The sequence below is a fragment of the Aquarana catesbeiana genome, linkage group LG03 (genome assembly GCF_042186555.1).
Source record: "Aquarana catesbeiana isolate 2022-GZ linkage group LG03, ASM4218655v1, whole genome shotgun sequence".
Taxonomy (NCBI): domain Eukaryota; kingdom Metazoa; phylum Chordata; class Amphibia; order Anura; family Ranidae; genus Aquarana; species Aquarana catesbeiana.
The window spans coordinates 185,352,538-185,474,433 of record NC_133326.1 but is presented as its reverse complement, the minus strand read 5'-3'; the positions used below and the strand labels follow the sequence as shown (position 1 = coordinate 185,474,433).

Genomic DNA, 121,896 nt, shown 5'->3' with positions numbered 1-121,896 from the left:
CACAGTACACTAACTGGAAATACTTCAAGAGCCTGCCTGTGCTATTAATAGTATCAGAAGAAGCACACAAGCACCTGGCTTCAGGTAGCTATACTGTAGGTGCAACTTTGCAGGGTTACACAGTATACTAACTGGAAATACTTCAAGAGCCTGCCTGTGCTATTAATAGTATTAGAAGAAGCACACAAGCACCTGGCTTCAGGTAGCTATACTGTAGGTGCAACTGTGCAGGGTACACAGTACACTAACCGGAAATACCCTAAAAACTCCTGCCTGCCTGTCAGTATATTAGGAAGAGAATAACAGGAACGGATCTAGCTAAACTGAATACAGTGTATATATATATATATATATATATATATATATATATATATATATATATATATATATATAAAACACCTGGGATGCATATATATATATATATATATATATATATATATATATATATATATATATATATATATATATACACAATACACTGCAAGTGCAGCTAACTGACTCGACCTCCCTACTCTATCTAACTTAAATCAAATGACACTGTCTTTCTGTCTATCTATCTCTCTCCACCGCAACACACTGCACAGGGCCGACGTGCAGGCGGCCTTATATAGTGTGGGGCGTGCACTAAACCCCCTGAGCCATAATTGGCCAAAGCCTCCCTGGCTTTGGCCAATTACGGCTCTCTGTACATACGGCGCTGTGATTGGCCAAGCATGCGGGTCATAGTGCATGCTTGGCCAATCATCAGCCAGCAATGCACTGCGATGCCGCAGTGAATTATGGGCCGTGACGCGCCACTCGAATTTGGCGCGAACGGCCCATAACTTTCGTAATTTGGCGAACGACCGAACACACGATGTTCGAGTCGAACATGCGTTCGACTCGAACACAAAGCTCATCCCTACTGAAAACCAAAGATCCATACTAAAGTACATGATGAGGAAAAAACCCACAACAGACATCGTTTTTTCAGCAAATGAAACTGAATGAAAAAAAGCTGAAGAGCTCGGGGGGAGCTGCTGTACTAACAATCCGATGTTAATACAGCGATCTCCCTCGCTGAGATATTGTATTCTGACAGGGGGACACCCCCCACCAGAACACACTGGTTAGCGCTCTCAGCCATTGGCTGAGAGTGGTGATTGGATTCCGATCGGCAGACCTTCTTTGATCATGCCCCTTCAACAGAAGCTGGCTGAATGACCAGCTTCTGTTGGACCAGCTGTCTTACACACAGGCCGAATGTCTGATATTCAGCCCGTGTGTATGGCCCTAGCAGTGAATCTAAACCCACAAGCATACATTGAAAGTACTGCAGCTTACTGGCCCTTAGATGTGGTGGCTGCACTAGTTTTCCTTTAATTAAAGTGTAATTCCAGTAACATTTTAACTGAGGCTAAATCTACTCCCATTCTAAGACTATTTTATCTACCCTGTAAAAGGAATGATGACTATACTTACCTATTCTGAAGCCACACCGGTCACATGATCGGTCCCAGCGGCTGCTATAGTGTGGTGGAGAGTCAAGGACAATGGCTGCAGAGCTTGGCGGTGATGTCACCCATAGACTTACAATGGGGAAGCTGTCGTTGGCTGTCCCTCCTCTACACTGAAGCCAGTGTTGGTAACCGATCATGAGACCGGACCAGAGCACCCCTAGCATAGGTAAGTATAGACTTCTTTTCTTTTACAGGCTAAATAGAATAAACTTAAATAGGGACTGGAGTAGATTTAGCCTTAGTCATACCTTCCAACTTTTGAGATGGGAATGAGGGACACCTGTTAGCAAAAGTATGTAGGTATAGGACACGCCCCCTGCCACGTCCCCTTAAAGGAGAACTATACCAAAAAATGATTAGTTAAAGCAGTTGTAAACCCTTACACACCACTTTTCCATACAGGTAAGCCTATAATAAGGTATACCTGTAGGTACTGGAAATATCTCCTAAACCCGCACGGTTTAGGAGATATTTACCATATACGCTTGCACCAATGTCATCGGCGCATGTGCACTGAAGGAAAGGCGTGATCGTGCCGTTTCTAAAGGGCCCATGTCGTGACCGTCAGCTCCCGCGCGCATGCGTGGGGGTGATGTCACACGACTCCAGCTAGTCAGAGAGCCGGAGTCCATGGCCCTGGAAGGAATAGGGGTGAAGATGGACGCGGCTACAAGCGGGGACCTTGTGGGCTTCGTTTGTAGGTAAGTGCAACATAATGGGCTAGTATGTGATGCACACTAGCCCATTATGCTTTTACTTTGCAGGGGGAAAAAGAGGACGTAAAACCCATCAGGGTTTACTTCCTCTTTAAACTGACAAGTGCTTTTTTTACCACTACTATTCCTTTATACTGGATTTTAAAATTTACAAATGCTGGATTTAGAAATTGGATAAAAGGTTTAGCACTGGGAAACACTTTTTGAAAGATAAAAAGTGCCTTTTATATACAACTATATAGATCAGACCAAAATGAGGGACAAATGAGGAGGAAAGAGGGACAGAGGAATTTTGTTCCAAAACAGGGACAGTCCCTCCAAGTCAGGGACAGTTGGGAGCTGTGCTTAGTTCAAATTTGACTGGAATTACACTTTAACCTTAAAACCCTGCCATCAACTCACTCACCGCACTGAGCAGCGTTGTCATGCTAGGACACAGAGTGTGTTAGGACTACGAAACACCTCCCTCTCTTCTCTATAACATGGGGAGGTTTTTCAGACATTCCAAGTCTCCCGCAAGGTGCAGGAGTCTCCCGCATTTCTGCGGCGGCTCCTGCAAGCGCCTTGCGATCTCCCAGGAATGATCGGTGTGGCAGGGAACAGCTGTGAACACCGATCTCCTTTGTATAGATTTTTAGCTGACAGCCGCTTCTCCTTCTCTCCCTCCTGTGACTGTCAGCTAAAAAGCAATACAGGGAGATCGGTGTTCACAGCTGTCCCTCCCGCCTCACAGATCATTCCCGGCTGTTCTGTGTGCTCCTCCCCCAGCCCTGTGTCCTTCTCCGCCCAACCTGTCCTCCTCCTCTGCCCCCCCCCCCCCTTGTCCCCCGCAGCCGGCTCCCCTCCTCTCCTCTCCCACCGGCTGCAGGGGGAACTGTCAGGAATTGGACACAGTGAGAGAGATCGCTCATGTGTCTTGTGATAACTGAGCAGAGTAAACTGTGTTTACTCTGCTCAGTTTATGAATGAACAGGAGCCTCTGTCTCCTGTTCATTCATCTTTAGTGCTGAGAAAGGGACTGGGGAATCTGTGTCCTCAGTCCCTTTGTCTGTCTCAAAAGGGAGATGTCAGGGGTCTGTTTAGACCCCTGATATCTCACCAAAGCCTCTCCAAAAATATAAAAAAAATTCTAAAAAATGAAAAAGTGTAAAAAAATAAAATAAAAAACTACTGATACCACTCTCCCCTGCCCTACCAACACTGTCCACTGCCCCAACCCCCTCCCCCCAAAAAATCATTGTGAAAAAAAATTAAAAACAAATTAAAGTGTAAAAAATCAATTATTAAAAATAAAAAAAAAACTACTGACATCATCCACTGCCACATACCACCCACCCCCTTTCCCAGAAGCACTGCGAAAAGATATTAAAAAAGTAATTTAAAAAAATATTTTGCCGCAGGGGGGAGGGGGTTGTGGGCGCGAAGTGCCACCTCCCTGAAATGAGTTTTTGCAGGTTGGGATGTCTGGTGTTTTGTAGTCCATAGAGAGAGCAGGGAATAATGCTAACTGATAACAGTCCAGAGGCAGAGCACAGGAATTCATTGGCTCACAAGATTTCAGCCATCTTTGGTGCATCTGCAACAGATAAAATAAAAGACTTTATTAGGCTTTTATGAGTAAATAAGAGCCATGTATTGTCAGGATTTCCACACATTGTAAACTGGGCTTTGCCAGCACACTGCAGCGTGGATAATCTGGTGTACTGAGCAGACTGGGACGGTGATGACTGGCGGATAGGATTAGCCGGCTCGGTGGTATCCGGCGGACAGGATTAGGTGTGACACACTGGTGACCTGGAAGTGCTCGCTCTTCCTCCATGCGGCTTTGTGGGTGAGTGCCGGGAGAAGAAGCTCAGTCTTCCGCTGTGTGGTGTCCTGAGGCCGGAGTCATGCTACTGGAAGCGCGGCCCGAGCTCAGCACCGGAGTGACCCGGTCCCTGTATGCAGGTGAGTGGGCCCGGGGAGGAGTGTACATGGGCACAGTGGGGGCTCTATGTATGTATTCTCATACAGCAATGGCAACTCTGCAGAGGAAACTGAAAGATGACTGTGTGTGCCTGCAGGGGGCTCCTCTCTCCTGGATTGTATACACATTGTACTGGAATGTGGGCTTGTGCAGCCATTTATTTCGTCTGTAATTGGACCCTTTTCTTGGGGCTCTCAGATTGGACTCCATTCACACCTGTGCAGGTGAGGTGTTGTGTTTATGGCGGCCCATTCATTTCAATAGGCTGCTCTACTCATCACAATTGTACGAAAGATCCGCGGGCATTATTAAAAAATAAAATCACAACCCATCTCAATAAGTGGCCATGCGTTTCGATGTGATTAAGGATTGTTGTAAACCCTCACATATACTCCGTGAAGTGACTAGCCTCAGGTGATACAGAGATGATACGGATTAGGGGTGCACCGATACCAAGCATTTGCACGAGTATCGCTATTCGCTCCGAATACCGAAACCGATACTTTGTGGTGCCATTTGCGTCAATACAAAATGAATGGGCTCAAATTGCGCTGCAAAGAATCACATGCAATTTGAACAGGAATGCGGTGCAATTCCTGCCCCAATCGCATGCGATTTCCTCCACCACTTCTGTGTAGAGAAGGGGATTAAAGCGACATCTAGTGGGCAGTTTTAAAAAAAACTGTTAGAATTCGCCGTAAGGCCCCTTTCACACTGGGGCGCCGCTTTACCGTCGTTTTAGCGGTGCTATTCAGCCGCTAGCAGGGCGGTTTTAACCCCCGCTAGCGACTGAAAAAGGGTTAAAAGTGCCTGCAAAGCGCCGCTTTTCCGGCGATCTAGCCGCGCTGTCCCATTGATTTCAATGGGCAGGAGCAGTGAAGGAGCGGTGTATACACCGCTCCAAAGATGCTACTTGCAGGAGTTTTTTTAACGTCCTGCAAGAGCACCGCTCCAGTGTGAAAGTCCTCGGGGCTTTCACACTGGAGACACAGCAGCGGCTTTTGCAGGCGCTATTTTTAGAGCTGTAGCGCCTGCAAAGCTCCCCAGTGTGAAACGAGTCTAAATATTTGGCCACATGCAAAATAATCTACATAGGTGTCCCAGTCCCCCTATGATAGCAAATCAGTGCCCCTGGAGGAGATGTAGAGGCAATCTACCCACAAGCTGACATCACTTGCGACCTATACTCACGGGGCCTCTGAACTTCTTTTCCAGCCCTGTGAGCACTTTCAGTGGCCCTGAATTACTATCATCGGTGGACCGGGACACCTAACTAGATTATTTTGATTGTGGCCAGATATGTACTATGAGTTCTAACATTTTTTTAAACTAACCACTAGATGGTCCTTTTCTCATATGTATAATAACCCTTTCATGACTAAGCCTATTTTTGAAATTTGGTGTTTACAAGTTAAAATCTGTATTTTTTGCTAGAAAATTACCCAGAACCCCCAAACATTATATATATATTTTTTAGCAGAAAATCTAGAGAATGAAATGGAGATTGTTGCAATATTTTAGGTCACACGGTATTTGTGCAGCGGTGTTTTAAACGCAAATTTTTGGGAAAAGGGACACTCATGAATTTTAAAAAATCCAAACAGTAAAGTTACCCCAATTTTTTTGTATATGTGAAAGATGATGTTACGCCGAGTAAATAGATAACAAACATGTCATGCTTTATAATTGCACGCACTCGTGGAATGGCGACAAACTACGGTACCTATGAATTTCCATAGGCGACACTTTAAATTTTTTTTTTTTTTTTTTTTTTTTTTTTTACGGTTACCAAGTTATAGTTGCAGAGGAGGTCTAGTGCTAGAATTATTGCTCTCGCTCTGATGATCGTGGCGATACCTCACATGTGCGATTTGAACACCGTTTACATATGCGGGCGCGACTTCCGTATGCATTTTCTTTGCTGCGTGAGTTCGCGGGGACGGGGGCGCTTTAAAAAAAAAAAAAATTATTTTTCTTATTTATTTTATTTTTATAAATTGTTTAAAAAAAAAAAAAAAATTTTTGATGACTTTTATTGCTGTCACAAGGAATGTAAACATCCCTTGTGACAGTAATAGGTGGTGACAGGTAGAGGTCGACCGATATGGGTTTTTCTCTGGCCAATGCCAATATTTAGAAATTGCGGTGGCCGATATATGATGCCGATTTTTTTTTTTCCCCTTCATCTCATAAAATCTAACAGTTAGACTCCTTTCACACTGGGTCGTTTTTCAGGTGCTTTTGGGCTAAAAATAGCACCTGTAAAGTGCCTGCAAAACGGCTCCCCTGCAGTCTCGGTGTGAAAGCCCGAGTGCTTTCACACTGAGGCGATGCGCTGGCAGGATGTTAAAAAAAAGTCCTGCAAGCAGCATCTTTGGAGCGGTGTATACCGCTGCTCCACCACTCCTGCCCATTGAAATGAATGCGCACCGCTGCCGAAGCACCTGCAAAGCGTTTCGGCAGCGGCGCATTTAACCCCTTCCTCGGCCGCTAGCTGAGTTATAAGCGCCCCGCTAGCAGCCTAATGGCGCCGCTAAAATGATGATAAAGCGCCGCTAAAACTAGCAGTGTTTTACCGTCAACGCATGCCCACTCCACTGTGCAAGCAACCTTAAAGAGGAGGGCCAGTCAAAAAAAAAAAAAATTAAAAGTCAGCAGCTACAAATACTGCAGCTGCTGACTTTTAATTGGACACTTACCTGTCCCAGGGTCCAGCGATGTGGGGGATCGAAGCCCCGCTCGTCTCCCCCTCCGTTCAGCGGCGCCGGCATTGCAACTGTGGGCGCCGGGCTGTGGCTTCACAGCCTGGCACCCACTGCACATGCGTGAGCGGCGCCGCGCGCCGTGATTGGCCGCTCAGTCACCTGGGACCTGTAATGGGTCCCAGATGATTGACAGGAGGGAGGGAGCAGAGCTGAGCCCTTCCTGTGCCGAGACGGAAGTGATGTCACCAGCCCAGGCACTGAAAGAGGCAGACTACGAGGGACCCCCTAGCAACAGGCATTTAGAGGTGAGTAAAAAAAAAAAAAGAAAAAATCAAAATATTTTTTGTGTGTTTTTTTTTTTTTTTAGGATTTTTCATGTAGTCTTTTTTTTTTTTTTTTTTTTGGGTGGAACCCCACTTTAAGTGATACAGAAATTTTTTTACATTTTAAACATTTATGTTTGGGGGTTTGAAGTGATTTTCTAGCAGAAAACAAGTGTCAGAAAAGATTTAGTCTTTAAATCAGAAGTCCTCAAACTATGGCCCTCCAAGGACTTTTACCCGGCCCTCCAGGCCTTTCGGGCACTGGAGCCCCCACAACGGTCCGCCCGGAAAGATGCTTTCCCTGCAGACCCCGCTTCATAGGGGGAAACAGTACCAATTTCGGGCACTGTCCAGAGTGGGGGCGGAGACACAGAGAGCCTGCTCCAGCGCGGAAAAGCTTCACAAGGATTCTCCTCGCAGCTGCCTGTTCATAGCGGTAAGTCCCGCTGTGCTCCTCTCATTAATCCCCGTGCACTGGACAGGCTGGCTGCATTACTGGGCACAGATCAGGCTGCATAACTGGGCACAGGTCAGGCTGCATAACTGGGCGCAGGTCAGGCTGCATTGCTGGGCGCAGGTCAGGCTGCATTGCTGGGCGCAGGTCAGGCTGCATTGCTGGGCGCAGGTCAGGCTGCATTGCTGGGCGCAGGTCAGGCTGCATTGCTGGGCGCAGGTCAGGCTGCATTGATTCGGCCCCCCAACAATCTGAGGGACAGTGGACTGGAACCCTGTTTAAAAAGTTTGAGGACCCCTGCTTTAAATGGTTAAACTGAGAGCTTCTACACAGGGAGTTCAGCTCATTGATAAGTGTAAACATTGTATATCTTCAGGTTCTTTTTATCAGATTTGGCAGGCTGTCCAGAGGAGGAGAGAAGTCTCTTCACAGAAGACTTCAGGCAACTTGTATTGACTGCTATTACAGAAGTTATTTGCAAGTCACGCTGAAGTTATAATTGGCCTTTTTTATCAGCACAATCTGCGAATGCCGATTAAATAAAAAACACCAAATATCGGCCGATATATCGGTCGACCTCTAGTGACAGGTACTCTTTATGGAGGGATCGGGGGTCTATAAGACCCCCGATCCCTCTTTGCACTTCAAAGTATTGAGATCACCGAAAACAACGATTCTGAATACTGTGTATTTTTTTTAAAACCAGCGCCATTGGCAGCCGAGTAAATGGGAAGTGACATCATGACGTCGCTTCTGCGTTTACAATTAGGAGGCTGGAACGAAGCCGCTCACAGCTTCGTTCCAGCCCACCCCCACAGTGTCTGGTGTGAGCGACCTCACCATATTGCGTCTGATAGAGCCGCACGATTCTGGCCAAAATGAGAATCATAAATTTTTTGCTTAGAATAAAAAGATCACGATTCTCGCGACGTAAAATCTTTCACATTATACAAAAATTAAAAAATGGGCTAACTTTACTGGATATATATATATAATTTTTTAAAATTCATTAAAGTAATTTTTTCCAAAAAAATTGCATTTGAAAGACCGCTGTGCAAATACAGTGTGACATAAAATATTGCAACAACAACAATTTTATATTCTAGGGTGTCTACTAAAAAAATATATATGTTTGGGGGTTCTACGTAATTTTCTAGCAAAAAAAAATGATTTTAACTTGAAAACAACAAATGTCAGAAAAAGGTTTAGTGTTTAAGTGGTTAAACTTTTTTCACTTACACAGGAAGTCTATTCCATTGACAAATTGTTCCAGTGTTTATACTTAAGTTCAACCAAGTTTTTCTCTTTCCTTCTTTTGAGGGCTGTGGCTTCAGAAGAGCAGAGAGAATTCTTTGCATAGAAAGAATTGTGAAACACTTTAGTCAAGATCGCAATAACGATTCTTGACGATTAATTGTGCAGCTCTAGCGTCTGATTATGCCTTCTCTTTGCTGCCCAAGACCCACTCCATGGAAGCCCTTTCCATGCACTGCACTGATGGTGGCTAACAAGCCTAAACTGGCTGTATAACATTTACTAGATACTAGATGAAGAATATTGGCTACACTGTACTAGAGTTGCAGAGTTTGCTGATTCTTTCATATAAACAAGTGGAGAGACTCACTCAGCTGTCAAAAGAAAGCATCCAGTCAGTCTGCCAAGTCTTTAACTTGAAACATTGTTTACTTCTGTGTAAATAAATAATCTGGGCAGTCTGCCAAGTTTTCAACAAGGTGTAAATGCAGGAAGTTTAACCACTTAAAGTCTAAATCTTTTTCTGACACTTCTTTCACAAGTTAAAATCAATATTTTTTGCTAGAAAATTAGTTGGAACCCCCAAACATTATATATATTTTAGCAGAGACCCTGGGGAATAAAATGGCAATTGCTGCAATATTTTATGTCACACTGTATTTGCGCAGCGGTCTTTCAAATGCAATTTCTTGGGGGAAAAAATACACTTCAATGAATAAAAAAGAAATCGAAAAAGTAAAGTTAGCCCAATTTTTTTTGTTTTAATGTGAAAGATGATGTTACGCCGTGAGAATCGTGATCTATCTTCTAAGCAAAAAAACATGATTCTCATTTTAGCCAGAATCGTGCAGCTCTACACTGTACTAGAATATTCTTGTGAGAAAGTTTGTTTATGGCTTACAAAGCCATTGTTAAATGGATGAGGCCATCTTCCCTTGAATTAAATTGAACCTAAAGGGGAAAAAAACACTGACACCCTTTTGGTCTCTTCTGTCATAACTGATTCTCCCTGCCTGTCAGCGTTAATGTACACCGCGCAGCTCAACATACATTTACGGCACCACATGGAGACCGGGGCGGTCTGTAATGTTCCACTTGCCAACTGCCTAACTGGGAAAATACGTCATTACTTTGACATTTTAATACCGGGGTTGTGGCTGCAGCTAGATGCCATAACCCCAGTATTGTTTTTTCTTCTTTCTTTTTTCCTTCAGGCGCCGGTCTTACTTGTAAAAGTGGCCTGAGTGGCGGATTTGTCGCTAGGTCACTTTTAGAGGTGGCAAAAGAGGTAGTCTCTCAAATCCCCCCCCCCCTCCAGCTGGTGACGGCTGGCCATAGAGGTTAGAGAAGGAAAGATGACCTCCGCTTATCTCTATGCCCTAGGAGGACTGGCGCAACGTCATGATGCCTCTTCTTGCTGTTTTGTTATCGCAAGGGATGCTTACATTACTTGCGATAGCACTAAAAGTGATCAAAAATTATTTTTTAAAGGGACAGTGTAAAAATTAAAAAAAAAAATGTTATAAATAAAAAAGCGCCACGCACACAGTGGTGAACGAATACGTAGGTCACGCCCACATATGTAAACTGTGTTCGCACCACACATGTGAGGTATTGCCGAGAAAGTTTGAGCAAGAGCAATAATTCTAGTACTAGACCACCTCTGTAATTCTAAACTGGTAACCTGTAGATATTTTTAAATCATCGCCTGTAGAGATTTTTAAGTAGTAACCGTTTCAATGAGCGTGCAATTTTAAAAAGGTGTTCGGTATCTATATATTTGGCAAAACATCATATTTCATATTTTACAAAAAATTGGGGTATATATTATGGGTTTTTTAAAATTCATTAAAGTGTATTTTTTTTTTTTCCCAAAAAATTGCATTTTAAAAACCACTACACAAAAACTCTGTGACCAAAAAAATTGCAACGAGCACCATTTTATTCTCTAGGGTCTCTGCTTTCAGTTACAACTACCTAACTCAGTAAGGCTTCTTTTAGACTCGAGTTACTGCTTGCCACCCTCTGAAAAAAAGCAATCCACAGTGGAACACTTTTTAGGGGGGCAGTATAGCAATGTCTGATAGGCTTTCAAGAGGTGCTACTACTGCCTTCTGAATGCATGTTTTGGTTTTTTTCCTTTTAATTGGTTGGAGGAATATAGCCCACTATATTTTGCTTCCAGCAACCATGTCATTAGAGTAATATGAACGCTGTCATTGCTTGACTATTATGGTGGCTTACTGGATTTCAGTCTTTTTCTAATTAGATTTCGTTGTAAAAATGAGTGAAAGCTTTGTAAATCTAGGGTGAAAATATTTCTAAATATATCATTTTAAGTCACTTACCTGGAACAAATATGTAAACCAGGGAAGTCGCAGGGCCTTATCTGTAGACTTCCTTTTAGTCCGTGACTAAAATAGTTAAAACTAGTGGGTCAACATGGCATAACTAGTATTTCATAAGGAGAGGTCAGAAATTTTAGCCACTATATTTTTCCTGTGCTTTCTTTCAGATATCTTTCACTGCAGCAGGGGAGATCAGTTGTGCAAGTAGTGATTAAAGCTCCAAAAGTCACAGTGTGGCCTCCTGATGCACACATTTTGGGATGATGTACAATAATCCTAAACCAGTATGTAGGAATTTGTAGGTGCCACCTGCTAAAGAAATCCTGTGTGCAGAGATTGCTGGGCTGCCATGCTTAGCCTTTTGAGTGTAACACTTTAATAGTAAGCTTAGTGGGGAATCTCCATCTATATATGATGATATGGTTACGGAGTGCCTTTGTAATGGTCAGAAATGTCTTTCTATTAGGGCTGAAAGGATTAATCGATAATGAAAATCGGTGTCGACGATTTTCATCATTGCTTAGTTGGTCCGCACCTTCCTCCCTGCCAGTCCGTTAGAATCCTCCTGTGTAAAAGACTGCAGTGCCGCCGTATTCTCATGAGAATACGGCTGCGTTCTTGTGACAATGCACGTCCGCGCCTCTCCTCCTTGTTGATGTCGGCTCCCCCCTGATATTCTCAGCCCCCGCCCGCTGCTGCCTCGAGAAAATAGACAGAGAGAGGCGGGAAGCAGCTGTGAGAGCCGAGCTGCACGTGTGTGAAGTGATAAGGTAGCGGCTAATGGCTATACAATACTCAGTCAGTACAGTACATTAATTTCTGTGATAAGTGCCCTAAGTGTTTCGGGGGGGGAATAGCACCCCATCATTGGTGTTCTGGGGGGGAATAGCACCCATCATTGGTGTTCTGGGGGGGGGGATAGCGCCCCATCATTGGTGTTCTGGGGGGGGGGATAGCGCCCCATCATTGGTGTTCTGGGGGGGGGGATAGTGCCCCATCATTGGTGTTCTGGGGGGGGGGGGGATAGTGCCCCATCATTGGTGTTCTGGGGGGAGGGAATAGTGCCCCATCATTGGTGTTCTGGGGGCGATAGTGCCCCATCATTGGTGTTCTGGGGGAGGGATAGTACCCCATCATTGGTGTTGGGGGGGGGGGGATAGTGCCCCATCATTGGTGTTCTGGGGGGGTATAGTGCCCCGTCATTGGTGTTCGGGGGGGGATAGTGCCCCGTCATTGGTGTTCGGGGGGGATAGTGCCCCGTCATTGGTGGTCTGGGGGAGGGATGGTGCCCCGTCATTGGTGGTCTGGGGGGGAGGGATGGTGCCCCGTCATTGGTGGTCTGGGGGGGAGGGATGGTGCCCCGTCATTGGTGGTCTGGGGGGGAGGGATGGTGCCCCGTCATTGGTGGTCTGGGGGAGGGATGGTGCCCCGTCATTGGTGGTCTGGGGGAGGGATGGTGCCCCGTCATTGGTGTTCCTGGGAGGGGGGGGGGTTGTACTATAAACCCCATCATGACAGGATACCTGTATATGACCTGTGTATACCTGTGTAACACTCGGGTTTTTTTTTTTTTTCATTTTTTATTTTAAATAAACGAAAAAATGGCATATTACGTTTTATTCATGATTTTTTCCGATTAATCGAAAAAATAATCGGCCAACTAATCGATTATGATAATAATCGTTAGTTGCAGCCCTAATTTCTATTTTGAATGGTGGTTTGAGATAAATCAGCATAGAGAGCAGTCCCAGCAAATTGGTCCAGGAGATGAAGGTTTTTCCTAGATGCTTGCATGGCCTTTTCCTTAACATTGAAGTAGTGGATCCTGGCCAGCACATCCATGGGCGCTGTATCTGCCAGGTAATCCAGTTTGGCCAACCTGTGGGTTCGATCAGTGATGAGCTCATATTCTTTTAAATCAGGAACCAGACACTGTAGCAGTTTCCGTAGGTAGCTATGCAGCCCAGAGGCAGAAATGATTCCTTTGAGACCTACAGTGGGTATAGAAAAGAATCACCCCCCTTTAAAATAATCAAATTTTGTTGCTTTGCAGCCTGAAATGAAGACACGCATAGTTTTTGTTTTATCCAGCTTTATTTACTCAGTGCATCTTATAACATCCAAGTGAAAGATATAACACCAACATGTCAGAAAAAAATAGTTGGAAAAAGGATCACCCCCTAATGTCAGTATTTTGTTGGACCACCTCTTGATTTAATTACAGCCTTTAGTCTGTTGGGATATGCCTCTACTAACTTTGCACATCTACACATTGCAATATTTGCCCACTCTTCTTAACAGAACTGCTGAAGTTCAGTTAGAGACTGACACAGGCTGGTTAGAAGCTGGAAAGTTCTCCAGGGGGTTCTGCAGGGAGGGAGAAGGTGGCTGTTCTGTCCCTCATCATGATCCCCTTGTTTAGCTTTTTTATTTTAGCTGGGCTTCTGGCAGTGGGACTATCAGGTAGGTTGAATTCACCAAGGGGCTACGATGGAAGGCAGATCACTGTGCATGTGGAGGAAGCCGAGCTGCTGGAATCAGAAGCCGAGTCTTCCTGCAGCATGGGGCACATGGCGGGTTTGGTGTCATCTTGGGTGTCCAGCACAGGGGAGAAAAATTCTGTTACCTTCTGTGGCATCCACTGCTGGGAGCCCCGCTTTGTCAGGCTGTCGGGTAAGAATAGCGCTACCCAGAGAGGTGTAACGCTGGTACCTCTGTTTCTCGTATTAGTCCCTCTGCAGATCTGAGACCCAGTTCCTCAGACCTTGTCTTTCTCGGAAGCCGTCACCCCCCCCCCCCCCCCTTGGGTTTATCACTTTGGGTCACTGATCCAGAATAAGAATTTATCACGTGAGCTCAGAGCTACCAATATAAATTGAAAGTTTTGAAGTTAGTTTATCATAATAACAGCCAGGCAATTAGCACTGTCAGAAATAGAAATATGCTTCACAGAATGAGATGGCAGTCAAGAGAAAATTTATCCCAGAATAGTAAATGGTAAAAGAACAAAATGGCATACATGTGCACATTGTTTTCATCTGAAGATTATGCTCTAAACAATTGAATCTTTAGAGAAGAGTAGCAGTTGGTTGGTAAATCCTGTTTCGGTCACTGATTATTCTCCACATCTGTTGGCATCACTGATGTTGGCAAAATAATGGCTTAAAAACTGCCAGTAAATAGAGCGCGTGTGTTTGTTTATGTGAAGTGAATGACTTTCACTATCAAAATAAAACTGCTTTGCATTCAGAATGCAGTTATATTCTTGATTTTAATATTGGTCTTTTGTCATGGCAGCCTCACTGCTCTGTCAAGTTGAACCTGTGGGCCGATGGTTTGAAGCCTTCATCAAACGTAGGAATAGAAATGTGTCCGCATCATTCCAGGAGCTGGAGGATGAAAAGGAATCCTCTGAAGAGTCGGAGGATGAAGAGTTTCAGCTGGAGGAGTTTGCACTACTGAAATCGCTTGATCCTAAGGACTGGAAGGTTTGTACCCTTTTACATAAGTGCTTCCCAATAAATAGAAATAAACCGTACAGGAGAGGTCACATCTGTAACACCACCCAAATCCTTTGTGGCAGTTTTGTGTTTCCTTTAAATATGTATTACTCCTCTACAGGGCTGGCAAGATATCTCAAAAAGACCATTTGGTGTTGGCCATCTGCTATTTTCATTCTCCATTAGATTCTCCATATTATTTTCCTTAAAAAATGTTAACAAATTTTAGAATCCAGGTGCCAGAGTGAGTCACAACATTGTTACATATTTGCGGTGGTGGGTTGGAGTTACAAACTGTTGTATGGAAATTTCTTCATTGTATTCTCCCAAAGATAAAGGTAACTAGAGGGAGAGTCACCCTACCAGTTAGAACAAACAATGAAAAAAGCAAATTGGTGTTGAATTAAATTTTTCATTCAGATTATCTGGGATAACTAAGGACCCATAGTAATGGTCCTGAACATCTGAGTGTGACGTAATAGTAAAGCTGTTCACTTTTATTTATGTCTAAATAGAACCAGGATCATTATGCTGTACTTGGATTGGCAAAACTGAGGTACAAGGCCACACAGAAACAGATCAAAGCTGCACGTAAGTACCTTAAAATATATGTCAGTTATATGGCTTAAAGCAATCCTTTCCAAATAATAACAGTATCTGTAAATCTGCAATAGCAATGTAGAGCAAGAACCCTCGTCTTCCAGCACATGGTGATTTTGTGTCCCCCAAAACTGGAATTCTCTCATATGTATTGTTGCAGGTTTACAAATTTTGATTTGTGTAGAAAGTGAATTGTTTTTGCATAAATACACTTCAGTTTTGTGATCTACATGATTAATATATTTGCTTTTCCTTACAGCATTGTCATGCAGATACACTGTGTATTCCTGTTATTAGATTAATTCAGTGCTCTTTAACCACTTCAATACAGGGCATTTTCAACCCCTTCCTTCCCAGACCAATTTTTAGTTTTCAGCGCTGTCGCATTTTAAACGACAATTGCGCAGTCGTGCGACGCTGTATCCAAACAAAATTGACGTCCTTTCTTCCCCACAAATAGAGCTTTCTTTTGGTGGTATTTGATCACCTCTGTGGTTTTTATTTTTTGCGCTATAAACAAAAGAAGAGCAACAATTTTGAAGAAAACACAATATTTTATACTTTTTGCTATAATAAATATCCCAATTTTTAAAAAAAAAAAATCAAATTTTTTCCTGTTTAGGCCGATACGTATTCTTCTACATATGTTTGGTAACAAAAATCGCAATAAGCATATATTGATTGGTTTGCGCAAAAGTTATAGCGTCTACAAAATACGGGGTAGATTTATGGCATTTTTAAAAAAAATTTATGTATTTATTTTTTTTTTATCAGTAATGGCGGCGATCTGCGATTTTTATTTTTTTATTTTTTATTTTTTCCGTGACTGCGACATTATGGCGGACACATCGGACACTTTTGACACATTTTTGGGACCATTCACATTTATACAGCGATCAATGCTATAAAATTGCATTGATTACTGTATAAATGTGACAGGCAGGGAAGGGGTTAACCACTAGGGGGACACGAGGGGTTAAATGTGTTTCCTAGGGGACTTATTTTAACTGTAGGGGTTGGGGACTCACAAGGGGAGGAGACCGATCAGTTTTCCTCTGTACTGGGAACACAGATTGGTCTCCTCTCACCTGACAGGACGTGGATCTGTGTGTTTACACACACAGATCCACGGTCCTGCTCGGTTAACGGGCAATCGCGGGTGCCCAGCGGACATCGCGGCCGCCGGGCACACGCACCGGATCCTGAGCAACGTGGCGGGCGCGCGCCCCCTAGACGGCCGGGAAGCCCAGGACGTCATATGATGGCCACCCAGGATGGGAGATCCCATCTGTGGCCGTCATTTGACTATGGGCCGGTATTGAAGTGGTTAATATATATTAATAGTTTTAATTCAGCCACTGCACTTTTCATAAACTTTTGTAATTGTTTTTTAATTACCAGATAAAGCGATGGTTCTGAAACACCATCCTGACAAGAGAAAAGCTACTGGAGAACAGATAGTTGAAGGCGACAATGACTATTTTACCTGTATAACTAAAGGTAAGAATAATGGTAAAACTTTACTGAAACTTAAGGGACACGGCCATCCAAAACCGATGCACTGGCTTGGCTACTCCAGGATTTTAATGTGCTTCTTCTTTGTTGCCTTGGCTGTGTGTTTTGGGTCATTGTCATGCTGGAATATCCATCCACGACCCATTTTTAATGCCCTGGCTGAGGGAAGGAGGTTCTCACCCAGGATTTGATGGTACATGGCCCTGTCCATCGTCCCTTTGATGCGGTAAAGTTGTCCTGTCCGCTTAGCAGAAAAACACCCCCAAAGCATAATGTTTCCATCTCCATGTTTGACAGTGGGGATGGTGTTTCTTTCTCGAACATCACGGGACACAGAGCCACAGTAATTACTGATGGGTTATATAGGTATCACTGGTGATTGGACACTGGCACACCCTATCAGGAAGTTCAACCCCCTATATAATCCCTCCCCCTTGCAGGGATACCTCAGTTTTTACGCCAGTGTCTTAGGTGATGGACGTGTAAAGATGTCCTGTGCTGAGCTCCAAAGGGAATATCCTAAGATCCTATACTGGGGCAAGCCAGGCGAACCGGATCCATTCAAAGTGTCTTTTCATGGCCGAATTGAATGGTACCCGGGCCTCGTGTCCGAAGAAACGAGGTTTTACCCGTAATGCTTCTCTTTTTAGAGAGCTGGACCCCGCAGATCAGAAAATGGCTTTAAACTTCCTAATTTCTGGCAAGGTGCTTTACGGTCCCAGAACTGTTGGATCCCCCTATTCGTAGGGGGCCCCAGTCTCTGACGGTTTTTTTCAAACGGAGCCCACCGTGAGAGGTGAAGATTGGGTCTGTGTAAACAGCACCCTGCGGCTGGATAAGGTAAGAGGAGATTCCACAGAATTTTTGAGTTCTAGTGGCTTTTCTCCTTTAAGGTAAATGCATGCTATGCCTATTGTGACCACCGGGGGCTGCCAAGAGCACAAACCTGCACATGCTGACTGTCTGTCTCAGGTGTTTTCATCGCTGATTATGTCCCAGCGTCTCAAGCAGGTTGCAAACAGGTAAGATGGAAAGGGGGATTTCTCATGTTTGAATGTTCCCCCCCAGGCTAGAGAGGGGCCACAGGGGTCTAGAAAGTGGTTATACCACCCGGGCTCTGCGGCCTAATGGCCACCATCTCTGAAGATAGCCGTTCAGGCAGATCTTGTTACCAGCCCCCCCCCCCCATCCCCAGCCTTTCTCCAGAAGCATGACAGGAGAGTCGGCAGCGCGGGAAGCGCTCGTTTTTTTCAAAACTCGAGGGGGGGGGGGGCGGTAGAGGAGGGGGCGGGACGTCAGCACAGGTGCTTAGACTCCCACTCAGGCCAGCTGCAGGCTATTAAAGGCACTCTGTACAGATGCACTCAGCCTTCTGAGAGACACAGAGCTGACGGCCGCATGTAAGGTGGGACACAGGCATTCTCCTAGGCAGCATTTACTGAAGTAACACCAGACTGAGCATTGGGTAGCAAGGCTTTTAGCCAGACTACATCGCTCAGCGGGCAGTGTTCATTTGTATACCTCACACCTTGTTGCTTTGCACTATGGGTAGAAGAGGTTCAAGCACCCCAGGAACCAGAGACACTAGGGGATCTCGTTCAGGTTCTGAGGGCCCCCTGTCGGCAGCATCCCCCCCCCCCTAAAGATGGGCCAGGGACGGCTAGCCAGGGAGAGCCATCGGGGTCAGGGGCTACACCTGCTTCTGGCACTTCAGCCCCTGTATATATTACACAAGAGGTTTTTTCCTCAACCATTAATGGTCTAGAGGAAAGATTAATGGCCGTGATTACGTCTTCACTCAGTGGAAGAAAACGCACTAGGCTTTCCTCTGTTCCCCAAGACCCTCAGACAGAGGAGCTCTGGGATAAAGGAGATGAATCCCTTTCAGAGGTTCAGGATGGGACGGATGATTCCTCTTCGGAGGAATCAGGTGGAGAGGGACCCTCTGCGACTTCCCAAGAGGAGAAAGTCTTAGTGCAGATCCTCACTGGATTGGTCCGCTCCACATTTACTGTAAGTTGCCCATACCTGAAACTGCTAAAGAATCCTCTTCTGCTTTGGGGTCACTGAAACCTTTCCAAGCAGCACATGCTTTTCCTGTTCATACTTTACTTGAAAAGCTCATTTATTCTGAGTGGGATCACCCAGACAAACGTTTTTTTCCGCCGAGAAAGTTTTCAACACTTTATCCGATGGAAGAAAAGTTTATTAAAATGTGGGGAATACCGGCTATTGATGCCGCCATTTCCTCCGTAAATAATAGCCTGACTTGTCCTGTAGACAATGCTCAGATGCTCAGAGATCCTGTAGATAAAAGGATGGAATCCCTATTGAAGGATGTTTTCTCCTTAGCAGGATCAGTGGCCCAACCTGCAGTAGCAGCGATTGGAGTCTGTCAATACTTAAGAGACCATGTTAAGCAGGTCATCAAAGTATTACCTGAACAGCAGGCCCAGGGGTTTGCTAACCTTCCAGCGACCTTATGCTTTGTGGTTGACGCCATTAGAGATTCTATCGTGCAAACCTCCCGTCTTTCACTGGGGTTGGTGCATATACGTAGAATCCTATGGTTGAAAAATTGGTCAGCCGAAGCACCATGTAAGAAGCTACTGGCTGGGTTTCCATTTCGTGGTGCAAGGTTGTTTGGAGAGGACTTGGATAACTATATCAAGAGAATCTCTTGTGGGAAAAGCACTCTCTTACCTGTCAAGAAGAAGAGTAAGCGTCCCTCTTTCAAACGGACTCTTTCCCCAGCGCCGGGGGCTTCAGCCTCCAGGCAGTCTCGACGGCCGCCTCCATCGGGGTCCAGAGACAAGAGTCAACCCCAGGGACAAAAGAAGTCCTGGGGAAAGAAGCCTACTAGGCAAAACACTAAGACCTCTGCATGAGGGGGCGCCCCCGCTCACTCGAGTGGGGGGAAGACTGCGACAGTTCTCAGAGCTCTGGCAGGAGGACTTCCAGGACAGATGGGTAATCTCCACGGTAACCTTAGGGTACAAGCTGGAGTTTCAGGAATTTCCCTCTCCTCAGTTCCTCAGATCAAATGTCCCCAGAGACCCAGAGAAGAAGCAGTCGCTCCTTCTAGCGTTAGAGCGACTTTTGTCGCAGGAGGTCATTATGATAGTTCCCGCAAAGGACCAGGCATTGGGCTTCTATTCCAACCTTTTTACGGTCCAAAAGCCAAATGGGGATGTCAGGCCCATTCTGGACTTAAGGGATCTGAACCGATTCCTAATGGGGCGTACACACGGTCGGACTTTTCGTCTACAAAAGTCCAACGGACGCCGACGGACTAAAGCTGGCTGGTAATCCGATCGTGTGTGGGCTTCTCCGGACTTTCAGCAGACTTTTTCAGCCTCAAATCCGACGGACTTTAGATTTGAAACATGCTTCAAATCTTTACGTCGTAACTACGACGGACCCCGAAATCCGCTCGTCTGTGTGCTAGTCCGACGGACGAAAACCCACGCTAGGGCAGCTATTGGCTACTGGCTATGAACTTCCTTATTTTAGTCCGGTGTACGTCATCACGTACGAATCCGTCGGACTTTTGTGTGGTCGTGTGTAGGCAAGTCCGTTCGTTAGAAAGTCTGCTGCAAGTCCGCCGAAAGTCCGCCGGACAGGCTGTCGGACTTTTGTAGACGAAAAGTCCGACCGTGTGTACGCCCCATAAGGATTCAATCCTTCCGCATGGAATCAATTCGAACAGTAGTTCCCACCCTGCAGGGAGGAGAATTTCTGGCATCAATAGACATCAGAGATGCATATCTGCATGTGCCCATTTTTCCTTCTCATCAGAAGTTTCTGCGCTTCGAGGTAGGAGGGCGCCATTTCCAGTTTGTGGCTCTGCCTTTCGGGATAGCCACTGCACCTCGAGTGTTCACAAAGATCTTGGCTCCTTCTCTGGCCAGATTAAGGGCTCAGGGTATAGCTGTCATAGCATACCTAGACGACCTGCTCTTGATAGACCGGTCGGTAGCCTCTTTGAATGGAAACTTGAGGACCACGGTCAGGTATCTAGAACACCTGGGTTGGATCCTCAACTTAGAAAAGTCTTTCCTAAAACCAGTAAGAAGACTGGAGTATTTAGGTCTGATTATAGATACAAGCCAGGAGAAAATATTTCTACCCCAGGCAAAGATCACTGCTTTGAGAGAGCTGATTCTGACAGTAAGGACCAAGAAGGGTCCCTCAGTCCGCCTTTGTATGAGGCTACTAGGGAAGATGGTGTCTTCATTCGAAGCCGTTCCCTATGCTCAGTTTCACTCAAGAACGCTGCAACACAGTATTCTGTCGACCTGGAACAAGAAGGTTCAGGCATTAGACTTTCCGATGCACCTGTCGCATTCGGTGTGTCAGAGCCTCAATTGGTGGCTCATACCCGAAAACCTGCAGAAGGGGAAATCCTTTCTACCGGTTACCTGGACGGTGGTAACAACAGATGCCAGTCTGTCAGGTTGGGGAGCAGTTCTGGAACAGGCTGCGGTCCAAGGGGTATGGTCCAAGACAAAGAGGACCTTACCCATCAACATTCTGGAGATCCGGGCGATACATCTAGCTCTAAAGGCCTGGACTATCAGGCTACAGGGTTGTCCGGTCAGGATCCAGTCCGACAATGCCACAGCAGTGGCTTATGTCAATCATCAGGGAGGCACCCGGAGCCGAGCTGCTCAAAAAGAGGTGAACCAGTTCTTAGTCTGGGCAGAGATGCATGTGCCATGCATATCGGCAGTTTTCATCCCGGGAATAGAGAATTGGCAGGCGGACTATCTAAGTCGCCAGCAGTTACTTCCAGGGGAATGGTCTCTGCATCCCGACGTCTTTTGGGCCATATGCCAAAGATGGGGGTTCCAGATGTAGATCTCTTTGCATCTCGATTCAACAAAAAGATAGACAGATTTGTGGCAAGGACAAAAGATCCTCTTGCATGCGGGACGGATGCGTTGGTGATTCCGTGGCATCGGTTCTCACTGATTTACGCATTCCCGCCTATTCTGCTACTACCACGACTCCTTCGCAGGATCAGGCAGGAAAGGAAGTCGGTACTTCTGGTGGCCCCCGCTTGGCCCAGAAGGACTTGGTATGCAGAAATAGTAAGGATGATGGTAGGTTCCCCGTGGACACTACCGGAACGCCCAGACCTGTTATCTCAAGGTCCAGTGTCCCATCCTGCCTTACAAATGCTAAATTTGACGGTTTGGCTATTGAGACCCACGTTCTGAAGAGTCGTGGGCTCTCAGGTCCTGTCATATCTACCTTGATTAATGCAAGGAAGCCAGCTTCCAGGATGATTTATCATAGAGTCTGGAAGGCTTATATAACCTGGTGTGAATCCAGAGGTTGGCATCCCAGGAAATATGTCATAGGTAGAATCCTTGATTTTCTACAGATGGGATTAGAGATGAAGCTGGCCTTGAGTACCATCAAGGGCCAGGTCTCTGCTTTATCAGTATTATTTCAGCGGCCACTTGCTTCGCATTCTTTGGTCCGAAACTTTATGCAGGGGGTGATGCGTCTTAATCCTCCGGTTAAAGCGCCCCTAAACCCCTGGGACTTGAATTTGGTCCTGGCTGTGTTACAGAAACAGCCTTTTGAACCAATAAGTCAGATTCCTTTGGTCTTGTTGACAAGGAAATTAATTTTTCTGGTGGCCATCTCTTCTGCTAGAAGAGTATCAGAATTAGCAGCTCTTTCCTGTAAGGAGCCTTATTTGATTATACACAAGGATAGAGTGGTACTACGCCCTCATCCTAGTTTTTTACCGAAGGTGGTTTCTGATTTTCATTTAAACTAAGACATTGTTCTACCTTCCTTTTTTCCAGATCCCTGTTCTCTGGAAGAGAGATCTCTACATTCGTTGGATGTAGTAAGAGCAGTTAAGGCCTATCTAGGGGCAACTGCTCAAATCCGCAAGACGGATGTTTTGTTTGTGCTGCCAGAGGGTCCCAATAGAGGACAGGCAGCGTCAAAAGCTACCATTTCTAAATGGATTCGACAGTTGATCATTCAAGCTTACGGTTTGAAACAGAAGATTCCTCCGTTTCAGATCAAGGCACATTCCACAAGGGCTATTGGTGCTTCTTGGGCAGTGCATCATCAGGCCTCTATGGCTCAAATCTGCAAGGCCGCAACCTGGTCTTCAGTTCATACATTCACCAGATTCTATCAGGTGGATGCGAGAAGGCATGAGGATATCGCCTTTGGGCGTAGTGTGCTGCAGGCAGCGGTACAGGGTCTTCAGGTCTGATTGCACCCTACTTGGTCGTGGTTCCCCCCCCCTCAGGTAGCATTGCTCTGGGACATCCCATCAGTAATTACTGTGGCTCTGTGTCCCGTGATGTTCGAGAAAGAAAATAGGATTTTTTAAAACAGCTTACCTGTAAAATCCTTTTCTTTCGAAGGACATCACGGGACACAGAGGTCCCGCCCCTCTTCTAATCCACTATATTGCTTGGCTACAAAACTGAGGTATCCCTGCAAGGGGGAGGGATTATATAGGGGGTTGAACTTCCTGATAGGGTGTGCCAGTGTCCAATCACCAGTGATACCTATATAACCCATCAGTAATTACTGTGGCTCTGTGTCCCGTGATGTCCTTCGAAAGAAAAGGATTTTACAGGTAAGCTGTTTTAAAAAATCCTATTTTTTGGGGTCATAGGCAGCATTCCTCCTCCTCCAAACATGGCGAGTTGAGGTGATGCCAAAGAGCTTGATTTTGGTCTCATCTGACCACAACACTTTCACCCAGTTCTCCTCTAAAATCATTCAGATGTTCATTAGCAAACTTCAGACGGGCCTGTACATGTGTTTTCTTGAGCAGGGGGACCTTGCATGTGCTGCAGGATTTTAGACCGTTACGGCGTAGTGTGTTACCAATTGTTTTCTTGGTCACTCTGGTCCCAGCTGCCTTGAGATCATTGACAAGATTCTCCCGTGTAGTTCTGGGCTGATTCCTCGCCGTTCTCTTGATCATTGAAACTCCCACGAGGTGAAATCTTGACTGGAGCCCCAGACCGAGGGAGATTGACAGTTATTTTGTGTTTTTTCCATTTGCAAATAATCCCACCAACTGTTGTCACCTTCTCACCAAGCTGCTTGGTGATGGTCTTGTAGCCCATTCCAGCGTTGTGTAGGTCTACATTCTTGTCCCTGACATCCTTGGACAGCTCTTTGGTCTTGGCTATGGTGGAAAGATTGGAATTTCTGTGGACAGGTGTCTCTTATACAAGTAAGGAACTGAGATTAGGAACACTTCCTTTGAGAGTGCGCCTAATCTCAGCTCGTTACCTGTATAGAAGACACCTGGGAGCCAGAAATCTTGCTGATTTGATGGGGGATCAAATACTTTTTTCACTCGTTAAAATACAAATCAATTTAATTTTTTTTTAAATGCGTTTTTCTGGATATTTTTGTTGTTCTGTCTCTCGCTGTTAAAATAAACCTACCATTAAAATTATAGGCTGATCATTGTTTTGTCAGTGGGCAAACGTACAAAATCAACAGGGAATCAAATACTTTTTTCCCCTCACTGTAGAAGCATTTCACTATTGAGTGCATTAGTGAACCATTCAAGACTATAATCTTATCCTTTCTTATGGTTATTCTTTGGTAAGTTATTGACCAGGATTTTCTATGTGTATTTTGGGTATCTGGACAGCTTCCCTATCCTAACAGTTCATCAAACCATACTGCACAGACATCCATAGGTAACCCATGTGAAAGGTGGGTGAATGGCTTTACAATGGTACTGTACAAAATCCAGCAATGGAAAAAAACAAAGCACATAATGATTCTGAAGCAGAATTTACTGAAGCTCCATATTGGCAAATAACCTGTGCACACATGTGTTTTAGGACCACAGTGGCCATCTCTTTGAAGATGACACAAAAAGCTTCTCTATTCTGACAGATACCCTGTAAGTCAAGGTTCACATCTATGCTGCTGCGCTTGATGCGTTTTTCAGGCACATTTTGCGTTTTTAAACCCTCGTTTGTTTAATGCGTTTTTGCATGCATTTTGTGTTTTTACAGTTTTTTTTTCTCTTTAAACACACTGTGTATATATACATCATACCCCTACCCATTCACCCCAAAAAGCAGTGAAATGTAAAAAAAAAAAAAAAAAAAAAAAAAAAAAGAGCCGTCTTCTCCCGCTGCTGTCTTTTTCCTTGTCGCCGGTTACCCGCAAAGATAAAAAAAAGAAAAGACGCTCCTCTTCTTTGGCTGTCTTCCTCCGTTTGTGTTGTCGCCCACTGTGTGATTTCACAAAGGGCGGGCTCTCCAGGTGACGTTGTCGGGTGGCCATGCCCCATGGCTATATAAGAGATACCACACAGCGGGCAACAACACAACGGAGGAAGACGGCCACAGACACGTTTTTTTCGCACTATTTTTTTTTTTTTTTGTTTTCACATTCAGCTGTCAGCGAGTAACCCTGCTGACAGCTGATGACTCATCTGTTGTTAAGGACGCGGCGGTCAGCTTCTAGGCACCCTCCTTAGCAACTAGCTATATACAGTGTTTTAAACCGAAAAATAAAAAGCGCAAAACACATCAAAAATCGCATCACAAACACAACACCTGCATTTCTGGTGCGATTCCATTGAAGTCTATTACATGCAAAACAAGTCCCAGACTTTTTTCAAAAATGCACTGGTCGCAATATGCATAGATGTGAACGTGTACCATAGGAAACCATGTTGAATGGACTTTAGTGCGTTTCTGCAAACCAACAAAAAACGCATAGGTGTGAACCTAGGGTAAAGGAAGAATTTTGGGAATAGGAAAGATAAATGGAAGGGGAGACGAGATTACAAAAAAGTATTGTTTAAGCTGTGTCAGTGAGTAGAAGAAAACTCTTATATTGAGTAACAGGAAGTTGAAACAATTGTGCTTTATTTGCTGATGGCTTCATACAGTTAAATGACAGTCAAACTTCTAATTTTGGTGAAGGTTCAGATGAGCAGCACAACAGTTATCACAATTTATAATTACAGAACTGTTTTTGTTATGTTTTTAGCATATGAAATTTTATCTGACCCTGTGAAGAGAAGAGCATTTAACAGTGTTGATCCTACCTTTGATAATTCAGTACCTTCAAAGGGTGAGGGGAAAGACAACTTCTTTGAAGTATTTGCTCCTGTGTTTGAGAGAAATAGCAGGTAAGATATTCCTTTGTAATATACTTCATTTATTCCCATGTCTTTTCCCTGTAAATTATAAATGTGTAAACATAAAATTTTGATGCCAGAAAATGTTTGTTTATTTTATTCTTTTTACCTCCAATTACAAAAACTTGACATTATGTTTATAAAATCCTGTGCCAATTTCAGTCTCACTACAATGTGTTGTTTCATTGTGTGTGTGTGTAAATATTATTTATTAATAAATTTAATAAATCATGAAGCTCTCAGGATTCTCTTCCAAGTACTGTGACCTTGTACATTTGAAGCCCTGTGTATTCATATGGTGAATTCTTACATGTTTATAATTTACAGTAAGAAGTATATATATTTTAATTGTGTACTTTTGAATACTGGTAATACAGATAATGTTTTGTCATTTATTTCAATGGATGTTTTACTGAGCCATTTCTCCATTTTAGGTGGTCAAATAAGAAAAATGTTGCCAAACTTGGTCACATGAACACATCAATTGAAGATGTAGATTCATTTTATTCCTTCTGGTAGGTTTAATTTTCATTATGTTAGTGTTTTGTTTTGGTTTTTTTGGTTGCTACTGTTGTATTTGGGATATCAAAAAAACAATAAAAAAAATTGCATTAGATTATACTTTTTTTGTCTTGAAGGTACAACTTTGATTCATGGAGAGAATTTTCTTATTTGGATGAAGAAGAAAAAGAAAAAGCTGAATGGTAATGTTGTGATTTATGATCTGAGCTGGCCTATATAGTACCCATTGTAAAGAGAGTGCCGAAATACAAGACCTTCCCAAAAGCATTTAAGGCCAGATCACAACCCTATACCAGTAACTAGTTTTGTTTAACTGGAAAGTAAAATCGCTACCCTGAAATTTTATTTTGTTATGAAAAAAATTACTGATATGACATTACACATTGTGCTTTAATAGAATGTTTAGCTTAAGGACCAAAATAGTGTCTAATGCTTAATTTAAAGGCTGAGTTCACCCTAATGCCGCGTACACACGACCGGTTTTGCCGTTGGAATAAACTCCGAAGGTTTCTCCGACGGAATTCCATTCAAGCGGTCTTGCCTACACACGGTCAAATCAAAGTCCGACCAACCAGAGCGCGGTGACGTACGACGGGAATAGAAAAAGGTCGTTCAATAGCCAGTAGCCAATAGCTTCCGTCTCTTATTTCAGAGCATGCGTTTTTGGTTCGTCGGAACAGCATACAGACGATCGGTTTTCCCAATAGGAATTGATTCCGTCGTAAATATTTAGAACATGTTCCATTTCTAGGTCCGTCAGAATTTTCAAAACAAAAAGTCCGTTGAGGCATACACACGATCGGAATAGATGATGAAAAGCTTCCGTTGACTTTTTCCGTCGGACATTCCGCTTGTGTGTACGCGGCTTAAGGAATATGTTACACCTGTATTTAGGGTGTAACGCATAACTTGTTTCTAAGCACCCACCCCCAGAAACATTCTCCTTCCCCTGACATTGTGCAGGGGGTTCTTCTCCCACACAGGCACTGTGACAATTATAATTTGGCGCCACATCATTCATTAACTGAGGTGGACAGCTGGTGGACTTGTAGTTCTCAATGGACTGCGAGTATGGTAATCAGGGAAACTGAAACTTCTTCCAGCTTTCTACTGAAAGTCTGTGCAGAAGTACAGGCAGTGAGCTGACGTAAGTGTCTGCAGGAGCATGACCTTACACCCACCATCCACTGGTTGCAAGTGCAATGCACTGCAGGCTCCTGTGAGAAAAAAAAATGCACATTTCTTTCCTGTAGAACTATGTGCATTTAATGTGTTTTTCTTTTCTTAAAGGTGAACTTGGCCTTTAAGTAACGCAGTTATGACATGCACACTGCAGATACTGAAATGTTTAGTTCAAGGAGCCAATGATCTGGCATACACACTATGCTTACTGGAATGCTTATCCTAACACCTTCCCACCCGGCCTATGACAGAATGACGGCCAGGGGTGGCTTTGCCATCCTGACTGGATGCCATATGATATTTGCATTGTGCCGCTTGTGCATACTCCCGGGGGGCACGCAACACCGCGATCAGTGGTGAGCTGTGTCCCTCGGACATAGTGCATCACTGATCAAGGTAAAGCGCATAGGCTCTTTACCATGTGATCAGCTGTGCCCAATCACAGCTGATCACATGTAAACAAATGGCGGTTATCGGCTTTTCCTTTCCTCAGCGCTGTCAGTGTCCGAGGAAAGGAAAGTCGATACCTGGCTTTTCAGTTACAGGAGACATTTGCACTGATAATCGGGGCACTGATAATCTGTGCTGCCTCATCAGTGCAACCAATCAATGCAGCCTTATTAGTGCACATCTGTGAAGAACTTATTTGCAAAATAAATGAAATTTAGTTTAGAAAAAATAAAAAACCCAGTGGTGATTAAATACCAACAAAAGAAAGCTCTATTTGTGTGAAAAAAATGATAAAAATGTCATATGGGTACAGTGTTGCATGACCGTGCAATTGTCATTTAAAGTGCGACATCACTGAAAGCTGAAAATTAGTCTGGGCAGGAAGGGGGTGAAAGTGCCGGTATTGAGGTGGTTAAAGAGTATCTTCAGTCTCCCCCCAAAAAAAATTCAAAGTCAGCAGCTACAAATTCTGTAGCTGCTCACTTTTAAATAAAAGACACTTACCTGTCCAGGGATCTAGTGTTGTCTTCTCCCGTTCCAGTTCCGTCCCGGTCTTTAGGTCCCCAACTCCCTGTCATGTTGTGACCCCTTATGGCTTCCCACTGCACATTTCGTGAGCTGTGCTTTGCTTTGTGAATGGTGAAGTTCCGCTTTAAAGCTATTGTAAAGGTAAAAACCAAAAAAAAATACTTACCTGCTCTATGCCATGGAATGGCACAGAGCGGCTGCAAACCTCCCTTTACCCGATCCCCTGCAGGCGCTCCTGGCCCCTCCTCTGTCTGTGATGATTTTGTCTAGTCATTGTGTTACATGAAATACTTTTTGTTAAACTGTACTGTTTGTTAAACTCTGCTTTGCATTGTTTGTGGGTACTAGTAATTTCTCATAAGCACTAACGTCTTTTTTTTTTTTTCTTCTTTTATTAAATTGTTCTCAGCCGTGATGAGAGGAGGTGGATTGAAAAACAGAATCGAGCTGCCCGAGCACAGAGGAAAAAAGAAGAGATGATTAGGATAAGAACATTAGTTGGTAGCTACCTTTTTTTTTTTTTTTTTTTTTTTTTTTTTTTTTTTTTTTCTTTTTTTCCAATATGTTTACATTTTTACAAGGAAATAGTGTAGTTTGCAATGCTGGCATTTTTAGTGTAAAGGTTTTTTGTTTTTTCATATATTTCTTGTCAACCACAAAGAAAAAAAAAATAACACCTGAGGTATGTGCTCAACAGGCCACTTTAGTAAATGGCATACATGAAAAAAAGTGCTCTTATAGATTTTATTATAGATTTGCTGTCACTTGAATGTGCAGGAGTTGCTATAACTGCTGGTCTTTAATGTCTATAGATAATGCATATAGTGGTGACCCTAGAATAAAGAAGTTCAAAGAGGAAGAAAAGGCAAGGAAAGAAGCAGAGAAGAAAGCTAAAGTAGATGCCAGGAGAAGAGAACAGGAAGAAAAGGAAAAGGTATATGTGGATTATACAAACTCAAGCTGAAAAGTATTTTTTATGCCATGAGGGTACAGGTTTTAGCATTTACGCACATGTCAGTTTACCTACTGTATGCTAACATAACTGGTAAAAGTGCTCTTCACCTGTGAGATTTTTCTTGTCAGTTTGAACCAATCTCCCTAAACTCAATCCTTGATGTTTACTGCTGGCTGGAAACTTGTATTTCAGTGAAACCCCAATTCAACTTGGACTCCAGAATTAATCATATGGCTCCTGGATCCATGCTTCTTTTACTAGCATGGCATTTAGGTCTGGCAGCAGCTGCTGCCTCACTTCTTTTTCTGTCTGTTGGCAAAGGACTGGATGTGTGTGGGGTAGAAACTGATTTAGACTGATTTAGAAACTGATTTAGAAATTATCCATGGTAACCATGTATAATTCTTCCTTTTTTTTTTTTTTTTTTTTTTTTTTTTTTTTTATCTTTCTCCAATAATCTTCCCCAATAATGTTCTCTGGGGGACACTGCAGGACTCTGAAGTATGTTTGTTATTTAAAGATGCTTTGTTAAACCTTTTTTCGTTAAAGACATGAACAAAGGGAAACTGTGGCATACAGTAGTATACGTAGGTTTCTTTTTTTTTTTTTTTCTTTTTTTTATTTATTGATGAACTTTATAAACATATCTAAGCACTGAAAATCTTAAATCCATAACTAAAGGTATCAACGCTCACTCTTCCAGCAGTCCTGTGCTAGTCATTCCGGTGCACAGGGGTTGGGCTGAGCTGCGCATGGGAACCAGTTCACAAAAAGAATATTATGGAACTGGAGAAAAGCCAGAGAAGGGCAACCAAACTGATAAGAGGCATGGAGGAGCTCAGCTATGAACTGGAGGAACTGAATTTATTCTCGCTTGAGAAGGAGATTAAGTGGGGATATGATCAACCTGTAAAAAAACATAAATGGTCCATATAGTGAACTTGGTGTAGAGTAGTGTTATTCACTTTAAGATCATCACATAGGACAAGGGGACAGTCCCTAGGACATCTGGAGAAAAAAGAGATTTAACCTTCAAATACGGTAAGGCTTCTACACAGTAAGAGCTGTGAAAATGTGGAATAGATTCCCTCAAGAAATGGTTCTGGACAGCTCAGATTGTTTTAAAAGAGGCCTGGATTATTTTCTAATTGCACAAAATATAACTGGATACTAATATTTATAGGTAAGGTTGATCCAGGGAATATCCAGTTGCCTCTTGGGGGGGGGGGATCAGGAAAGAATTTTTCCTCCTTTTTTGGAGCACATTGGATCATGCTATATAACATTACAGTGATCACTGTGAGCAAGCAGGTAAGTGTATTTTATTGCAGAAGAGACCCTGCAGGTCTCTTCTACAGTAAAAAGCCTGCCTGCTCACAGCATGTAACAACGGAACTTTAGTTCCACTTTAACTAACAAAAGCCATGTATATCTTTTTCAGCTAAGACAAGCTGAGCTGGAAGTTGTTCGATTAGCAAAAGAGAAGGAAGAAGAGGAAGCTCGTCAGCAGGCTCTTGTAGCCAAAAAGGAAAAGGAAATACAGAAAAAAGCAGTTAAAAAGGAACGACAAAGACTGCGCACATCATGCAAGGTTTATTTATTAAAGCAGATTTATTGGGGAACAATTTGTAGTGAAAAAGGCAGTAAGTTAAAGTGATAATAAACCCTTATAAAAGGCCACTGAAGTGACTAGCCTCAGGTGATAGACAGTGATGAATTAAAATTAAATCCTCCTACATAAGTTGCACTTGTATATCTGCAGCCCTCTCTCCCCCACAGCTTTCTCTAAAGTACAGTGTTTATATGGTATTTCTCAGGTTGCAGGGCACAGGGGTCCGATGTCATACGCTGCACAGAGCTGAGTGTAATCTGAGACCGGAGTGGGGGATTGATGCACTTTCCCCTTTACACAGTCTCATTGGGAAACATGCACAAGTGAGGCTATCAGTCAGATGGTGTGTGCTAGATTAACTAGAAGATAATGGGAAGGGGGGCAGTTGTCTCCAAGGATTGCCTGATGTCTGCAAACCTTGTCAGAAATGATTCATGCACATAGGATCCTCACTAAGTGTTATAAGGATATGCCTTTTTCATTTTAAATGTTTTACAAGCATTTTAGCAAAGATCATATATTTCAGCATGCTGCAGAATTTCTTCAGGCTCAGGTTAGGTGAAGCAACACACTTTATAACATGTACTTGAATTTGCTGTATTCCTTCAAAATATCACAGAATGAATGAGCAAGTATAATCATCCAGAATCTCACTCTTGGCTGCTTCACATAAATAACATGGTTAAGTTTAGATAGAGCTCTGCTTTTACTGTAATTTTGTAGAAAGGCTCCTGGAGAACATTAACCTGCCAGGGTAAAAAAAAGCTGCTTTAGGGAGACTTTTCTCCAGCTCTCCGAGTGGTAAATACCTCTTTTACTTTACCCCTCAGAATTGGAATTATTTTTCTGATAATGAATCGGACAGTGTGAAAATGATGGAAGAAATAGAAAAACTGTGTGATCGTCTGGAGCTAGCAAGGTAATGAATTTCATCTAGTTCTGCTCTGAAAATAGTTTTCTCTTATATGATGACCATCTTCTAAAATGTGAAAAAAAGAAATGACAGATGGCAGCACTCACTGTTAGTTGTTATTGTGGAAAAACAGTTCTATGAGAAAAGGGGCAATTATATTGATCATATACAGTCAGGTGCATGAATATTGGGACATCGACACAATTCTAATCTTTTTAGCTCTATACACCACCACAATGGACTTGAAATGAAACGAAGATGTGCTTCAACTGAAGACTTTCAGCTTTAATTTGAGGGTATTTACATCCAAATCAGGTGAATGGTGTAGGAATTACAACAGTTAGTATATGTGCCTCCCACTTTTTAAGGGACCAAAAGTAATGGGACAGATTAACAATCATCCATCAAACTTTCACTTTTTAATACTTGGTTGCAAATCCTTTGCGGTCAATTACAGCCTGAAGTCTGGAATGCATACACATCAACAGATGCTGGGTTTCATCCCTGGTGATGCTCTGCCAGGCCTCTACTGCAACTGTCTTCAGTTCCTGCTTGTTCTTGGGGCATTTTCCCTTCAGTTTTGTCTTCAGCAAGTGAAATGCATGCTCAATCGGATTCAGGTCAGGTGATTGACTTGGTCATTGCATAACATTCCACTTCTTTCCCTTAAACTCTTTGGTTGCTTTCGCAGTATGCTTCGGGTCATTGTCCACCTGCGCTGTAAAGTGCCGTCCAATGAGTTCTGAAGCATTTTGCTGAATATGAGCAGATAATATTGCCCAAAACACTTCAGAATTCATCCTGCTGCTTTTGTCAGCAGTCACATCATCAATAAATACAAGAGAACCAGTTCCATTGGCAGCCATACATGCCCATGCCATGACACTACCACCACCATGCTTCACTGATGAGGTGGTATGCTTTGGATCATGAGCAGTTCCTTTCCTTCTCCATACTCTTCTCATCACTCTGGTACAAGTTGATCTTGGTTATCTGTCCATAGGATGTTGTTCCAGAGCTGTGAAGGCTTTTTTAGATGTTGTTTGGCAAACTCTCTAATCTGGTCTTCCTTGAAGCTCACCAATGGTTTACATCTTGTGGTGAACCCTCTTTATTCACTCTGGTGAAGTCTTCTCTTGATTGTTGACTTTGACACACATACACCTACCTCCTGGAGAGTGTTCTTGATCTGGCCAACTGTTGTGAAGGGTGTTGTCTTCACCAGGGAAAGAATTCTTCCGCCATCCACCACAGTTGTTTTCCGTGGTCTTCTGGGTCTTTTGGTGTTGCTGAGCTCACCGGTGCTTTCTTTTTAAGGATGTTCCAAACAGTTGATTTGGCCACACCTAATGTTTTTGCTATCTCTCTGATGGGTTTGTTTTGTTTTTTTCAGCCTAATGATGGCTTGCTTGCTTAATAGTGACAGCTCTTTGGATCTCATATTGAGCGTTGACAGCAACAGATTCAGATTGCAAATAGCACACTTGAAATTAATTCTGGACCTTTTATCTGCTCCTTGTAAATGGGATAATGAGGGAATAAACACACACCTGGCCATGGAACAGCTGAGCAGCCAATTGTCCCATTACTTTTGGTCCCTTAAAAAGTGGGAGGCACATATACAAACTGTTGTAATTCCTACACTGTTAACCTGATTTGGATATAAATACCCTCAAATTAAAGCTGAAAGTCTGCAGTTAAAGCACATCTTATTCGTTTCATTTCAAGGCCATTGTGGTGGTGTATAGAGCCAAAAAGATTAGAATTGTGTTGATGTCCCATTATTTATGGACCTGACTGTTTATTAGGAAAAAGTTTTATATGTCTTAGTCAATTTTAGTCTGTATGTTCCTAATTATTGGTCTTGCTATTCTTTCAGTTTACAGTCTCTAAATGAATCCCTTTCAGGGAGTTCTAAAGAAGATGGGAAAACTTCTGTTGAGAAACATGTAAGTGAATAAGGAGACATGTTATTAGTGTGTGTGTGTGTGTGTAATCCATTATTGCAATGGTTCTGCCAATTATGTTTGTATTTACTTACAAAAATATGGCAAGAAGCATGCATGTCCTCTTCATTTCCCCTTTGTCATTGTCAAAAGGAAATCTTTAAGAGCATGTAATAATCCTCACGGATTTTCACATTTTTATCACGTGTCATTCTTTTATGTTCCAACAACCATCTCCCAAACTGTCAAGTTTTACTACAGCCACCCTTCTCATTTTTATGTACTAGATACATTTTAGGGAAGGCAACCTTTGCTAGTTAATGGCGTTCTTGCCCAGTGCATATTGTCTGTCAGTTGTTGGGAAATGTGGTTTCTCTGATTGTGGGACATTAACACTTACCGTAACTGAGTAATGAAGGAAGCTGACTTTTGAGGGACGACATTTAAAAACTATAGTTTGTATTTGCTGATATATCTGAATGGATGAGTCCTGTGACAATGTGTGTGCTCCTTAGATTGCAGAGGTTAATGCACAGATTAAAAGAGAAAAGGAGCAGGAGGAGGCTCGGATGAAGCAGTCCACAAAGAGTGCAGATCAGTCTGGTTCAGGAGGTGGGGGCAGCAGCAAGTCCTGGTCAGAGGATGACTTGCAGCTACTTATTAAAGCTGTGAACTTATTTCCTGCTGGAACAAATGCAAGGTGAGAACAAGAAGTTCCTTCATAATTGTTTTACACTGTAGTTATATAAAATCTGGATCTATTTCACTTAATTTCCTTGCACACCAGGTTGTCACTAATGTTTGATTTGAAAATGTTCTATTGCTACTCTTCCCACACACATCTTGGTAATCTGATGCTGCTGCTCAGGGGATGAGGAAGTATTGTTTCCAAGCAGGTACTTTTTTTTTTTTTTTTTTTTTCAGTATTTTTTTTTTTTTTTTAATTGGAAATAGTTGAAACATTAACTGGCTCCAGACCAGCCACCGCAGTTATACTGCGGCAGGTTGGCTCCCCTGGGCGAGCCGTCATAGCTCTACGTTGGCCGCTTTAAGAGCACTAGGGGGTGCGTGCCCACAGTGCGACGGAGCTGATGCGCATGCCCGACAGTCGCGATGTCCGACGGGCACCAGCGTTGGCTCCTCCCGAGAGAGACAGAATGGAGGTCTGTCAATGTAAATTGACAGACCTCCATTATGTCAGGGGCGAGGAGACTAATCAGTTGTTCCTAATTCTTAGGAACAACGATCGGTCTCCTCCAGGCAGTCACCCCCCCCCCCCCCCCCCACAGTTAGAAACACTCCCTTGGTAACACATTTAACTCCTTGATCACCCCCTAGTGTTAACCCCTTCCTTGCCAATAACCTTTATACAGTAATCCAGTATTGTTTTGTTTTGTTTTTTTTACCAAAAATATGTAGAAGAATACACGTCGGTCTAAACTGGGGAAGAAATGCGCTTTTTTTTTTTTTTTTTTTTTTTTTTTATTTTGGATATTCGTTATAGCAAAAAGTAAAAAATATTGTTTTTTTTCAAAATTGTCCCTTTTTTTTTTTTTTGTTTATACCACAAAAATAAAAACCGCAGAGGTGATCAAATACCACCAAAAGAAAGCTCTATTTGTGGGGAAAAAAGGACGCGCAATTGTCAGTTAAAGCGACACAGTGCTGTATCGCAAAAAATGGCCTGGTCATTAAGGGGGCAAAAATCTTCCGGGGCATAAGTGGTTAAAAGTAGAAATCAATGTAAATGGTACCTTTTACTATATCATGCGAGATTATCATTATTAAGGGGACCAGTCTTTTGATGGTTGGAGGGGTTGGTTAATATTCATCTTCAGCACTCTTGAATAGCTGCCAACTAACAAACCCACTTGGGATATCTGAATCACTTGAAGGCAGTCCGCTTGTTTAGGTTAAAAAAAAAAAAAATTGCATCTCCTGTGAGCGTGCACTGTTAAAGCACTAAACAGGCAGGAGATCCTCAATAAGGGGTATACAGTGCCTTGCAAAAGTATTCACCCCCCTTGGCTTTTTAGATATTTTGTTACATTACAGGCTTTTAGTTGAATGTTTTTTTTAATCTGAATTATATGTGATGGATCAGAACACAATAGTCCAAGTTGGTGAAGTAAAATCAGAAAAATATATACATAAAACTTTTTTTCAGAAATTAAAAACTGATAATTGGCATGTGCATATGTATTCACCCCCTTTTGTTTTGAAGCCCATAAAAAGCTCAGGTGCAACCAATTACCTTCAGAAGTCACATAATTAGTGAAATGATGGTCCACCTGTGTGCAATCTAAGTGTTGCATGATCTGTCATTACATATACACAACTTTTTGAAAGGCCCCAGAGGCTGCAACACCTAAGCAAGAGGCACCACTAACCAAATACTGCCATGAAGACCAAGGAACTCTCCAAACAAGTAACGGACAATGTTGTTGAGAAGTACAAGTCAGGGTTAGGTTATAAAAAAGTTTCCGAATCTTTGATGATCCCTAGGAGCACCATCAAATCTATCATGACCAAATGGAAAGAACATGGCACAACGGCAAACCTGCACAGCCGCACACCAAAACTCACGGACCAGGCAAGGAGAGCATTAATCAGAGAAGCAGCACAGAGACCTAAGGTAACCCTGGAGGAGCTGCAGAGTTCCACAGCAGAGACTGGAGTATCTGTACATAGGACGACAATAAGCTGCACGCTCCATAGAGTTGGGTATGATGGCAGAGTGGCCAGAAGAAAGCCATTACTTTCAGCAAAAGACAAAATGGCACGTTTTGAGTTTGCGAAAAGGCATGTGGGAGACTCCCAAAATGTATGGAGGAAGGTGCTCTGGTCTGATGAGACTAAAATTGAACTTTTTGGCCATCAAAGAAAGCGCTATGTCTGGCGCAAACCCAACACATCACCCAAAGAACACCATCCCCACAGTGAAACATGGTGGTGGCAGCATCATGCTGTGTGGATGTTTTTCAGCAGTAAGGACTGGGAAACTGGTCAGTATTGAGGGAAAGGTGGATGGTGCTAAATACAGGGATATTCTTGAGCAAAACCTTTACCACTTTGTGTGTGATTTGAGGCTAGGATGGAGGTTCACCTTCCAGCAGGACAACGACCCCAAACACACTGCTAAAGCAACACTTGAGTGGTTTATGGGGAAACATGTAAATGTGTTGGAATGGCCTAGTCAAAGCCCAGACCTCAATCCAATAGAAAATCTGTGGTCAGACTTAAAGATTGCTGTTCCCAAGCGCAAACCCTCCAACTTGAAGGAGCTGGATCAGTTTTGCAAGGAGGAATGGGCAAAAATCCCAGTGGTAAGATGTGGCAAGCTCATAGAGACTTATTGGAGCTGTGATAACCACAAAAGGTGGCTCTACAAAGTATTGACTTTAGGGGAGGTGAATAGTTATGCACATTGAATTCCAGGTTGTGATGCAACCTGGAAGGGGGTGAATACTTTTGCTAGGCACTGTATATGATATAGAGGTGTTTGCTTGCCTGCATTCACATCCAGGAGTCTAAATGCTGGATTGCTGTAGTAATATGAATATCTTGACCCGTTTTTGTGGCTAGATGATTGCACTTGCCTCTTTCTGCATCTCACTGTTGGCCCATAAATAAAACAATGTCCTTGCTGACCAGTAGTGGGGCACAGGAGAGGGTGTGCATGACTTCTCATTCAGATATTAGTCGAACTTTGCTTCATAAAGCGTCTCGGGCTCATGGTGTGCACTAATAGGTAAAGGTAGTATGTATATGTCTGCTTTAAGTATCTCCTGCTTAATCTATTGCTGTTCTAGTGAACAATGGGTCACTTTAAGCCTCATTATTACTGTAGCCTAAAAATTTGTAGGTAACATCAATTCATGGTTTTCATTTTATCCTGTCCTAATAGTGCAAAGGCATTTTTCTGAGGATGTCTTGCATTGCTCCTCATTGGCATTCATAGCTGATGAGTGTAAGAGTAGCTTTGATGCTGATGTGGGCAGCAACTGGAGAGAATGCTTGTCATATCTAAAAGAGGATTTGTAACTTCTAGACACATACAAATTACCCAAGAGAGGTAGCAGCCTCAAGTTTTTGTGTTTCCTCTGTTGGTAGTCCAGAGAAAATGGTGTGCATATTCCTAACCTATTGCTTCAGAATGAAAGGTGAGCCTTTTTCACTCCAACCACCTGTCATGCCAAAGATCAGTGCTTTTAACTCTTGTGTCGAAAATAAAAAAGGAATGGGTGGGAATATGTAGGAGTTTTCAAGAGCTAAAATGTTAGTGGAACATTTGAAGGTTTGGATCAAATGTCACTTCAGTTCTCCTGTGATGAGGGCTTCCCCACTTCCTCCTCCCATTTTAGAAGATAATTTGCTAGTGCCTGCCACAGTGGTCAGAAACTGGTATAGCTGCAGAATAAGGCTATGCATGGGGGACATCAAAGAGTAGGGGTATATTTCAATTATTTGGTGTATAGCAGGCCCAGGCTTTTGCTGTAGCCATACTTTTGAGGTAGACCTTCCTAGATTTATTTATATACCCATTCCCACCCTTCTGTGCCTGTCATCTAATTGCATTGATCAGGTATTTTGCTGGCATTTGACCCAGACAGTAACGTGTCATCAGCCACAGATGAGTTCTTGCTTTTTACTGAGTGATTTGCTTTAATTAGCTTTTCTATATTTTTAGTCATTTGGATATCGCTTCATATATAATTTTTAAATGGTCAAAACCATAATGCTGTGTAAAATATTTGAGTTCTAAAGGTGCAGTTTTTTTTTTTTTTTTTTTTTTTTAGACAAAAGTTACAAAAACGGAAAATTGTATACTCACCTTTCCGTAATTTTCCTTTCCTGTCGCATCTCATGGCAGCATACACCTATGGGGTTGTGGCTCCGCCCCCGCAACCTGATAGGACCGCGTAGCTATTAAAGTCTGAGAGAGCCCCTGCCCCAGCATTCTCCGTGTATATATACCTCACCTCAGATGGGTGGGCATTTGTATGCTGCCATGAGATGCGACAGGAAAGGAAAATTACGGAAAGGTGAGTATACAATTTTCCGTTTTCCTGTCGCATCATGGCAGCATACACCTATGGGGAATAACTCGCAAACTGGGTGGGTATGAGCAAAAGATAAGTTTTTTATTTAGAAGGTATTGAGGAGTTAGCCTGAATAATTGCTCTCCCAAATTCTACCGTGGACAATCTAGCGGAGTCCACTTTATAATGAGAGATAAAAGTGGTTTTCGAAGACCAAGTGGCTGCTTTGCAGATGGTTTCGGCTGATACCCTGCAGTAGGCCGCCCAGGAGGTCGCCATTGCCCTTGTGGAGTGTGCCCTTAAGCCCTCAGGTACTCGTGCATTGTTAGATGCGTAAGCTCTCTTAATGATCTTCACCAACCATGCTGCGATGGTGCGAGAGGTTGCTGCTTGTCCTCTTCTAAACCCATGAGGAATGACCAGTAGGTCCTCTGTCTTCCTTAAATTGCTGGTTGCCAGGAGGTAGGCCTGGATATTCGACTTTATGTCAAGCGGATGTGGATCACCCTGTTCTGTGGATAGGGTGGGGAGACATAGTTCTTGGTTAAAGTGGAAAGATGATGACACTTTCGGGATGAAGCGATCCGATGGTTTTAAGACTACTTTGTCTGGATAGAACATCAAGTATGGTTCCTTAGCCTGTAAGGCCTGAATTTCCGATACCCTTTTAGCTGATGTAATTGCTATTAGGAAAGTGACTTTGAGAGTTAGGTCCCACAGGGAAACATTCTCTAACGGAAAAAATGGCTCATGGGATAAGGCTTCCAACACTACTGAAAGATCCCATGTCGGGAAGGAAGGTTTCCTAGGTGGTGTCAGCTTTAGGCAAGCCTTCTGAAATTGGATGATGAGAGGTTCTTGAGCCCATTTCACTCCTGTCATAGCGGATAGGGCTGATACATGTACCTTCAGGGTACTAGACCTAAGACCTTTATCTAGACCTAACTGGAGAAATTCGAGGATCTGAGGAACTGATGGAGATGCCGGGTTCCAGGATTGCTGTTGTGCGACTAAGAGAAAACTCTCCCAGACCCTTTTATAGGTTTTATTGGTCGTGGATTTTCTGGCCTGGAGGAGAGTGTCTATCACTTTCTGGGAGCAACCTTGGACTAAGAACCTAGTCCTTTCAATCTCCATGCTGTTAGATGCAGCCTCTCCGGAAATGGGTGAAGGAGTTGCCCCTGCGACAGTATATCCGCTGTCATTGGGAGTGTCAGTGGTTCTGCTGTGCTCAATTGGAGGAGCGTCGTAAACCATGGTCGTCTCGGCCAAAATGGGAGGACTGCTAGCACTGTGGCTTTCGACCTCTTGAGTCTGAGTAAGAATCTCGGAATGAGTGGTGTTGGCGGAAATATGTACCCCAAACGGAAGTTCCAGTCGTGTTGTAGGCAATCCGTGCCTTCTGCCGATGGGAAAGGAATTCTGGCTAGATATCTCTGGCATTTCGTGTTGACCGGTGTTGCCGCCAGGTCTATATCCGGTATCCCCCAGGTCTGGGTTATGAGGGTAAAGGCTTGGTGACTTAAGGCCCACTCGTTGTTTGATACAAAGGTCCGACTTAGAGAGTCGGCTAGTTGATTTTGGACTCCTGGGACATACGCTGCCGTTAATCCCGACAGGTTCAGCTGTGCCCACTCGAAGACTGGACGGACTTCCCGCATCATGGAGCGACTCCTGGTGCCCCCCTGCCTGTTGATATAGGCAACTGCCACTCTGTTGTCCAATTTTAGCAGGACCTCTTTCCCCCTGAGGAGGGGGCTGAAGGCTAACAGAGCTTGGAAAGCTGCTTTCATCTCCAATATATTTGAAACCACGTTCTGTGTTCTGAATGTCCAAAGGCCCTGGACTGCGTGATGGCGGTAGTGTGCCCCCCAGCCCTTCAGGCTGGCGTCTGAAGTGATTATTTCCTGAGGAAGAGGGACTATATGCCTGCATCTCTTCAGATTGTTCAATCTGGTCCACCACCAGAGTGATTGCTTTATTTCTTTCTGGACTATGATCGGCTGAGACAATGATACCCCGTTCCATTGTTTTAACAATGATGCTTGCAGAGGTCTGGTGTTCCATTGGGCCCATTGTACCATTGGGATGGTTGCTGAGAATGACCCCAGTATGCTGAGGTACTCCCAGGCTGGTAGTGTGGTAGAGGCTAATAACTTTCTTGCCTTCTGAATGAGGCTGGGAATTTTTTCCTGTGGAAGTTCCACTGTATTGAGACGGGTGTCTAGTTCCGCCCCCAGGAATATCATTCTCTGAGTGGGCTGCAGATTGCTTTTCCCCCAGTTTATGATCCAGCCGAAGTTTTGTAGGGTGGTAATCAGAATGGATCGATGCAGTAGAAGGGAATCCTGATTGTCTGCTAGCAAAAGGATGTCGTCCAGGTAATGATGGACCCTCAATCCTTGTTCTCTTAGTAAGGCTATTACTGGCAGTAAGATTTTTGTGAATGTCCTTGGAGCGGTGGAGATCCCGAACGGGAGGCTTCGGAATTGAAAATGATGTAGACCTACCGCAAAGCGGAGAAATTTTTGGAATGAGATGTGAATGGGGACGTGCAGATAGGCGTCTTGTAAATCGACGGAAAGCATCCAATCCCCGATATTCATGGCCCGAAGAATTGACTGGAGGCTCTCCATTTTGAATGTCTCGACTAAGATTGAGCGATTGGGATTCTTTAGATCTAAGACAGGGCGTAGATCCCTGATTTCTTCTTCACCAGAAACAACGGGGAGTAGAATCCCGTTGACCTTTGGGATATTGGAACTTCCACTATGGCTTCCTTTTGTAACAGGTCTTGGACGTGCTTTGTCAGTAGCATCCTTTTTTCCCGAGATGCAGGTAATCTGGTTACAGAGAATTGGTCTCTTGGAGCCCGTGTCTTGAATTTCCATTTGTGGCCGAACTGGACAGTGTCTATCGTCCATGGGTCCTTTATTGTATCCGCCCAGACCTGCTTGAAACTCATGAGTCTGGCCCCCACTAAAGCTGGTTGGGCGGACGCACCTTCAAAAAGACTTTTGTTCCCCTGACGCAGGGGTCTTAGACTTTTGGAGCTTGAGGAATGATGACTGGGGATTCTTCCAGTTCCTCCTATACTCTTTTCCGGGCCTGTAGGATCTTGCCTCTGTATTTATCTGGCAGATTTCTTCTAGAAACCGGTGGTCTCTGCTGCCTGGGCCTCCTATCTGAAGGGATGAGTCCCGATTTTCCCCCCGTGACTTTAGAAATAGCCACGTCCAGTTTTTCTCCAAAAAGGTTTACGCCATCAAAGGGTATTTTGCACCAATTGGATTTTGAGGAGGGATCTGCCGACCCAGGGTTTTAACCAGAGCGCCCTTCTGGCCATTACTGAGCTTAACATTGCTCTTGAAGTGGTTTTAATTATATCCACAGAGGCTTCTGCGACAAAGTCGCCTGCAAGACTAAGTTCTTGGAGTGCTGAGATAACTTTCTCCTGCTCTATTCCTTCCGATACCAGCTTCTCGGCCATCGTGGACCAGCTTGAGATAGCCTTACCGACGGCAGCCAATGCTATTGCTGGCCTGCAAGCGCCACCTGCCGAGAGGTAGGTTCTCTTAAGATCCAGATCGATCTTTCTATCCAGGACATCTTTGAATGTGACTGCATCCTCTATTGGAAGTGTTACGTGCCTGGCGAGGCGCATTAGGGAGGAGTCGACCACTGGAGGAGATATTAGTGGGTTGACGTTAGGCTCTTTAAGTGGATAGAGTTTTGATAATCTGTTGCTGAGGCCAGTTTTTTTCTCTGGCTTTTGCCACTCATCCTTAATTAGATCCTCAAGTTCCTCAATGAACGGGAAGTTCTCTGGGTCTTTTTTAAGATTTGGAAAGTATTTCCTCACTTTTTGAGGAGTTTCTTTTTCTTCCACCCAGTCGATCGCCTCTTTTACTGACTTCACGAATGGGTCGATCAATGAGAAGTCGAAGCCGGTGGATGCCTCTAGATCATCAGTGTCAGAGAGAGGGTCTGACGTCTTTGATGATGATGGGGCAGTGGATGAGGTACTTTGTATAGGTCTGCTGGCTTCTGGCTCCGCGACTTGTGGTGATGGATCAATTGGTTCTCTTGCCTCTGTTTCTCTGTCCTTAGTTGCCTCAATGAAGCATGTGCGACAGGCCAGTTTGTCTGGAAGTGCTGTAGCACCGCAAATCCAGCAGGAGTTCCCGGGTGGACGGGAAGGCTGGGTGACAGGAGATTTCCTGCGCGCAGGGGATTTTTTGTGGTGGGAGCGACTATGCCTTGATCTTGATCGGCTTCTCCTGCGACTTGAGCGGCTTCTGCGACTTGAGCGACTTCTGCCGCGCTCTGAGCGACTCTGCCTGTGGCTTGAGCAGCTCCTTCTTGAAGGCTCCCCTCGTCTTGAATGTGACGATCTGGAAGACCTGGTGGGGCTGTTCAATTTAAACAGCATTAGTGAGGGCTCTCTTTTTCCTTCTCTTCATACTTACCCATCATCCCCTCTTACCTAGTAGGCTGGCGATGGTCTACCTGGGCAACGGTCTCCATGAAAGGTGATGAATCAACCTATAATTATATAGGTGGCTTAGCATGCATGGGATAGCAGATAGTAAACAAGCAAAGAAAAAACCATCATAGATCTTACCTGGGCGTGGAGATAGCAAGAGAGAGACAGGATAGAACAGCTGGGTAGAGTAGCAAAAGAAATCCGGTCAAAATTCCCCCTTACAGGCTCAGGAGAGAAGAGACAAGAAAATGCTGACATTACAGCATTTTTAAACTTGCCGCCGTCGCGGGGTGATGACGTCACGCTCGTGCATGCTCAGATGCGCTCTGAGGCCTCCGACGCCATTTTGGAAGCTGGAAAGTGGGATGTCCTGACAAGCTGGAGCTATGGAGACAGACAGGAGGGGAAGTTACCCACAGGTGCACAGAAAGGAGCTGGAGACCGCTGCGATCCATAAACCTGTTTAAGGTTTGTAATGTATTGTAACATACCCCTGAGACCATCAGAGTGGGGTTCCTTCCATTGAGCTCATTTAGAGGCTGTACAGGATAGGACTTCCACCCAGGAGAGGCTAGAACCTGGCTGGGGCAAATGTTTTAGGTAAGGGATGCATGTTTTCGGTCCTTGACAGGTGAGAAAAAAAAGGAGAATGCTGGGGCAGGGGCTCTCTCAGACTTTAATAGCTACGCGGTCCTATCAGGTTGCGGGGGCGGAGCCACAACCCCATAGGTGTATGCTGCCATGATGCGACAGGAAAAGGGTTTTACTCACTGCATACTGACCTTTAGGCCCCTTGCACATGCCCATCATAATTTACTGATGTTTTATGGAAAGACCCTGAGTGAAAAAACTGTGTAAAGACCTGAGTAATGTTGTGTAAAGGTGCGTAAACGTATAGACAAGTAAAATTCTTCTTCATTGCCAGTATTGTATTAAACTAATTTCTACTCCCGTAAAACATGCTTATAGACGAGTAAACACGTGTATGCAAGTAGATTACGGCACTCAAATGTAAAATTTTCTATTATTGTTTTACGGCTTTGTATTCAGCCGTGTTACTGATCTTTACTTAGCTGTGTGCAATGTCCCATAGACAACAATGCATCTAATTTCAAATCAGTAAAAAGTGGTGTTTTTACTCCCGTGTGCAGGAGCGGACCTTCATTCATTTTTTCAACTTTCCATCTATTAAATCTTCTGCCCTTGTTTTAACTTTGGATAGTAAAATATTTTTTTTCTGCCAGTAAATGCCTTATACAGCCCACTTCCTGTTTTTTGTCTCGTCATTAGCCTAGGCTTATGACAGCACGCACAACTCTCTCACTCTTGTGAGAGTTTGCCAGGAAGGGAGGGGGGGTGAGTCATAAGAGGGCCAATGAAAGCTGCAGAGCTGGAGGTGTGCCTCTGTGTGTCTGTGTAAATCCAAGAAGTGAACAGGCAGCAGCTTCAGCTGCCCACAGTTAAAATGGCTGCAGCCAGGCTTAGTGGAGGAGATTTCTGCAGCATATTTGGCAAGTACAGAATCACAGTATATATAAAATAATATGCAAAGTGGTTGGAGGGAAGCTTCGAGCAGACTGCAGTTCCTTTTTAAGAAGTCATTATCTACCATGTACCATCACCCGATTAAAATGTGCTTCTGTACCCAGGTGCATATTTGCATTCTGACATAAGTTTTTTTTTTTGTTTTGTTTTTTTTTAAGTAATGCATTTTTTTTTAAATCTACAGGTGGGAAGTTATTGCAAATTATATGAATTTGCACTCTGTTTCTGGAACAAAAAGGACAGCTAAGGATGTAATTAATAAGGCCAAGTCGCTACAGAAATTAGGTAAATAAGTGCTTCAACAAATCTGCTTTCTTGAAAAAAAATAATGTACTTTGTGCCTCCATCCTTGGGCTGCAATCCTTCACATTCTAGTGTTCTGAGTTTAGAATTATGACATGTATTTTTAAAGGAAATCTGTAATTTGAGGAATATGTGGGCCATAATCGCACACTCAAAACGCTAGTTGCTTGGCTCTTACGCCGATCCTTTGTCTTCAGTATGGAGTCACTGATGCACAAGTATGTAGATAAAGGAGCTTTAACTTCTGCATGCCTGATCCATATCCCTAACTGAATTCATAGTCGGTCAGCCAGGCAACTGGTATTTTCAGAAGGTTGCAGCCCCTGTATTTCTCTCTGTACACATTCCTTTAATTTCATTAACCACAGAAGATACGATTCCTAAAAGTATGAAAGTACCTTCATACTGTTTTGTTTTTTTCTACAGATCCTCAGCAAAAGGATGACATCAACAAAAAAGCATTTGATAAATTCAAGAAAGAACACAAAGTTGTACCTCCAACTGTGGATAATGTTGTGCCTTCAGAGCGCTTTGAAGGTATTTCTATAACAAGAGGGATTTCCAGCTGTCAATGGTCATTACTGGTTTGCAGTTTGTGAAGTCTGCATTATCCTGTTGTAGCTCTTACTACAGAACTTTGTATTTTTCCAAATCCTGGATAGACTCTCACTTCAAAAATTCTAGTTTTATGTGGTGATGAGTAATAGTGGAATACCATGTTTAAAAGCCATAATTTACATTTTTGTTGGTGGTAATCTCCATGGTTACTTATTAAAGTGTGTCAGGGGAAAAAACAAAAAGCACAGTAGTACATTTTTGAAATACATGCACAGTCACATTGGCTGAGGCAGAGAATCAGCACATCATCTGCCCCCCTCAGCCAGTTACTGGGAACTTTGTATTCATTCACAGCCTGACTTTTGTGCCGGGTGTGGAATGGGATGTTTGTGTTCCACAGCCAGAACACAGTACTGTATGTAGCTGAGGCTACATACAGTGTTAATACAGTGTGCCCAACCCACACACACCTGTTAGTGTAGGAAATAGCTGGCCCAAACAAACTACAGTGGGGACGGAAAGTATTCAGACCCCCTTAAATTTTTCACTCTTTGTTATATTGCAGCCATTGCTAAAATCATTTAAGTTAATTTTTTTTCCTCAATGTACACACAGCACCCCATATTGACAGAAAAACACAGAATTGTGGACATTTTTGCAGATTTATTAAAAAAGAAAAACTGAAATATCATATGGTCCTAAGTATTCAGACTTTTGCTGTGACACTCCTATATTTAACTCAGGTGCTGTCCATTTCTTCTGATCATCCTTGAGATGGTTCTACACCTTCATTTGAGTCCAGCTGTGTTTGATTATACTGATTGGACTTGATTAGGAAAGCCACACACCCGTCTATATAAGACCTTACAGCTCACAGTGCATGTCAGAGCAAATGAGAATCATGAGGTCAAAGGAGACAGAATTGTGGCAAGGCACAGATCTGGCCAAGGTTACAAAAAAATTTCTGCTGCACTTAAGGTTCCTAAGAGCACAGGACCTCAGACTGGGCCGAAGGTTTACTTTCCAACAAGACAATGACCCTAAGCACACAGCTAAAATAACTAAGGAGTGGCTTCACAACAACTCCGTGACTGTTCTTGAATGGCCCAGCCAGAGCCCTGACTTAAACCCAATTGAGCATCTCTGGAGAGACCTAAAAATGGCTGTCCACCAACGTTTACCATCTAACAGAACCTGACAGAACTGGAGAGGGTCTGCAAGGAGGAATGGCAGAGGATCCCCAAATCCAGGTGTGAAAAACTTGTTGCATCTTTCCCAAAAAGACTCATGGCTGTATTCGATCAAAAGGGTGCTTCTACTAAATACTGAGCAAAGGGTCTGAATACTTAGGACCATGTGATATTTCAGTTTTTCTTTTTTAATAAATCTGCAAAAATGTCAATTTTGTGTATTTCTGTCAATATGGGGTGTTGTGTGTACATTAAGGAAGAAAAAAATTTACTTAAATGAATTTAGCAAATGGCTGCAATATAACAAGAAGTGAAAAATTTAAGGGGGCCTGAATACTTTCCATCCCCACTGTATTCAACGTGACAGTAAAGCCGGAAATTGGCTTTAAAGGAGAGAAGTACAGCCAAAGCTCACTTGGCGGTACTTCTCATGTGGGTAACAGGAGTGCAGTTCCTTCTGCATGCCTGTGACCAGTGTTCAGCAGACAGCGGGCTGAAACCTGCTAATGTCACAGAGCCGGTCAGGATCTGCCCAGATCCCTGGATCAGCACCTAGCTCAGCCTCTCAGTGAAGCGCTAAGAGCCTAGGCCAGCTGCTCTCACCCACTTCACAGCCCAGTGCTCCAGTGAGCATGTGGTGGGAGAAATGAGCAGACAGCAGTGACTGTGGAATTTTTTTTTTTCTTTTTAAAGTGTAACCTTCTTATAATACTTGCCCTTTCCAAGGTCCCAGTGGAGATTCTGTTCCATGGACAACTGAAGAACAAAAGCTTCTAGAGCAAGCACTTAAGACCTATCCTGTGAATACTCCAGAACGATGGGAAAGGATTGCAGATGCTGTCCCTGGCAGGTCCAAGAAGGACTGCATGAAAAGATATAAGGTTGGTCATAGTCTGGTGTGCACATAATATGCTGCTTTTGTTAGGCAAAAGGTTTTTCTTTATCATCAACTGAGGCACACAGGAGTCTAGAATAGTTTGACATATGGGTTATGCTGCCAAAGGTTTGGAAGCTGGCAAACAAAAACATTTAATCATCCCTTGTGTAACTCTGCCTCCACCTGTTATACGTCAGTTTTTTTTCTAGTATCCAAGGAGGTTAGATGCCTTTTCCGCAGCAGATGATTTCTCTTCTTCCTCTTTAACCACTTCAATACCAAGGACATCATATGACGTCCTTGGCTTTGAGCAGGTATATCTGAAAGATGCCTGTAGTTACAGATATCATTCAGATATTGCCGGTTTCAGCCGGCGAATCTCTACACCATAGGAACAATCATAGCGGCCATTCCGCCGCTTGATCGTTCCTATGGGAGGCGAGAGGGGACGTCGTCCCCCCCCCCCCCCCCCCCCTCCCGCCGCCCTCCGGTGCCTGCTCCGACTCACCGTTACGATCGGTGAGGCGGAGAGTAGATCCGCCGGCGCCGCATGTAGGTCATAGAGATTTCCGGCGGACCAGATGGTCCCTGGAGTCTTTATGATCGTCGGAGGCCGGGCGCGATGTTATGACGTCACGCCCGGCCTCTCCATTCAAAAAAACGGCGCCGCTTCAGCTTGGAAGCGGCGATCGTTTTATTTATTTTTTTTTTATTTCAGGCTTCCCAGCCTAGTGGTGAGATATGGGGTCTTATTGACCCCATATCTCACTATTAAGAGGACCTGTCATGTCATATTGCTATTACAAGGGATGCTTACATTCCTTGTAATAGGAATAAAAGTGATCAATTTTTTTTTTTTTTTCAAAAAAGTGTCAAAAAAAAAAAAAAAATATATATAATTAACAATAAAAAAAAAAAAAAAAAATTTTTAAAGCGCCGCTGTCCCCGTGTGCTCGCACGCAGAAGCGAACGCATACGTAAGTCCCGCCCACATATGAAAACGGTGTTCAAACCATACATGTGAGGTATCGCCGCGAACGTTGGAGCGAGAGCAATAATTTTGGCCCTAGACCTCCTCTGTAACTCAAAACATGTAACCAGTAAAAAAATTTCAAGCGTCGCCTATGGGGATTTTTAAATGCCGAACATTGGCGCCATTCCACGAGCGTGTGCAATTTTGAAGCGTGACATGTTAGGTATCTATTTACTCGGCGTAACTTGATCTTTCACACAATGCAGAAACATTGGGCTAACTTTACTGTTTTGTTTTTTTTTTTTAAACGCAAAACAGTTTTTTTCCCAAAAAAAACGCGTTCGAAAAATTCCTGCCCAAATACTGTGTGAGATAAAAACAACCGCCATTGTATTCTCTAGGGTCTTTGCTAAAAAAACATATATAATGTTTGGGGGTTCTATGTAATTTTCTAGCAAAAAAATGATGATTTTTACATGTAGGAGCAAAGTGTCAGAATTGGCCTGGTATTGAAGCGGTTAAGTACTTTTGGGTATGTCTTTTTACTTTCAATAGGTTTTTATTAAGTTTACATAGAGAACATTATACAAACAATGTTTTGACCTTTTTGAGCAATGGATAACTGATGAGAGCAAAAGGAAAAAAAAAAACATCACCATGGTAAGGGTAAAGTTTTAAACACTAGTACAAAATGAGATCTTGGGAGCACAGCTATGCCAAATGTCAGTATATCAATTTGGTACAATTGTCACGTTTCATATTATTCAATATAATATTTCCTTTGATACTATTCGAAAGAGTATACAGTAAGTGTAAACAGAGAAAGAGAGGAGAACTCTGAGGTTGCTGTAGAGTTGAACACTGGGGGAGGAGTTATCAGGGTTCAAGGGTTGTGAGCCTTCCATAAGGAACCAGGGTTGCCACATTGTGCTTGTCTGGGCAATATTTCCCATGTTAGCAGCCATTATATGTTCGTACATGCAATGCAGTTGGGTCAATTCTACCATGTCTGATAGGGTAAGGGGGTGTGATTGATTTCCATTTTCTGCCAGGAGGATATATGGGTGATTATCGGAAATGTGTTGGTAGGTTTTCCATGTCCAGGTTTAGTAGGGCTGGGGCTGGAGAGGGAGAGGTAGGCATGTGGGTGATGATAGAGATGAGGCGAAAAGTGGAGGACCAGGAAGTTGTGAGTTTTATACAGCTCCAAAGTGTGTGTAGAAGATCTCCTTTCTTCCCACATTGTCTCCAGCAGAGGTTAGAAGATTGGTATTTAAAGCGTAATAGTTTGTCTGGAGTCAGGTACCAGCGTAGGGTAATCGTTTGGGAAAATTCCCATGTTTTCTTCTGGAATGTAGTGTAAAAAAGCGAGATGCCTCTCGGTGTAGTTACAGTGATGTTGATTCATACCCATGCTGGGCGGGAGATTTTGCATGACCAGTTGGGGAGAGACATCATGCAATGGGATGTATGGAGGTAATTAAATGATTCCCTGCCTGTAAGTTTATATTCTTTTTGGAGACAGGAGAGGCACATGGGCCTGAGCCTGTGAGCAAATCATTTTAGGTAGTGTATTCCTTTTTGTCCAGTGGATAAGGGGCAGGTCTTCAGTGAATTTTTGCAATATGGACAGGGGAATTTTAAGAGTTACGTTGGTGGGGTAGGACTGAGATGAGGTGAGTTTTTGCCATGCTTTCGCTGAAGCTATCATAGGTGGGGGAAAATGAGGGGATTTTTGGGCCCGAAGTAGATGCTTAATAGCCATGTTTTTAGTGGTTGGTGCAGAGTATAGGAGGATTCTATGTCCCCAAAGGGTGTTGGGACCAGTCTTTACGTTGTATCAGGATGGCGTCCCAGGAGTAGTCCACGTACCCAGTACCACCCACTGATCTGTGCTTTACTAGTTTAATGTGAGCACATCTGGGTTTTATGTCTTTCCATACGAATCTCAATAGTATGGACTGCAGGGATTTAAAGTAAGAAGTCTGGATTGGGATGGGTAAGGTCCTAAATAAGTTTAAGAGCTGAGGGAGGTGCATCATTTTGAATGCTGCCAGTCTGTGCATGCCCAGGAGAATTCATGTTTTTGCCAATTTTTGTAGTTCTTCCTGTAGTTTAATGCGGAAAGGGAGATAGTTGGCGTGGAAAAGAGTTTTGGTTGATTTTGTCAGTTGTATTCCTACGTATGGTATACTGGTGTCTGCCCACGTGTATGGAAATTATGTTGTAGCAAGTTTCTGGTGGTACCATCAAGGCCAATGTCTAGGATAGATGATTTTGTTTCATTAACTTTATAGTAGGAGACTTTGCTAAATCAGTGTAGTCATTTTTGTACACCAAAGAGGTGGCCGGGTTGGTAAGAATGAAGATTATATGGTCAGCGAATAAGCTGATCTTATGTTTGCGAGATGCAATGGTCAATTCTGATATTAGAGTGTTTGTTCTAATATGTTCCGCTAATGGTTCCATCAAGAGATTGAAAATCAAAGGGGAAAGGGGCATCCCTGTCCGGTACAGTTTGTAATTTGGAAGGGTGTGGATAGTCAGATGGATATACTTGTGCAGAAGGGGATGAGTATAAGGCAGTTATGGCGATGAGAATGGGGCCTTGGAATCCAAACCAAAGAAGGTGTGTGCGTATTTTCTGCTTGGTAAATGGTTCTTGTGGTGATGGCCCTTTAGTGAAGCCTGATTGGTTTTTGTGGATTAATTTTGGCAAGATATCGATTTGTCTATCCGCTATAAGTTTGGCGTAGAATTGTATGTTATTGAGTGGAAGTTTTGTGGGGATGTAGGGTCTTTACCTGGCTTAGGTAGGGTCACTACCAATGCCGATATAATTTCACTTGGGAAAGATGAAGAGGAGGCAGCACTGTTGTAGAGAGGAGAGCACAGGTGAGGTGAACGTATATTTTGGAATTATTTATAGTATTTGCCAGTGAGGCCAAATGGGCCAGGGGATTTATTATTTGACGTCTCTGATATCACTTTAGAAATTTCTGCAAATGTAAATGGTGCGTTTAGGTTTGCCAAACATTGGGGTGTCAAGGTAGGAAGAGTAATGTGGGAAAGAAATGTGTCTATTTCAGTTGTAGTGTGTCTTGGTGTAATTTTTGATGTTGTAAAGATTATTATAATATAGGCTAAAAGCATTAGCTATAGTTTGGGGGTTTACATTTTTTTTTTTTTTTTTCATGTGTGGGTGATAAAGGCTATTTTGGATCTGAGGCGCCTTCCTTTAATGCGGAGAGCTGTCGCTTTTTCTGCTTCGTTACAAGTGGTATAAGTGGTGGCCTTAAGCTTGCGTTGCATTTTTTTTTCATCGGATTCTAAAAGGAGAGACCTAAGCTCTTGGCGTAGTGTGAAAAATTTATTTTTGAGGGTCGGGGAAGGGTGTAGTTTGTTTTGGTTTTTAACATCAGTAATGGCTTTTGACATGGCTTCCAATTGTCCTCTTTTTCTTAGCTCTAGAACCCATTTGGATAAACAAACCTCTGATTACTGCTTTGTGCGCGTTCCAGACTATTGTTCAGTTGGACACTGAGCCTGAGTTAGCAGAAAATAATTCTTCTAAATGTTTTGCAAGGTCATATGAGGGATTTTGTATCAAAGTATTGGCCCTCCACGGGTAGGTGTGCGGGTGAGATACAGTATCAGTTATGGTTATAGGAGCGTGGTCTGACCAAGTCGTAGTGTGGATGCATGAAGGTTGTATTTTCAGGAGCAACTGTTTATCGGTCAGGAAGACCAAGTATTGTGGCGTGGAGACACTCTCGTCTGCGTGATAACATCTCCATGTTATGTCAGGTTGTTGCTATGGATGGGTATGTCTTTTTAGATGGCCCCCTTCTCAAGTTCTCTAATTCTCCTCCCCTAAAAAAAAAAATCTGGGAATTGGGGGATACTCCAAATTGGATCTTCAGACCATTTATTCCCACTGTTGTCTTGCTAGGGTGGAAATCCTTCCTTTCCCATGCCTTGAAAGAATTTTCCTCATAGGTGAATCTGCTTTTCTAGTACTGGAGTCAATTACCTTGTAACAGTCCATTTTGATTGAGGATCTATCAGATCTTTAAATTGTACTCCACTGGACTTCGGATGCACTTCTCCTGTAACAGACTGTTGCGGTGTGTTAGAGGTCGGCCGATATATCGGCCGATATTTGGTGTTTTTTACTTAATCGGCATCGGCCGATTGTGCTGATAAAAAAAAAGACCGATTCAGCGCGCCTTGCAAATGACTTCTGTAATAAAAGTCAATACAAGTTGCCTGTATTCTTCTGTGAAGACTTCTCCCCTCCCTGGGCAGCCTGCCAAATCTGATAAAAAGAACCTGAAGTGATACAATGTTTACACTTATGAATGAACTGAGCTCCCCTGTGTAGAAGCTCTCAGTTTAACCATTTAAAGACTAAATCTTTTCTGACATTTGTTGCTTACAAGTAAAAATCCTGTATTTTCTGCTAGAAAATCACTTAGAACCCCCAAACATTATATATATTTTTTTTAGCAGAGACCCTAGGGAATAAAATAGCGGTTGTTGCAATATTTTACGTCACGCGGTATTTGCGCAGCGGTCTTTCAAACGCATTTTTTTTTTTTTTTTTAAATACACTAATATATTAAAAAAAAAACTAAGCGGTAAAGTTAGCCCATTTTTTTTCGTCCAAAAGTTTTGATTACCTGTTTTTGTGTATTTTATTTTCAAGATATAGTTTTTTTTTTTTTAAATCTAAATTCTACATACAAGTAAACTGCTTGGAGGTTTGTTTTGTTTAATAAATGTTTAAATGTAAAAAATTTTCGGTATCACTTAAGGTTGCTTTCACACTGCAGCGGGCATGCGTTGACGGTAAAACGCAGCTAGTTTTAGCGGCGCTATTCGGCTGCTAGCGGGGCGCTTATAACCCAGCTAGCAGCCGAGGAAGGGGTTAAATACGCCCCTGAAGCATCGCTGCCGAAACGCTTTGCAGGTGCTTTGGCAGCGGTGCGCATTCATTTCAATGGGCAGGAGTGGTGGTATACACCGCTCCAAAGATGCTGCTTGCTGGACTTTTTTTTTTTTCAACATCCTGCCAGCGCATCGCCTCAGTGTGAAAGCACTGGGGCTTTCACACTGAGACTGCAGGGGAGCTGTTTTACAGGCACTTTACAAGCGCTATTTTTAGCCCAAAAGCGCCTGAAAAACACCCCCAGTGTGAAAGGGGTCTAACTTTTAAATTTTGAGATGAAGGGGAAAAAAAAAAAAAAATCGGCCTAATATATCGGCCCAAAAAAATCGGCCACCACGATTTCTAAATATCGGCCAGAGAAAAACCCATATCGGTCGACCTCTAGTGTGTGTCTTACATAGTCTACTCCTTTCTTTTTTCTGGACCCATCCTTTATACAGGTGCATCTCAAAAAATTGGAATATCATCAAAAAGTTAACTTAATTCAGTAATTCAATTTAAAAGTGAAACCCATAACAGCTTGTAACTTTGTTCTCTTTCTCCATTTGAAATACTGCTGTGAGTACTTTCTTTATTCTGTGGCTGGCTGTTGATTGGACTTTTTTATTTTCACATATCTTTGTCAGCAAGTCATGGGTATGGTATTTTAGGCTTTGACTCTTACCATAGGAAACATCCTCTTCTGGGGTCCCTCAGCGGTGCTCCTGGCTCCTCCCCGCATTGAATGTACATGTTGGAGAATCGCTCTTCTTGGTGGACACCCGTGCGGGCACACTCCCGAGTCCCGCATCTGTGTCTATTCACACAGAATGCAGGACTTGGCCCCACGTCATTGGATTTGATTGACAGCAGCGGGAGCCAATGGCTGCAGTGCTATCAATCTATCCAATCAGGACATGAGACACCAGCTAGAGCTGGTGTGCTCGTTCCTGGCCGGAGACGAGTCAGGTAAGTAAAACGGGGGCTCAGGGAAACTGCAGCACCACAGAAGGTTTTTCACTTTTTTGCATAGAATGCATTAAGGTGAAAAACCATGAGGGTTTACAACCCCATTTAACAGTTTTGGTTGTCCTATATGCCACACTCCTTTATCTCGCAATGGACAAATAGGAAAATGTTAAGACTTTTGTACTTACCATAAAGTTGATATTAGGTTTATACTGCTGCTTCTACGTGGCTTAGACACTGGCAGTGTAACAGTGTTATACCAGCCCCTATATTACCCTGCCTCCATAATGTTGTGAGCAGCAAATGGTACATAAGACCAATAACGAGTGGAAACTGTGTTACTCATATGATGAAGATTTTACAGGAAGTACATTCTAAATTGGTTTGAGATCAGAACTATAGGCAAGCAGCTAAAGACAGAATTTTTGCATATGTATGGGCTTAGAGATGCACTGCTGTGCCCCAGATGTCTTATGGATGCACATGTTTTGGCACTGTCCTGGGAAGATGTTGTAAACATTGTTAATCTGGCATATGACTACCATATCCATCCCCACTTTCTTGAATTGTGTCCTGGGATGGCTGGATGCCCTAGTACTTGTGGCCATAAATTTTCTGTTTATAGTAAAGAAACTGATTGCCATGAAATGTGTCTATACTAGATCACCAACTGAATTAAGGAGGTCAGAGATCCTTTGACTGGGAAAGTTAACCTACCAGCACCAAGGTTGTTTGAATTTGACAAAAAAAATATGTGGAGCTCTGTTAAATTACCTTGAGTGGAGTTGTTCAGAGAGAGATTGTGCATGTACTAGGAAAGTAATCTGTGTGTATCCTTTGTGTATTTTTGCCAATGTTGGTTTTAGTTTTGGCTGATTGACAGGATTCAATAAAAGGTACTGTGCCAGTTTTTGGCATTAATCCCTCTTAATATATTGCGCCAAATTTATGAAGCATTTGCCACACTTTTGGTTTTGACAGCCACTTGTGATGCAAATTCAGGTAGTTCTAAAATGTGCCACTTTTACATTGTCATAGTATATGTAAAAGCAGAACAATTTAAGACCAAATCTCTTGGCGTACAGAGAAAAAAAAACGGCTCAGATTTTGCAAAAGTGTCTCTCATGCATTCTAAAAGTGGCGCAGCATGAACCAAACTTAAAGCTGAGGAACTTCTGCTTCTGATCACCTAAGGTGGCTGGAACAGAAGTGGGAGCAGGCACCTACTCCCCCTCCCCAAGAGCTCTTTCACAAACAGGAGTGGGGGGAGGAGGCCTTAAAGTAGAAGTTCCACTTTCAGGTGGAACTCCGCATTAAGTACAAGTATATGAATTTGGCATATTCTTTAGCACTTTTTTAGAATGCATGAGACACTTTCGCAAAATCTGCCTGTGCCAGGCTTCGTGCATTCCATGACTGTTTCATACTATTTTTGCAAAGGCTTATTTAACACCCTATATGCTCTCTTGGATATATTTCTCTTTTTTTTTTTTACCCTTTATCAATACATTTTGTCTGTTCTGCTCTCCCTTAACAGGAACTCGTAGAAATGGTGAAAGCCAAAAAAGCTGCTCAAGAACAAGTACTGAATGCAACAAAGTCCAAGAAATGAGGACGATCATCTGTTTGTGTGTCATGTTTTATAATAAAACGAAGCAAATACTACAAGTATTTGGTTGGATAAATTATATTAAACATTTTGTTTCTTTTACTGTACAAAAATGGTTTTACAGATTTTCTTGCATTGCACCTTTTAGTTTTAAACACAGTTCTACACAATCGAAACCATATCAAAATTACATATTTAGGTTAGAGTCCTACAAGGCTCATATTAAACACCTAAAAAGTTTGAATGATAAAATTAAGTATTCAGCAAATCACATTTGGTTTCAAAATATAAATGTCTTTAGGAAAAGAAAAGGTTGTCACTGTCTAAGCCAATACATGCCACTGCGTATTTGATTGTAATCTGGGAGTTGACCGATGGGACCTGGTAAAAGAAAAAAAATAGCATAAGCACTTAGCAGACCCATCTAGTTTTGGTACAGTTACAACATAACTAACTGATTTAAAAAGTTAACCTTTCAGGTCCACAAGATAATAAAATCATGCCTGGCGGGTTTTTTTTTTTTTTTTTTTTTTTTTTAGCCTCTGGTCCTGTACATCATCTGTTCAAAAGGGCTATACCAGGATGATGCCTGCAGCTACAGGTATCATACCGGGTGTCTTTTTCCAGTTGGTGATGGACTTTAATGTAAAAGTGATCCTAGTGGCTAATTAGCCACTGGATCGCTTTTACAGGCAGCAGAAGGAGGTTTCCCCACTGATTATCTTTATGGTCTAAGAAACTACGAGTATTTTGTCTCTTCTAGCTTCAGCTAATGTAAACGGACCTTTACCAGCTCATAAAAGCATCAGATCAAACTGATCTTGGTTTGATCTGATGTCTAATAGACCCCAGATCTCTCAATAAAGAATACCAGTCACTACCCATGATATCACAAGGGATGTTGTTCTCTCTGGTTATCAGGCAGTTGCTCTGTATCGGCAATGAAGAACTATGCTACCAAAGCAGTGTTTGGAAAAAGCAGCATCATACAGTAGTGCTATGACTGAGAGGAAGATGAGGATGTGGGCTCCTAAATCCCTCTATCAGGTAGGGTGAACCCCCTGCATAGCTCCCCTAAAGGTCAGCTTAGTGCTGAATCACTGCTTTTCTCTGGTATTTCCACTTTTTAAGGGGCCCATTCTTCCAGTTCCTTTCTGTCTAGGGAGCTGCCATGTCTGGTTTGTGTGAACAGCTCTCAGGGATTCTAGGTTGGACCACATGGTATGCAAGAGTGGGCACTCCCCTTCCCCTCTCTTTTGCAGGAGGATGAGGTATTGGAGGAACATCCTCTGGACAAGGATGAATATTGAGAATCCTCTGGATGAGTCCTCTCAGGGTCAGACTCCAATACAAAAAAACCACAGGGCTTCCTGGCTGGCACAGTACGAACACATCTAACGTTGCTACTTCCAGAGTCCTCTTCTCCAAATTCAAAGTGCGCGTTTTCTGGGCAATGCAGTGCAAATTACAAGCACATTATCTTCTATGGGAATGCATCTGATTCGCAGAGGCATCCCCCCCCCCCCCTCTCAGCTGATGCTCAGAAAGAACGGAAAGGCACCGCTGAACAGCTGCTTTTTCTCTTGCAGAAAAAACGTAGCTGGAATTCGCACTGGACTGGTGTGAATCCGGCCTTAAGGAATAGATGTTTTCCCAAACAGCCACCTTAAAGGTGGGCCTCAAAGTACTTCATTTCAAAGAATCAACCATTCTTGGATGCCTTCATTTAGAACAGTGGTTCTCAACTCCTGTCCTCAGGACTCACTAACAGGTCAGGTTTGTAAAATAACTGAAATACATCACAGGTGATATAATTTGCTGCGCAGTGATTACAGTATTCTAGTCTGCATCTCCCCAAGGTAATACTTAAAATCTGGCCTGTTAGTGGGTCCTGAGGACAGGAGTTGAAAACCACTGGTTTAGAAAGTGACTAAGGGTAAAAGCACACTTTCCCTAAAGAAGGCAAAAACAGCAGGTCACAAACTGGTACAGTCTTCAGAGGCCAAGGCACATTCCTTGTGTAAGCAGTAGACCTCTACCTCCAATCAGAAGCCTACCACATAGTTTCACAAGAAGAACTTGCCCCTTAAGATCTTCAGGCCAAGAGTCCTCTTTACAGTGAAGGAGGGAAGCATGCATCCAACAATCACAAAACAAATGGGTCTGTAGCATGGTGACCAAAGGTTATCAGCTTGAGTGCTTTGCTGCTTTCCCCCTCCATGCTTTGTGCTCAGGGGAATTTCTGGAGCCAAAAAAAAATGCTTTTCTTTGCAGTTTCAAGGGGTCATCACACCTGTCCCAAAGAATTCTTGTGGCGTTTACTCCAATCTGTTTACAATTTCAAAGTCAAAAAAGTACAACCTATTCTTGACCACAAGAGTCTCAGATTTCTGCAAGTGCAGAAATTCAGAACAGAGTCTACCCACCTGCTGATTGATTCTCTTCATCAGGGGAACTTCCAAGCCTTAGTAGATATCAAAGATGCCTACCTACAAATCCTGATTTTTCCAGCCTTACCAACAGTTTCTGTGGTTCATTGTAAAGGATAGCCACTACCAGTTTGACATTTCCATTTAGTTATTCCACAGCTCCCAGAGTGTTTTACCAAGGTGTATGTTTGTTTTTTTTTTGTTTTTTTGAGGACTCCAGGGTATTCTCATAGTGGGGTATCTGGAGGACCTGCGTCTCAGGGAGCAGTTGGCTCAGACCTTGGTGTCAAATATCCCATCAGGAACTGCAGGTCCTGGAAAGGGTTGGCCTTGGTTCCAATGCAACGTCTGAAGTATTTGTGCTTAGTTCTAGACATGGCACAAGCCAAGGTGTTGGTTTTACAGCAGTTCCTGTCCCTACATTTTTGGGTGGAGTTTGAGGTCACTGCAGAGTCCCTCAATTCCAGACTGCATGAAGGTACTGGGAAACATGGCCTTTAATACAGATCTGTATGCCAAAGTTTCACTTCAGAATCTTACTTAATCTTACACCATGGGACAAATTTCAACAGTCCTTGGATTTGCCCATGCACTTAACTCCCAAGACCAGATAAGCACTGGAATGATGGATTTCTAGGCAGATGCTGGATGCCAGAAAATATTTCCTTCCGATGACTTGGAAGGTTTTGAGGAAGGATGGCTTGCTCAAGAACATGGTCATCAGAAGAACGGCAGTTGCTGATCAACATCCTAGAATTTTGATTCGGCTCACTCTTCAGCATTGGTCTGGCTTTGGTATACCATCAAGGATGGATATGAAGTTGTGCTGCTCAATAGAAAATTCACTTGATCTTGTTCTGGGCAGAACTTCATGTTATGGCTCTCTGGGCCGATGTGGAAAATTGACAGATGGACTTTCTCAGCCATCAACAGCCGAATTCTCGGGGCAAGAAAGACAACTTTTAGGAAGGCATACCATCATTCATGGAAGGCCTAGTGTGAAGTTTGAATGTTTTATCCCTGATAGCATGTTGTGGGGCATATTTTGGCTTTTCCTCATCTGGTGTGAGGAGGTCTCTGGCTTTAAGGAACCAAGAAGGGGCAGATCAGGGCTTTAGCTGTTGTGTTTCAGAGACTTATTGCATCCCATTTCCTGGTAAAAGCCTTTGTGCAGGGTTTCACATGGATTTTTCCTGTGCAGCCCACTTAGTCTCTGTAGGACCTTAAATTGGTGTTGTCGGTTTTACATACTTCTTTATATGAGCCTACCTGAAAGATTCCCTTGCCTTTCTGGCTGCCATTAGTTTGGCTTGTAGAGTCTCTGAGCTGATTGCACTCTCCAGCAAGGAACCTTTCAAGATTCTTCATCACCATAAAAAGGTGGTGTTGAGGACTTAAGTCTTTTTTACTTAAGGCGGTTTCCCCATTCAACCTGAATCAGGCCATCTTTTTGTCCTAAACCTAAGCAGAACATGCTTAAATTCTTTGGATGCTATTCATGCTGTTCAGCTTTATCTGAAGTAAAGAGCTTCCCTGTTTGTTCTACATGAGGCTCTTTGCGAGGGTCAGGCTGCTTCTCTATCCAATACTTCTAAGGTTTGGGTTTTTTGAGTTGTTCCCTTTAACATGAGGAGTTGTCAAGTGCTGCACCATCCCAAGTAGTCATGAATAGGAAGATGGCCTGTGTTCAGTGATGTACAAATCTGAAATCAGGATTTTTTTTTTTTTTTTTTTGTTTAACAGAAATTTTGAGTACGTTCCAGGACACAGGGATCCCTCCTCTTTTGTCTGAGTTCTTCATTGCTCACTTTAAACCTGAGGCCTAGCTGACCTGGGGAGGGGTTATGCCTTTTTTAGGCTACTGTCCAGTCACTTAAATGTAGCAGGATAACCCATGCGGTAGGGGTGCAACGGATCAAAAAAACTCACGGTTCGGATCAACAAAGCCGCGGCCTTTCCTATGGCCGAGGGCGCAGAGCGCTCTGCGGATCGCGGGTGTCCCGATCCGCGGAGGTTGATCCGTACGGATCAATGATGATCCGTTGACAGTTCTGCCGCTTGATCCTTCTTATAGGCGACGGGAGGGGACGCCCTCCCCCATCCGGTGCTTCTCTAGGGCTCTCCCATGCCATCTGCCGGATGACAACGATAGAGATTTCCGGTGACCAGATGGTCACCAGTCATCCCTATGACCGTCGGAGGCCTGGGCGCAACGTTATGACGTCACGGCCGGGTTCCCGTAAGTAAACAAAGCCACGATCGCAGCTGTCAGCATGAGATTGAAAAAAAAGTAAAAAATTTCAATCTCATGCTTTCCAACCTGGAGGAGAGATGTGGAGTCTTATTGACCCCGCATCTCTCCATAAAGAGGACCTGTCACAATATATTCCTATTACAAGGGATGTTTACATTCCTTGTAATAGGAATAAAAGTGATTAAAAAAAATTAAGTAAAATGAAAAAAAAATAAAAAAAATTTAAAGCGCTCCTGTCCCCGGTAGCTCATGTTCAGAAGCGAACGCACATGCAAGTCCTGCCCACATATGTAAACGCCGTTCAAACCACACATGAGATATTGACGCATGTGTTCTAGGGCGTACACACGGTCGGACTTTGGACATTCCGACAACAAAATCCTAGGATTTTTTCCGACGGATGTTGGCTCAAACTTGTCTTGCATACGCACGGTCACACAAAGTTGTCGGAAAATCCGATCGTTCTAAACGCGGTGACGTAAAACACGTATGTCGGGACTATAAACGGGGCAGTGGGCAATAGCTTTCATCTCTTTATTTATTCTGAGCATGCGTGGCACTTTGTCCATCGGATTTGTGTACACACGATCGGAATTTCCGACAACGGATTTTGTTGTCGGAAAATTTTATCTCCTGCTCTCCAACTTTGTCTGTCGGAAAATCCGAGAGAAAATGTCCGATGGAGCCCACACACGGTCGGAATTTCTGACAACATGCTCCGATCGGACATTTTCCATCGGAAAATCCGACCGTGTGTACGGGGCATTAGAGTGTGTGCAACAATTCTAGCACTAGACCTCTGTAACTCTAAACTGGTAACCTGTAAAAATTTTCTAAGCGACGCCTATGGAGATTTTTGAGTACCGAAGTTTGGCGCCATTCCATGAGTGTGTGCAATTTTAAAGCATGACAGGTTAGGTATCTTATTTACTCGGTGTAACATCATCTTTCACATTATACAAAAAAAATTGGGCTAACTTTACTGTTTTGTTATATTTTAATTCATGAAACCGGTCTTTTTCCAAAAAAAGGCGTTTGAAAAATTATTGAGCAAATACCGTGCAAGATTAAAAGTTGCAATGATTGCCATTTTATCCCCTAGGGTGTCTGCTAAAAAAACATATACAATGTTTGGGGGTTCTTAATTTTCTAGCAAAAAAATTATGATTTTTACATGTAGGAGAGAAGTGCCAGAATAGGCCTGGGGATTGAAGTGGTTAACTTGGTAATGGCAATCCATTGCAATGTTTTCTGAAATATATAAATGATTCAAATATCATTTGTAGTCTCCCAGCTAGTCTTACATTCAACTGTTCCTGATCCAGTGACAGACTACTGAGTGCAGAGAGTGTTTGTACTCCAGCTAAGAAAATTTTGACAAGTATCTGCAGCATCATCAGCAATATCTTGGGGAACAGGTTAATATAAGCATGCCAGGGGCACAGCAAGCTACTCAATAAGTAACTACCTCCATTTTAAATATTAGCTTTGGGTGGGATTAGTCATTATCCATTGTCAATTAACTGCAGCCCAAAACAAAAAAAAAAAAAGAAAGAATTGTGGTTTAAATAACCAGTCCCAATATACTTCAGCCTAAAACAGGAATTTAAAAAAAAAGTGCCAACAGTAAAAATCTTATAACTATATTAGCTTTAAATACTTACCAACAGCAGCGATTGCTGGACTTTTATCATAAATATATTTCGTGCACACATCTCTTATTGTCTGAGCGTTGATCAGCTGAAGGGAAAAATTAAAATACTTTTAGCTAAATACCATAGGAAAAATCATTAAAGCTTTCTGATCTTTTATTTGTCCAAGTAATTTCTAAGAGCCATTACAATGGGCAGGGCTATTTGCAATAAGGGAAGGACTACAACTGTACCAGTATAAACTCAATGAAGGCGTTATATTTTCTTCAGATTTACTAAACAGTGCATCCAGAAAGCATTCATAGCGCTTCACTTTTTCCACATTTTGTTATGTTACAGCCTTATTCCAAAATGGATTAAATTCATTATCTTCCTTACAAACAATACCCCATAATGACAATGTGAAAGAAATTTGAAATCTTTAAAAATAAAAAAAAAAAAAAAAAAAAAAACGAACAAAATCACAGTGTACATAAGTATTCACAGCCTTTGCCATGACATTCAAAATTGAGCTCAGGTGCATCCTGTTTCCACTCATTATCCTTGAGATGTTTCTACAACTTGGAGTGCACTGTATAAAAGGGAAACTGTTTAGTTCTCAAATGGTTTGTTAGCAACCAGTGCCTAAGGTCAATAACACAGGGATGGTACCCGTGTCCCTCAATGAACGCCAAGATAAAGATTTTATGGTTAAAGTGGTTCTAAAGGCTTTTTACATTATCTACCTGAGAGCAGCAGCACTCTTCTCTAAAGAGCTTTAGTTTAAGTAAAAAAAAAAAAAAAAAATCATATTTTCTTTATATTGTCCATTAAGGGACGGAAAGAAATGTGTCCAGCAGTGAAAAAAAAAAATCAATTAGACAACTGCAGAATGTACCAAATCCTTAACTTCAAGTAGAGAAAGCCTGTATAGAACCAGAATGTCTAAGCAAAAGGTCAGTCAATGAACTGTTAGGTTCCATTCACTCTTGTGCAACTTGTCATGCAACTTTGGAAAGCAACGTTGCACAAGTCGTACCCCATGTTTTTCAACAACATTTATATAGTGCTCTTGCCCTACTTTGATGTCTATGGCCCTCAAGTTGGACCAATGTTAACCATGAAAAGTTGCATGAAAGTCGTACCTGAATGTTATACAATGAAACAGTAGTGCAAAAGTTGACCATTATCACTGGTCAAAGCCAAAGTCGTACCCATGTTGCACCCATCCAAAATTGCGTCAAAGTTGCAATCTAAAGTTGGTGCAACTTTGGAGTCCTACAAGTGTGAATGGAGGCTCAAGAGGATATACCAAACTCCTGATTGCAGGGCAAGGAGAATCCATGATAAGAAAAAGTATCAAATTAAAAGGAAAAAGGGGGCTAGATAAAGAAAGGGAAGGATGAGTCGGTCCATACTACTGCATCAAGGATGAACAAGGAGTGTAATGACAATACAATTTGTAAAATCCTGCTGGAGATACAATATGTCCTCCTGTGAAAAACACAGCTACAACTGAGAAAAAAAAAAGAAAAAAAATCAGATGCAGGAAAAAGAAATGATCAAAAGGAGTCTTGATGGAGTCTCTTGGAACAGCACCGTCTCACTGGAGACAATAGAACAGGGAAACAACATGACTTTTCTTTTGATAGTCAAAGATAGTGTCCAGGAGCAGATATACAGTGGATACAAAAAGTCTACACACCCCTGTTAAAATGTCAGGTTTCTGTGATGTAAAAAAACGAGACAAAATAAATCATTTCAGAACTTTTGTCCACACCCTCTTAACTGGGGATGTAGCTGTGTTCAGAATTAAGAAATCACATTCAAACTCTTGTTAAATAGGAGTCAGTACACACCTGCCATCATTTAAAGTGCCTCTGATTAAAGCCAAATAAAGTTAAGCTGTTCTAGTAGGTCTTTCCTGACATTTTCTTAGTCACACTGAAGACTTTAAGTCTGGAAAGATCAGATAGATTACTGCTCCAAAATCAAGATTCTTCAAAGGGGTTGAGTAGTAATATTTCACAAGGGAGATAGATCAAGAAAAACTTGGCAATAAGTCCAGAACCCCAAAGGGTATCTGAGAAAAAAAACAAGGCTGCCAAAGATCAAAAGATCTTGGACTATTTTACAAGGAATGTAAAGAAAGAGGTCCTCAAAGTGTGCAAAGCCCAGTAGCTAACTGGCCTTAAAAAGTTTCAGAGAGAAGAAACTAAAGATAATATGATATTCTAAACTGCAGTGACAAAATATAACCACATGAGACCCCAATGTTGTCTTTTTTGTGAGAGAATATACAGAAATCAAGGATAATCAGTATTACCTTGAAAGGTTCCTGTGGCGATGACTGACAAATATACAAAGTACCTCAAGGGATATGTTCCTCCTGAATGGTAACAGACTCCTTGTAAAAGCAAGAGTCAGATCAGAAAGGGGATAACCAAATAGGATCATATTCCAACAAAGAAACCAACATCCAGGATGTAGGGAACCCAAACAACTTGGGTCTAAGTACATTGGGTCACAAAAGCCCAGATGAGCAAGGAAAGGCAACTGGACAAATTGGCTGATAGGGTATAGAGATTGGAGCTGCAAAGAGTGTCCTGAGCTTCCACACTTAAGGGATGTAAACTGCCTTTGACCTGACAGGACAGACAAAAGAAAAGACCTATGGAAAAGGTGGGGGATGCATTTTTGAAACAGAAGATTTCTGGTGTAGGTCTGTGATTTAAGTGTCAGACTCTAAACACCTACAAGAAACTGTAGGAGATGAAGCTTAGGATTTCTTCTGTTCCATCTACAGATCTCCTACACTTAGACAGAGGCATAGTGCAAGAACCAAAAGGTTCAGGCGTGACCAAACAAAGTGTAACTGAATAAGGCATCCTTTAAACAAATCCTCCAAGTCCTAGGTATGTAGCGCCAAAGTGCCATATCCATGTGAAAAGACATCACCTACATGTGAAATATAAACTTTGATGCTTTTAAGAGGCTATCACAACTGAAGTGTAGTGCTTCAGATATCTGCTCCACAGGACAAGATTTTTCCCATTGTTGAGAAATCCCTCTTAAAAAGGGACATGATCCAGTGTGACATGGTTTCATAAATCATAGTCACTGCCAACAGGGGCTGGAGAGTGATTTCAGGTAGTTCAAACTGAGATTTTAATAGGGAATCCAACAGTCTATCAGTAAAGCTCTTAAAAAGGTATAGACACAATCAACTTTAAGAGGTTAGACCAGGAAAATCCACAGCAGGCAGAGATCGTTTTTCAATAAATTACCTATTAAAAAGGGAAAAAGCTTAAAGTGGGTGTTAACCAACTTCTACTAAATCCTCCCATCCCGTCTATACAATTATAATAAGTGTCCCTATGCCTGTGTTATGTAAAAAATCTGCCGGATTGTATCTATACGAGCGCAGCTCCTGGCGCTCAGCTCACTGTCACCTCTCTTCTCTCTCCGGCTCACAGCTCTAGGTGAGCCCTCCCGCTGACATCAGCCGGGGAAGAGAGGAGAGAGAGAGAGCCGACAGTCAGCTGAGCGCCAGGGAGCCGTGCTTAAATAGGTACAGATCGGCAGAATTTTTACATAACACAGGCACAGGGACACTTTTTATTATGGTACAGAGGGGGTTACAGGATTTAGTAGCAGATATGAGAGCAGCAGGAGCGACACAGACAAAGGAGAGCAGGGCTGCAGTGGTATGTACGCTTATCACTGTGTCAGGACTCAGCAGCCCTGATATATCACGGTCAGTGTATAGGGGGGAGGGTATAGCCAGGCAGGCAAAGGGCACAGCACAAGCACTGTGCTGTATAACATGCTTTAAGGTAGAGCTGCACAATTAGTTGTTAAAAAAAATAGCGATCTTGATTCAACCCCTCTGACTATCTGTATTGCAGAGTTTCCAGATTCTTTCATGTAACAAGTATAGAGAGTTCTCTGGCAGTCTGACAAGTTTTTAACAACATTGTAACTCTTAGATCAAATCTTCTGTGTGTAAATGCAGGAAGTTTAACCACTTAAAGTATAAACCTTTTTCTGACACTTGTTTCTTAGTTAAAATCAGATTTTTTTGCTAGAAAATTACTTGGAACCCCCAAACATTATATATATTTTTTTTAGCAGAGACCCTAGGGAATAAAATGGCGATTGTTGCAATATTTTATGTCACACTGTATTTGCACAGTGGTCTTTCAAACGCAATTTTTTGGGAAAAATTACACTTCAATGAAAAAAAAAAAAAAAAAAGAAACCATAAAGTTAGCCCAATTTTTTTCTTTAATGTGAAAGATGTTACACCCTGAGAATCGTGATCTAACTTCTAAGCAAAAAAAAAAAAAATTGCGATTCTCATTTTAGCCAGAATCGTGCAGCTCTACTTCAAGGGAACAGGATCTGTTTTTTGTTATTTTGGGTTTACAAACGCTTTAATCACACTTTCAAGAGGAAGCCAGGAATGCATGGGATGCTCCCAGCCCTAACAGAGAAATGTTATAAGCACTGAGTGTACTGGGAATAGCACAAGCAAGTTGATCACCTAGAGATGCATAGTTGCATTAGTGAATTTGGAAACAGCACTCATATCAGAGTCATATGGGGCTAACTCATTCACAGTTTATACAGATGTAGGCTTTACAGACTCAAACTCTAAATCTGGATGTTGATAGGGTCTCAGGCACTCAGGTCAGGAAGGTTAGAAAAAATTTCTGTAGTAGAAGGTGCCAGAGCACTTTTGGAGAGCTTCTGCAAGCAGATTGCCCAATCAATTGTGCACAGGCTGACACGAATTCAACAGTGGATATGAGTGGCTTTGTAGATGCAGAACAGATCTTAGGCCCAGACAACATGGCTACAGACACTGCTAAAGAGGATGACCTTATAGAAATAGGACGAATAAGATAACCAGGGCCAGTGCTTCTGTTAGGCGAACTAGGCAGCCGTCTAGGGCGCACTGTAGCCTAGGGGCACAGCTGACCCTTGCCTCACCTCTTCCTCCTCCTCATCCCCCACTGATAGGGGAGCCCAGACAGCAAGGTGTTTTGTGCGGCCCACGAGCATGGGCACACGCGCGCCTGCTATCTGGACCCCGCGAGCCAACGTACAGCTACGTGGTTTTACACAGGGGAGCCAACCTGCCGCAGTATAACTGCGGCGGCTGGTCCGGAAGCGGTTAATGACACTGCACAAAGCCAAGTAGCTGGTCTTGCCTAGGGCACAGAATACTCTAGCACCGGCCCTGCAGATAACCGCTGTATAGAGGTCAGCTAAAGCTGCATATTCGACATCTTTATTGATAAGAATCAGCTGCAGAGAATGTGGCATGTGGCAAGTAGAATAATAGAAAAACATGTGAAAAAAGTAATTTAATTTAGTTAAAGACTGCTTTCCAGTAGAGCTCAGGGAAAAAAGTGTCCAATCTCCTAGGACACTAGCAAAAAATTGAGGCATAACAGTTGGAAGTTATAAAGAGGGCTGGCATAACATGGTTTGTCAGTGTGCCAACCTCTTGAAGGTAGCAGTATAACCCAACTGTCTAAGATCATCTACTATTCTTGTGACCCAGGTATTTTTATTACTAATAGTTGTTTGAAAAAGAAACAAGTGTAAGTGTGTGTGTGTTTATTTTTGACTGGAGTTCTGCTTTTAAATATTAACTGAAGTACGGCTAGTCCCAAGGTGCAGTCATAGACTTACATCTATCCTTGCTTCCAGTTCAGGTAACGGTAGTCTTCGGTTATAACACAACATCTGCCTGCCTATATCCTCGCAGATAGGAGTGGAACCTTTAAAAACAAAAAACATTGAATCAGATCAGAGACAAAATAATAAAAAAGTTACCTTCCATCTAACAGCTACCAGTGCCATTCAAAAACCTGAATGGAAAAAAAAAAAAATATATTAAATATTTTAAAATCCTGTACTATAATGTCAGATGTTTTGTAAATTCCCCTCTAAAGTAGACTTCATTACTTACGATTCTGATCATTTAACTTAAGCCTTTCTACATTTATGAAAAAATGCCATCAAATGTTTACATGAACCTTGTGATAGTCAGCTGGAAGTCTTATTAGTACATAAGGCAAGATACATACCATCTAGCTGAAGCAACATGTTGGTTTTCAACAAGTTCTTGGCACGTGCGACTTCACCTTCTGTAACACTTGTGCAAAGCCTTATCCTAACACAAAAAACATACATTATAGAGGTGTAGCGTGATTGTGTGTTGAAAGCTCACATGCAAGTCCTGCATTACCTGATCATTTACAACAACCTAATATTAAAGTTTAGGTACGGAAAATTTCAGATTGTTACATTTGTTCCAGCTTGGACCAATGCAACTATGTATGTGCCATACAGTTTTGGGATCCCCCTGCCAACAGCCGTTACCTTCCAGGTTCCGTGTCGAGTGGTTGCCCTGCTACCTACTGAATGAAAGAGTTCACCCACTTGGTAAGGGCGCCATTTAGAGAACCCTTTGCATTTTCTCAATAGAAGCAAAGGGTGTTCTTTGATTGGATGAGGTGGAGAATGTGACGTCAGCAGCGGTACCTACTACAGTGATTTCCAGCTTCAAAGCGGTTCCCATAGGTATGGTCCATACAGACTTGTAACTATGTAAAAACTGCCATACCTATACCTATACGTCAGCTTAAACTACTTAAGCTCTCCTTAAGCTTAAATGTTACCCCCTTCATGACCAAGCCGTTATTTTGCTATTCGGCACTGTGCTACTTGGTAATTGCGTGGTCAACTGGTTATCAAACAAGGGTGTACTGTGCTGGCAACCACCACATCCATCTCCTATCCGACACTCGCTCAATCTGAGGGGTTTGAAACCCCTGAATGAGCTCACATCCCACTCCTGTGTCGGCCGAGGAGACTGGCTTCAATATTTCCAACTACACCATTTTTATGATGGATTGGGCAAAGAGCAGCTTTGTAGGGATCTGACTATGTTTGAGGAGCTGTGTCTCTCTGATCAAAGATGCCCACATGCTCCTTCTAAAAATATATGGAATCCTTCTGTCACTTGCATTCCCCCCACCGCCCTTATTACACTTGAGACTAGGAGCGAGAACTAGGCAACGACTTAGCATCTGAGGAATGGGATAAAGCTTTCTGTCTTAAATTTAAATCAACACTAGCATCCCATTTGCAGGAGCAAAATTACAAACTTATAATCAGATGTTATCGCTGTCCAGCCTTATTAAATAAAATTAACCCAGCTATACCAGACAAGTGTTGGAGATGCAGTGAGCTCGGGGGTACACATCTACACATGTGCTGCTCCTGTCAGATAATAAAACCATACTGGTCAACTATATTTCGTCTTAGCCACTTGATTACGGGTAAGATCTGGCCAGAAACCCTGGAGGTTGCTCTTTTTTCTTTGGTCCCGGGTTCAATTAAAACCATCAAAAAGGAAATATTTAGGTTTTTGCCGGTGGCAGGCAGAGCCCTGATCCCAAGATATTGGAAAATCAGCAGTAATACCAACTATACGCGAATGGGAAGCAGAAGTTAACTATACTATGCGAATGGAAGAATTGGTAGCTACAGCCAATGAAAATAATTCTAAGTTCAGGGAGGTTTGGACCCCGTGGGTGAAATTTCTTGAATCCCCTATACCTCTGTCTTTTATGAGCTCAACACTCTTGGCCAGACACCCTGACTCACCAGACATCAACGTGCCTGTGTATAAATTTGGAAGCTTGGTCACACTCTTATTGGATGCCTTTTGCTCCCCCCTCCCTCCCTTTTTTTTTTGTTTTAATTTATTTTTTTTTAATGTTCATCTCCTAACTAATTTGTTGGAAGATATGGCCACAAATATGATAGTAAAAATTGAGTCATAGTACAATTGTTTAATTACATGAGGATAGTTGTTACATTATCCGAGCATGCTGATCTACTGAAAATTATATTTTTGGTGTTAGTTCTTAGCAGAGTATTATTGGATTGTTATTGTTATAGTGCCATATTTTTTAACAATAAAAAAAATACAAATAAAATAATAATAATAATAATTTACCCCCTTCATGACCAGGCCATTATTTTGCTATTCGGCACTGTGCTACTTTAACTGGTAATTGCGTGGTCAATACTGTACCCAAATTAAATTTATATTTTTTTTTCACACAAATAGAGCTTTCTTGATCTCTCTTGGTATTGATCACCATTGGCTTTTAGTTTTTTGCGATATAAATGAAAAACCGAAAAGGTTGAAAAAAAATTATATAATAATAATATTATCTTACTTTCTGCTACAAACCACATCCATAAGAAAAAAAAAAAAAAAAAAAACGAATTTCTTAACATATTTGGGCCAAAATGTATTTTGCTACAGGTCTTTGATAAAATAAATCCCAATCAGTGTATATTGCTTGGTTTGTGCGACAGTTATAGCGCCTAAAATTTATGTTATATACACTGGAATTTTTATTTTTTATACTACTAATGGTGGTGATCAACGTCTTATAATGGGACTGCAATAGTGTGGTGGTTAATCTGACACTGGGGGAACTAACTACTAGGTTACATGAAAACAGTGATCAGTGCTAATAATATACACTGTCACTGTACTAATGACACTGGCAGGGAAGGGGTAAACATCTAGGGCAGAGGTCTCCAAACTATGGCCCTCCAGTTGTTCAGGAACTACAATTACCATCATGGCTAGTCATGTCTGTGAATGTCAGAGTTTTACAAAGCCTCATGGGACTTGTAGTTCCGGAACAGCTGGAAGGCCGTAGTTTGGAGATCCCTGATCTAGGGCGATCAAGGGGTTAAATGTGTGCCTAACTATGTGTAGAACGTGTAAAGTGTGCTGCTTCTACTAATAGAGCTCTTAGGTTTCCCATCCCTGCCCAGATGGGAAACAGAGAAATTGTTCCCTCTACAGAGTTCTGTGTTGACTGCCAATTGTGATTTATACAGCCAATCAGCAGGTCATGGCCGTGAATCATCGGCCGGGACTTGCTGACAATCACAGTTCATGTACAATCACAGTTCGAGCCAGCACCTTAAACACAGAAATGAGCAGCGATGTATCGGTACATCGCTTTGCCCGTCTTCAGAACATTGCAGGCGGTCCGCAAGTGGTTAATGACTATATGTTGTGTACGCAACACTTATTTAGTAGCATTAATGCCAATTCCACATTTAGCAACATTTTACACCCGTATTTAGAGTGTAACATGTTGCCAAGCACCCTCTACCTTTCACCTCCACAGAGACCTGTGAATAAATAAGTTACATATCACGCATGCCACAGTAGTTATTAATGGAACACAAGTGCGCACTCAAAGTCCACTGACACTTCTTCCACCCCTCTATCTGAAAGCCCATACAGAGGTACGGGCAGAGACCTGGAGGAAGCATTTGCAGGAGCCCGATATTGCACCCACGATCCACTGGGTGAAATGCTTTGCAGGCTCCTGTTGAAAAAAAAATAAATGCTTATTTTCCTGCAAAAATATGTGAATTTATTTTTATTTTTTTTTGGTAAAGGTGAACTTAGCCTATAAAATTTTTCTTCTGAAGTGGTTTATCTAAAATGGCACATGATATAAGCAGAATGAGTCACAGCTTGAGACAGCGTTCCAAGCAAATCCCTGACAACTACTAAGAGCCATCAACCCTGGCTCTTTAAGTGATGAGGATATTTTGGTTTCATGCTTTGTAAAATATGAACTACTATGTATATGCCCCCCCTCCGCCCCTAAAAACAACACATTTTCTTTGAATGTTAAGACAAAGATGCTTTTAATAATACACGTTTTGAACATTGCTCACTTACCATTCTCTTTGCACAAAATGCATCATATCTTCTACTGTGTTTGGTTCACACACCATGTATAGGCCCCAGAGGCCAGTGTCTGTGTAACAGGTATTGAATGACTGGAAACTGTGACACAAGTTTCCATGACAGGTGATCTGTGCAAGTTTACTTGATAAATTCTGCGAAGGTAAAAAAGAAAACATGATATAGACGGATACCTATAAAAGTGCACAAATCCCCATTAAATCTGTTGACGGTGCTTACAGATAATAGGTGATAAACTTGACATCTAAAAATTGACATTGTGTACTTATTCTCAAATTCTACATAAACAAAAATGCAGATTTGTCATGTGGAAGAAAGTACACCCCTGTATTTACACCACTTCTTATCCATGAATTTAGAATCAGGGGTTTCAGATTAGGTGTCAATGTGTAGAACCACTTTAGAGTCTAGGCAAGTGAAACCTGCGTTTGGATATTTCAACACCCTGATGATCCTCCAACTAATGGCTCAAAAAGATGAAATGAAGGGTTATGGACTGACCTATATTTGTAGAAATTTAATGTTTCCACCTGCATGCTCAGAAAGTGTGAATTGCCCTTTAGAACAAAAGCTTTAAAGCAGATCTCCAGCTTTACTGTCTCTATTGCTGTGGCCAAGCTGGACCAAATAACCATTTCCTACTTCAACAAGTGCGCCCGCTGGGGGTGCTGTATAAACCTCAGCTACATACCTTTTACAGCCTTGTGATCTGGCAGTGAGACAAAAAATTCTGATCTCACACCCAGAACAAAAAAGAGTCAGGCTGAATTGTGCTTTTCTACGAATACAAAGTTCATGACGCCGATCCGCCTTGACCAATTAGAAGAAGCTTTGAATTCATTCATTTCTGCCCATGTATGGCTGAGCGCCGCTCAGCCTGACCCTACTTTGCTGCTGGGGTGGGACGAGAAGATCTTCGTCTCACTCCTGGAACGTAAGGCTGTAATACTGTATGTAGCTGAGGCTACATACCGTTTATGCAGCGCATCCAGCGGGCACATATGTGTAGGAAATAGTCTGTGGGGTCAGCTTGCTCCAAACAAACTAGTTAAAAGTGACAGTAAACCTGGAGATCATCTTTAAGACAACCTACCTTCTGACAATGAAAATGCTAGATAATAGTGGTCTCTGCTATTATTGTTTTTCTTTGCGTAGCAGCATGGAGAATGAGAAAAAGTTCTCGCTTTTAACAGAAAAGTTCTTGTTGCTTTTAGCCAGCAACTGACTTATTTCTGAGGTAGAAAAAAAATTAAAAAATGGTCCCAGCACCACAACTCAAACCCATGGAACACAGAACTGGGTTAGAGATAAATGTAGCTGAAAGAAACCCAGTAGAGCCTGGTATACAGCTAGCAAAAGAACAAGAGAAACGGTGCATGCACCTCACTCACCCAAAGAGTAAATAAAGATTAGTGAATCACACTCAGGTCCATATGATAATGTTGAGCAAGGCCACACCTGATTTGCAAAACTGCCAGTGGATCAGCTGGTAACTATCATGGGGTCAAAACACGATCTGTTTCAGTCTAAGTCACTTGTATGAGAACCCGAAGGAAGGTTATTGTCAATATCTTCCTAATGTTGCATCTCCACCTAATTCAACAGGTTGGCAGGCTCTGCACTGAAGTTAATGGAGTTTAAGTGTAGTGTCCTCCACTGAGCACCTCACCTACTCCTAAAATCCTTACTGTCCTCCACTGAGCACCTCATGTATGTACAGCTTGAACTCCATTGACTTTAGTGGAGAGTCTGCCAAACTGTTGAATTAGGTGGCGATGCAAGAGGCATAATGCAACATTAGGAAGATATTGGCATTAAAGTAATACCAGGGAGGCTACAGTGCAGCAGTTCATCTTCCCATAAACTGCCAGGTTGTACCTTTAGGTTCTCACACAAGTGGCTTAGACTGGAACAGATCAGCATTTTAACCCCATTATAGTTACCAGCTGATCCATCGGCTTCCAGAGATTGAATAGGAGCTTGCTTAACATTATCATATGGACTTAATTGTCATTCACTAATCTTTGTTCACTTATTCTTAGTTGAGTGAGGTGCTTGCAATGTTTCTCTTGTTCTTTTGCTGTTATTTCTATTGCTTTTTGGTTAAAATAAGTATTTTGGCTGGTTGTTATTAATGGCAATAGATTTACTTATAAGCACACTTTTCATATACAAGCCTCATGTTTAGTTAGTATACATATACAGAGCTATGTATACTGACTAAACATATACAGTATTATAGCAATTAAAATACAATAAAAACAATTCCATACCACACCACCTCCAAAGGACCGATCCCAATTGCCTATCAATGTGTTTGCCACCATAAGCGGAATAGTGTCAGGATGAGACCAACCAACAGCTTCAACTGAAATGGCAATATGGGCTAATGGCATTTTATCATCATGAACACGGATCTAAACAATTAGCCAAAAATAAACTCTTGTTAAAGGAAAATTAACATCTGAATAAAATCACAGACAAACTTTTATCAGTGGAGTATATTTTTTCAAACAACCAATGTGCTTTCAGTACATTCTTTAGCTCTGTCATATATGCAACTTTCATGTACAGTATTACACATTCTAATGGCATTTCCTATAGGCATCTGAAACCACCAAAACATCAGATTTTCGGCAGCTTCAGGCAACATCAACCTACTTTAGAGAACTGTGCACAAGGTATTAAATGCCTAACACAAATCTTCACATAATTCTGGAACAGAGTGCAATGTTCAACCACTCACCTGTTGAATTTTTTCACCATTGTTTTGTTTAGTAACAGCAGGGGATACGCACAAGGCTTTGTGACCTCATGGTACCTACATGCCAGCTAAATTTGGCTATAAAATGGCCATATGCCCCAATTCAAGGATAATCTGGTGCGCAAGTGAAGACAAGATTTCAGCTAGGAAGACAGACAGATATTTGTATACCATAGCATTGCCAGGATTCAGGGTAACCATGCGCTAAATAGCTAAGCCTACATACAGGCACTAACATGCCTGTTATGTGTTAGCAGTGGCTATTTAGAATCATTAAAGTGATTGTAATTTTTTTTTTAATCGAACATTTACAAACAAGTCATACTTACTTGCTCTGTGCAATGTTTCTGCACAGAGCGGCCCTGATCCCCATCTCGGATACCCCCCCAGGAGCGCCTGGCTCCTTTCCCGTGCCGAGTGCCCCCCATAGCGAGACGCTTTCTATGGGAGCGCTCGTACAGGCTTGCTCTTGAGCTGGCTTTGTGTGCTCATTGACACACACACGGGGGGCATAGCTTTGCCACTGCTCCCTTCTCACTGACTGTGCTTGACAGCAGTGGGAGCAATGCTGCTGTCTCTGAGCCAATGAGGAGGGAGAGAGCTGCTGCTCTTGTGCACATAGCTGGATTGAGATTGGGCTCAGGTAAATAAATATAAGGAGTGTGTGATGGGGAAGCTGCACAGAGAATGCATTATGGTAAAAAACCTTCAATCTTAATATTTACTGAAAGGAACAAGGCATTCCAATTTGTTTGATATTTAAAAAAGTACATTTTTGTGCATGCTCCACTGAAATGGTAAACTGTAAGCAGTCCATATATAAAATATATTTATTATAAGTGAAATATATTCTGTAACACTTACTAAACCACTTAAAATTATAGTGCAGTTATGGTATAGTACCTAAAGTGCAAACTGAAAATACCCTTATGCAACGAAGACATGTCTTAAAGATTATAAAACGGATCTTTACCTCACTGCCCGTGAAAGTGCATGGAAGCAGGGTTTCCCCTTTGTATATTGACGGCAAATTACCAAAATGATACTCTGCCAGATCACGCAACTGATCATGCGACACACCTTTAATAATAATTAAAAAAAAAGTTTAGAATCATTTAATAACACTGGTCTATGAAGTGTAACAAAAATTTAACAGATCTACTTGTCCGAGGCCTTAAAGAGAATTTCCAGTTCAGGATTAATCCCACTGCAGAGCAAGCGTTTCACCTACGCTAAGAGCTGTGATGTAGGGCTTGCTCCCAATAGTGTGCAGTAACGCACATGTGTTAAAGTGGCTTGCATTAGGGTGGGGTGGGGGGGAGTAGGTAGAGGGCTCTCGGAGACAGCACTGGATTGAGATAGAGCTCAAGTAAGTATTTAGGAGGGGGCTAGGCTGAACACGGAAGGTTTTTTACCTTATTGCAAAGAATGCAACAAGGTAAAAAACCTTCTGTCTTAACAACTACAACTACTTTAGGCTTTCAGCTACAATCACATCTGCTGGAAATCTGTTGACACCGAGGATGAACCAGTGTTAACAGTTAACTGAACTTCTGCAACTAAGTGATTACCAATCCACTAAGCAGTCCTAAAAGTGTAAAAAGCCTGTTGTTGCCTACACTGGGGATTTAGCAGAATGGAACACCAACATGTTATTACATGCAAACATAAATAGGAGACTTAATTTTAACAATTTCCAGCTATTTATTATAGACCTTTGACAGACAACTCTAAAGTTATACTCACCACCAGCTGCAGCCAGGACTATTCTAGGTCCTTTATAATGTGTTGTGATGTACTCCACCAAATCATTACGGTTTATGGATCTGGAACAAATATGTATGAAAAGATTACTTACTGAACACATTAGTGTAAATATATTCTGTAAAGTGATGAAAAATCATTTGGCAATCAATACAATAGCAAGAAGTTTGTAGATTACTGACTTATCAATAAACCTACTTGATGTTTTCCGTAGGCCCCAGGATAGTTCTTCCAAGTGCTGTACAATGGTAGGCAGTAGCGTGAAGATAATCAAAGACTACTTCCTGTAGATTTGTCTCCACTTCCTGCATCTCCCTCAGAATAACGCCTCTTTCTCGTTCAATCTCTGCTTCTCCAAGAGTGCTGTTTTGAATGATGTCTGCTAGAATCTCTACAGCTGTAAAATAAAACTCAAAAAGTTGAGTTTTCATTCCAAGACTAATAGCATTACGTACATCACATAATATGACCAAAAAGTACTGAAAAATAGTAAATGCACATGTAACTATAGCTAGGCTATGCACATTTATTTTTAAATATTCTTAACCCCTTGGCTCTAGAGCCTCCCATCTCAGGAGCTTTCTGTTAGCCGTTGTTACCTATCCTAGGAGTGTGCAGCGCGTGAGTTCTTGGCACAGCTGTATTTGCAATGTGGTACGTATAGTTGCAGCTGCTCAGCACCAAGACCCACCCGCTGAGAGGTGGCATTTTTGTGCGACGTCGGCCTTTAGGGGTTTCAGAGGGCGGGGTGGGGTTCATAATCACTGGACCGCTGTGATTGACTGTCACATGATCGGAAAGCCGGTAATCGCAAGCAGCGATCAGGAGCTTTCTGTTAGCTGCTGTTAACTGTCCTAGGAGCGTGCAGGGTGCACGTTCTCGGCACAGCTGTGTTTGCAATGTGGTAAGTATTAGTTGCAGCCGCTTGGCGCCAAGACCCACCCACTGAGAGGCGTCATATTTGTGTGAAGTCAGTGCCAAGAGGTTAATAAGCAGGAAAGTCATTTTTAAAACCAACCCTTACTGTCCTCTCTAGCTGCAGGTACATTGGAGCAAATCATTCTTAAAATTCACGGCAGAAATACTCACGTCCAATACAGCTCAGCCCTCCCTTCCAGCCAAAGTAGTTGCTCTGGGAGGGGGGAGCAGGGCGGCTGAGCTGGCTAAGGAAGACAAGGACTTTAGTCTTTTTTTGCTGTGAACATAAAGGATGAATTTCTTCACAGTAGCTACAGAGGCTACAACCCTCTGTAGCCTGGCTACAGATTCACTTTAAAGCAAACCTATGCAAATCAAAGCAACAGGGTAAACTCAATGTCAACAAAATAAATGCGCCAATCAACTCATTACTAACTTTGTAAAGTAAAGTGCACGTGAATAGGGCTTTTTACAGAATAGAATACAAAAATTCCCAGGACACTTACCAGTTAAGTCAGCAAAAAGATTTGAATTTGGTGCAGAGACACACTACAGGTCTTCAGATTGCCACTGTGCTGTGCGCCCTGTGTGTCTCTGTACCCCCAGACATAACTGCCCTCTGGTAAAGATAGATAGATAATCTAATACATACACCAAGATGGGAACTTGGTTAGATTATAGTTAGGGACCACATTTCAAAAGAACCTAATAAGGCAGCATGGCTTCCATACATATTTGCAAAATGTAACCATCAATAACCTGTACTTTCAATTTAAAATTATGAAAGCGCAAATAATTTGTTTTTGCGCTAACCTTAACTGTGCCCTCTAACCGTACTTAAATTATCTATGCCTCCCCTCTACTGGAAATAAGAGAAAATACCCAGGTATAGGGAACATGTGACAGCATTAGTTCTTATCACTTGGCTATTCAGAAATCAGTGCTATCACATGGGGACAAAGGGAAAGTGGATAGTCCTCAGTCCTAATTAAGCTTCGATTAGGATTTCCTTAAAAAGCGTATACATGTATTTTTCTCCTGGGAAAGGTGGGTAAACTTAGCAGCAGGGGAGCAGTGGGTCTAAAGCCATTTTGACCGAAAACAAATATGGTCCAAAAGCAGAGAATATTACAGGCATTTACTTTTCACAAAAACAGTTGTAATCCTTGCTTGTCACATACCTCTAGGCAGATCTTTGGAAAAAGCCTTTGCATAATATACTGTCTGTTCTCGTGATGTATATGCATTCAAGTGAGCACCCATGTTTTCAATTTCAAGCTCCAGGTCTAGCTGGGAACGCTTCTTTGTTCCCTACGATAATGAGTGCAAAATTAGGAAGTCATTAGAATAACAAGTCAATAAATAACTCTTTTACAATAAAAATACATGGTGACATACTGTAATGCCCCGTACACACGGTCGGATTTTCCGATGGAAAATGTCCGATCGGAGCGTGTTGTCGGAAATTCCGACCGTGTGTGGGCTCCATCGGACATTTTCCATCGGATTTTCCGACACACAAAGTTGGAGAGCAGGAGATAAAATTTTCCGACAACAAAATCCGTTGTCGGAAATTCCGATCGTGTGTACACAAATCCGACGGACAAAGTGCCACGCATGCTCAGAATAAATAAAGAGATGAAAGCTATTGGCCACTGCCCCGTTTATAGTCCCGACGTACATGTTTTACGTCACCGCGTATAGAACGATCGGATTTTCCGACAACTTTGTGTGACCGTGTGTATGCAAGACAAGTTTGAGCCAACATCCGTCGGAAAAAATCCTAGGATTTTGTTGTCGGAATGTCCGAACAAAGTCCGACCGTGTGTACGGGGCATAAAGCATCATGACCACTGGAGCCAACAGTCAAAACATTAATACAGTCTAAACTTAATAAATTTTTTATCATGGTATTTACACCGTTTCTTTCTTCATCAGTTTTTTTAATTTATCATAGCAGAAAAACGAGGCAACTGCATAAAAAACTTGCATTTAAACTTTAACACTGTTACCCAACAGAACATGAGACATAGCCTGCCATGCAAGTAATGGAGCTCCTTATCCACCTTGTCCAGCAGTGGGTGCAGGCCCCCCCTTTTTTTTTTCCCATGATCCAGTGGGCTCCCACAATCCCCAGGGGCATATAAATTCAGCCATTTCCTGTTCCCAGGGGGTCAGGGAGACCATGCCTGGCAGGACAGCAAGGACTGGGCACTATAACTGTCACCAGGTGGAGGGTCACCAGACAGCCAGAGGTTGACAGCACAAGACCATGCAGCTTCATCTTAAGTCCTTGTCACTGTGCTGAGCACTGTGCTAGCTGGCCCTGAAATACAACCTTTTCAGTGGGGTGGCCCTGTATCTTCAACAGCTTCATTGCACAACCATGCCTAGGACTTTTTCCGCTACCTAGACATCCAGACCAGAGGCACCTTCCCTCTGGGGTCCCTTTGGTTGACCGACTCCCTTGGCTTCCAGCTATAACCAGCCTCCTTGTGAGAGAGGTTGCACCGACCCTCTCCCCCCACCACACACACACTTGCAGGGACCATTTTTTGTACTATCTATTTCTAGGGATTTCTTCTCATACTCTGTTCTCTTACTATATACTGTTTTTCTGTACTGTTTTGTTACCTAGTGGCCTTTATGTGAACTAGCCAGCCCTTGTACTACAAGAGTTTCACTGCCTGTTAAACTGTGTCTTCTGCTTGTTGCATACTCCTTTGATATTGTGAACTGATCTTGTGTTCATACAGCAAGCTTCAAGTTGCACATTACTGTTTGACAGATCATCTGGCTAATACCTTTAAACAACATGCATAGAGGAGGGCTGATGGGCCAGGGGATGGGGGGATGTCAAAGAAGAAAATTACTATTTGTGCTATTGACATATTCATAGCAATGAAAAGCTGAGAGAGAATCCTGCAGGAAATACAGCTGTACACGGTTACTTCACAAAGCATCCAGAAAAAAATTAGTAATTTAATAACAATGGCTCCAGTTAACTAGTTCAAAGATTTAAAGTGTTGGTAACCCCCCTAAAAATGTGATCCCATTTCCTTAAAGCATGTATAATAGCACAGTGCTTGTGCTGTGTAATTTGGCCCTTGTGTAATCTAAAATACCTGGCTGACCCTGCCTGGTTCTGCCCTCCCCCCTGTAAACTAACCAAGGTTGATCATGGCTGCTGAGCCCTGACACCGTGGTCAGTTTATGTGCCTCCATTATCCGCAGCTCTCCTCTGTCCCCCCCCCCCCCTCCACCTGTCAGCGCCACTCTGCTCCCCACCATTTTCCTGCTGCTCCAATATCATTATTATACACATCCCATCCCCTCTGTAAGACCCCTTTAACACTGGGGCGGTTTTCAGGTGCTTTAGCTCTAGAAATAGCCTCTGCAAAGCACCTGAAAACCGCCTCCCATTCATTGCAGTGAGACTTATCACACTGGGGCGGTGCACTTGTGGGACATACTGAAAAGTCCTGCAAGCAGCATCTTAGAGGTGGGTTGGGAGCGCTGTAATTAGCGCTCCCAAAACGCCATGCCCATTGGAATGAATGAAGCAAAGCAAAACAGGAGTTTTAACCCTTTTTTAGGGGTTAAAAGCGCCTCCGCTAGCGGCCAAAAAGAGCAGCTAAAACGAGCTGCGCTTTAGTGCCAACGGACGGCACTTTCAGTGTGAAAGTAGCCTTAGTGAACGTTTTGTGTGTCCTAGTGTCTGTGCTGAAAAAAAAAAAAGAAAAATAAAAAAAAGGAAGGAAGAAGAGAGGGAGGAGAGAGCCGAGGAGTTATATGAGCGCTGGGAGATGCTCTGATGTAAGGTATAAATCTGCTGCTTTTTTTTTTTCAGCACAGACACTGGGACACATAACGTTAGCTGCTAACAGAGGGGATGGGATGTTTTAGATATAGTGGCTTCACAACCACTTTAATGTCACATGTAAGGCTTGAAGGTCTTCCATTAAAGTCTATGGGCACAAGTCGGATAGAAGTCAACTTTAAGTAGTACAAGATCCTTTTCTAAAGTCGGAGCGACTTCAGTAGTGCTAATTAAGACAGCTTTCATTGACTAACAGGGATTTCACATGTCATGAGACATGGGGGTCTCACAGTCGTGGCTCGCTGAGCCACCTGGAATGCTGGACAATTCCTTGAATGATCCTGCCTTGAACTCTTTGCTCCTCCCATTAACTTCCTGATTTAAGCCATGTCTCTGCACTTCCTGTTTGCACATTATTGTGCTCCCTCCAGCCAATATCTTGCTTTGTCTCTCCTGCTGCCGTCTGTATCTTCGCTACTATCACTGACCTTTGGCTTGTGCCTCGACCTCGCTTATGCTTAAAGTGGATGTAAACCCCCAATTTTTTTTTTTTTAATGTCATAATGTAGAGCAGGGGTATGCAATTAGCGGACCTCCAGCTGTTACAAAACTACAAGTCCCATCATGCTCTGCCTCTGGGTGTCATGCTTGTGTCTGTCAGAGTCTTGCTATGCCTCATGGGACTTGTAGTTCTGGAACAGCCGGAGGTCCGCTAATTGCATATCCCTGATGTAGAGTATAAGATTTCCTATCATTTGAGCCAAGTCTTGCCACAAATCCAGCTCTGAGCAATCCTTTTTTATTGTTCAGTGAGATAAAACTTGACAAACAGAGAAAAACTTTGTCAAATCCTCCCCCTTGCTGTGAGTGACAGGTGATTTACATCTCGTGCACTAGCCTAAGAGACATGCATTATTTTTTAATTCCCACCCCCACTCCTTTCTTCAGCAGCTATGCAAGGATTGGCTGTTCCACACCTCAGCATTATTTGGCATGCTGAAGTCATGTGGTTACTTTCCTGTCTTTTCACTGGATGTTAGAGATCATAGCAGAAGTTCAGTGTAAGAAATACACAGGAGAAAATGCATATTGACAAGGGGAGTGTAGAGGTGGGCGGGGAGTCTACTGACATCACGACTCCACCCACCGAGCTCCAGACAACAGACCCACCCACAGAATCTGCAGTTTTTTGGGTCTAATAACAGACAGAGGGGAGACATTTGACAGGTAAAGATACATGCAGGAGGCATGTATATCTTTATAGATAATCCCTATGGCAGTAGTTTAGAAAGGATGACATTGGGTTTATATCCACTTTAAGTTATTGACCTGGTTAGTACTTAGACCCCACACCTCTAATAAACCTGTGTCATCAGCCAGGGTGACCTGCTTGTACACCTGTCCTACTTGTCAGTGGGTGCTGCTCCACTGTTATAGCTACTGGCCTCCCAGCTTGACTCCAGACTGTGACAGTAGTCCCTAGTTGTGTCCATTGGAAGGTTTACCTCTTGTTCTGGGGACAACTGTGACATTTTGTATTTTCCCTTACGGTCACCATGACAAATGGGGGAAAGGTCGAATTAATCTCCCCACAGACTGAAAAAAAAAAAAAAAAAAAAACTTGACGAAGGGTATAATCCTTTTCCATGCTATACAAAACTAAAATAAAGCTTTGTCTAGAGATACAATTCCAGTACTCTATAGCTGTCATCATATCAACAGTCAAGTTATTTAAGTATAATCTCGCACATTTGGAATGTTTGTTGCTTTTTCTTCAAGTTCTGCAAGTCTTACCTTAAATGCCATGTGCTCTAAAAAATGTGCGGTTCCATTATTCTTCTCATTTTCATACCTGCTTCCAGCATCAATCCATAGACCCACCTAATTTCAAAGGGCAAAAATGTAAAGGATCGTAATAAATGTTCAAAATTAGATCACATAAATCAAAGCATTGTATTTAATCCAAAGGCACTGGAACACGGAGATGCTTGACAACTGCATTGCCACAAGCCAAGCATTTATTCATGGCTACTCATGCCCACCTCTGTCACACTGGGACCAGAGGCTGTGCCTGTGCATCCGCTGCCTCCCTAATGGCCTTCAAAGGGCTGTCAGCACGCAGCACCTTAAAGTTGAGACAATGCAAAAACGGCTTATTCATCCTAATGGGCATCACTGCCCATGTGAACAAAGCCTATAAATACACAGATCGGCAATCATAGATATCTGTCAGACAATAAAAAAGTGATTAAGACCCAGGATGACTGTAAAACACCAGTCACACAAAATCTTTGTCCAATGAATTTGGAAATGTTGCTCCAATTCTTCTTATAACTAAGATAAGCCCAGCTGTAGTTTGGTGTTGGAAGATCTCTTTCATCTTCTGTTTCAGCGACAACTCTCAGGTACTCAATTTTATAATCCCTATCAGGTTGATAGCAACTGAGTGTATATGTGTATATATATATATATATATATATATATATATATATATATATATATATATATATATATATGTATATGTATATGTATATATATATATATATATATATATATATATATGTATATATATATGTATATATATATATATATATATATATATATATATATATATATATATATATATATATATATATATATATACACACACACACACACACACACACACACTTTTAGAATTGGTAATGCACCTTTGTTTACTTTCCCTAGAGGTTCTTTTTTTTCTGTTTCAATTCCTGGGAAATCGAAACTACTGGATATGTGACGACACAGACTACTGATAAGAACCCAGAAAGCTGCTCAAAATAAACTTTCGTACCAAAACCAGTCTGAACTGACCAGATACTGCTGAATTCTATTTTTTTGCCAGTCACATGATGTATACACCCATTTAACTGTCCCCTTGCTACTAAGAAGATATGAATGCTGATTGGACAAACTATACGATCACACCTATAAAACTAGTGCTTATGCATATTCATAGAGTATATATTGTTAAACTTGATGTTTTTAAGTCAGAGACACTTCCTTCTTCATTCGGCCTGGTAAAGCTGAATATCAGTGTGTGTTGTGTCTCTCCACTGCAGTGAATGAATAAAGCACCTAATTATATTATCTTAAGATCTGGATCTACTATCTCATCTGAATGTCTTGTTTGGAGACTCCCTAACCTGGTTTAAACACAACCTGGAGAGGAAAAAAAAAAAAAAAAAACAGTTCCAACTCCACCCCACTCTATTAAAAATGAATAAACAAGCTTAAACAGTGAGAAACTGTAACATATGATTGGGTTTATGAATGCTATGTAGCTTGTCATAGGACTTAAAGCGGAGCTCCACCCAAAAGTGGAAGCTCCACTTGTTCGCACCCTCCACTGTCATATTTGGCACTTTTTGGAGGGGATGGGGCAGTGGGTACCTGGTTTTGACAGTCACCTGCTCCCACTTCTGGGTAAGATCGCTGAGTATGTCCCCCGATGCCTTCTGGGACTTACACAGGTCCCAGAAGACAGCAGAACTATTTAAAAAGAGCAGCGCGACTCGGGCATGCGCAGTAGGAAACCGTCTGTGAACCCTGAAGACTTCACTGCTGGTTTCCCTTAGTGAAGATGCTGGTGCCTGCCCCCGAAGCATATTGAAGAATCAGCTCAGGGTGCCGACATTGCTGGATCCCTGGACAGGTAAGTGTCCTTATATTAAAAATCAGCAGCTACAGTAGCTGCTGACTTAATTTTTGTTTTGCCCAGACTGGAGTTCCTCTTAAATTCAAAAAAGAAACTTATAAATGTGACATGATACAACAAAACTTACAGTGCAGGTTGATAGTCCAGAATCCTCTGACGCAACTCGCAGTCCATTATTCAGTGTAGTTACTTTAGTCTCCGGAACATTTAAAACAGCTTGTGTTGCTGCCTGCGTAGACCAACATCTGGACAAAGGCTGTGTGTATAGAGATTAATACAAATGTTATATATGTATAGATACATGGACTCCTGTGTGAATTAACTTTTAGCAAAAAGAAAATTCCTCCATTATCCCAAAACATTAATATTAACAGTCTGTTTTCAATCCAGGACAGAGGTAAGTGGCTCTGTACTTCCCTGACAAAAGACTATGCTACAGTGAAATTAATTTATGGCACTTCACAAAAGGGGTCAAGAGGGCGGATCTGAGAGAGGACACAATTATGTAAGCTACAATTCATTTATTCAAAGCTTTTTTTTTTTTTAAATCTTTTTATTGGTGTTAAAAACACATACAAACAATTAACATACAACATACAGGTAGAATGAAAGGTGACCCACACCAGGGTACTGTTTATATACACTTCTAAGGAATCAAGTCAAATAAGATGTGTCTCAACTTAAAGCGGGGGTCCACCTATCTATCGTTTTTTTTTTTTTTTTAGTTCATTCACCAACTTTTCTTCTCAGCATTACATACTCACATATTGTGTGTAATATGTCCGCCTGTGTCAGATTTCGTCGGAAAGAATAACTTATATTATTCACTGCAGGCGGTTTCCATCTTCATTGTGGGCATTTGAAGCCCACAAGCATTTATTTCCTGGATGTGGTGAATGCTGTGCTCCCAGCATTCACTGCTCGTTCCCGCACATGCTCAGTGGCATCCTGGGAAGCCTGAGACTAGCTCCCAGGAGTCTGGGAGAGGCTAGAAACACGCCTACTCCCACGGGAGGAGAACCAGGAAGTGCAAAGAAGAATAGAAAAATAAAAGGTAATTACAGCGATTTAAAATTTTTTAAACGGCATGTCAGCATCTAGGCAAGGAAGAGAATACATACAGATATTGTTCAAAATTTGGGTGGAACCCCGCTTTAAGACAGAAAAGGTGAGGTTCCCTTTTTAGCTTTTGCAATCAGCAAGATTCAAATCTACTTTGCTCCCTATTGCATGCAGCATTTTAATGAGGAAGGACCTCTGCAATCTCCAAAAATAAAAACATTATGCCGTGGACAGCTCTGCTAACCATTTAGACCACACTTTGGTGTACTTTTTGGGACAGCCTCTGTTGCTATACGTTTCTTTGTGGAGAGGTAGGCATTTATTCGAAGTTTAAAGATGAATTCCTGGTATGGATATTTTTACATAGTTACGTTGGTCCAGCTTGGAATAATGCAACTATGCATAGACCATATCTGTGGGATCTCCACTAGCTTCTGGATCCCGTGCCAAGCAGCTGCCCTAACTGCATTGAGAATATAGGAGGTCTATCGCTGGGCACAAGTGCCATTCAGAAAACATTTTCTCAATTAATTTAAAATGTTCTTGGACTGGAAGAGGTGGAGATGGTGACTTCACCACCCCGCCTCCTAACTCATCCAATCAGAGACTGCTTTGCATTCATTGGAGAAAATGCAAAGCAATCTCTGACTGGTGTCTGTGCCCAGAGCACTACGTCCTGTGTTCACAATGCAGCTGCTGGGCACAGGACCTTGCCACAGGCATGGTATATGCAAAATTATTAGTCCAGACCAGACCAATGTAACTATGTAAAAATAAACATATCTGGAATTCATCTTTAATCTGCTTACATTTGCCATCCCTGCTTCCTTATGCCACCCCCACCCTTTTATCAATTTTCTAATGCAATTATTAAAGAAAACCTTGCCATTTTCATTACATGCCTTATTTCAGACTAAGTGACATCATTTCTGGGTCTCTGTACTTCTCCATGCAATGCAGGGAGATGATGGCTGGTGGAAGGGGTTGGCAGGGTGCTGTACATAGCTTCCTGAAAAGGGAAGCTGTGGTAACGCCCACATATTATGCAGAGACTCCGTGACAGAAAGATGCGAAATTTGGTGAACTAAATGGACAAGCCAGGGTGAGTAAAGAAGGGCTAGATGATGCAGGAGGTCCCCCAGTGAGAAATGAAGGTGGTCTCTATCTTCAATTGCTGCAGCTTCTAATGCATACTGTGAGAAGTTTGCAATGAAATCTGAGTAAGCATTTTCATTACAGCAGAGGAGCCTGTAAAAAAGGAGTAAGGCTGAAGGAAAGGCTGGAGTTCAGCTTTAGACTGCAAATAATGGGCTGTCAAGCTTATCCTATGGCTTGATTATTTAGTCACTAACCCAAACCAGTATGCAGAAAAAACCTAACCTCCCATCCTGCATACTGTTTCCAGGTCAGTGACTCGCCGGTGTGGATGAGTTCAGCTGTGTTTGGATCCTAGTCCGAACCAACCCGAGCGAGCCCCCCATGAAGCTGTCACTGTACACAGTCAATCATCTGTGGTCAGGGTATTTCCGACCCGCATGTACATAGAGCGTGTACACAAGCAGCTGCTTTGGCCTCTTAAAAAGGAATTTCACCCAAAAGGGGAAGTTCTGCTTGTTTACATCCTCCTCCCCTCCACTGCCACATTTGGCACTTTTTTTGGGGGGGGGGGGGCAGGTACCTGGTTTTAATATTTACCCCCTCCTACTTCCGGTCAGGTTACTGCAGCGATCGAAGCAGAAGTTCACCCCCTCTCTTTCCCCCCGCAGCCTTCTGGGACACATCACAGGCCTCAGAAGACTGCGGAACCATTCCCATAGCGCAGCACGGCTCGCGTGCATTCCCGCAACACACACCCCATTGGTAAAGGCGCACAGCAGTGCCATTCGTTTTCAAGTGGCACCCCAACGTACCTTGCTAACACGTGTATTTTTGTGAGTGCCAAAACTCCTTAAAACAAAGTACCATGCGTTCTGGTGCAGTGCGGAAATAAAAAGGCTCATGCCCATGTGTGTTTTTTGCGCATCGGGCATGCCAGAAAAGTTATTAGTCTGCTCTAAACGCAAAAATGCGTGCGCACCATCCCACCCTCATAGGTGTACAAGGGAGCTCAGTGCTGAAATATAGAAGTCACTATTGTTCTCTAGCCTACTGATCACACACTACGCCTGGCTCTATGTTACATTGTCCAGTCTCCTTCACTAACAGCAGTGGCACATAACTGGGAGCCATGACATTATTACAGGAGTCCCATGCGAGCTGAATACCCTCCCCACCCCTTTTGTCCTATGAACCTCCTGGTATACCTGTGACCCCCTCGCCACTCCGCCGATCACTCTCCGTCCCAGGGAACCAGCGAATCTCAGCATGGACGCCGCCATCTTTCCAGTACTACTGCTCGTGACGTCACGTCCGCCCCTACACTTGCCTTGTCATTGGCAGTCAGCAGAAATCCCCGGCTAGTGCTGGTAGAGATATAAATAAAGGAGATAGCGGAGAGCGGTGTGCTACTGACTGTGTGATAGAACACTCTCAGTCTCTGAAATAGTTCTTTAGTATTATATAAGCAGCCTATTACATAAATCACCTCATGGATCATTGTATGTCACTACTACCTCAGAGTACCACCAGGGGGTTGGGGCTCAGAAGCTGACAGAATACCCTTAGCCCTCATTCACACTGGAGCGTCTTGTCATTTGATTTGGCTGGTCAAAATTGCATGACAAAAAAATAAATTTAAAAAATGCATGATAAACCTCACCCTATTGCCAGCAATTGCACTGTTCAAGTCGGTGCGACACTGACTTTGTGTTGCCACATCGATTTGAAAAAATAGCTCCTGCACTACTTTTGGCGATTTCAGGTGCGACTTGCATAGACAATTGTGCATGAAGCCACACAGATGTCTTCCAAGTCGCACTGACAGGCGGCTTTGAAATTGTGTGATTTCAGATGAAGTCGCACAATTACAAAGCCGCAGTCAGTCAATGTGAACAAGGCCTAATGCCCTGTACACACAACGGAAAATGTGCGATCGGAGCTTGTTGTCGGAAATTCCGACCGCATGTAGGCACCATCAGACTTTTTCCATCGGAATTTCCGACACACAAAGTTTGAGAGCTGGATCTAAAATTTTCTGACAACAAAATCCGTTTGCATAAATTCCAATCGTGTGTGGACAATTCCGACACACAAAGTGCCATGCATGCTCAGAATAAATTACGAGACGGAAGTGCTCGGTCTGGTAAAACTAGCGTTTGTAATGGATATAGCACTTTCGTCAGGCTGCAATGTTTTAAATTGTTTAATGCAGCACATTCTCTTCTTCTTTATAATGCTAGAAGAATGAAGTTGTTTTGCTGCTCATATTCACATAGACTTCTCACAAACTTCTTTCTTTATTATTTCTCGTGATTTCACGAATATAATATTTTTATTCGTTAGATTTCCAGAATAATTTTTTTATTTTTATGTTTTTATATTTTTAATTATTTGTGGTTGTTTTTTTTAATCAAGCCCTCCTGTTTATTTAATTTCTTTTTTTTTTGGTGATCTCTATAATTTTTTTTGTGGGTTTTGTGTGTCAAGTTACCACAACACCATTATTATCTTGTATTTTTTAACCTCAAAGAGGTTGTTTGGTGTTGGTGTCCCTTGTTAATTTTACATTGTGTTTTTGAAATGTACCTTCCTACTCACAAGTAAACTGTCCTTTTTGAAGTAAAACACATAAGCAAGTATTTGTTAAAAAAAAAAACCCTTTATTAGGGGTCATAACCAAATAAAGAGGAAGGCAACGCTGGAGAAACAGCTGAAATTGGCGAAGCCTTTGGCCCCCAGGGCACACTTCAACTATTTTAAGGCAAAATTGGTGGCCTGAGGAGTCCATATATAAGGGAGTACAATCTGGTCCAGAAGTCCAAGAGATCAGGAACAGCAGCAGATGACATACATGTCCCCAGGCTGTGGTCATATAAGAGCCTGCATCTTTTGTCAGACCAGACTGAACCCAGGCCATCACTTTCTTGTCTTCCTTCCACTCTTCCTTCCAGGCTTACATCCAGGCTGTGGCTGTGGTGTTGGAGGTGTGGCAGGAGGAGGAGGATGGTCCAACTCACACAGGTGGGTTTTGTTGGTTATTTGTCCCCTCAACCCCTTATTTAGTGTGTGGTACATGAGTTGCTCACACAAGAGGTGTTGCCCATCCTCCATGTCCTGCAGTTTGCATGCAGCCATGGAGGCAAAGGCCTCTTGATGAGTGGGGGTGGTTCTGAGGGCCGCAGAAGCCTCCCCAATCAGCCTGAGCGCTGACTCCTCCACGATCCTCCCCTTCCTGGGTCTTTTGGTTGGAAGTCGGAGGGAGGGACCTGGGATTCTGTGAGGCTACTGGGCCCGGCCACCTCCTGGCTGACACTAACCCCTGCCTCCTTCTGGCTGCCACATTCCACAGCCTCCTCCTGGCTGCCACATTCCACGCCCTCCTCCTGGCTGAGGTCTTCCTGTGTATGAAAAAGGGACATAGTTTTAGTTTTTGGTTCATCAATCACACACAATTTTCAGCTCATGCAAATTGAATGTTAACAAATATACAGTGGGGACGGAAAGTATTCAGACCCCCTTAAATTTTTCACTGTTTCTTATATTGGTAATTATGGAATGATGAAATAAATACAATACATTAGCAAACATTAAATACAATAAAATGTGATATTAAAGGATAAAAATCTTACCTTAATATACTCCTTCTGCAGGACCTGTATGATGGCAGAACAGGTCTCTGGAATAATGATCCCCAGAGCCTGGGGGGAGATGCCTGTCAAGAACTTGATGTCCTGCAGACTTCTCCCCGTCGCCAAGTACCGCAACGTGGCGACTAGCCTCTGCTCAGGAGTGATGGCTTGCCGCATGCAGGTATCCTGCCTGCTGATATAAGGGGTCAGCAAAGCCAACAGACGGTGAAAAACGGGGTCCATCATCCCGAGATAATTCCTGAAATCATCAGGATTATTCTCACGGATCTCACGCGGCAAAGGCATGTGAGAGAATTGGTCACAAAATCACGAGTCTGAAAAGCGCAAATTGTCTCTAACCAAACTTCTACTAACATGAGATAAACACGAGATTAGCAGAAGGAGCCCAAAGGGTGGTGCACTTGGTAATGAACTGCCCTTTTATAGTCCCGCTGTACGTAGTGTACATCACCGCGTTCTTGACGTTTGAAATTCCGACAACTTTGTGCAACCGTGTGTATGCAAGACAAGTTTGAGCCAACATCCGTTGGAAAAAAATCCTATGGATTTTGTTTGTCGGAATGTCCGATCCTGTGTACGGGGCATAAGACTACATTCACATGCTATGGATAGTTTGCTACCACTGAATGCCACCTCTGGACACAGCAATACTCCTCTGTGTCATGGCCACATATTGTACATACTGGCGGATTAGCTGAGGCCAAAATTCTGCAGAAATGCCAACCCTGGACACACACTGGCTGGGTCCAAGGTCAGTTAGAGGTTCTATTCACACATAACTGAATGAGCAGTTACATGCGAATAGCGGCAGCCCCAGACATTGATAGCTGGAAAGGGAGCTGCCAGGGGAGTACACATGTTGCAGCTGCAATGTTTTGCTTCACAGCCACGGCAGGAATTAGACTCCTGTCGTGTTTGGCAGATGCAACCACCCGCCATACTTAACCTATTTGATTGATGGGGCTGCACTTGTAGGCAGGTGCTATCGATTTTCTCCACTGCTGTGGCGCTGTCCACAGCGGCAACGCAGATGGAAGAGGAAGTCGAGAGGAACCTGGTTCCTCTATGGTTTCCTTGGTCACACGGAGGCAGTTACCTGACTGGATCCTGGCACCCCAGGTGACTCTGGCAGCCATCTTGGGTGAGGCAGAGTCTATATAAAGTGGAGTTCCACTCATTTTTCAGTTTATTAAAAGTCAGCAGCTACACTTTTTGTAGCTGCTGACTTTTAATAAACTGAATAACGATTGGAATTCCACTTTATGTAGACTTTGCCTGACCCAAGATGGCCGCCAGAGTCACCTGGGGTGCCAGGATCCAGTCGGATAACTGCCTCCGTGTGACCAAGGAAACCATAGAGGAACCAGGTTCCTCTCGACTTCCTCTGCCATCTGTAAGTGTGGGCACCCAAACAGACACTCACCTGTCCCACGGTCCAGCGATGCGGCCGCCCAAAGCCTCGCTCCTCTCTCCCTCCTCTCCGCAGTGCCATCATTGCAAGTGTGCACACCCAGCTGTGACAGCTTGCAGCTTCACAGCCGGGTGCGCACTGCACATGCGCGAGTCGTGCTGCACTCTCCTAGTGGCCAGGCAATCTTCTGGGACCTGTGACGTGTCCCAGAGGACTGCAGAGAGGGAGGGGCCGCCTATGCGGCAAGAGGACGGAAGTGGGACAGGAAGTACCTGTCAAAGTCTGGTGCCCACCCCACCCCCCGTCATTCAGCTATGGCCCAATCGGTAAGTGGTTAAGACCTAGGGTTTGATGCACCTTTGGCAGGTGGCTAGAGTAGGGACAGGTTACCCATCTGTCAGGGACAGTGCTAGCATTAGGGAAAGGTTCTGGAGGATGAGGGACAGTGCAGGGACACATCATCTTTCCTGGAAGCCTCCCAACCTGGGTATGGACTGGCCAGGCTGCATTCAGCTCCTCAAGACAGACACTGTTGGCACCTCTGAGTCTCCAATCTGATACAACCTGTGAGTGTTCCCAGTTGGGTTGCCTGTATTGCTGGAATTCTGTTACAATATATTCTTGCTCCTGTACTTGGACTGACCCTCTTTGCAGCAGGTGCGGATGAAGGAGTGGGCACCATCATGGCACCATTAGGAGCAGCCTTGGCACAGGTGCCTAAGTTTAATGGGCCTAATATCTACCTGGCTGAGTGGGAGGAGACGCCGGAGAGTGTTGCATGCCTGTATAAGGTTCACGCCCAGCCGATCGCAGAGCTGGCTATCAACTCCCTGAAGGATGACACCCACCAAGCGATGATGGGGCTGCTTGAAATAAATTGTAGCGCACCTGCAGGGGCTGTTCGTTGGGAACATGACAGTTCCAGAGTTAAAGGAGAAGGAAAAGTACAGCGAAAGCTCGTTGGATCTATGGATCACAGGAATGCAGTTAGTTTTACACTCCTGTGACCCGTTTTCAGCGGAGAGCGGGCTGAAGTCCGCTCTCTGCTGGGTTTACAGAAGTCGGTCCAGGCTCGGCATCATCACGACCACGGAGTCAGGATATGCCAGATCCCTGGACCGACACCCAGCTCAGCCTCTCAGCGAGCCTCTGTGAGCCTGAGCTGGCTGCCCCCGCCCCCTACACAGCCCAGCGCTCCAGTGAGCAAGGAGGGGTCAGAGCAGAGAACTGTGACTGACAGTCAGCAGCTCTCTACTCGGGGAGCTGTGAGAACCGAGCAGTCATTGAAAGCCCTGATTGGCTGAAGCAATGAAAGCTTTGGCCAGTCAGGGCACAGAGCACTTTAGAGCCATGATTGAATGCGGTCATGATGATTCTATCCAATTATGGCTCATTGCTCTTAGTCCCACCCCACACTATAAAAGTATTCGTTCAATAGCGGCCATTTTTAGTGTGACAGGGCTCTGTTCAGTGCTACTAGACAGATATGCCGCATACACACGATCGCACATTCTGACGACAAAATCCATGTTTTTTTTCTGACGGATGTTGGCTCAAACTTGTCTTGCATACACACGGTTACACAAATCTTGTTGGAAATTCCAAACGTCAAGAACATGGTGACGTACAACACGTACGACGAGCCAAGAAAAATGAAGTTCAATAGCCAGTGAGGCTCTTCTGCTTGATTACGAGCATGCATGGAATTTTGTGTGTCGGAAATTGTGTACACACGATCGGAATTTCAGACAACAGATTTTGTTGACGTAAAATTTGAGATCCAGATCTCAAATTTTGTTTGTCAGAAATTCTGATGGAAAATGTCCAATAGAGCCTACACATGGTCGGAATATGCGTTACTGCAGGTTTAACTCCGTATATTTCAGTGCATAACCTTCCGTTTAACGCTGTATATTTCAGTGCGTTACGTCAAACAGTAAGAGATCGTTTTCCATCCCCAGAACCCTTGGGAGTAGTACATGACTGGGAGGAGTTAAAACATACACTAGGGAACACAGTTAACCCATTGATCGCCCCCTAGTGTTAACCCCCTCCCTGCCAGTGACATTTATACAGTAATCAGTGCATTTTTAGAGCACTGATGGCTGTATAAATGTCAGTCAACCCAAAAATGTGTCAAAAGTGTCCGATGTGACTGCCATAATGTCACAGTCTCAATAAAAATCGCAGATCACCGCCATTACTAGTAAAAATAAAAATAATAATAAAAATGCCATAAATCTATCCCCTATTTTGTAGACGCTACTCCAATCATCTTTATTTTAGTGTGAATCTAGGGATAGTTCAGTCAGTGTGAGTGTAGTGACCACCATTTATCTTTACATTAGTGTGAATCTAGGGATAGTTCAGTCAGTACGAGTGTAGTGACCATCATTCATCTTTACATTAGTGTGAATCTAGGGATAGTTCAGTCAGTGTGAGTGTAGTGACCGTTTAACACAGTATATTTCATTGCATTACTGCAAGTTTAACGCCGTATATTTCAGTGTGTTACGTGCCAATTAATGCAGTTTATTTCAGTGCGTTACTGCAAGTTTAAAGGGGTTGTAAAGGTATACATTTTTTCACCTTAATGCATTCTATGCATTAAGGTGAAAAAACTTTTGAAAATACTGCCGCCCCCAGCCCCCCCGTTTTACTTACCTGACACCTCGAAACTCGGCCGCTCGCTCCCGACCTCCATTCAGCCGATCAGCCTGGTCGCTGATTGGCTATAGTGGATGGATTGAAAGCAGCGCAGCCATTGGCTCGCGCTGCTGTCAATCACAGCCAATGACGCGGCGCGCCGGGGGCGGGGCCGAGTGATACAGCGAGCGACTATAGCCGCCGGCTGTATCACGGGAGCGCGCCCGCAATAACTAACCACCATGCGAGAGAGCTCACATTAAGGTGGTTAGTTATTGCGGGGAGGAGCTGAGACAGATGCCGAGGGACCCCAGAAGAGCAGGTTCGGGGCCACTCTGTGCAGAACGAGCTGCACAGTGAAGGTAAGTATAACATGTTTGTTATTTTTAAAAAAAAAAAAATTTACCTTTACAACCCCTTTAACACTTTTATCTTTCTGTGCGTTAGTGCATGTTTAATGCAGTACATTTCAGTACGTTACTGCAAGCTTAACGCCATATATTTCAGCGTGTTACCTTCCGTTTAACGCTGTATATTTCAACGCGTTACCTTCCATTTAACGCAGTATAGCTTAGTGCGTTACTGCCAGTTTACCGCCTTTTATTTCAGTGCATTACTTGTCGTTTAACGCAGTATATTTCTGTGCGTTTGTGCACGCTTAACACAGTATATTTCAGTGTGCTACTGCAAGTTTAACGCCGTATGTTTTAGTGCATTAATTTCCATTTAACGCCGTATATTTCAGTGCATTACTGCAATTTTACCGCCTTATATTTCAGTGCGTTACATGTCGTTTAACGCAGTACATTTCTGTGCGTTAGTGCACGCTTAACGCAGTATATTTCAATGCGTTACTGCAGGTTTAACGCTGTATATTTCAGTGCGTTACGTCAAACAGTAAGAGATGGTTTTCCATCCCCAGAACCCTTGGGAGTAGTACATGACTGGGAGGAGGCAGTTCCAGATACTGTAATCCTTGGTGACCCCGAGGAGTCTGCTTCTTATGCCTCCGCAAATTTGCGGTGCATGGACTCCCTCATGCTTCAAAGCCTGAAAAAGGACCCAAGAATTCGTGGCATAAAGGAGAAGCATCACTATTGGTTGGTAACCTTCCTTGATCACCGTTACAAGGGGAAAGTCTCAGAACACCTTAACCACTTGCCGACCAGCCGCCGTCATTATACTGCGGCAGGTCAGCACGATCCCACGAACCGTCGTAGCTGTACATCGGTTCCTTTAAGCGGGATAGCAGGAGCGCGTTACCGCCATTACTAGTAAAAATAAAAATAATAATAAAAATGCCATAAATCTATCCCCTATTTTGTAGACGCTATAACTTTTGTGCAAACCAATCAATATACACTTGATTTTTATTACTAAAAATGATTTTTATTACTAAAAATATATAGACAAATACATATTGGCCTAAACTGAGAAAAAAATGAGCTTTTTTAAAAAAAATTTGGGGATATTTATTATAGCAAAAAGTACAAAATATTGTGTTTTTTTCAAATTTGTCCCTCTTTTTTTGTTTATAGAGCAAAAAATTAAAAAAATCGCAGAGGTGATCAAATACCACCAAAAGAAAGCGATATTTGTGGGAAAAAAAGGACGTCAATTTTGTTTTGGTACAGCGTCGCACGACCGCTCAATTGTCAGTTAAAGCGACACAGTGTCGTATTGCAAAAAACGGCCTGGTCATTGAGCAGCCAAATCTTCTGGGGCTGAAGTGGTTAAAGAGAAGTTTATCTAACGCTTTTCCCAACTGGTAGGTTACATTGTCATGGAAAATGTAGTTTTGAGGCTTCTGTTGGTCAAGAGAGGAGCGGTGGAAAAAGCGGCCACCTAAGTGAAGCATTTCACAATTGTTTTAGTCCTCGCTGCCCAGGGCTGTCAGCTTTCACATCCCATCGGCAGCGTCTGCATCACATGGTGGATAATTATGTAGGGGCAAAAACAGAGAGAGCTTGGAGAGCTTTCCAGACGACTGTCCACTGGCTTACTGGGTCATGAGAATAGACCACTGGCCAAAACTTGCCCAGTATGCAATTGAGCTGCTGGGCTGCCCTGCATCCAGCATGCTTTCCGAATTGGCATTCAGTGCTGCTGGAGGTTTTGTTACTGATAATAGAACGGGTCTGTCCACAGACTCCGTGGCCCGTCTGACATTTATCAAAATGAATCAGTCATGGATTACCAGCAGCTATGAAGCGCCTGATGCCGATGTCGCAGATTAATTGCTTTTGGGATGTTGAATCTCTGCAGAACTTCTAGGCTGCCTAGATTTGTGGGTGTTGATTTCATCTGGAAGAAGGTTTTTGGTGTAGGTTTCATGGGCACAATTAACACCCAAAGACCAATTTTTCCACACCTGTTTGACAGGTGCATATCATTCCAATTTTTGACAGCAAGGCCAATTCTTGCTTTCATCCAGAGTACCTCTTATAGGGTTACGATGTGAAGGTGGCACCGACACCCAAGGACCAATTTTTCCGCACCTGTTTGACAGGTGCATATCTGTAGCACTACCCCCGCAGGAGCCGCTTAAGTATGTTTGTTGCGTACTCTGCCTCTCAACCCCAGTAACAGTCTCTGCCCCTCTTGGCACACCTGGCAAAAGTGTAAGTGCAATGACCAATAAGAAACACACACATTATGATAAAACACAGAAATTGTCTTTACTGCGATATTTCTATGGAAAAGTAACAGACAATAACAGTATATACAGTATATTCAAGTAATCAACTAGAGAACAATAACTTAGATTAAGAGTAATATAGCTCAATACTATATTCAGGCTGCTTTCAGGGAATCCGAAAGCTGAGAATGTCCCCAAGAGCAGAGGCACACTTAAATGGCAAATACATCACAACTTGACACTTTATATCGGATTGGTTACTTCTACTCAAATTTGGCTCTATGAATCCAGGCAGGAGGGGAGCAGAAGACTGACCCACTTTATTTTATTTTATTCTTCTGTCTCCTGACACCACAGGCCCAACGGCAAACACTGTATTCAAATCAATATTTATTGGCTTAGCTTCCCAGATAACTTTCCCGCACACACACTGCATATACAGAGCCCTGAGTAAGTGTGTGCGGGCATGTATGGCAGTAGTAACTTCAGTCCCTTTGAAGAAAGATGAGGCTTTGTATCTTCAGCTAGCCACTCTCATTGGTGCACTTAAAATCCTGAATAGCAGGGTCAGACAACACAACTGGCCCGGATTATCAAGTAAAGAATGCATTATCTTCCTCAGCAAGGTGACAGGACAATGGTGTCTGTATACAGTGTCTCTGTATCTGAATGGCCTTGTGTCTAGTGGGATTACAGGTGTCAGCAAGGTGACTAGGAGCGATGATGTCTGTATACAGTGTCCATACAACTCTGTGTGCAAATGGGCAAAAGCCCTCTCACCCAATCCTGCAGTCAAGGCCCAAATGAACGTCCTAAAACAGTCAGGCTCTTCTAGTGACCCGACTGGTCACCTCACACTGGAATGCTTCACACTGTCGATGCAGGTGTGTCTGGATTTGCACGTGGGATCCCCCTCTCTCAGGCTGGATGTCCCCGACTGTCTGTGGATGCCTGAAATCACGCAGTAGACTGACCTGGGAGGCAGCACCTCTCCCCTAGGTCTAGTCTCTTCCTCTGCCTTGTGGAGTCTGAAAATCTCCTCAGCAGTGCTGGGACAAGGCCATTTGGTGCCCAGGGCGAAGATGGCAAACTGCGCCCCCATCCCCCCCCCCCCCCCCCCCGTTTTTAATAAAGAATCAATGTTGTTTCAAAACAAGAATATACTTAAAACAATACAAGTTCAATTATGTTTAATGCGATAGAAACAGAGTTCACTCACACATTTTAATATGTATTGTTATTGGAGGCACTTTGAAATAATAATAATAATGCAACAAATGTGCTTGTAGAAAGGTCTGGTTAACTGTTTTTTCTGTCAAGGCCCATGTGAACATATTAAAGTTTTCAGTTTTGCATTATTTTGTGTGAGGTAGTGCCCCAATACCAAATATGGGTATGGCTGGGTATGGCCGAGCATGGCTGGGTATGGCTGAGTATGGCTGGGTATGGCTGGGTATGGCAGAGTATGGCTGGGTATCACCGAGTATTGCAGAGTATGGCTGGGAATGGCAGGGTATAGCTGGGTATCACCGAGTATTGCAGAGTATTGCAGAGTATGGCAGGTTATCGCCGAGTATCACAGAGTATTGCAGAGTATGGCTGGGTATTGCAGAGTACTGCGGGGTATTGCAGAGTACTGCGGGGTATTGCAGAGTACTGCAGGGTATTGCAGAGTACTGCAGGGTATTGCAGAGTACTGCAGGGTATTGCAGTGTATTGCAGGTTATTGCACGGTATTGCGGGGTATTGTAGAGTATTGCACAGTATTACAGGTATTGCAGAGTATTGCGGGGTATTGCAGAGTATTTCAGGGTATTGCAGAGTATTGCACAGTATTATGGGGTATTGAAGAGTATTGCGGGGTATTGCAGAGTATTGCGGGGTATTGCAGAGTATTGGTCATTAACCTCGCCTCAGCCTCCTCCCCTCCCCCAATCCAGCCATTTATTAATCTGTTTTTTTTAGTGTTTACTTTTACACAAGTTCAGTCAGAACACTGGCACACACTGCAATCTAAATCTTCTACCTTAACTTCCTTAACTTCCAGAATCCAGCAGCAGCTACACTAGAGCCAGCCAGCCAGGCAGGCAGCAGCTCCTCAGCTCTTCAGCTCCTTGAGGTAACAGTGCGCCGACACAGCTCCCTGCGCTCCTCTGCGTCCTCCCACCTCGCCTCCGGCCGTGAGTGATGTCACGGCGCTGGCAGGGACTACGGGACTGAGGGAAGGGAGGATGCAGGAGCGCACGAACTCAGCAATTTGTACAGTGCCGCTGGGCGCTGGCAATGCAATATGACACTTGTAGTATGGTCACTTGTCTTAGTTGTACACACTGGCGGGCGGCGGCCGTGGCAGAACTTCACCTGCAGGCTGCGCCCCCCCCCCCCCATAGCAAATGGTACCGCCCAGGGCCCGTGTCCCTTCTGCCCCTGCCTTGTACCGGCTCTGCTCCTCAGATCAGCAAGATGGAGTCTCTAGTTCCTTTGCCCCCAGAGCATGCTGGCTCTTGTAGTTCTGTGTCCATAGAAAGCTATGGGCCTGTTTTTGATGGGGACTACATATCCCAGAATACTTTGCAGCTGCTGCTTGTTAAAGTCCTGATTTGCTCCTGTAATTGCTCCTGTCATTGGATCTCCTCCTCCTGCCAATAGGGACACAGGTTAGGGTGCAGAGTGAGTAGCTCTGTGTGTCTGTGTGTGTGTCTCCCAACAGAGAGAAGAGGAGAGGGAAGGGGGAAATTCCACCGCAGCTTCTGGCAGGCACTTTCTTTCTCACAGAAGAACCCTGGTCAGCTTGGCCAGGCCATGAGATATTCAGGGCACCTGCTACATATCATTGCAATTTTGAACAGCAAGGAAAATTCTTGATTTTATCAAGAGTACCTCTTATAGGGTTACGGTGTGAAGGCACCACCGACACCCAAAGAACAATTTTACCACACCTGTTTGACAGGTGCATATTATTGCAATTTTTGACAGCAGGGCCAATTTTTGCTTTCATCAAGAGTACCTCTATAGTGTTACGGTGTGAAGGCGCCACGACACACAAAGGCCAATTTTTCCACACTCGTCCCCACCCACTTTCCTGACCTGCTGGGCTGCGTTCTTGGACAAGGGTCTGGTATGGATTTTGGGGGGGGGAACCCGTGCCGTTTTTTTTTTTTATTTGGCGTGGAGTTTCCCCTAAATATTCATACCAGACACAAAGTGCCTGGCATCGTCGGGATCAAAGTAGAATCCCTGCTCATTAAAGTCAGACTTCAAGTCGCAGGGCAAAGTCGGATCCACAGACGTACGACTGTCGTGTCGTACCAGTGTGAACCCGGCCTTCAGGAGGTAGGTGGAATGAGAAGGGAAGCGGATCAACTCTTTCACGCTTGCAGCAGCTGATACTACCACCACCACAGTAGAAGATCAATGCTGTGGGTAGGACCCGGCGGCAGTGGAGAGAAGATTTCCACTGTCCCAGTCACACTGATTATGACATTGAAAGTAGCATTTCAGTGCTACTAAAGGTGTGACTTGGAAGACATCTGTGCTACTTCATGCACAGATGTCTATGCAACTCGCACCTGAACTTGATAAATGGAGTTGGATTCGCACCGATTTGACCGCTAATGCGGACAATAGGGGATGACTTGTCATGTGATTTGAAACTGTCAAATCGCATGACAAGTCACACTGGTGTGACGGGGGGCTCAAGGTATGCCTTGCTGATGCATAAGTGTAACTAAACAAGCCATAAGTGAAAATACAGGTGGCAAGTCAGAAGGTAAGCAAGTTTGAGGTTTATCACATTGTCTCTGTGCGTTGTGCAACTGGTCAATATGACAACACCAGATATGTTGTCTGTTACTTTCTGCATGGACATGTTTACTAAGTAACAATTGTTGGTAGCTATTTGTTAATCCTCTGTAGACCCTAGCCAAACCAGTTTGTCCAATGCTATGCTGTCACAAGATCCTCTTCCTTTCCTCTGTGACATTAATTTGGCCATTGCTGACAAGACGATTAAAATCTGGTTTAAACAATGCTAAATATAAGCAGAGGTTGTAACCCATAAGTAGCACTAAAGGTATGCAGCTAGTTGTAGCATAAACTGACTTCTGATATGGGTATGAAAAAAATGTATTTATTTGAGGTATAGCTATACTGCCGACAATTTACACTGCTTTACATATATACTCTACATTCACATCAGTCCCCGCCCTCAAGGAGCTTACAATTTAAGGTCCCTAACTCACATACATACATACATACATACATACATACATACACACTTCCTCTTTACTGCTCTTTCCTCCTCACACACTATTTTCCTCTCCACTCACTTGTTTACCTGCACTTTGGTGTTGGGCTCTAGCAACCTCCCACAATAAAGAGTATTTACAGTATACCCAATATATATTTTTAATTATGAAGCCCACTCACACCACTATCTGGACCTTTGTCTTTCATCTTCTTGGGGATCATGTCTATGCACCCGGTCCTTCTTTTGCGGGTCCCTTCCACAACTCCCGGTACAGACAATTTGGGCCGGGAGCTCTCTCTCCCTTTCTTTTTTGTACATATCCTCCCCATTGAGGGGTACAACATTGGATCATACTGGTCTAATCATGTTTTGTTATATAGATTTGCGTGCACCCGCCCCTGAAGAGTGGTATTATCCGCGAAACGCGTCAGCCTAATTGGATGCACTTATTCTCATACAGATGCCTCTACTCATTACATTATCTTGATTTTACCACCTACTATGTATGTTTTATTACATCCAGGATTTGTTCCATACCACACAATGGTTGGCTGGTTGCTACTAATGTTTGGTTCTATATATGGTCTGTAATATGTTATTGACAAATGTATTCATTGCTGCATGTATCCTGTCATTCTGCCACGTTCCTTGTTTCACCAATAAAACATATTTTTGATATCGACTCATCTTGTAGCCATGTGTACTCACCTCATTCAAAGTCCCAAAAAAAAACCCCTTTCTTTAGGTCCTGGGATAAAACATATCGAGAGCGACTTCAGGAAATTAATATGTACAGTCTGGAGGAAAAAAGGGAAATGGGAGACATGATTGAAACCTTTAAATACATCAATGAATAAGGATCAGGAAGGCAGTTTTTTCAATATGAAACCAAAATAAAGAACTGGAGGAAAGTTCAAAACTAATCTTAGAAAGTATTATTTTACTAAAAGTGTGGTTGATGATTGGAATAAACCAACAGAGGTAGTGAGACAGTCAACAGTAAATGGCTTCAAACATGCTTGGGATAAACATAATTCTATAGTCAGACAACAAGGTTAAAGAAAAAAAAAAAAAACTAAAAAAACCCAAAACAAAACAAAAAAATGAGCAGACTCGATGGACTACTCAGTCTTTTTCTGCTGTCATTTTTCTATGTTTCTAAGCAAACACCATGAAGGTAGCATCACGGTTGGGATTCGACCCAACCAATCTAGAGCTCACAGGCAGAGGCGCTAACCTCTAAGCTGCTGTGAATTTGTACTAGTGTTCCACTGGTCTGTGATGTAAATCTAAGTGCGTCTTTTATAGATTGTATGCCTCTTTCCAACAGAGTTTAGTACTTGCTTATTTCCACTGCACTTTATAAACAACTGAAATTCATCAAAAGTAAACTGGGGCTTATTATCACTGACAATGTTAAGCTGGATATACTCCTTTTGAAATTCACCAGCATTTGATCAGCTGTTGATTGGTGTATTCTAAACAGGGGAGGGGGTTCCCTGTGGTCAGAATATAATAGCTCAGCGAAGGAGATCCCTGCATCCCTGCATCCACATCGCTTGTGTTGATGCAGAAATGTGGTTGAACAGTGGACAATTATTTCTGCACAAAGTTTAGTTATCTGTTTAGAATACGCATGGTTTGTACAATTTAAAGACGCAGATTGATGCACTTTATTGGATGGTCTGTACAGTGTAAAAGTTCCATATAACCAACCAGTTGAAGATCAGGCCTTTTTCTGACACTTTTTGTTTAGAAATCAGTATTTTTTTGCTAGAAAACTACTTAGAACCCCCATATTTTTTTTCTTAACAGAGGCCTTAGAGAACAAAATGGTGGGTTTTGCATTTTTTTTATGTCACACAGTATTTGCGCAGTCTTTTATTGCTGTCACAAGGAATGTAAACAGCAATGGACAGTGACAGGTACTCTTTATGGAGAGATCTGGGGTCTTTGAGACCTCAGATATCTCCTCTGCCCTTAGGCTCCATTCACATTTGTATGACTCCAAAGTTCCTGCTAACTTTGGATGGGTGCAACTTGGATATGACTTTGCCTTTGACCAGTGATAATGGACAACTGTTGCACAAGTGTCACATCTATAACATTCAGGTGTGACGTTCATGAAACTTTTGAACATGAATATTGAGCCAATCAGAGGGCTTGGCTGCCATCACCAGTTGTTCAGTGGAGAGACGGAGCAGCGAGATGCCTATGTAAATAAGGCAAACCGCTGATTTATCAGGGAGCAAAAGAGAGATCTTGTGTTTCAGCTAAGCTGAAACACGGATCTCTCTTTTTCTCTGGTGAATCCATCCTCACAGTTAGTAAGTACCTCCCACAGACACACTTAACCCCTTGATCACCCCTGGTGTTAACTCCTTCCTTGCCATTATCATTTATACAGTGACAGTGCATTTTTTAAGCACTGATCACAGTATTGGTGTCACTGGTCCCCAAAAAGTGTCACTTAATGTCCAATTTGTCTGCGGCAATGTCACAGTCCCACTAAAAATCACCGATCGCTGCCATTACTAGTAAAAAAAAAAAATGCCATAAAAATATCTCATAGTTTGTAGACACGATAACTTTTGCGCAAACCAATCAATATATGCTTATTGGGATTTTTTTACCAAAAATATGTAGCAGAATACATATTGGCCTAAACTGATGAAGAAATGAGATTTTTTTTACATTTTTTTTATTGGGAATGTTTTATAGCAGAAAGTAAAAAAAAATAGTTTTTTTTTTTAATTTAAAATTGTCGTTCCTTTTTTGTTTATAGCGCAAAAAATAAAGACTGCAGAGGTGATCAAATACCGCCAAAACAAAGCTCTATTTGTGGGGGAAAATAAGGAAATAAACTCTGTTTGGGTACATCGCACGAAGGTGCAATTGTCAGTTAAAACGACGCAGTGCCGCATCGCAAAAAATGGCCTGGTCATGAAGGGGGTAAAAGCTTCGGGGGATGGGGTGGCTAATGCGCTATACATTTGTATTAGGGTTGCCTTGCCACCTGTCTGGAATTCATCCAGACAGTTCGGGTTTTGAATCATGTGTCCGGGTTTCAGACCATCTGAAACCCGGACACATTATTCAGACCGGACTCTGGCTTCCCATCAGGGTTGCTGTCTGCAGTTGTCTAAGCCAAGAGTGTAATGTGTTCTCAGTGTTCCCCCTTAAATCAGGGTTCCCAGAGCATCCCTTAGGTCAGAGTCCCCAGAGCATCCCTTAGGTCAGAGTCCCCAGAGCATCCCTTAGGTCAGAGTCCCCAGAGTTCTCCCTTAAATCAGTCTGCAGAGTCCCCTCTTACAGTGTAGGGGAACTCTGCGGGTTCGGGTTAAAAAGGGGAACTCTGCGGGTTCGGGTTAAAAAGGGGAACTCTGCGGGTTCGGGTTAAAAAGGGGAACTCTGCGGGTTCGGGTTAAAAAGGGGAACTCTGCGGGTTCGGGTTAAAAAGGGGAACTCTGCGGGTTCGGGTTAAAAAGGGGAACTCTGCGGGTTCGGGTTAAAAAGGGGAACTCTGTGGGTTCGGGTTAAAAAGGGGAACTCTGCGGGTTCGGGTTAAAAAGGGGAACTCTGCGGGTTCGGGTTAAAAAGGGGAACTCTGCGGGTTCAGGTTAAAAAGGGGAACTCTGCGGATTCAGATTTAAAAGGGGAACTCTGTGGACTCTGATGTAAGACAGGCTCTTGTGATTAACTTCATATGATTATAAATGTTATTTAATCACAAAATGTATATACTGCATAGTATATGCTGTTAAAAAAAAGAAAAGAAAATGCTGTGCTCTGCTAAAGTGTTGGGGTTTAACTGGAAGAAAAGGTGGCAGCCCTAATTTGTATATGATTTTGTACTGATTTAGGATATGTGGGCATATTTTTAGCTCTGAGTTGAGATCTAGCAAACTTTAGGTCTTCCCTGTCTATATACACTTGGAGTGATAGGCGTTTGGCCATTGTGGAAGATCTGTGACACCAAAGTAAGGGGCACATTACCAGAGACATTGGTGTCATGCTGTACCCTGCTGACCTATACACTGTCTCCCTATAGGAGACTTCTCTGTGATCACGTATATGAGAGGTGATCACACGGACTCCTCCCTGACAGTGATCAGGTATGTAGACAGATCAGCCCCTCCCCCTCCTGATCGCCGTCACGGAGGGGGCGGGCGGATGGCAGTGATATGTTGCTGGTGAGGAGGAGCCGATCGTTTCTCCGGAGCTGTGTGCAGTTCCTGGTAGTATCTCAGCCCGCAGCCTCGGTTGGTGGCACGGATCGGACTGACGGTTATTTCTTAGACTGCAGGGCCGGCGATCTGTGCGGTGTGCCCCGGACCGAGCAGCAGAGGGCGATCGGAGCGATGGCAGAGGAGCAGCGGGTGGAGGAGGCGGAGAGGTGAGCGGGCACAGCATGGACGGAGGGGTGTATGATCCGTCCTATAGAGCAGAGTGCAGGTGAAGGGGGCGTGGTCACATGATGGCCGTGTATGGGGGGGGCACCATAGGATCCTACACAAACTTTACAACTGGGGACACACTTGTGTATTATAAGCCTGTTACACTCCCCACATAGCCTCCCCCTTTTTTTTTCTACTTTTTTTTATCCTTCCCTACCAGGTCAATTCTGGCATGTCTCTCCTACATGTAAAAATCATCAATTTTGTTAATTATTACTCAGAACCCCCAAACGTATATTCCCCCCCCCCCTTTTTTTTTTTTTTATTTTTAGCAGAGACCTTAAAGAATAAAATCGTGGGTGTTGCATTTTTTTTTCTTTTTAATATTGCACAGTATATATGCAACAATTTTTCAAGCATAATTTTTTTTTTTTTGGGGGGGGATACACTTTAACCGCTTGCCGACCAGCTGCAGTCATACTGCGGCAGGTTGGCTAGTTTCCCGTGAATCGCCATAGGTATATGTCGGCTCGTGAACTCAATTGGCCAGCAGGGGGGAGCCCATCAGTTGGTACGGCAGACTCAATGTCCGCTGGCCACCCGCGATCAGCGCCCCCCCCTCCCCTCCCCTCCGCAGTGACAAAACAGGCATCTGCCTGTGTAAATAAGCAGGGGAGATCACACAGATCCTGTCTTTCTGCTAAACAGGGAAACGGGGTACTGCGTGACTGGAGAAACGCACAGATCTATTGCACAAAATGGCCTGGTCAAGAAGTGGGTAAATCCTCCCGGGCTGAAGTGGTTAATGAATTTTAATGCCAAAAAAAAACACAATAACCCATTTTTTTTTTTTTTTTTGGTAAAATATAAAAGATGTAATTCTGATACCTAACATGTCACGCTTTTAAATTGGAATGGCGCCAGTCTACAGTACTTTAAAAATCTCCGTAGGCGACGCTTTAAAATTTCTTTACAGGTTATCAGGTTAAGGTTACAGAGGAGGTCTACTGCTAGAATTATTGCTCTCGCTCTGATGTTTGCGGCGATACCTCACATGTGTAGTGCGAACACCGTTTACATATGCGGGTGCTGTTTTTTATAGATCGTTTTTAAGTCTTATTACAAGAAATGTAAACATCCCTTGTAATAGAGATAAGGCATTCATTTCTCCCCTACAATGGAAAGTATGAGATTAAAAAAAAAAAAAAAAAAAAACTTGATCTCTGCTTTCCATGAAAAAAAAAATGGCAGAGTTTACATTTGCCAGAACCGGAAGTGACATCATGACGTTGCTTCTGGCCTCCCAGGACCATAGAGGGAACCTAGAGAGGCTGGGGGTAAGGGTATGGGGACAGACATCCCCTTTCGCTGCCTGTAAAAGCAATCCTGCGGCTAATCGGCTGCTAGGATGGCTTTTACATAAAAGGGAATCCCTGGCTAAAAAATAAGATACCGGGATGGTGCCTGTAGCTGCAGACGTCATCCCAGTATAACCACTTCAACCTAAGGATGTCCTACAGCCAGGAAGTGAGATATATATATATATATATATATATATATATATATATATATATATATATATATATATATATATATATATATATATATATATATATATATATATATATATATATATATATAGTGTGTTCTCTTAGGGATAGTTCAATACAGGTCCAGTGCATGGAGAACGTTCATAACAGTGAGGGGGGGGGGGGGGGGTTACTATGACTAGAGCAGACCAAATCTGGAGCAGTTGTGCATGTAACCTATCAACTTCTAGTTTTCATTTTCAAAGCTTTATGGAACAAACTGAAGCAAGAAGCTGGTTGGTTACTATGCACTACAACTCCAGATTCTGCTTGCTGTAGTCGATTTTCCACCCATGTGTGGTGGTGTGTGCTGCATACAAATGCAGTGCATAGTGCTGAATGTAAGGTGACCTCCAACTTTTCCTTCCCAAAAACAACAGATGCATTGTGCATGTAAATGAATCACAACCCTACTGTCAGTTTGCGTGTAACTTACCCCCTTTACACAGCAGGTTTCTATGTCTGTAATGTCACTCCTCTTCCTGGCTGAATTTCTAAGTTCCCGGACTTCCTGTTTCTTTCCTTTTACCAGTTCTGATACTACATCTCCCATGATCCTTTGGTTAGAGAGCAGGGCTCTGGGAGGGCAGGATCTGAGGGGTTGGAGGTCCTGTTCACACAGGTCTGCATATTTAACTGGGCAGGATTGAATTTGAATCGTGATCCTAATAATTCAGTCCCACCCACCATCAGAGCTGTGAAGGAAGTTCCATCATTTGCAGAGTCTGAAAGACTACTACGTGGGGTATTATAGACTCTAGCTGCTGTAGGAAGTGGCCGTGGAAGAGACAGAGTACCTAACTAAGCTTAAACCAGTTCCCACCCCCATTCTAAGCCCTCTGTATGGAAAATGCTGTAGAGCTGCACGATTAATTGTTAAAGAATCAAAATTGTGATTCTACCCTCCTCCCGATCTTAAAACAGTGTTTTCTGGATTCTATGTAACAAGTGAAAAGTTCTCTGCTTACTTCTGACAAAAAAAAAAATCCAGGCAGCCTGCCAAGTTTATCTATCTCAACAGCAGAGATAACTATAAACATAGTAACATTTCCTTCTTAGATCAAAGAGATGAACTTCCATCTGTAAATGAGGGAAGTTTAACCACTTAAAGACAACCTTTTTACTGACACCTGTTGCTTACAAGTTTAAAATCAGTATTTTTTTTTTTTTTTTTGCTAGAAAATTACTAAGAACCCTCAAGCATTATGGTGTTTTTTTTTCTTCTTTTTTTAAGCATAGACCCTAGAGAACAAAATGGCGGTTGTTGCAATATTTTATGTCGCACTGTATTTGTGCAGCGGTCTTTCAAATGCAATTTCTTTGGGAAAAAGATACTTTAATGAATTAAGAAAAAACTAAACTGTAAAGTTAGCCCAATTTAAATTTTTTTTTTTTTTTTTTGTATAATGTGAAAGATGATGTTAAGCTGCGAGAATCTTGAGATAATGGTGACGTACGTTCTAAGCAAAAAAATCACGATTTTCATTTTAGCTAGAATCATGCAGCTCTACACTTGCCTAATCTGAGGCTGCTCTGGTCCATGCACATGATCTTCTCCCAGCACTGATTTTAGGGGAGAGGAAGGATAGCAGACAACGTATGCCCCATTGTATGTCTATGGGTGACATCCCCTCCTAGGTATTCCAGCCATTGTTGGCACTCTCTCCTCATCCCCGAAACCAGCCACTGGGGAGACAACATGAGCGAACCAGAGCATCCATAACCCTCTGTCGGCTAAAAATGGGTCACGGGAGTATTGCTGTAACTTACAGGAGAAGTATGGCCAAAATAGCTTTGGCAATACCTCTCCTTTTAACTGCTGTCAGTTTTACTGTATACATTAGAGATCTATGCCAGAAACCTAGGAATTCCACATTGAGTTCATATAACCCTAAACATAAGTGCTGCTTAGAATAGAGTCCAACCACGTACAGCTGCTAGGAATTTCTACCTTTGATTTTGAAAGGCTGCTGGTAGCAGGCTGTGTGCTATATCTTTCCCTTCCATGCACCCAGAAATGTCAGCTTTGTACGCTGCATGAGCCCTAAAGTGCCTTTTTTGGAGTCTTAAAGAGGAACTGCAGTCTGCACAGATAATTTTGTAATAAAAATATTTTTGCCATTCTGAAGCTTCTCTCCAACCACTTTGCATATTATTTTATATATACTGTGATTCTGTACTTGCTAAATATGCTGCAGAAATCTCCCTCCTTTGAGTCTGGCTGCAGCCTTTTTAACTGTGGGCAACTGAAGCTGCTGCCTGTTCACTTCCTGGATATACAGATTTACACAGACACACCTGCAGCTCTCATTGGCCCTTTTATGACTCATTCCCCCCCCTCCTGGAAAACTCTCACGTGAGTGAGCGAGAAAGCTGTGCATGTCATAAGCCTAGACTAACGACCAGACAAGAAACAGGAGGTGGGCTGTATAAGGTATTTACCGGGAGAAAGAAAAATGTTTTACTATCAAAAGTTAAAACCACAAGGGCAAAAGATTTAATAGATGGAAAGAGAGAGAGAGTGTAAATCAACTATTTTCCTGAACTTATAAAAACAGAACTTTCAGGTACTTGTAGTTCACCACTTGTGCACACAGCATGTACACTGACAGCTCTGTTCTGTACCATTCTTGGGGATGGATGAGATTTCTGTGACTATCATGCATGTTGACAACCTGCTCCTAGAATCCCGTATGGAGCAGTGTTAGTGTGCTGTACATGGAGTGTATAGATAAGTGACTTCTTATCTGATCAACGATTGTTGAAAAATGCAGGTCTTTCGATCCATGGTGTAGATAATGTAACAAATCCTAATGCCTAGTACACACTGATAGGGTTTTTTTTTTTTTTTTTTTTGTTCAACCCAAACTATGGGTTGTACTATGCAACGTTAGTACAGCGATCTTCTCTGCTGTTCCATTATGTTCTGACGTTGGGGTGCCCCACCCGCCAGAATATTCTGGTCAGCCATTGGCTGAGACCGCTGATCCTGGGCCGATCGACAGACCTTTTTCGGTCATACCCCTTTTAACAGAAGCCGGCCGAACGGTCGGCTTCTGCTGGACCAACTCTAGTACACACGGGCTGTATGTCGGTGGGTTTTTATTGAACCTGCCGATGCCACCCAACATTCGGCCTATGTGTTATAGGCTTTAGGTTTGTTTGTTGTGCTGTAGCCAATAATAGCTTGTGCTCGTTCCCGCAAATCGCCAAAGCTGTACGGCGGTCCCTTTTTAACAGCTACAGTTGGCACGTGTCCACGGCAGGGGAGCCGATGCCGGTGGCCACGATGTCCGCTGGCCACCCATGATCGCTCCACAGAGAGCCAGGGGAGTTTAGAGTGATGATAGTCTGTTCCCAGTGATTAGGAACAGCAATTTCTCTCTACTCCCAGTCAGTCCCCTCCCCCCACAGTTAGAAGCACCTCCCAGGGAACACATTTAACCCCTTAATAATCTTTAATTTACTTTAATCAGGCTTAATTGACTCCCTATTCTCCTCCATTTAATTATTATTTTCCTGCTTTTTTTTTCTTTTGTTCATGTCTATTTTATAAACAATTTTTAAAACTTTTTTTTTTTTTTTTTTGCTTTGTTAGTGAATATTTTTACACATATATATTTACACATTTCACATTGAAAAAGCGCTAAATTTAAAAAAAAAAAAAAATCAATGTAATTTGTAAATAACTTTCTTTCTCGAACATCACGGGACACAGAGCCACAGTAATTACTGATGGGTTATATAGGTATCACTGGTGATTGGACACTGGCACACCCTATCAGGAAGTTCAACCCCCTATATAATCCCTCCCCCTTGCAGGGATACCTCAGTTTTTATGCCAGTGTCTTAGGTGATGGACGTGTAAAGATGTCCTGTGCTGAGCTCCAAAGGGAATATCCTAAGATCCTATACTGGGGCAAGCCAGGCGAACCGGATCCATTCAAAGTGTCTTTTCATGGCCGAATTGAATGGTACCCGGGCCTCGTGTCCGAAGAAACGAGGTTTTACCCGTAATGCTTCTCTTTTTAGAGAGCTGGACCCTGCAGATCAGAAAATGGCTTTAAACTTCCTAATTTCTGGCGAGGTGCTTTACGGTCCCAGAACTGTTGGATCCCCTACTGATGGGGGCCCCAGTCTCTGACGGTTTTTTCAAACGGAGTCCACCGTGAGAGGTGAAGATTGGGTCTGTGTAAACAGCACCCTGCGGCTGGATAAGGTAAGAGGAGATTCCACAGAATTTTTGAGTTCTAGTGGTTTTTCTCCTTTAAGGTAAATGCATGCTATGCCTATTGTGACCACCGGGGGCTGCCAAGAGCACAAACCTACACATGCTGACTATCTGTCTCAGGTGCTCATTGCTGAATATGTCCCAGCATCTCAAGCAGGCTGCAAACAGGTAAGGTGGAAAGGGGGATTTCTCATGTTTGAATGTTCCCCCCCAGGCTAGAGAGGGGCCACAGGGGTCTAGAAAGTGGTTATACCACCCGGGCTCTGCGGCCTAATGGCCACCATCTCTGAAGATAGCCATTCAGGCAGATCTTGTTTCCCCCACCTCCCCCCCCCCCATCCCCAGCCTTTCTCCGGAAGCATGACAGGAGAGTCGACAGCGCGGGAAGCGCTCGGTTTTTTCAAAACTCGAGGGGGGGGGCGGTAGAGGAGGGGGCGGGACGTCAGCACAGGTGCTTAGACTCCCACTCAGGCCAGCTGCAGGCTATTAGAGGCACTCTGTACAGGTGCACTCAGCCTTCTGAGAGACACAGAGCTGACGGTCGCATGTAAGGTGGGACACAGGCATTCTCCTAGGCAGCATTTACTGAAGTAACACCAGACTGAGCATTGGGTAGCAAGGCTTTTAGCCAGACTACATCGCTCAGCGGGCAGTGTTCATTTGTATACCTCACACCTTGTTGCTTTGCACTATGGGTAGAAGAGGTTCAAGCACCCCAGGAACCAGAGACACTAGGGGATCTCGTTTAGGTTCTGAGGGCCCCCTGTCGGCAGCATCCTCCCCCCCCTAAAGATGGGCCAGGGACGGCTATCCGGGGAGAGCCATCGGGGTCAGGGGCTACACCTGCTTCTGGCACTTCAGCCCCTGTATATATTACACAAGAGGTTTTTTCCTCAACCATTAATGGTCTAGAGGAAAGATTAATGGCCGTGATTACGTCTTCACTCAGTGGAAGAAAACGCACTAGGCTTTCCTCTGTTCCCCAAGACCCTCAGACAGAGGAGCTCTGGGATAAAGGAGATGAATCCCTTTCAGAGGATCGGGATGGGATGGATGATTCCTCTTCGGAGGATTCAGGTGGAGAGGGACCCTCTGCGACTTCCCAAGAGGAGAAGGTCTTAGTGCAGATCCTCACTGGATTAGTCCGCTCCACATTTAAGTTGCCCATACCTGAAACTGCTAAAGAATCCTCTTCTGCTTTGGGGTCACTGAAACCTTTCCAAGCAGCACATGCTTTTCCTGTTCATAATTTACTTGAAAAGCTTATTTATTCTGAGTGGGATCACCCAGACAAATGTTTTTTTCCGCCGAGAAAGTTTTCAACACTTTATCCGATGGAAGAAAAGTTTATTAAAATGTGGGGAATACCGGCTATTGATGCCGCCATTTCCTCCGTAAATAATAGCCTGACTTGTCCTGTAGACAATGCTCAGAGATCCTGTAGATAAAAGGATGGAATCCCTATTGAAGGATGTTTTCTCCTTAGCAGGATCAGTGGCCCAACCTGCAGTAGCAGCAATTGGAGTCTGTCAATACTTAAGAGACCATGTTAAGCAGGTCATCAAAGTATTACCTGAACAGCAGGCCCAGGGGTTGGCTAACCTTCCAGCGGCCTTATGCTTTGTGGTTGACGCCATTAGAGATTCTATCGTGCAAACCTCCCGTCTTTCACTGGGGTTGGTGCATATACGTAGAATCCTATGGTTGAAAAATTGGTCAGCCGAAGCACCATGTAAGAAGCTACTGGCTGGGTTTCCATTTCATGGTGCAAGGTTGTTTGGAGAGGACTTGGATAACTATATCAAGAGAATCTCTTGTGGGAAAAGCACTCTCTTACCTGTCAAGAAGAAGAGTAAGCGTCCCTCTTTCAAACGGACTCTTTCCCCAGCGCCGGGGGCTTCAGCCTCCAGGCAGTCTCGACTGCCGCCTCCATCGGGGTCCAGAGACAAGAGTCAACCCCAGGGACAAAAGAAGTCCTGGGGAAAGAAGCCTACTAGGCAAAACACTAAGACCTCTGCATGAGGGGGCGCCCCCGCTCACTTGAGTGGGGGGAAGACTGCGACAGTTCTCAGGGCTCTGGCAGGAGGACTTCCAGGACAGATGGGTAATCTCCACGGTAACCTTAGGGTACAAGCTGGAGTTTCAGGAATTCCCTTCTCCTCGGTTCCTCAGATCAAATGTTCCCAGAGACCCAGGGAAGAAGCAGTCGCTCCTTCTAGCGTTAGAGCGACTTTTGTCGCAGGAGGTAATTATGATAGTTCCCGCAAAGGACCAGGGATTGGGCTTCTATTCCAACCTTTTTACGGTCCAAAAGCCAAATGGGGATGTCAGGCCCATTCTGGACTTAAGGGATCTGAACCGATTCCTAAGGATTCAATCCTTCCGCATGGAATCAATTCGAACAGTAGTTCCCACCCTGCAGGGAGGAGAATTTCTGGCATCAATAGACATCAGAGATGCATATCTGCATGTGCCCATTTTTCCTGCTCATCAGAAGTTTCTGCGCTTCGAGGTAGGAGGGCGCCATTTCCAGTTTGTGGCTCTGCCTTTCGGGATAGCCACTGCACCTTGAGTGTTCACAAAGATCTTGGCTCCTCCTTTGGCCAGATTAAGGGCTCAGGGTATAGCTGTCATAGCATACCTAGACGACCTGCTCTTGATAGACCGGTCGGTAGCCTCTTTGAAGGGAAACTTGAGGACCACGGTCAGGTATCTAGAACACCTGGGTTGGATCCTCAACTTAGAAAAGTCTTTCCTAAAACCAGTAAGAAGACTGGAGTATTTAGGTCTGATTATAGATACAAGCCAGGAGAATATATTTCTACCCCAGGCAAAGATCACTGCTTTGAGAGAGCTGATTCTGACAGTAAGGACCAAGAAGGGTCCCTCAGTCCGCCTTTGTATGAGGCTACTAGGGAAGATGGTGTCTTCATTCGAAGCAGTTCCCTATGCTCAGTTTCACTCAAGAATGCTGCAACACAGTATTCTGTCGACCTGGAACAAGAAGGTTCAGGCATTAGACTTTCCGATGCACCTGTCGCATGCGGTGCGTCAGAGCCTCAATTGGTGGCTCATACCCGAAAACCTGCAGAAGGGGAAATCCTTTCTACCGGTTACCTGGACGGTGGTAACAACAGATGCCAGTCTGTCAGGTTGGGGAGCAGTTCTGGAACAGGCTGCGGTCCAAGGGGTATGGTCCAAGACAGAGAGGACCTTACCCATCAACATTCTGGAGATCCGGGCGATACATCTAGCTCTAAAAGCCTGGACTATCAGGCTACAGGGTTGTCCGGTCAGGATCCAGTCCGACAATGCCACAGCAGTGGCTTATGTCAATCATCAGGGAGGCACCCGGAGCCGAGCTGCTCAAAAAGAGGTGAACCAGATCTTAGTCTGGGCAGAGATGCATGTGCCATGCATATCGGCAGTTTTCATCCCGGGAATAGAGAATTGGCAGGCGGACTATCTAAGTCGCCAGCAGTTACTTCCAGGGGAATGGTCTCTGCATCCCGACGTCTTTTGGGCCATATGCCAAAGATGGGGGGTTCCAGATGTAGATCTCTTTGCATCCCGATTCAACAAAAAGATAGACAGATTTGTGGCAAGGACAAAAGATCCTCTTGCATGCGGGACGGATGCGTTGGTGATTCCGTGGCATCGGTTCTCACTGATTTACGCATTCCCGCCTATTCTGCTACTACCACGACTCCTTCGCAGGATCAGGCAGGAAAGGAAGTCGGTACTTCTGGTGGCCCCCGCTTGGCCCAGAAGGACTTGGTATGCAGAAATAGTAAGGATGACGGTGGGTTCCTCGTGGACCCTACCGGTACGCCCAGACCTGTTATCTCAAGGTCCAGTGTTCCATCCTGCCTTACAAACGCTAAATTTGACGGTTTGGCTATTGAGACCCACGTTCTGAAGAGTCGTGGGCTCTCAGGTCCTGTCGTATCTACCTTGATTAATGCAAGGAAGCCAGCTTCCAGGATGATTTATCATAGAGTCTGGAAGGCTTATATAACCTGGTGTGAATCCAGAGGTTGGCATCCCAGGAAATATGTCATAGGTAGAATCCTTGATTTTCTACAGATGGGATTAGAGATGAAGCTGGCCTTGAGTACCATCAAGGGCCAGGTCTCTGCTTTTATCAGTATTATTTCAGCGGCCACTTGCTTCGCATTCTTTGGTCCGAAACTTTATGCAGGGGGTGATGCGTCTTAATCCTCCGGTTAAAGCGCCCCTAAACCCCTGGGACTTGAATTTGGTCCTGGCTGTGTTACAGAAACAGCCTTTTGAACCAATAAGTCAGATTCCTTTGGTCTTGTTGACAAGGAAATTAATTTTTCTGGTGGCCATCTCTTCTGCTAGAAGAGTATCAGAATTAGCAGCTCTTTCCTGTAAGGAGCCTTATTTGATTATACACAAGGATAGAGTGGTACTACGCCCTCATCCTAGTTTTTTACCGAAGGTGGTTTCTGATTTTCATTTAAACCAAGACATTGTTCTACCTTCCTTTTTTCCAGATCCCTGTTCTCCGGAAGAGAGATCTCTACATTCGTTGGATGTAGTAAGAGCAGTTAAGGCCTATCTAGGGGCAACTACTCAGATCCGCAAGACGGATGTTTTGTTCGTGCTGCCAGAGGGTCCCAATAGAGGACAGGCAGCGTCAAAAGCTACCATTTCTAAATGGATTCGACAGTTGATCATTCAAGCTTACGGTTTTAAACAGAAGATTCCTCCGTTTCAGATCAGGGCACATTCCACAAGGGCTATTGGTGCTTCTTGGGCAGTGCATCACCGGGCCTCTATGGCTCAAATCTGCAAGGCCGCAACCTGGTCTTCAGTTCATACATTCACCAGATTCTATCAGGTGGATGTGAGAAGGAATGAGGATATCGCCTTTGGGCGTAGTGTGCTGCAGGCAGCGGTACAGGGTCCTCAGGTCTGATTGCACCCTACTTGGTCGTGGTTCCCCCCCCCTCAGGTAGCATTGCTCTGGGACATCCCATCAGTAATTACTGTGGCTCTGTGTCCCGTGATGTTCGAGAAAGAAAATAGGATTTTTTAAAACGGCTTACCTGTAAAATCCTTTTCTTTCGAAGGACATCGCGGAACACAGAGGTCCCGCCCCTCTTCTAATACACTATATTGCTTGGCTACAAAACTGAGGTATCCCTGCAAGGGGGAGGGATTATATAGGGGGTTGAACTTCCTGATAGGGTGTGCCAGTGTCCAATCACCAGTGATACCTATATAACCCATCAGTAATTACTGTGGCTCTGTGTCCCGTGATGTCCTTCGAAAGAAAAGGATTTTACAGGTAAGCTGTTTTAAAAAAATCCTATTTTTCAATGCTTTGTACCATTGCTGACAGCTGAAGTTAAAACAAAACAGTTGCGGTAGGGATCGGTATCGGCGAGTACTAACAAAATTATCGATACTTTATACTCATTGTAAAAATAAAAAATGGCATTGGTGCATCCCTAATTGTTATAGCACTGATCGCTGTATAAATGTCAATGGTCCCAAAAGTTGAATGAGGGAGAAGTGACGTATTGTGGACAGAGGAGTGGCCGCCGTCTTGTTGGTAGGAAGCGCTGGACGCTTTCCTTATGCTCATGCCTTTTTTATATTTATTAAATGTGAGCTGTAAACTTAGTTTTTTTATGGAATAAATTACCTTTTTTGCGGATGTCTGCGCAATGAGATTATTTTTTCATCCCCTTATATGTAACTACTGGGCTGTTCCTGTGGAGTTTATCTCCTAGTCAAGGTTGAAAGGATTAAGTTATCTGTCTTTGGTGGGTCTGTGAAAAAGGATCTCTTGCTCAATTAGTGGATCGTGTGATGAATAGGAGCTGTGGAACTGACCTTTCAGTGATTTGTTTAATGTGTATATCCCATACACTGGCGGTAAGAGTCAGTAATATTGGGTGTTGGTGACGGTTCTTCTATTTCCTATCTCATTGGAGTTTTTCAGATGGACTGCAATCTTTTTTGTGCTATTGAATACTTTATTTATATTTGTGTAATTACCACCTTCTTTTAGAGCTACACCTATACCCCCTAATGGTCCCAAAAGTGTCCGATCTGTCCGTTGAAATTTCGCAGTCCTGCTAAAAATTGCTGATCACCGCCATTACTAGTAAAAAAAAAAAAAAAAAATAACGCAATAAATCCATCCCCTATTTGGTTTGCGCCAAAGTTATAGCGTCTACAAATAACCTCTTATTGAGTTTTTTTTTTTAGTAGAATACATATTGGCCTAAACTGATGAAGAATTTTTTTTTTTTTTACATTTTTGGATATTTATTATAGCAAAAAGTGTATGTGTATATGTATGTATGTATGTATGTGTATGTGTGTGTATATATATATATATATATATATATATATATATATATATATATATATATATATATATATATATATATATATATATATATATATATATATAATTTTTTTTTTTTTACTTTTTGCTATAATAAATATCCAAAAATGTAAAAAAAAAAAAATTCTTCATCAGTTTAGGCCAATATGTATTCTACTAAAAAAAACTCAATAAGAGGTTATTTGTAGACGCTATAACTTTGGCGCAAACCAAATAGGGGATGGATTTATTGCGTTTATATATTTTTTTTTTTTTTTTACTGTAGATAGATCTTTACAGATAGTTTTTACCGAAGGTTTTAGTGTTGAAAAAATAATAGACAAAAAACACAGTGAACAACATGAGAATTCACAATCCAGGGACAGGCGTAAGTAAACATGAGTAGGGAGTCAGCCCAGTGGCACTCGCCCACAGCTTGACTCCTGTTCTCTGGTAGTGTTGAGCTAGGGTGAAAGACCATCCTCTGGTACAAGGAATGATTCTGACTAATTGGCCTCGATGTTCGTAATAAAAATTAACATATGTAGATTTTAGGGAGTGAAAGGAGAAAACCAGATTGGAGAAAGGAAAGAAAGAGGAGGAAAAGGGGAGAGGTAGGGGGGGAGGGAAAAAGTCAGGAAAGAGCTGCTGAGGAGACATTCTCCTGGAGAAGTAGATGTGGTGGGTTAGTGGACTTGTGAGCCAGTGCACCTCAGGGGTATGATTCTCATTAGGATATTCCTGACGGGTTCGTTCGCATGTTCATGAGGGTGTCTGAGGTGGAGAAACGGAGCCAGATAGACCACAGTATCTTATACTTATCATATGTGTCCTTATCAAGGTCCAACATCTCCTCCATTCTCATGGTATCATTCATGATCGAGACCCAACGTGACAAGGGAGGAGTAGTGGTGGTCTTCCAATATGATGGAATGAGCTGTCTCGCTGAGGACATAAAAAAACGTAGGAGGTTCCTTTCTGTGCTGTTATAGACCCGGGAAGTATGGAGAGGAGAGCAATCTTTGGGGAGGTCGGTAGTGTTTTGGGGCGGATCCTCTCACATTCCCACCAGACGTGTAGATAAGTCCCAGTAGTGGAGTTACATCGCCAACAGGAGGCTGGAGTAGATGGGAAAATTTTGTGCAAAGTGGAGGGGTCCCTGTACCACCTGGACAGAATCTTGTAGTTCTTTTCCTGAGAGTATTAAGATATTGTTGATTTATGAGTATAGTGGAACAAGGTCTGCCAGTCCGGTCTGGAAATATCCTCACCCAAGTCTGCAGACCATATCCTGATATAAGGTGGCAAATGATCATGTGTTAGGGCCTGTATTAGACCATAGAGGAAAGAAAGGAGGTGTCTGGGTGTTTCAGAGAGGGAACATAGGTCCTCAAATTTATACCGAAGGTTTTATAATAGGGTTGAAAAAAAAGACACTAAGTACATCCAGTTCAACCTGAGTGTGTGTTTGTCACTACCATTTTCATATCTCTAAACATTGTGTTCACTAAGGAATACATCTTAAAGCCCAATTCTTTTTTAACTTATTTACACTCCCTACTGACACCACCACTGGCCCCTCCCTCCTGCCGAGTGTCCCCACTGCAAGCAGATTGCTATGTGGGCAGCCGAGCCAAGCTGCTGCCCCATGTGTCCATTCAGAATGGAGTAGCGGCTCAGCGGTGCCTCCTCGCCCGTCCTCATTGGCTCACTGACTTTGAGCCAGTGGCGCCGCTGCTGTGGAGAGAGAGAGTCCCGTACAGCCGAGACACTCGTGAAACCTTTCTGGACAGAGATGGAGCTCTATAGTGGTTAAAGCCTTTTAAAGTGGTTCTAAAGGCAGAAGGTTTTTTTTTGTTTTTTTTTTTCTTATTTATTTTTTTTTTTTTTTAATGCATTCTATGCATTAAATCGGAGTTCTACCCAAAAGTGGAACTTCCACTTTAAGGTCTCCTCCCCGGCTCCTGCGTTTGAAACTGAGATTTTGGGGAGAAGGGGGGAGCAGGTACCCAAATTTAACAGATACCTGCTCCCACTTCCGCCTAGGCGACCGGAAGCAGATCTCCCTCCTGAAGTCTTCTGGGACATGTGACGGGTCCTAGAAGACTTCAGGGCCAGTAACAGACCGCAGCGCCGCTCGCGCATGCACAGTGGGCACCCGGCTGTGAAGCCACAAGCTATCACAGCCAGGTGTCCATAGTGGAGTTGCTGCCGCCGCCGCCAAGGGATGACACGGGGAGAACACAGCTGTGGTGAGTACATCACTAGACCGTGGGACAGGGGAGTGGCTGTTTATTAAAAGTCAGCAGCTACACTTTTTTTTTTTTTTTTTTTTTGTAGCTGCTGACTTTTAAAAAGTCAGTTAGCCAATGCAGAGAGGGAGGGGGTGGGGCTGAACCACGGCTCTGTGTCTGAATGGACACAGAGTAGTGGCTTGGCCTGGGTGCCCCATAGAAGCTGCTTGCTGTGGGGACGCTCGGCAGGAGGGAGGGGCCAGGAACCTTTACAATCATTTTAAGCGTCTCTTTAGCAGGAAGAATACGTTTTTTTTTTTTTTTTTTTTTTAATATTTGTAATTGTTCCTTACTTTGATCCTCCAGCCCACTTGTTAGCTTTGTTGCCCTTATCTGGTTTCTCTTCAGTTCAAGGGCATCCACCCTGTGGATTAGTAACCAAAACTGGACCCCAAACTCAAGATGTGGCTGAAGTTTTTTTTTTTTTTTTTTTTTTAAAGTGGTAGAATTAAAATGTTACCTCTTTTATATAAACACCCTTTTTAACAGTATGCTAGCCTTGCTGCAGCTTGGCATTGCATTCTGTTT

The 121,896-nt window shown here is 43.2% G+C and overlaps 3 protein-coding genes across 3 annotated transcripts in view; 2 read left to right on the top strand and 1 right to left on the bottom strand.

Moving 5' to 3' along the window:
* The first annotated feature begins 3,987 nt into the window (after positions 1-3,987).
* Positions 3,988-56,752, top strand: DNAJC2 (DnaJ heat shock protein family (Hsp40) member C2). The gene is made up of 17 exons (XM_073619608.1): positions 3,988-4,162; positions 14,563-14,753; positions 15,281-15,356; positions 16,767-16,865; positions 25,899-26,040; positions 26,484-26,564; positions 26,688-26,753; positions 29,141-29,232; positions 29,544-29,665; positions 31,128-31,277; positions 32,129-32,217; positions 34,091-34,160; positions 34,673-34,857; positions 45,415-45,515; positions 45,960-46,070; positions 48,008-48,162; positions 56,568-56,752. The coding sequence occupies exons 1-17, from the start codon at positions 4,105-4,107 to the stop codon at positions 56,640-56,642; spliced, it is 1,863 nt and encodes a 620-aa protein (XP_073475709.1). The 5' UTR covers positions 3,988-4,104; the 3' UTR covers positions 56,643-56,752.
* PMPCB (peptidase, mitochondrial processing subunit beta) lies at positions 56,702-89,250 on the bottom strand. Its single transcript, XM_073619609.1, has 13 exons — positions 89,102-89,250; positions 85,864-85,992; positions 83,849-83,935; positions 79,416-79,545; positions 77,515-77,713; positions 77,299-77,378; positions 76,526-76,632; positions 75,062-75,205; positions 72,762-72,922; positions 69,055-69,140; positions 68,657-68,745; positions 62,987-63,062; positions 56,702-57,020 (listed from the first exon to the last, which is right to left on the bottom strand). Exons 1-13 carry the CDS (start codon positions 89,174-89,176, stop codon positions 56,956-56,958), a joined length of 1,428 nt encoding a protein of 475 aa, XP_073475710.1. The 5' UTR covers positions 89,177-89,250; the 3' UTR covers positions 56,702-56,955.
* A 17,402-nt stretch (positions 89,251-106,652) lies between these two features.
* NAPEPLD (N-acyl phosphatidylethanolamine phospholipase D) overlaps positions 106,653-121,896 on the top strand; it is a 62,993-nt gene continuing 47,749 nt past the window's right edge. Inside the window, exon 1 of the mRNA XM_073619604.1 lies at positions 106,653-106,886. Within this exon, the coding sequence (XP_073475705.1) occupies positions 106,675-106,886 (212 nt within the window). The 5' untranslated portion in view covers positions 106,653-106,674. The remainder of the gene's footprint in view (positions 106,887-121,896) is intronic.

What these genes read in the sequence shown, in the direction of transcription:
- DNAJC2 (XM_073619608.1), top strand. Translation starts at nt 4,105, where the DNA reads ATGCTACTGGAAGCGCGGCCCGAGCTCAGCACCGGAGTGACCCGGTCC. An exon ending in AAACTTCTGTTGAGAAACAT is followed by an intron (nt 34,161 to 34,672) that starts GTAAGTGAATAA and finishes TGTGCTCCTTAG; the next exon opens with ATTGCAGAGGTTAATGCACA. An exon ending in GCCTTCAGAGCGCTTTGAAG is followed by an intron (nt 46,071 to 48,007) that starts GTATTTCTATAA and finishes GCCCTTTCCAAG; the next exon opens with GTCCCAGTGGAGATTCTGTT.
- PMPCB (XM_073619609.1), bottom strand. Translation starts at nt 89,176, where the DNA reads ATGGCGGCGTCCATGCTGAGATTCGCTGGTTCCCTGGGACGGAGAGTG. An exon ending in GAGTGGCGAGGGGGTCACAG is followed by an intron (nt 85,993 to 89,101) that starts GTATACCAGGAG and finishes CTATACACACAG; the next exon opens with CCTTTGTCCAGATGTTGGTC. An exon ending in CTGGACTATCAACCTGCACT is followed by an intron (nt 83,936 to 85,863) that starts GTAAGTTTTGTT and finishes CTTTGAAATTAG; the next exon opens with GTGGGTCTATGGATTGATGC.